Consider the following 127,287-nt stretch of genomic DNA (forward strand, 5'->3'; position numbering starts at 1 on the left):
CATATAGTCATGAGAGGCAAAACATGTACATTTCTCCAAAAAAGGAATAGGTCACGTCCACAATGTAAAGAATAAGTAAATAAAATTAGATTTAAAAAATTAAACAAAAATAATAAAATGTTTAGAAGTGTTGAAGTGTCTTTAGTCCAGCCTTCATCCCACATCAAACACAATGAAGTCGTTCTGGGGGCTCTGGACCATAAATAAGAGATGGAATCTGAGTTCTAAGAGCATTAGAAGTTTGATTTCTTCAGGCGAGGCCAAGGGGACAGTCAGTGAGGAATTATTCATATTGATGAAATGTCATATTAGTTTGTCCCATTTCCAAATGTATGGTCGCTTTATTCAGTTATAAACCTCATTCTGTGCTGGGATGCTGCACCTTCACATTTTTGCTTAGCATGTACTATTCTAGCAGTTATTTCAGTGATTAAACCACTGGCTACTGCTATTTGTTAATCTTTGTTGTCTGATTGTCTTAGCAGCATTGTTACCCAGGACAGGACAAACTGCTTCTCTGTGGACATACTTTCAGTTTCCATGCCATGAGTGTTGTGCCGTAGAGTAGAGTAACGTTTATGTACAAATATTCACTCATTTATGTGATCTTCCACAGTGGCATAATTCACCTAAATTACAATTCCAAAACGCATCATCCCGGTAGCGGGAGTACAACATGTTATATTGGTAATCAGAAAAAAAGGCAGAATTAAATATTAAGCAGTTTACAGATGCAGATGAAATGAGGGAGGTCTAGGCTTGGGAGCCAGAATTCTTATCAGTGTTATAATGTAGGGAGCGCTGCTGTAGAAAATAATCTTTCTATATTATATATTTCCTATATTATTATATACACTGCTGACCCTGGACTGGATAATTGCTACGGATGATGGATGGATAGATGGATATATTATATAACTTAAATATGTACGCACTTACATAGCAACATATGTTTGGGAAATAAGTGAAAAGTACTATGTTACATAAGCCACTTTTAGCTATCTGTTGTCTTGGAAAATAAACAATATACTTTAAAAGTGGCAGGAGTGTTTTTGACATCCACTAAGAGAAATATCTCCACTGGTGCCAGTGACCTCTTCCGGCTTGTTGACACTCGGCTGTGGCCTGCAGTCTTAGAGATCCAGCTGTTTCTGTGGGTAGCTGCTGACCCATTTAAGACTGCGTCGCCCCGGAGACACCCCCGGGGACACACCATGCCTCAGAGGGCTTTTGTGCGTGACATCCCTGGAATTCCGGAATGTCTACCTATGCACACAGTGCAAATGTACTAGGTGTGTCAAAAATGCACATGCATCTTTGCCGTAAATTTCTAATCATGAATCATGGACGGGCCTTGGTCTATGACAAGAACGGCATGTAGATAAAAGATGGCTTTAAATCTGAAGCTGTACCCAGAAAATAAAGTCTTTGGTGAGGCTGGTTAATGAGTCTTTTTTAAAATTAACTTCCCAAAAATAAATCCGCAGCATGAATGCCGGTGGGTCTGCTCCGGTCACACTGGCCATGGGCCTTCAGCTTCCCCTTTCCATCCCCCAGCTTTTAAATAATGCATGCCCCCCCTCCCGTTTCACCCCCTCCCCACAGTCAGCCAGTGCTGAGGGGCACTTGCACATGACCAAATGACCCCCTAGTACAACTCAATCTCTAAACTTCAGCATGACTTCCATGCTGGACTCCCTCTTTATCAGTGATCTGGACAAAAATGTAAACATTGAACAGGAGAGTGTACTCAGAGGTGGATTCAGGAGCCCTTGTGATGCGTGCATGACCTTTTCGTGTGCCTTGCTAATGCAGAGTGAGGGTACAGTACACCCACAGCAGAGGCAGTGGTGAGACGGGTTCCACCGAAACACACTTCCTCCAGAATGATCTGGGCTGCCTGAGAGCGACGTGTTTGCATTCTTCACATCAGAAACTCCTTTGAATTCTAGCCGAATGTTTCCACTAATTCCACACTGCTGACAAAAACACAGGAAGAATAAAAAAACATAACTCTACGCAGACATGAGACAGTCATAAAGTGATCACCTCTGGCCCGCATGGAATAGTGGGTAAAAATGCAAAAACGTGAAGCGAAGATTTCACGATATTCTCTAAGATATTAAACACATCTAAGTTAGATGTTTTGCTGCTTGAGTTTTCTTGATCTAGTTTAATTCAGTTCAGCTCAGGGTTGTTTACTTAAAGTTCACATGCCCAACCATGAACCATAGGGCAATGCTGGCATAGATATCCAGGTCAGGTGTGAGGCTGAAGCAATCAGACCACCAGCACCTCATTCCAGACAAAAGGACCTGTGAATTTGCTGCGACTGTAGCACTTTGTAGCACGTGCCAGAGACACAGATGGTCACGGAAGGACATTTTTCAAACAGATTAGGCACACGAGCTTAATCCCACCTCAACGTCCCCTACTTTACCGTAGCACAGGACAGCGAATATGCACCGTAGTCATATGCACTGTGTTTCTGCTTAGCCATACCCGACATTGTTGCATATTAATAGAGATCCCGTGCATTATTCATGCGTTGGACTACTTGTGCAATTGTCCCAGGCCGTGAAGGCCCTCGGCAAACACAGTCCTGCTTTCCAGCCTGCCTCCTGTAATACTAACGCTACCGGACATGTGACTCAGAAGCGATGTCGCACCGGTGTCCACAGCGTTGCCCGTCGTAATTATAATAAATTCAACAAACGAAAGGGGTTTCTGTCTCGGAAAGGAATGAATAATGGACGCACCTGGAATTCAAGTCTTGTGATAAATGAAATGATTCAGCGTGACACGGGAAACGGCAGGAGCGGCAGGGCGCCACCAGCGCAGAGGTGAGGCTCCGGCACGGAGACGGGAGGAGCGCGGGAAGCTCAGATTTGGCACCGGGTGTGGAGAGGCAGCGGCTTTCAGCTGGGATGAGCGGCGGTGCCGGTGACAAGTAGATGCTTGTTTTCCACGATGAAGGAGACGTACTGCATCTTACAGAGGAGATCTGGGAAGGTGAGAGCAGTCGGGACCCACAGAGACCCGGGATCTTCTTAACGTAATTCAAAGTGAAGCATACCGTAATGTCCCAAATTTGGAGGGAAAAAAAAAATCAATGGGTGAATGAAAGTATGGCATTTGGGTCTTATTTTAGAGTAATAACTTCATAAAAAAAGAATGAAACAGGAGAGATTGGGTATTATTTTACAGTAATAACTTCATAAAAAAAGAATAAAACAGGAGAGTCACAGAAACCATAAAGAACAAAGATCAACCAGTGAAATGACAGCGAAGGCCCCGTGAGAGACACGGCAATAAGGAGGGCTACACTCGGGTAAGGAGGCCTGCACTCGGGTAAGGAGGCCTGCACTCGGGGACGCCAAGCGGCTCTTATGCTATCAGACCGTCCATCTGTTCTGTATCCATTATTGATAAAAACATCATGGAAAACTATCTGTCTTGAACCCAAACCTGCATTATTATTCAAATATGCCCGGCTGCTGTCCTTATCTAACAGTGAAACCGCCAGAGGTACTTTTATCTCAAAGACCTGAAGGAACGACAAGACCAGTAAACTGAAAGGGGATGGATGGCGACCACTGTGCTAGATCAGGATGGTGATCACCCGCACTGCACAGTGAGAGGCTCGGAATATTTTTTCATATTTTCCCAGTAAGGCCAATCCTATATCACACCACGGAATGTCTCCAGTGGAGAAATGGGGTCTTCTCACCCATCTGGGGAGGATCACGCTGGATGTCACCCCTGAGAGTGCTGCCGATCCATGACAATATGCTCAGCAATGGTCATGTGCGAATTCCAGTGCCATGTCTGGATCTAGTGAATCTCCCCCAGAACACAGGCAGGATGGGTAGTACGATGCTTAGCCTTTAATTACACTGCCCTGGAATCCAGTGGATGCTGGTTCAAATCCCCCTCTGCCTTTAATAAGCTTCAAACTGGATTGCTTCCAGGTTTATACATGGCAGCTAATTGTCTGATGAAGGAATTTGCCCTTATCGACTGAGGGATCTGCCCTTCCGAGCAGGGTCCTATCAGTGACCATAGCAAGCAGTTATCAGGCTCACTCTTGAAGCAGAAAGGGTGGAGATGAGGAGCAAATGGATTCAGTGCCTTTTCGTCCGACCAGGACCTGTCTGCCCTGAATTCATCCCCCCCCCCATGAAATGCAGTCAATGTTCTGCTTAAGGTCCCTCATCTGCCTCGATCCTCAAGAAAGAATGCTAAACATTCCAAAGTGATGTACAGGGAACTCAACACCTTTAGCAGGTGTGTGGGTGTGTGTGTGTGTGGGGGGGTGGCTGCAGTTATTCACTGACCCTTAAGCCACGCCCTTTGTTTTTTTGGATTACAATTGCCATCAACTACTGTACCACAGCTCTCACAGGGTATGAATGGTGAGGGACCAGCGGCAGCCTCCAGGGTTGACTCACAGGATACATGCTAATTCAACAGACCTGCTCCCTTCAACCACTCCTATTCCTGCTGGTCTTTTGGGGCGTGGTTTTAAGCGAGCACATATCTGATCACATTTCCACCTCCTTAGCCACTATGCTACACAATACCGTAAACAGAAATCGATTACAGGATAATCTGTCTTTTTTTCAATCAATATTCTGGCAATATATGGCAAGACATGCCTTTGACATTACTTCTGCGTGTTTTTTTTTTTTTTGAGTAAGAGAAGCTTACTCCAAAGTTAAGAGTTATAATATTTCTTCCAAAGGAAATTCATGATTTGTATTCCATTTCCAAACATCACAAAATATTCATTTTGCAGAAACCAGTGCTTCACACCAGCAATCTCCTCAATTAATTCTTCCCAGGGCTTATTATAGCTAAGCTGACGGCTTTTATCTAAAGTGACAATTTCATCCATTTATCCAGCACTTCAGATAATGTACCTTACTCGAGGGCAGACTTGCCGTTTTTGTGGTCCATTTGGGTTACTTTTTTTAAATGCTGGGCTCTATTTTCTGCCCGATGGGTTTTCTGCAAAGCGCTCCATATTTTGCATACTGCTTTAAACGTGATACGGCCATGTACCCATTATATAAATGACGTGATTAACACTCTGACTGAAAACAACACAGTTCTGCCTCTGAATATTGTAAAAGCCAAAACTGGGGTGGACCTCTTATGTGTCACCGCGTGTCTGTCACTTAATGCTTATTGCCGCCACCGCCGGCGGTGCTCATCCTCTCGAATGGTCACCTGGTTTTTTGTCCTTTGCCTGTGGTGATACTGATCTCTCGGTAAGGGTGAAGACAACAGGGAGACGAGTAGGTCTCTGGGTAAGAAAGAATCTTAGGTACTCTGGTCAATTTTGGGCACAATGGGAAGCTTTGAACTCAATGGTGAGCTTTCTATGCATAGTCAATCACAAAGTATCCAACTGGAAGTGGCTTTAACAATCAATGATCGACAGGGTACAATAAGCCCCGCCCACCATGGCTTTTAGAAACATTGTTTCTCCCACTATTCTGGGATTGTTAACAGCAGCTAAAACCGAACAGGCGTCAGGCAGCTCTGGTATACACTTTTTCACGAGTGCCTGCACGCGCTGAATGATAAGTGCTTGCAGCCAGGCCAAAACGAGAGTCTAATTTTTGAGCACATATGTGCGTGGCTCGAGTGTGCTGTGATATCTAGCAGCGAAGGTGGAGATTAAGGGAACGAGCGGCAGCCAGCGAAGGAGGTGTGAAGTGGGGACAGCGAAATGGTGATGCCGTGCTAAATCTCACATTCTGGACAAATCTGTTTATGAGATCGATGTGGTAACGGAATGACATTTAGAGAGGCTGAGGATGGAGCTTGTGCTCAGCGATTCGCCTAATTCCCGTCATTTTTTCATTGTATACAAAAACGATTGGGCTGAGAAGCCAATGGGACGGAGCTCTCAGAGTGAACTAATACATTAACATGTAAAAATCAAACACCATTGTCATTGTTTCCTACATATGAAGAGCTGCTGCTTGGTCGTCTGAATTTTACACAAGAATATCAATGATAGGCAGACATACATCTACAGTCAACTACTAGTTTAAATGTGGCCTCGTAGCTCAAGGGAAGATACAAATATAGACTTATTAAGAACTGTTATTTTGCAATTAAGATGCTTAAGAGTTTTGGTAACATTTTACCTAAGCCATTCATGTATAATCCATTGCAGTTACCTTTATAATGCATTATGATGCATTCATAAAGTATTATAAACACAGCAAAAATTGATCGAATTAAATAAAAAATAAATAATAAGGCACAACACTTTTTAGCCATATTTATTATGCATTATGAATGCTCTATGAAGCTCCCATTTATTATGTACAATAGATACCTTCTTAATACATTATAGTTTAAGCCATTTATAGGCATGTTAATAATACTTTAAGAATGCATTATAATGTATTATGAAGGTATCTGTAATGCATTATGATGACTGGTTTAAATAATCCATTAACATCTTAAGAATCATTGGCTCTTTGGATGCTAAATAATAACATCAATAATCAGTGCAGGAGAATTCCTATAATCTCCAGTGTGCACATCATAAAGCATTGTTTTATGGATACTAACACATGGGAGTACAGATGTGCTGGTATGAGTAATGGGAAGAGCAGGATCATGCCTTCGGACCGACAGAGCTTATAAATTCTCATGACGCATTATAATACTGTGCTTGGTGGCTAATCATAGCACAGTTGTCTCTATCCTTGAGTTCCAAGTTCATGACAAGTAAACAAAACCGATGCAACGTCAGTGTTGCAAACACAGACTGTTTTTCTGCCTGTTTAGCAGATGAACAGCAGCAAGGGCAGCTGGACTCTTTCCTCATTTAACAGATTAACAGTAGTAGAGGCATCTGGACTGCTGTCTTTCTCACTTAGCAGATCAACAGCAACGAGGGCTTTTGGGACGTCTCCTCATTTAGCTCATCATGGTGCGACACGGGGATGTCATGGTGGTGCAGAAGTTGTCTCTTACCTCTGGGGCCAGGGTTAAAGTCTCCACCTTGACTCCATGTATGTGAAGTTTGCATGTTCTCTCCATGTCATCATGGGGTGTCTTCTGCCTATGCTGATTAGACCCTGTAGCCCAAAAACATGTTAAAACAAATTGGAGTTGCCAAATTGTCTGTAGGTTGGTATCCTTTCCTGGATCATTTCTTGCCTTGTTGGACTGTGCATCTCTCAATTATGCAGATCATGGGACAGTGAAGGCACTCACACAGATAAATAGGAGTTGGGACAGCTGATCTGCATCCAACTGGACAATGGGATGCTGTTTTCCTTAGTTTTCTGCATAACTGCGTCATATTAGCTTCACAAGTGGAAGGAAATTCATAAAGCAGTGTAATGAAATGTGTGCTGGCAAAGCATGCAGAATTTTGGGATGTGTGGGAGGGTGCAACTCCTGTAAATCAATTAGAAAACCACAGCACAACTCTGGCTAATTACTCAGCTGAAAGGCTGGCTAATTGGCCTGCAGCCACTTTGGGTCCTCAGCTTAGCGACCGATAACAGCTGCTACTGGATGTACTGGTCTCGGGATTGTTGCTCGGCGACAGACCGTTGCAGTATGTGGGATCTCACCTCCTATTCTTGTTTAAAAGATGCACAGTGTATATTTTTTATTTTATTTTTTATTTTTTTTACAGGTAGCATTTTTAACCAATAATCTTCATCATATGTTCGGGTGATTGGTGCTGTTTTCTGATGCTAAATAAATTTTAGGCTGGTCGTAAAAAACGCCTCGTCTGCAGCTGCCCCATTTACGCTCAGTGTGAAGGCTTCGCGCCATAGTGGGCATGGCTCAGCAGCAATGCAAGTCGTACCAGAACCAGAACATCACTGGTTCAAATCCCAGGAGTCTGCTGGCTGCTGATGGCACTAAGTATCCAGACAGACAGTATGCTATGTGGACATCTCTAGATTAAAAGAGACTTCTGGGCAAATAAATTATGAAAGAGGTACCTTACCACCACGGCTGAAAGAATGAGTCTTCCTTTACAAAGTTCATCAAAGCCTTTTAATTCCTCTATTCTATTCTTTATGATGTAGGTCTATTATCTGACAGCCATTTGACTTCATAATGTCATCTTCATTAAAACTGGACGTACAGGACTGGTTGGAGAGCCCTGCAAATTCTGGCCGTTGTGTGATTATTGTTAATATGCAGTTGCAGTAATGTAGCCCAGGGGGCAGCCTTCAGCCAACAGCCTTATTGGTCAGCACCTCCCCCCCCTGCCCCACCCAGACATGTGCTTCTGTGATGTAGAGCAGTGGAATTAAAACGCATGAGTGTCTTGGCTTTCCTCCCATTACTATCATCTTTACTTTGAAACAAAAACACCTTGTGAAATTACAAGCATTTTAGTGAAGTTTAAATATCAATAGAAACCCAGCTATCAGTGAACGTTACGTAAAGGTCTTTTCAAAGTTGACAGAGAACATTCTTACTGTAATGGAGTACTATTTCCACATTTTACATTTTAACAAAGGTCTTGTCAATGTTAGCGTGACAACATTATTGCCTGAATATCCTTTAAACATAATTAATGTTGAAAAATATTGTTTGATAATAAACATTCAATTTTATAATAGCACTATATGTGCATACTGCGAACATACCATCCAGCCTTGGACCCGTGACCTCAGAGGTGTCGAGCCACAGTGCTACCTGCTACGCTCCCATGCTGCTACGCTACCATGCTGCCACGCTACCATACCTCTCAATATTATCATTACTCTTAGTATGAGTAGTAGCGGAATAACGTTCTGGGAACATCAGAGAAACTCAACACTCTGAATGTGTGGAATATTCAGTAAACATTCCTATAATGGAAAGTTGTTAGCGGGGGAAAAAAATTATAAATTGATATTACATTATCTTTTTATCCAAAGCGATGTATAATTGAGGAAGCAGGGTCAACCAGTTCCTGGAGAAACTGAGGTGAAGAGCCCAGCGACGAGATCACTCTGCCAACTCTGAGATTAGACCTGGCAGTCCTACATTATCAGGTACAGCGCCCTAACACAGAGTCAGACAGACAGACAGACAGATAGACAGACAGACAGTCAGATAGATAGATAGATAGATAGATAGATAGATAGATAGATAGATAGATAGTAGGGTTAGAGGGACAAGAAAAAACACATAAAATTGCAGAGGACATTTTAATTCTATTCATGTTCCTTCAGTGCCTCAATATATAACATATTAGACGCTAATATAATGACAAGCAACAGATCACCTCCTGTAGCATTTGTCCAGAACACAGGGAGCAATAGTCTAAATAGCAGCAGGCTAAAGAGAGAGAGTGTGTGTGTGTGTGTGTGTGCGTGTGCATGTGTGTGCGTGCTCTTTTGAGCATGAGCAGTGATGTACGTGAGAGGTGAGGTGTTTGGTCCCCGTTTAGCGCCCCTGGAAACGCTGCAGGATATTTTCTCTCACAGCTTTGCTCTGGTCAGGATCCATCACACTTCTGAAATACTGTAAATGAAAATAGAGAGGCCAAGCCATATCGGTCAACCCTCGTCTCTAGGGGCCATCTACCGCTGTAGAAGTGTTGTTTTATAAGCATCACTTGCCGTATGGCTCCCTCTAGCGGACAACAACATATAAGGCACAGTCATGCTTTCAGATAAGTATTACATCAGCGAAATTCAGTTCGGAGGAGCGTCACTGACTCTCTCCAACCTGCCGTAAATGTGATGTTATAAAGTGAGGCCCCAGAGACCTTCCAAAAAGCAGTTCCTGTCCCACTGTGTGCTTAAAGGGAATGGAACTTTTATGTAAGCAATGCGATTGAAATGAGATAAATTATTTGTAACGCTGTTAAATGATAAAAGAATCTAAATAAATCATTAAACACATAATCTTAAGTATGGAAATTAAATAATTAAACAAAATAAAATTATGAACTAGATTTTATATGCAATGCTAGGCTGTTGTGGTCATATGACATTATACATATATGCATATATGTTGTATTTAATTTCTTTATACCTACACTGTGTGTATTTATGCATAGCCCCAGGTGTCAGGTCTTATTGCCTGTATGGAGTTATATGCGCATGTTGCACTGACATCCTGAAAGAATGCTGTTTTTTCCCGCAACACACTGCACTTGCATAGGCATGGAATGACAATAAAGTTCTATTTACTTCACATAGTTAGACTGCATGCACAAAAGAAAAATAATGGGGACAACAACCAGTGCCAAATGTCTGCTGTGGTTTCCTTTACATTCCTTTCATTCCCCCTCATGCTACCGCGCTTGTCAGGGCTAGGAGGTCCATGTGCATGCAGGAAGCTCCTCGCTACGATGCCTGCCGGCTTCAGCTCCTATCAGGGTCAACCCTGGAAGATAGGTCTTAGCAGCGGTGCCAGAGTGAACCGATCACCTACATCGGGCAGCAGTGATTCAGGACTGTGCCAGTGGAGAATGATCACAGGGGTGACAACCGCAGTGGCACTGCTTCAGAAGAAGGGGAAAAAATGGAGAAAACCCTCACGGACAGACGCACGAGAGCGAACAGCAGCACCGTGCTGGAAGATGGCCCCAGGGGGGAAGGTACTCAATATGGCTGTCTGAAGACGGGGATCCATCTGAGCACCACTGTTAATGACACGGTTGGATCAAAACCTTTTGGACATCAAGATGCTGATGTAGCCATGCCAGGGATGAAAATCAGAAGCTGCAAAGAAAGGATAAGCTCAGGAACACAAAACATATTTATGAAGTATGAAACAAGGAATGATGGATGTGATGAAGATGGAAATGAACCACAAGTTGAAGTCTTGGGCACTAGCAAACTTAAATGGTCTGGACTATGACACTTTTAGACCAACATTCTGTTTACTGTTAAGAAAATAGACAATAAAAAGAAGTAGTGTGGCTCTTATGGTCAGGAGGAATGCTAGAAAGATTGTCACTGGATGCAGTGCTGTGAATGATGCAGTGTTGTGAATGTTTGTTTTCAGTTCCGTTTGGTGGACATATGCTCAATATGAAAGTTAGACAGGATGATGACCCAGCACGATGCAGACAAAGAAATTGATTGAAAATTCAGGAAACTGCCAAGGTACACAAATGGGAATACAGGTGATGGAAGAACAGAATGCTGAAATTGGAAATGAGAAGAAGGAAAGCACAGTTGGCCAGTATGGACTTGGAACTAAAAACAAGACTGGAGAGCGACTAATCAGTTTCTGCAAATCTAACAACCTCTTCTTTGCCAATACATTCTTCAAGCAACCAATGCATCGTCTTTACACCTGGACATCACCATATGGAGTTCTCAGAAAGTGAGCAGACTACATTCGCAGTGCCAAACTATGGAGGATCTCAGTCCATATAGCAAGATGTGGCCTGGAACAGACTGTAGAGCATGTCGTGAACTACTTTCTGCACGCGCAAGCTCTAAGAGAAGCTGAAAAGGACACCGAGGCCACATGACTCCTAAGAAAGTATCTGGAGAATATACCCATTGCCTTCAAGGGAAACGTCAGAAACCAATCTGACATGCTGGACCAATCTAACTGAGCAGTGGTTCTCAACCGGGAGGAGGGGCAAAATGTATTTGAATAGCACAGAAAAAATTATTGCTATTGATATATTTTCTAAAAGAGAAGTAGAATGACACAATACTGTTTATACCAACATATGTTTTTTGCACTAAAATTGGGTTTTATTAAAGATGTTTAATAGAAACCAATAGTTTTCCTTCCTGGTTGTAATAAATGAGAGAGCATCGGTCAGGATGTTACACACAATCCTAGAATTCACAGGTAAAATCAAACCAGTAAGCATCTCATGAGAAAGCTGATGGAGGGGAAAGGCGAGAAATCATAGTTATTTTAAAACCCTGTTAAAATTTGCAATATTTCTTCTATTTTGTTGAAGTCTAATACCTTAAAATTAGAGCTTTTCAATTATTAAGTGCACTTTTAATAGCTGTCTGGCTTCTGAACTTAGAGTCATTTGCCAAATAGGTTTTAGATTTAGATTTTTAGTTTTCTTTGTTCATAAACATTCACATTCGGTTTCGAGAGCATTGTGATAAACTGAGAAAATAAGAATGTTACAGTAGTAGACATAGTGAAGTGAAACTTTGAGTTATGTTTAAAAGAAATTATGGTAACACTTTACTTAAGGCCATGTTTTTAGCAATTTAGAAATATACATACATACTGCATTATAATGCATTCATAAAGCATAATAAACATGGCTATATGTTTATAAAAATAGGCATAACACATTATAGCCATGTTTATTAAGCATTATGACTGCTTTATGAAGCTCTCGTCTATTGTTGTGTTTTTTTCCTTCCCCGCTAATCGGGAGTCAGGAGCCGCTTGTGTAGATATTCAGATTCAGCCTTTATTGCAACAATGACGTTACAACCAAGGCTGGACACTTACAAGTGTGTCCGATACTGTTTTACACCAATTTTTTATACATTTTCTTATTGTGTAACAATATCTCATCACTTAAGCATCATCATTCCCTCAACCATTCACCATCGTTGTTTTCTCCCTTAATCCACACCCCTATATGATAAGTTTGTCAATCATCTCTTTTACTGCTTGGTGCCTCGGCTGAACATAACCGTGGCGTGACCATCTCTACTTAGTTTTTTTTTAATACCCAGCCGTGAACTTTTGGTGAACTCAGGCGAATCCCTTACTTCAGTAGCAAACCTTGGCAGCTTCTGCTTGTTGCAGATTGTCTAGCTAGGGGGGTTAATAAGATATTTGTCTTTCAACATAGTGATAAGCTGCAGCACTAATAAAGTACATATTCATACATTAAAGGCTAACAAAATAACTAACAGATACAGAAACTTCTAAGCCAACACAAGGTGCTAATTCATACTTGTTCTTTGTCACATTGTGCACAGCTGTAATTGGTCTGCATTCTCTAAAGATTACAAGGTCAGTCTCTACCCAGTTTACATCAGTTTCTTAATAGATTCCTAATGGTTACATTCTCTATGCGTTATGAAGTGCTAAATAATATTCCATACTATAATGCAGTATAGATACCCTTATAATGCAGTACACATCATCCTTAATGCTTATACTGATTGACAGAAGTCAAAGAAGTCATCTGTCTATCTATCTATCTATCTATCTATCTATCTATCTATCTATCTATCTATCTATCTATCTATCTATCTATCTATAGTAGGTATGCCACAACTATAATTTGGGGGAAAATTATTTAAAACGTAAAATTAATGAATGATTAGTAAGTGTTTGGAAGTGAAAAAATAAATAAAATAAACTGCCCCGCACAAATAGATTTCCGTAGAGTTGGGACGCCCAACTTATGTACAATTATGCACATGACACTACATTGTAATTGGTCAAACAAGTAATAGTGAAATCAACAGACAAGCTGACACATGTAACGATTACAGTTAGTTTCTTTCCTTAAATCTGACTTGGGTTCGTATTTCCCTTTCCTACCTCTCACTTGTCCCATTATTCGGTTAAGGCTGAAACTGACAGTGAGTCAGTTATGAAGTCCTGTACTACTAGCGCCTTGACAGGATGCTGATTGGTTGTTTCCCATGAGTAGGCGGGATCACAAAGCAGGCCTTCCATAATCCCGAATGATGATTTGTTATACGAAAACTTCAATCAAGGACATCGCTCCCTGGGTAGGATGACGTAGAAAGCCAAAATGGCGGTGCCTACGGATCTATGAGGTGCATTGTTGTTTAACTAAACTCCGTCTAAGTGATCATTTCCTCTCATTTTGAGTTCGAATCCTCCCGCGTAACTCTTTGTCGACTTTTACGCGAAACAGGTACGTGTTTGTTTTGCCGATTCGAACGGTTAATGGCTTCTAAGGAGTTCATTGATATGCGACATCATGTTGGACGTCATGGTACTAATATTAGGCTAACTAGTACAGACTCGTGCTGGCTTATTTTTGGTGCCGAGTGAATTTTATACATGCTGACGTTATATTAGGGTGTACGTAGAATTCCTTCTGAAAGTACTTTCATTTCTATGTCTGCAAATTAGCCAGGTTATGGTCATGGTCATGGTGGGTCGTTTTAAATACAGAACCAAAAGTGTTAGGCAACTAGTACTTTGTTTTCTCAGTTTTTTGTAATAAAGATGTACTGTTAACTACCTAACACGACGGTTTCATTGTTGGGGAGGTAACTTTGATGGTTGTGCAAGTAAATATCCGCATCACATAAAAGAGTTACACGCCATTGGTGAACATATTACGCCCATGTGAAACGTCTCGACAGCCACCTGTGCTCTGTTGTGTTCGTAGCTCATTTTGTGTTACTGACTTTTCGTGTCATTATGAGTCTGTATACGGCAATCACGTACGTAATCAGCGCAACTAAGCAACCTATACGTGGGTTAATCTACATCAATGATTCATGTAAAAGTCAAAAAACGGGAAATGTTATGTTTGCTGTTATCTGCACTTGCGTTTTACCAGATTAAAATATGTAACAGATTTGCGGTGCAGGCATCTCAAAGCTTGTTTAGTGTATACGCCTAGATTATTTAATGTATTCGTTATTGAAAGAGTTCCTTCACTGGGTGCATGGCTAAGGAGAGATGATGGGTGTACAGATGTAATGTTAACAGGATCTGCTGTTCAAGGGGTCCAGTTACATGTAAAGAACATGTTGGAGGTCAGGAGGTTCTGGGCCGAAATCGGCTGGCTGTGAGATTTGTAGTGATTTTGTCGCTATATCCACTCCAGGATTCACCTTTCTTTGTGTTTTTTTCCTTTGCCCCTGCTCCGTACTCGCTGGTGCATACGGATCTGTTACATTATGTACGTTTTGATGCCCCCCGTCCCACTGTGTTTCACAGAGTAGATTTGACGGTCACGTCCAACCAGCCCTGGGGAGGTTCCCACTTTCCGCCAGATGAAGGAGAACAAGGAGAACTCCACTCCTGGTAATTCAGCCGCAAGTCTGGACCACATCAAGCCATGCTGGTACTGGGACAAGAAGGACCTGGCTCACACGCCGTCCCAGTCCGAGGGCCTGGACCCCGCCACTGAGGCTCGGTACCGGCGTGAGGGGGCCCGCTTCATATTTGACGTGGGCACCCGTCTTGGTCTGTATCCTTTACAGTGTCACTGAATTGTTCTGCTTCTTCCCTTCAGGTTCCTCTAGTCCTGGGGGCACCGCTAAGTGTTTTGGGTTATAATGAGCTACATGATACAGCTGCACTGTTTCTCATATACCTGCTACTGTAATGTTACTGATGATAGTGATGGAAATCTCACCCGGTGGTATGATTATCGATTGGCCCTTTTTATAAAACCTGTGACAAACAGCACGCCGGGTTCATTTTCCAGCAGAACGATGTCCTTAACTTCCCCGGCAGACATTACGACACGTTGGCCACTGGCATCATCTACTTCCACCGCTTTTACATGTTCCATTCGTTCAAGCAGTTCCCCCGATATGTAAGTGTGCCGTGTCTTCTGTGGACCCCATCTCTCCTTCAGTCTCTCCGCATTTGGATGCCCCCAGCTGTTGCTGAGCCGCCGGTGCCGTTTCTGTGCAGGTGACCGGAGCCTGCTGCCTGTTCCTGGCGGGCAAAGTGGAGGAAACGCCGAAGAAATGCAAGGACATCATCAAGACGGCACGGAGCTTGCTGAACGACGTGCAGTTCGCCCAGTTTGGTGATGACCCCAAGGTCAGGTCACAGTCTACTCCATCTATTGTCCTTACGGTGACTTGGTGTGCAGGCTGACAAACTGCTCGATTCAGGGCTTTGATATTGGGGAACCAGAAATTAAAACATGAGGGTTTAAGATTGTCCTACAGTCAGACATCAAGGCGGAAGCCAATCACGAATGGAAATAATGAATTATGATTGCATTATCAAAAACCAGTGTCAAAGTAACACTAACATAACACCTGGGTTATGCGAACATTCCTAAATGATAAATTGTTAGCTGGGAAAGAAACAGAATCCAACATAATTGTTATAATTACGTTACATTTCTGTAATGTTTATTTCAACTGGAAATAAATATTCTCTGGATTTATGTTATATTTATCAAATACATTTAAAGCAGTGATTCCTGACCCATTCCTCAAGGAATCCCTAGACAGTCCTCATTTTTGCTCCCTTGCTGCTCCCAGCCAATCAGAATCACAGAATGCCTGGTACAGGTGTGTTGGGAGCTGTGAGCAAAAATGTGGGCTGACTGTGGGTCCCTGAGGACTTGGTTGGGAAACACTGATTTAAAGGAATCAGTTTCATGTTCAGTTCAATCTTAATCCAGTGTATGGGTGGATTGTACTAGAGCAGTTGCAAAGATGTTTAATAAATTGGCAAAATGTCAGTATGAACAGCTTGTTTATGCATCAGAGAAAAAGAGTATTGTGTATGCATCAGTTGTTTAATTGGGTACAGCACTGAGTCCTCTACATTTGTTACAGTGCTCTGAACTGCAAATCGGAGCCATGCATATTCAGCACTGACTGAAGATGCCTGTCACGGTCTCCAAGACCAGCTTTTCATGTAGCACAGTTATTAATGGTTCACTGATTAAAGGTTGTACTGCACCTCAGGGGCAGTCTAGGCCAGTGCCTGACTTCAAGCCCTGGCAGGGTCAGTGTGGTGATCCAGTAAGCTGAGAAGGTGGTTGATTAGGAGTTGCACATTTTTGGGTTTCCCCTCATTTAACACACCTGATTCGACTCCTTGCAACTCCTTGTGCTCTTTAGCTGAATCATTTGTGGTGGAACAGGGAAAGAACTAAGCTACACAGGGCTCTGGCCCTGAGTTAGTGCCTTCATTTTTGAACACCCCCCCCCCCCCTCCCAAGGCAGATTGTCTCTGCAGCAGGGGAGATCTGACCTCCTCCTCCTCTCAGATTTCTGTGCTTGCCTGATCTCCCATAAACTCCCTGTGGCTCTCCTCCTCTTTGAGGTGGGCTAGTCTCATGGTGATTCATGTTGTAGCTAATGCCCCAGTCCAGACCTGCCCTGCTACCTTGGATTCACCTTGGTCACTTGATTGGTTTGCACTCTGCAGCTCAGTCAGTTTTCCAGTTGATCGCTAGCGCTTCTATGCGGCGGCCTGCGGTCCCTGGTTCAGGAGTTTCGGGAGATTAGCACGCCATGGGATCTGCTGCATTTCCCACTCTGCATTCGCTCAACAGGAGGAGGTGATGGTGCTGGAGCGGATACTTCTGCAGACTATAAAATTTGACCTGCAAGTGGAACACCCGTACCAGTTTCTTCTGCGCTATGCTAAACAGCTCAAAGGTATTAAAATCCCAAGCTGAGTTTGCAGTATTACTTTTAGAAACAAGCAGCCGTTTAAGCCAAGCCACCTGATCGTCTTTCTGTCTCTGTTTAGGTGACAAAAGTAAAGTGCAGAAGCTGGTGCAGATGGCCTGGACCTTCGTGAATGACAGGTTGGCTGCCATTTTACTACAATCACGAGCGGACTGATACTAATAACCAGTATCGTTTTGTCTAAAATGACCGATAACTGCAATCATCTGCATTATTTCAGTTATCTAGTTCTGATGCTGCGAACTTTGTATATTAATTATTAGGAATATTGTCCAAGATTGGTCCGATGGGTCAATGTCTTGATTTTTAACGAATATCGACACTGATACGTTAACCGAAATCTCGTGCAGAGGTGAAACGAAAAGATTTTGGGCCCCATGAAAGCATATTATATTGGGCCCCCACCCAGACCAGTCAGATTATGTTCCAAAATTTTTACGCCCGCAGTCACTCGGAGGTCCTTGGATTTGTCCAGTTTCCCCTACTTTACGACGCCTCTGATCTCATGCATTTCTAATCATGAGTTATTACTGTGTAATGGATGCCTTGTGTGTGTGTGTGTGGCACCTCCACGTCTCCCTACCCCTTTGTCTCTAATGCCTCTCCTTCCCTGTCTCCTGCCCAGTCTGTGCACCATGCTGTCTCTCCAGTGGGAGCCAGAGATCATTGCTGTGGCAGTGATGTACCTGGCTGGCCGGCTCTGCAAGTTCGACATCCAGGAGTGGACCTCCAAGCAGTCGTCCCGCCGCTGGTGGGAACAGTTTGTCCAGGACGTTCCCGTGGAGCTGCTCGAGGGTCAGTACCACGCGATCCGGTCTTGGACCTTGGTGCAGTCGCTGTGCTTAGATGAAACTCCAGGTCCGTTTCACCAATACTGTCCTACTGCTGTAGTCATATTAGTCATTTGATATCAAGGTCCAGTAAGAGGTTCAGAATATTCAAATTGCCTTTTTGTACCATGTTTAGTGGACTTGTATCTTTATTAATGGCTGTGTCACTTGGTGGACTGTGTCTTGGTCAGTGTTGTGCAAGTTACTGAAAATTATTGATTAGTTACTAGGTACTTCATTCAAAACTAATTTGGTTGCTTTACCAATTACTGTATATAAAAGTAATTAGTTACTCAGTTCTCGTATTAATGCATACACACCCAGACAGCACACGCACATCGCGGGGACATCGGGTTTAAGATGGGAACGTCGTTAAATGGTCACGATCCATTTAGTCCTGTTAAGGATATTTAAATTATTATGCAAGTTAATGTGTGTTTCAGCGAGCACTTTTTTTTCCAGTAATTATGCTTTAATCAGTTCAGCAAAACTGTTAGTCTTATTGTTACTGGGTCTGTCATATTGTCAGTATTTAAAATAATAAATGTATAGCTTTTAATCAATTAAATTTTGAGCTTGCATATTATATGGTTTCAAACAAACAGAACCAATCTACCCTATAGTGTATACTGTATAGTATAATCCTATTGTGGTTTGTATAGCCCAGTCGTGAAAAATAATGTTAGGCTAAACATTGCATAGTATTCTCATTAACGTCGTGCTGCTGTTGAAATGCAATACACAGACATCTGAGGAATGTCAAATCAATATTCAGTAGCGATGTCTGTAATGTGCAAGTGAGGAAATGACCTCGCTGATGCTTGCCGATGGATTTATAAAGCATCGCAGAGACATCGTGCTTATGCATGTGTGCTGTCTGGGTAGTTATATTATTTTAGTGTTGCTGCTGTGATAGTGCGAGACAATATAAACGTCACATTTTATCTATCATTGTACCTAAAATCACCCATTCATTGCGCCACCGTAAGGTTGGACAGCAATAGATCATAAACAGGACATTAAGGGAACATGCATTTCTCCATTAATATAATCATGCAACCGTAACAAGTCAATAAAAATTTAATTGCATTATTTAATTTGAATAGGTAATTAGTTGCATTACTTGTTACTGCAAAAGTAGTGAAGTAATATGTTACTTTGTAATGCGTCACTACCAACACTGGTCTTGAAAAGTAGGAGAACGTAGTAATTAAAGAGTGAATCAGGTTGTTTTATAATGAGACAAACAGTGGATCTCTGTGTGCTGTGATATAGGAAATGTCATGGCATGTTTTGGACAACACCAGGTATACCGTAAGAATAAAACCAGCAGGCCGATGAATCTGACCCTGGTGGGCCTTTTTAACCTGGTGTGTCCTCCATCATATTACCCCCCCCCCCCCCAAATGTCCATATTAAATCAGCATTAATGGCTGCTTCTGCTGGGTCCTGCAGACATCTGCCACCAGATTCTGGACCTGTACTCCCAAGGAAAGCAGCCCATCCCTCAGCAGCTGCAGGAGAAAGAGGAGAAGAAGCCCCTTCCAGCAGCTCAGCCTCCACCGCAGACTCAACCTCCCAACAGCCAGAGTCAGGCGGCACCCCCGCCCCCCAAGAAGGCGTCGCCGCAGACCAGCCCGCCACGGCAGACCAAGCGGCCCCATGTGAGTCAGGCCAGGCCGCGGTGGAGTGGGAGGTCCTTTGCTTCCTTATACGGCCTAATGTGACATCACTAGGTTTTACTGACGGTTGTTGTTCTTAATGTCGGTTTGTTTTTTGGTTTTCTCTTTTTGTCATCAGGTTGCTTCTCCAAAAGAGGATCCCAAAGCCCCAGGTAAAGTTAGGACACAAGTTGAAACCGCGTAACAGTTTGTAAAAGGCAATTTAGACAGGTGTCCATCGTAGCTCCTTGTACTTATGATGTTTTCTTTCAGCTCCGGAGCAAATAGGTGCAAAAATCCCTCGCCTGGAGACCCCCATGCCCCCCCTGCCCACGTCACAGCCCCCGCCAGGTGAGTGTGCCCTAGCAAGCGTGTACCCTTTGTGGCTTTAAAAGTGTTGATTTTCCCTATGATTCGGCTTTTGCAGAATCTCTGTACAGTGGTACCTCAGTTCTCAAACTCAATAGAACTCGAATTTCTTAAAAGTCGAACCAACCAGTTAGAAAAAAATTACCTAGAACTCGATCTGAATCTCAGAAGTCAAACCGTGAACGCCGACCTAAGAGAACTTGTATGCATGGGGAAATGAGTCACGCAGCACGTCTCTCAGCGGAGACAAAGGGTAACGCTTCAGTCTCAGCCTCGCATTCACTGTGATAGCATCATGCATGTTTACACTAACTGAAAACATATATTTAGACAGTAAAAATACATTTAGACAATGATAGACAGTAACAGTAATAATATAATAATAATAATAAAATACATTAAATAATAAAGATTTTGTATTAATTATTTTAATATTAATAATAAACCATTAATACATTTAATTATAATAATATTGTCGTGCCAAGCGGGGGCGGAATGGAGACAAAGGCGCAGACGTCAGGGTATCGGGGAATACGGGGTTTAATTACAGGTAAGGCAGGCAAAACGCAGACGGGCAATACAATGACCGGATTGGGGAAACAAACTGAAATGCAGACGAAATACAGAGGACTAATGACAACAACCAGAAACAGCTGATCACAAGGGGATTCCACACGGGGTTAACGAGGGGCCGTGGCACACGGAAGGAGTGGACGATCAGGGCAGGACACATTGTTTGGATACATTTATTTTCTTACTTTACAAATTGCTGTTTTGATAAATGTGCTTAGATGTGTTTAGTACAGTATATGCTCTTCTTGTTTTATCCGGTTCATTTTGTGTTTAAATGCTAAAAAAACATATTTAGGTGTAATTTTTTGGGACCGGGAACCAATTAATTAGTTTTCCATTATTTCTTATGGGGAAAATTCGATCAAAACTGGAACTTTTTAGGATTCGATCCAGTGTTCTGAACGGATTAAGTTCGAGTTCTGAGGTACCACTGTATTTAATTTCAGTACAGGTGTTCTCCCAAAACAATTTTTCTGTCAAGAAATACCGGTCAGTGTATGCTTCTCCCAGTGTCAGAACTCATACAGGTTATTTTTTTTCCTACCTTAACAGTAGATCTGTAAATCCACAAGAGGGCAGTGTTCTGTCAAGAAACATTAAATGTTTTCTTAAAATGGGAGCACAGCAAGACAGAGCCCCATGGCAGTGTCTGGCGGTGTCTAAGAATGGTGGCAGGATTGCCACTTTCCCAAAGGGAAGTTATTTTAAAAGAAGCTGTCGGCTCCCTGTTTTGGGAAAACCTGGGAATGGAGACCAAGCAAAATACCAGCCTGTCAGGCCATTACCAAACCACTGTCTGTTTTTAATCATGTGTTTAATACAAAGGCCTGACTTATGATCATATTAAATTAGAAAAATAATCATTCAGGTTTATAATAGAAGATACAGAGCAGAATATTGTAAAGGTGACATAAGAACATATGAACTATACAAACGAGAGGAGGCCATTCGGCCCATCGAGCTCGCTTGGGGAGAACTTAACTAATAGCTCAGAGTTGTTAAAATCTTATCTAGCTCTGATTTAAAGGAACCCAAGGATTCAGCTTGCACTACGTTATCAGGAAGACTATTCCATACTCTGACTACACGCTGTGTAAAGAAGTGCTTCCTTAAATCCAGTTTGAAATGTTCTCCTGCTAATTTCCACCTATGGCCACGAGTTCTTGTATTTGAACTAATGCTGAAGTAACTATTCGGTTGAACAGCATCCAAACCTGTTAGAATCTTATAGACCTGGATCATGTCCCCCCTCAGTCTCCTTTGCTTGAGGCTGAACAGATTTAGCTCAAATAACCTTTCAATGGAGGCAGGTTCAGCCCTACCTCTGTGTTCACGTCCAGAGAGTTTTCCAGAAGGCTGATGTAAGAAATGGCAGGGGCAATTCAGAGGCTGCTCGTAACAGGCAGGAAAGCAGACCGCAATCCCACAATTCAATTATGTGCTCCAGAGTGACCATCTGACGCCTGGGACAGAGCCTGTGTGTGTGTGTGTGTGTGTGTGTCGGAAATCGGAATGCTGACCATCTCCCTCCCTCCCTGCCTCCAGAGCGCAAGCCGCCCGCTGCCCCCGCCCCGCCCGCCGAGCCAGAGCCGGCCCCAGCCAGCGAGCCCCCAGAGACTCCCAAGGCGCCAGCCCCTCCCCCTCCGCACACGGCTCCGGTCCACCAGCCGCCGCCGCTGCCTCAGCCGCACCGGCCGCCCCCGCCGCCGCCCTCCAGCTACATCATGGGCATGTCCACCTCCAGCTCCTACATGTCGGGCGAAGGCTTCCAGAGCCTGCAGTCTATGATGAAGACGGAGGGCCCCACCTACAGCACCATGCCGCCTGCGTATGGACCCCCGCTGCACGTGTACCCGCCCAACCCGCACGTGTACCCGCCCAACCCGCCCCCTCCTGGGCCCCCGCCACCCCCTTCACCGGCCTACCCCCCACCGCCACCTAACCTTCCGCCCCCTTCCCCTGCTTACCCACCACCCGGGTACAACCACAACTACCCACCGCCCCCTCCGCCACGCATGCCGCCTAGCCACGCCGTGCCCCCTCCGGGGATGGGCATCCCGCCAACCAGCTACCCGCCACCGCCCGGCCCTCCTGGTGGCCAACCCCAGGTGCCCCTACCCCCCATGCCTCCGGTCGGTGCATTGAACCGGGGGGGCTGGATGAGATGAGGGGGCGTGGATCCAAGACTGGGTCCAGTTTGCTTCCCAAAGGTGGTATTGAGCCCCTTTGGGAAAATCTATGTCCACAGCCCCCGTGGACAAATCCTGAGGCTCCAGGCTGAGGAACAACCAGAAACCCCACTTTGGCCTCACATTTGGGTTTTATTTTTTTATTTTTTTTTTTGGGGGGGGTGTTGTTTGTCATTCCAGCTGTTCCAGTAGTTTTTTTGTTTCTATCATTTTTAATTTTACGTTTTTTCTCATCGGAATGCTGTTTTCCCCGCTTTGCACTCTACAGAGGTTTGGTCAAGTGAGAATGGCAACCTCATTCTCACCTTGCCCTCCCCAGGAGACGCCTCACCTGCATTTTTATTTCTCAAAAAAGAGAGCTGTGTTACACAGTTTGACTCCTGGCTGGAAACCATAGGGCAACCTGAAGTGTAGAAATATATTTTTTCATCTCCAGTTTTTCTTTCATCTTAATAGTAAACCTCTCACCACTGCTCTACACTGCTGAGAAAACGTTTGCTTGAGACTACTGCGTCAGATACACGAATTGGTGTGGGAAATAATGTAGGCTAAAGCTTTTTTGTAAATACTGAGAATGTGAACGGGGGCAGTATTGCAGCCTTTTATCAGTGTATGGTCCAGCTGTTCCAGGAAGGGGCACTCAGAGGCTCTGTACAATAGTCCATCTCAAATGAATGACACATTAAAAACCTTTTCCTTGCATTTCACTTTGTGTCTGCGTGATCTGTTGGCAGAAAAATGTGTGATCGGTCCACATGACCTGTAGCAGTTTGGAGAGGCAGAGTTTCACAGTCTGCTCTTCTGCTTGCACATCGCTTATGGGAGTTTTACTTACACAAAAATATTCTATATTTTATCTATATAATGAAAAATGATTGGTTCAGAGAGAGAACCAGTCAGATTGTAGTGGAGGTGGGTTCAAGCAATGGGAGGAGGCTGGACCAACCAATCAAATATTTTTGCCCCGCCTCCTCTACATTCCAATTGGTTCAGACTCTACATTATGATTGGTTCATTTTTCATTGTGCCCTTAGAACATTTTTGGTTAAGTGAAACAAAAAGCTTTCACATGCTGCTGTGTTGCTCTGCTGTTTCTGTGTGCCTCTTTACCAAAGCCAGAAAACGTCCGCTTTACCAAAGCAGTAATGATGATTTTACCAAACTTCAGCCACACTGCCATGGAAAAATGCCTATTTACTATGAATATTCTCAACCGTTTATTATTGTTAAAATGCTGCTTGTTTTCAACTATTTGTTTAAATGTACATTATAAAATTTAATCTCAAGTGGCGTCCCATAAATCACCCATGTGGAAATTAATGTGGTTATTCTCAGTCTGGCCACCAGGGGGGAGTAGTCGTTCACCACAAAGAAATCAGGCATGGCTATACAACAACTTTACTGAGACATAGAAAATATACAAACTACAAAGGAAGTATTTATTTCCAAAAGCACCTAAATGTGGCCTATCCAATGTTTTATATATTTTTAAATCTTGCTAAAAATATCGATCCAGTTTCAGCTAGACACATTTGTGAAAAATAAGGGGTTACAGAGGCATGCTAGTTACTCTGCACGAGTCGGCATTGACAAAGCATCGCAGATGCGGGGTTTCAGTTCACACATTTACAGAGACTTAATAAACAGAGCTTCCAAATCGGGGCCTTATCCGCAAACGAGCACGCCACGTCTTGGTGTGTTAAAAATCATTAAAAGCATTTTGTATCCAAATCGTATAAAAATCAGATTTATCATCATCATTTAAAAAAGGTCACTTTTGTCCATAATTAAATTTTCAAAGTAGTTCGCAATGTCTTCATGTAGGCGTATTCGTATATGATCACGTGTTGCGCTAATTTGGAAGTCCTATGTGATTAACACTCACATTTTCACATCTGGAAATACCTAGATTTTCTGTTTTTCAATACTGGTTCATGTATCCCCACACTGAAAGTAACGCTTCAAATAATGACTTCCACCTGCATCATTCGATGGTTAATTAATGTCTTACTCTGCTGTATAATGTATAATGTGGCTAGAGAATTAAGCACTAAGAACGTATTCATTTTTGATGAAAATGTTATATATTGCATTATCTTGTATAGCTATCATTTACACCTAATTTAGGAGACATAAAGTGACAAATCAGGTGGACAGAGGAACCTAGCATATGTCCAACCTTCTGTATCATTAAAAAATATATATTCAATACAATAAATTGCAAAAAAAAAAAGCTTATACGGTAAAAATCAAGATGATGTCATCTTGATTGAATCAATATGCACATTGTCATTCAGGCAATCTGTCAATGCTGAAAAAATTACATCTATTTTGTATCTTGACACTGCGTGGTCGCCGGTCTTTTCAGTGTGGTAGAACGTGGCCCCCCACCTGTTTGGTGAACAATTTTGTCTGGGGATACAGGAACTACTGATTGCCTGTTTGTCATTTTCCCTGGTTTGGGCTTAGCCCATGTGCTTTTTAAACAAATGATACAAAATAACAATGAATGATAACATGATACAAAATAACAATGAATGATAACATGATACAAAATAACAATGAATGATAACACGGCCCATAGGGCCACCCTATAATACAATACAAATAGCGAGGGTAAAGTAGTGCACTATGGCTTTGTACATCTTTTACACTTTTATCACTACAGCTCTCTTCTGTTAAACGTCTGTTTAAAGGTGATTTCTACTTTTAGAAAATACTTCATTCTCAGGCATAGGGAGCTATATCATCATAGGTTTCACAAACAAACCCTTAGCTATTATTCAACCAGGAGAAAACCAACACAATAAAGAGTTCCTCCGCACTACGAGCGATGCATGTCATTTTCACTGCGTCACTACAATGCTGCTCCGTGGTTGGGAGGAATATGCACTGGACTGCGTCTGCGCAACACTGTACAAACCTAAACTGCAAGCACTGTCACCAGCTGCACTGAGGAAAGGTTCGACACAAATGCAGAACGGAGTTAAGTGTGTATGCTTCCGGAAGATGTCATATATCAAAAGCTAGATGCCTGTTTTAAATACTTTGCAGGTAAATTAAAATGAAACAAAAAAAAAATTTGGCTCTTGATTGAATATGGGCTACGTGTGTTAGCCGTTCATTGGGCGGGTGAGGATCCAGCAACGGTCTTGGGGGAAGCTTTTCCATGGTAAGCTGGCAGCATTTCATGGTGCGTGGACCCATACCCGTCCCCTGCTGTCCTTGGAGACTGGGGTCTTCCCACTACAAAGGGCCCTTGAACTGGTTTCCGGAGAGGTGCTGCCGGATGGATGGCTTAGACCCTGCAGCATCGCCCAGCTTGCGCCATACCACCTGGGAATGGACATGTGCAACAGTCATATTGAGATTATGGCATGCTAACCTTAACCACATGCTAACCGCAGGCATGCTAACCTTAACCGCATGCTAACCTTAACCGCATGCTAACCTTAACCGCATGCTAACCTTAACCACATGCTAACCGCAGGGCATGCTAACCTTAACCGCTTATGACCAAAGTTCAGGAGGGGCCTTCTGGTGATTCCTAAAGAAAGATCTGTAACCTGGGCTTTCTCAAAATGCATCAGACAAATACAAAATAGACCTGCCCCGCGATTTGTAAACCTATTCTTTTCTCTAAATTTGGTTTCCATTATATCTTAAGAGAAAATTGCTACCTTCTCAAGATCAACACGAGTTCATTCAATGATAAGGATTCAGGTCAGTATAAATGGTATTTGAAGGTAGAAAGGTTTGGTACTAATTCTTCAGGTTTGTATTAGTGACAATTTGGATATTTTTACATCAAGGGACATACGTAGTAAATAACGGGATCTGTTTTAATTAAAGAAAAGGGCAGTTCAGTGAAAATATGAACAGTGCAGCCGCATGGTACGAAGGGATGTAATTACGCTCCGAGGCAACACTGGCTAAGAAGAATCATCACACTGTTTCTCGCTGGCTTTCATATGTGAGGGTTTGTAAGTCGTGCTCCGCATGGTGTCTGCTGCAGAGAACGCGGCCCGTTTGCGAGAACAAAGGGGCCGTTGTGTGGGCCCAGGGTTCTACGCCCCGCTGCACCCTCACATCTGCGGAGAGGCTGTCTCAGGCTTGGGGGAGGGGGGGCAGGCCTGAGTCAAGCCAGCAGTGTGAACAGGTTTTTTTTTCAGTCTCAACGTGGTATTTTAATTGCGCCTGTAACAGGACCGTCTCTCAATTAGAGTGCAGTGAATGGCTGCATTTATTTACAGCGCGGGAATGGGAGGGGTGTCCCACTTCAGGGACTCTGAAACCCCCCAACCCCCCCCCAAGTCGATACTCTGTTAGTATGGGACCATTATTAGTGCTGACCAAATGAATCCAGGTGAAAGGCGAAGTGGCGAAGATGAGGAAGAGATATACCCGACGTACATTGCACATCTCCCGGACGATTGCCTTCTCCTTCTCGCTGAGGTCGTCCTCGTAATCCTCGGGAATCTGCTTGTCCAGGTTCTCGTGGACTTCGAGGACCTTCGAGGGAAATGAAAGCCAGGTGGCAATATCACACAACCGAGAAACCTCGAGAAACAACAAAACCAAAACGAGCTCTGCTTCAACTGAGTGCATCAACAGAAACAACAGCGTGACAGTCAATTATACAAATATTAGAAGAAAAAATGTGACTATACACTTAGAACTGATGAACAGCTGAATCATGGCCCATGTATATGTAGGTATTTAGTTAGACAATGACATCGTGCAAAAGTCTGGTGAATTTAGTTCACTACAAGCTGAAGATTATTCACATTGTGTGTTATATGTGGTGAGTATCACATATTCACAGGGGCCTACCTTCATGGCATGGACCACAGCCTCTGGTTTCTGTACTGGAGGGTGATAGCTGGTCGTGGGGGAGGAGTCATTCGCAGGAATGTGGGCGGGACCCTGAGGGTGGGGGAGGAGCTTGATTACCACATGCCCCCTCACACTGGATCCCTCTCATCAAGCCACAAACAAACATCATTGCGGATGCAGGAACCCTCCGCCACTCTATTATGAGACATGGCCTGTTAAAGTGGTTAATTGCTTCTTGCTATGAAATTAGCATTGGATTTGGAAGGGAGGATACAAAAGCAGCAGGTGCAGAAGCAAAGCTGAGGGAACGTCTGTCTCTGAAGTGAAACGGCTTCACAGAAAGTGACGACGCGGCTGCCTGACAAGGACCAATCCGCCTGATTCATCACCTTGCTCACATGACTCACAGCAATACAAAAATAACTTTACAATCTGAACACCTCATACCCAGTCCAATCTGACAGATGAAAAGATTTATATTAAATCATTTATTTTCACACCAGTTCCCAAAGGCAGTATTTGAGAGCAAAACATGTTTTTACAGTTTTAACATTTCTTTTATTATTTGTTTCAAATTTAGGATGAAGTCAGCTTCCAGAGGTTTGCCATGAGTTCATTTCCCGAAAAGGCTGATTATCCGCTCTGATAAAATCCTCCGCGGCACACAAACACATTCCCTCCCCTGTCCAGCAGGGGGCACAGCGTGGAGCATCTCCACAAAGAGGCATTCATACGGCATCAGCCACTGTTTGGCTGTAGGCCTCACATCCTAGTCTAGCGTTAAATCCCAAACAATTGGCTGGCATTCTGCTGCTGGTGGCCCCAGCGACCTCTGTGCTGAGCCTGGCATTCTCCTGTAGAACATGCCGTTCCATTGGCCAAAACCGACTGGCTCAGGAGGGTAAACAGGGCTGTTTCCCAGTACCGATGCCTGGGAGCCAATTAGGGGGCCCCTTCTTCCGAATGAGGAAGCTGAACAGCAAGTGTATTATTTTGCTATGTTATTGCAGAAAATTATTTCCCCGCCCTGTGAGCCCAACGTGACTCTAGGACAGAACAACAAGACAACAATATCAAGAGAGGCCTTCAGATTAAGTTGCCATAACATTTTGCTGATGGGACATGAAACATACAGCCTGGAAGCTCCATGAATACCTCTAGCAGTCAAGAGTCGCAAAAAACTGAACAGTGTTCACAGCCATATGGAAACGGCGGCAGGTGGCAAAAGTAGGGACGTGCACCTGTGATTCAGAAGGCAGCCACCTGTGGAACCACTGAGTAGCACCTAACAAAATGCCCATTCATCGTTTCAGCATCTGCTAAACAGCTTATCGCATACCATACAGGCCACAAGTTACCAGACACCTATTAATGGCTGCCATCCCCCACCTTCAGACAATGGGTCTCTATCTCAGTGAAGAGAGGCTTTAAGGGTGGTCAGTGGGACGTTAGCTTTGGTAGAGGACTGCGATTCATACGACAGGATCATACTCCGCTGAAGGCACCAGCGTTTGTGTCATTAGCATCCACTGCGCCTCAGAAATTATGGAGCATTAGTACTTTATGAACTGGCACGTCCTGAAAGCACCCCCCCCCCCCGCGCTCCGTTACCAAGGCCGGGATTGGGTGCTCATTGCAGGGACAAGCAAGCATGATGGGGATGAAACAGACAAGCAACAATAACTGCCACCTGCACAAAAAGGGACCAGCTCTAGATGTTTTCCGAGAATCCTCATTAGGAGACCATGCTATCAATTTTTTGAGTTGAGGGCTTGACCTCTTCCGTGCTCAATTAAATAAATATACGTGTTTTCTGTGAGATTGAAACAGCACTAAATAGAAATGCGAACCTACTGTTTAACAATCTAGGTCTAAGCTAGCCTTTGTCAACTCAGCAGGTCATTAACATTACTGTTAGCAGGGTTATTCCATTTCACGAATACTAGCACTTACAAACGTGGTCATGCTAAGCAGCTACAGCAATACAGCTAACTATAGCTACTTAGCAAATATTTTATTTGTTTAAAATGCTATTTGGCTATACACAAGCATACTCAGCAAATTTACATCTTATTCCCAAACAATAAATATCTGATGACTTGGAATTGTTATTGTAATTTGTTTCGATGATCCGTTACATGTAATTATCCACACTGCAGGAGTGTGTGCATATTTTAAATTTAATTTGAATAACAGATGAGGCCTGGAAGAAGAATCAGAGGTCCCCCCCCCCCTCCCACAGTGGGACCAGGTCAGCTACACACTCAGTTCAGGAGGTTTGCCTGGTCCATTTTCTTCTGATGATAACTTTTTGACATGTGCATATAACATTCTAGCCAATCAGTCCAAAGACGATAAGATGAGGAAAAAGATAAACATTAATTTTGCACCTTTCCTAAATCCCCAAGACTGGGATGGTGGTGGCTTCAGTAGCCAAGGAACCAGTGGATGCAAAGGGAAGACGATGACCAGCATTTTCACCTGACCCAAGTGTTTCTGCATTCATCAACGACAGCTTCATGCTGACATTAATACCAGCTTTTCACTTTCCCAAATAGTCTACACTAATCCCTTTCTATACATGCTATGCAAGGAATGAACATGGAGCAGAAAGCAGCATGATTTGAGCACGCAGCCCAAGGGTATGAATAACCCAGGAATTCTCGGAATAATTGAATAATTCTCTGTTTTTTATCAAATCCTGCATCAAAACCAGAAAGATGAAACGCAGCAACCGCATACGAGCCAGAAGGCTGTACTCTACCAATCCACATGCATGCAAAAGGCAACTGCAGTTAATGCAAAGAGTGATTTCTGATGTGCATGCATGCTGAAGAGAGATCATTGTCAGTCTGTGCACTCTCAGCACAGACTTGGGAAGGGGCACATTTTACAAGGAGTGATATTTATAGTAATATCTAATCAAAGTGTTTTCGGAACATGGCAGCTGTGGTTTCTGCTGTCTAAATTTCTCTGTCCAGCTGCCTCTGATGATAAACGTCATTTCCATGGGAACACAGTTGTAGAACATGCATCCAAAAAGAATTAAAATCAAGCCGTCCAATATCCTCATTTTTGTTACTGAAAAGCAGAAAACGTCTGATAGACGTTTCAGCCTAATTCTTAGCCCATCATTCAGTGTTATTAAGTTGCCAAATAAAAAACACTTCTCAGTGAAATGACAAATATTTGTATTTCGAGAATGTGGAAGACATATTTATTCCTGGGTTGTTATGATCTGGTAAAAAGCAACTCGGATTATGTCATTAGTTCCAACGTCTTCCAGCGGTAGCAAACAGACTGGCTGTCAGGAGATAATAGTACTATGACAGACCTTGGGGAAACTTTGCCAATAACCTAACAATAAAATCCATTCCTCCTTGTGGGAAGGGCAATCGCTCATCCTCGCACCACTCAGTAGCGGGGAAGTGCATACCAGGACCTCTGTGCCAAAATACCTGCACGTTGTAGGCGTAGGTCACAACAATCGACAAATTTCCCCCATAGGCCACGAAGTCAAGACAGTGGCACCCATCTCCAGGCCGAGTCAGCAGGTCAGGTTTTCCCGCCCAAATCTCACCAACAGAGGTATGTTATGTCATGTGTGCTGGTATGATAGCTGGCATGAAGGATTTCGGGTTTATCAGACTCTAGACTCGTGAGCGATTGTATGGACTGCTAACTGAACAACACAGCACCTGGGTAAAGCCCAACTTGTTTGCCATGTAAATCATTCATCTAACCTTGGACAGCAGACAGCCTAATGACTTTCCAGCTAACTAGATTCTTGTATTCTACCTTAAAGTCTACAGTAAATAGCAACTTACACTAAATGAGGCATAAAATATTCATGTAACTTTGGATTAAAGTATCTACCAAGCTACTGATCATAGATGCGTCACAAGGAAGAAGAGGAAAGTCCTTCCAGAGAGTCGTACATCGAACGGAATCACGGGATAATGCAGGTAAAGTGGGAAACAGGGAGCGCCATCTGACCTGGCCGTCACTCAACTAGTTGCTGTACTTGGCCATTACGCCTCTGTTGCGTTTCATACCGTGTCCAAGCACGTTTCACCCCCAAGGTCCAGTTCGATTGGCTAGGGTGATCGCTCCGTACCGTGCCCGGGCCCGCTTGAAGAGGTGGGCCCTGGAATGGTTCAGCTGAACTGGGGCACAGTAGGCATCCAGTGTGTTCGCTAACCATGCCTGAGCAGGGAACGCAGACCTGATGTCGACGATGTGACTGATGTATGCATGTGCACATGTACATTAATCGGACCCACAAGAAATGGATCAGGTAGGCTGTTCAGGTCGCAAAGCTGTGTTGCAATAAAAATTTTATAAAAAATGACACGTACAGATCGAGTAACAACAAACATTTAACAAACGTGGTGGCAAGAGATTACTTTGGTCTACGGCAGAGGTGCAATGTTTGCTGGAAATATAGGCTAATGGGAGTATCCAGGAACAACTACATGCAACACACACAATATTTGATAAAATATTCTTATACATTCATCACTAATGAATAAAAATCGCTGCGTTTCATAACTCTATGAGAGCTGTGTACCATCACACCCAAAACTACCCCAAATAAGCCACAAAATAAGGACATTAATCATAAACTCCTCTGGGCTGTGAGAAAGCGTACTACTTCTTGTATTTTCTTCAGCAGAAAAAGTGTCACGGTGATGACAAAAGCGTGCTCAGGCCCACAACGTGAGTGCAGACCCAGCGGGGAAGTGGGGAGGGGGGACAATCGTGCTCAGACACGGTACAAGGCAACTGGGTCAAGTGTGAGTATGTCCTAAGTGCATGTCGCTGAGGGCTGTTTTTAAGGCAACCAAGGGCACGTGATGGCATGTGTCAACCTCAGGGAGCCGCCGGAGGGTCACATGTCAAGCGGAAAGAGTGAGCTCCCCCTAGATGTAGCCGCCGCCGCTGCTAATTATACTTAAATCTTATCCAAATTGGCTCAGAGGGATACATTTTTTCAGCCTCAGATATTTTTACGCCTTTCTTCCCAAAGTCAGCACATATAAAAAAAAATAAAATCTACAGTTACCCGTACTGCTAAGTCAAAAATAAATAAAAATAGCTTGGTTTTATCTGACAGTGAAGGCCCTCAGTAAGGGAAAACACAGAAAACAAAACCAGCGTGGATCTTTCATCGAAAGGTAAAAGGAATCAGTACCTCATACATTCAGGGTAATCCCAGGACACTGAAGTCCATTGAGTCTAGTGGGATCTGGTCTTTAACTTGTAGCTATTGAGATTATCACTGTACTGAGTGTTATATTTCACTGCATGGCTTTGAAGTAGGGGTTCAATTTACAGTTAAAGGTCAGCTATACTGGGTCAACCAGAAGAAGACCTGTAGCCCCTTGCCGAAGTGCAGTTATGCTCTTGCATGCAGATAATAAGACCTTTAATCCCTTCTTAACGTGTGAGTCACCCTCTATCTGTCCCTGGACATTGATTATGCAGTCATACATATATTATACCACCTACAGTAACATACTTGTGAGCACTGAGGACTGGTGAACCATAGCTAGTATGTAGATGTACCCCAAATGCAGTCTCTTCTAACAGTGGTACCTACGTTGTGCAGGGTGTCCTGGTGTTGGGGCAATGAAGAGAGCTGGGACTCAGAGTGGTAAAGAGACAGGCCTTTCCGCAGGGTCCTCAGCTCCCCAGGGTTACACTGCAGTGAAAGCAGAGAGACAGAAAGTGAGCCAGACATCACCCACCCAGGTTGATTTCTCAAAGCTCCTCTCAACTCATACACAAGGAGCACCGAGATGCCGGCACCATCCCAAGAGGCCGGAATGAATCACAGCCACGCACACACACACACACACACACACACACACACACACACAATACAGTGAATGAACCCAAAGTACAATCCGGTGAGTGAAGATTCAACGTGTCCCCAAGAGCCAGCCAATCACGGCTCTGCCTGAGGTTCCCTCATCAACCTCAGCAATAATGTGACATTTTGAAGCATCAGCTTCTGCCATCTGGAGTCAGGGTATTCATTTCCATTCCCCAAACAACCAGGATCATATGTGCCCCCCAGTCATTACAGAACCCCTGCATGCCATACCAGTTTGAGAACCACTGACTAAGCTGCAGTCCATCCATCTATGTTCTATACTTGCTTGTCCTATGCAGAATCATGGGGATTCGAATCCTATCCCGTAAACTATGGCCGTCAGGTTGGGGACAATCCAGCATGGGGCGCCAACCAATCGCAGGGCAGTAAGCTATAGTGTTAATACAAAATCACAGCGTTTCCCGACCCTCGTCTCCAGTTCACGACCAGGATGGCCCACCGGGAATTCTGCTGATTGGCCCATAAAAGGAACAGGAAGCCAGAGCAATAAAGGGGAAAATATGAGGACAACCATGTTATATACATCAGTGTCCCCTCCTCACGCACACACACACACACACACACACACACACACACACACACACACAGTGGTAGCTATCCAGCACAGGGCAGGCTTGGCCCACAGTTTCTGAGTTTTTGGGCAGGGATGGGGGGTATGGTATTTCTCCACATCTGCTACATATTAGACATCCATCAATTTTTCTGCTGTTTGTGAGGGGCGGAGTTAAGTATCACAAAGGCTCCAAAGCTCAACTGGGCTTCCTGAGCTCAAAATAACTTTGGGTGAATATTCCGGAAAATAACTGCACGCCTGACAGTGTCACAACATGTCTGATGCAAAATTTCAATAAAACCTCAGAATTGTTACATGAGCTGTTTTTTTCATTAAAATACTTTCAAAAGTATGCAGATTCCATGTCCTATTCATTCAGTACTTTACACGGTGCCAAACTGGGGCACATCACAAACAGCAAAGTGTAAAATGCCCAGTAATATTATCAGATCATCTGTGTGCTGCCTGTCTGTCATTCAGAGTGGTCGGTATCTCAGAGACCTCCATGTTTAGCTGCTAACAGTGGTTTATTACTGAAACTCTGCTACAGCCGTGTGCTATGATAGTCTTGCAGCCATCACAACAGCACCCTGCTATCACTGTCACACTAAATCCTGCATCCTCTTGTTTTACACGGCATGCCTATACCTCTGTTGTACAACCTGCACTATACTAACCACCAGAACCTTAAAGCAGGGACGCCCAACCAGCAATGTACGATAATGTAACTGCCGAAAAACAGAAGACTGGGGAGTGGGTTTAGTATTTCTCTCTCCGGGTCTCTACTGACCTCCAAAAACATTTCTACGGACCCCCAGGGGCTTGTGGACCACAAATGAAAACCCCTATTATACATTTTCTTGCCATTTGTTTATAATGGATTTATTTCATAGGGGAGCAGATTGTGCCGGGAATTGTTTATTTTTCTAATGCGGGTGGATAACAAAGGTTTCAGTAAGCTTATGTCTTTTTTTATTACCACGCTGCTCTAGGTGGAACGGAGAACAGACTTATGTTACACAGAGGACAGATGAAGAAAGAGCAGTTTGTCTACTGACTGTGAGGACACTTTCCATGGTACTGAGGTACAAATGAGTAAGTGAGGCCTACCTCGTTACTTGCTGTCTCAAGAAGTGAAAACACTAAGATTTTTGTGAGGGTTGATCCAGTGTTCTCTGCCGCCCCTGGGCAGCTCTACGATCTGGATTCCATGAAGTCCAAACCTGCTGACCATTTCCATCAGACAGTTATCACTGGTGACTGGTGTGTGACTCCCCTGATGTCCCTTGAAATCTACAATGTTTATTTTTAATTTTACTGATGTTTAGGCAGAAGTTATTATTGTGGTATTATTCAGGTTCATCACCATTCAGGTTCATCATCTAGCAGGTTCATCACCTTGCCTGGTACGATGGTGTTAATTGGTCAAGTTGATGGCATAGGTGTTCCTCTTGTCTAGGTGTTCAAAGTTGGTAAGAAACATTAAAGAGTCATTGACTGACCTAATCTTCTGATATACCAACTGTAGGAGGTCCCTAGAGTCCAGACCAATGCTGCTGATGTGACCCATGATCAGTCACTCCATACACTTCATGGTCACTGAGGTTTTAAACACTGCCCTGTAGTTATTCAGACATATCACCTTCTAAGTTTTCGGCAGTGGCAGAAGTATAGTCCCCTCCAAGCACAGTGAGACAATGGAGCGACAAGGAGATAATTCAATGAAAGGAGGAACCATCTCCACTGGCTGTCTTTAGAAAACAGAAAGGGATACCATTAGGACTGGTAGCTTTTCAGGCTTTGACCTTGTTGAAAGTCCTCCACAAGTCCTGTTCAGACAGGTTCATCACACATTCTCTGGTTCATTGGTGCCTTTGGTGTTTGGGTCACAACGTGAGCTTCAAACCTTGCAGAATCATTATTCATCTCCTGGGTATTGTGACATCAGAAGCTGTAATCTGACACCTCCAACCTTTGCAGATGGTACCGGCCTGCAGGCCCTTCCTAAACCCCTTGAATCTGCACCACCACATTGTGATCCCAGCTGGTCTTTGTGGTCTATTCTGGCATTGCGGATGGTCCACTCCAGGTCATATCTAATTCTCCTGATCCACTCAAGAGCATCAGACCATTCCCTTAGTTTGCCCTTCATGTGGTCTTTGAAATCAGGATTTGTGGTTTGAAAAAGTCCTTCTCCTTTTTTGAAGGAACATAAGAGATGGATTTAACAAAAGAAGCAGAAAACAAAAACAAAAGACAGCCCTTCTTGGCATCAGAAGAAGGGACCCAGACAGCAACAAACTGGGCTTCGGCTGGTAGGAAAGATTAATACTGTGGTCAGTATTATGCAAATCAATTTACCCGTACCTTATCTTACCCCCCTCCATTTAAACTGCTAACTTTCCCACCAGAGTAACTTACCTCCTCCCTTCATTTAACCAGGCCCCACAGTTTTCGTCCCCCAAGGGCCAATAATCCAGGATGAGCAGGTTCCTCACATACGCACACACACACAGACACACACACACAGACACACACACACACAGCGCCTTTGCTGTCTGTCCGGCAGGCCGCTCGGATGACGTTGCCACGGCAGCATGACTGTCACGGCGACCTGTGGCTTGGGGCCATTCCGCTTCGGATTGGGAGATGACGTTGCCACGGCTATAAATGGATCTGGCCCGTTTATCCTAATCACCTTGCATGGAGGCTAATGGGACGGGGCTGTCATCCATCTGCATCGCGGGCCCCCTGGCACGACGTGAAGACCCATTAAACTCTGCTAACAATGGACTCGTTCCTCCCTCAAAAGCACCAGCGAGGCTTTAACTCCTAAAGAGCGAATTCCCTCCTGCTGCCTTTACAAAAGGCCCACGCACCCGTTACAAGAAATGAAACTTAGAGCCTTCTCAGAAATAACTCACTTTTCCCGTACTCCTATAGCGGCCGCTACCGGAGCTGAATGCGGAGTTACTCTCCAAAGACACAGAGACTTTGTACAGGAGAATCTCAGCCTGAGGTGATTCCTGTCCTTTTGTAGAGAGAGGCTCATCGTTAATATCTGAATTCCTTTTCACGGTCTCTAAGTCTCTGTTTGCATGCCAGCAGGTTAGAGGACACCAGAAGTACTGTCGATTTACATTAGGATATCCGGTCAGTCAGAGGCAGGCCGATCTCCCTTCGCCAACATGTGTTCTTCTTTATGTGCTCAACCCTTGTTAGGTGGAGACATGATCAGCTTGCATGTGTGCCCCTGCGTGCCCCTGCGTCCCCCTGCGTGCCCCTGCGTGCCCCTGTGTGCCCCTGCGTGCCCCTGTGTGCCCCTGTGTGCCCCTGCGTGCCCCTGTGTGCCCCTGTGTGCCCCTGTGTGTGCTGCACTGTGTCACACGCAGCCTCCATCTCCAGATACAACCAAACATTTCCTTTTTTTTTTCCATCCCCAGATACAATGATGCAGCCGGACAGCTTTGTCACCTGTCTGTGTTCCCGCTCTTCTTCGCAGTCGTCTCCCACGAATCGCATGAACACATGGGTCAAGCTCCTATCAGGTTGTAAACACGGCGGCGGAGTCCCAGGGATGAGACAGAATCGGCCTCTATGTCAGCAATCTGACGAGCCGCTGAAAGGCTCAAGGCTGGTACACTCTTTTTATCAGTGCGGCCCGGAGACCGCTGAACCCAAGACAAGTATCAAAGATGGCTGTCATGTGATCATGTGATCGGTCCACAGCAAGCACAAAGATGCTGGCAACTGACCAATCACCAGCTACGTTCACAAACGATAAAAAAAACATCTGACCTTGCCCTGGGACGCATAAGAACAACATGGGTCTTTTTCTGTGCTGTGCCCTGCTAAAGAGGCCAAGGATTAAATCACTTCCTCCTTTAGGAATTCCAGCTGGTGCAAGGAAACATAAGTTTACAATCAGCTCTGGTGGTGGGGGGGGGGGGGGGTGTTGCATAACTGAAAGACAGCAAACTAGGCAATACCTCAGCTTATCCCCTCACGCCTGCTTGGCAAATGCCTAAACATCACAGCCATGAATAATTCATCCCTCCAGACTGGCTGAGCGTCTGTCCGTCGGCAACATTAGACGGGACACCGAAATCAGCCGTAGGGGGAACGTGTCCATCTGCTGTCATCTCCCTCAGCCGGCTCCGTCTCTGATGTAACAGGGGGGTAGAATTTTTAAAAAATAAAAATAGCACACATGACGAGCCGACGCATTAAAGTTTCATCCGGCTCCTTTCTCTTTACGCACATGACTGTATCCGCCGTGCATTATTGATGGCGGGTTCTGCCCCCCCCGGGGAGCGCCGTAAATCATTCATCCTGCCCCGTCATGTGACACGTGTCGCTGCCCTGTGCAGCCTGACCTCACCGTCTGGAGCTCCTCGCCGCCCCCTGCTGTGCGCGGCGGGTTTGCGGATCACTGGCTAACCAGGGCGGTGCGGCAGTGGTGGTGGGGGGCAGATGGTTTGCTGTTACGCGATTCTACCTGAAGCCTGGGCTTAAGCGAGAGCAGCTACAGGGGGGGTGAATGTTGGGAGCACTGCACTGCCCAGCCGGAAAGACACAGCTGAGGGACAGAGGGGCATGTGCTTTCTGGTAAGAGCAACAAAAGCACAACCCACACGTCATGACTGGAGAAAAGGCTTGTGCTCTGCAGCAGTGCTTCTGGATGGAGTGTAACCCCTAACCAAGAAAAGGCTGCTCTGCGAGAGCCTGGATCTGGTGGGGAAGGCAGATCCACATGACACATTAGACCGAGCGAGAAAGAAATGGGTTTCATTGGGGCTTTGGTGACATGAAGAGTTTGGGGAAACAGGATGAGGTCTGGCTGCTCTACAGCTTTAACGCTGGGCAGCAGGTGAACGAAAGGGCAGGTGACCTGACCTCACCCCCCACCCCGTGACATCAGTGTCCTCCTTTTTTTCATGCGCCACTGGATACTTAATTGTAAATCGCCCCAGCAATTATATGAATAAGTAATGGGTGCAATGGCACTCTGTGTAAACCACCCTGAACAGTGGTCTGCTCACACACAGCTAATGTATTATGGAATAACCCGGGCTATCAAGGATCCCTTCTTAAGCAGGTGAGCTGTACAGCCTTCTGGTGTCCCGTCTAAGGGTCTTAGGAAGCCTGTAACAGGCGGGTGCCATGGGGCCACAGAGATTTAAGTGGATAAACAGGCAGAAAACCACAGCCAGTCTGATCCCTGGATGACAGCCCCCCTGCCGACAAAATGCCACCTTGCCATTACAGACAGGCACTTGAAATGCAATGCAATGCAATTTTATTTATATAGCGCATTATCACATTACATTGTCTCAGTGCGCTTTACATTTCTGCCACGTAAGGACCCCCCAGTGAGTAAGCCAAAGGCAACGGTGGCAAGGAAAAACTCCCTAAGAGGAAGAAACCTTGGGAGGAACCAGACCCAAAGGGGGAGCCCATCCTCCAGGGGCCGGCAGATGGGTCAAATGCCCTCTCTAGCTAGAGGCTAGTGGGACGCTAATCACCAGGAAGGCAGCGCCTCCTAATGTCTGCTGTGATAATGCATTAAAACTCACAAGGAGGAGACCTGTGTACCATGGGGACACCACTATCATCTCCGACTGGATGCCAGCTGGTTGGGTCTTGTCTGAATGAAACACGCCCAATCACATTTCCCCCAGTTTCTGGTAGGGTGATGGCTCATTGGGTAGCACTGTGGCCTCACAGTGGTTGTGGGTTCATATCCCACCCTCAGCTCTGTATGTGAGGAGTTTGCAAGTTCTCCTCATAGTTCGGGTGGGTTTCCTCCTGGGATTCAGGTTAGCTACCGGCAATACATAAACGTGTCTGTGTGAACTGGTGTCCCTTATATCACCAATAATGTGCGAAATGTGTAAGCGTGTGCCCTGTGACTGACTGAAATCCCATCCCTGATGGCCTCCAGAAACACCGTGAATCACGCTGTACCGGATAATCACTTACGGAAAATTCATGGACGGATTGGATACTGAAATGCTGGAAAAAGATTCTGAGGAATCTGCAGTCTCCAAAACCAGTCATTAAAAAGAGGCCAGACCATAAGAGGACCGCTGGCACGTCACAGCGGTGTCGATACAAGGCGCTCACCGACGCCAGCCTAACCCGCATGGGTCTTATTCAGCGTCTTGTAACGAGGAGGAAAGCATTCTTTGCCGGCTCATTTAGCGAGTCGTCTATGGCTGCGGCACCGGCATCGCTTTCAGGGTGCGTCGCGTGAGACTGCGCACAGACCACCCATACAGCAAGGCGCCGCTCTGCCCATGAGCTGCGTTTCTTTTTTAATAATGCCATGTAGCTGTATCGATAGCAGAGACATGCATGGACAGACTTCTCCACCATGGAGGGCAAACACTACTGTATGTGAGAGTGTGAGGTGCGGAACGCCAGGCAGGCCTCAAATCCACCCTGAGCATCTCAGGGACGACTCTAAGAACCTTCCGACCTTCAGCGATGGTACCCAACTCTGGAAAGTTCAGTCAAACTAAATTCCAAGCCTGTGACATCGACTCCACGACTACCCGTTCCCTGGATGGCAGATTCAAGTACGGGACGATTCCGAGCACAGAACAGCTTCAACTTTCCTGTACGTTTCTGGAGGACTAATTACACACCACTTCCGTAATTGTGCGGATTATAAAGGCCTGGTGTCAGGCTTCCTGCCTCCACACAGATCTAGTCGTGATGCGATTAAAAGCGATGAAAAGTGACGTTAACAAAAAAAAAAACCCATTATAGCTCAGCACTGCTTTTCCTCTGAGCAGGAAACACGTTCCTTAGAGCAGACGAACAGCGACAGAAGAGAAATCTGCATATATCTGGCCTACATTTAGATATCACTGAGGTTCTGCCAGAGACTCACCGAAAAAGCCTGCTGTTTGTCAGACGGCAGTTTAAGTCACACTCACACTGTGATGTAACCTTGGGCTGGCTTCCGTGACGGTGACCTGCTGTTGTACTTTCAGGCTGAAGTAAGTTTTCCTCGGAAACAAGCGTGTGAGTCACACTAGAGCAGCGGGTTTTCAGTCACACGCGCTAACAAAAAGCTTCCGAAAAGCAGCCGTCAGCCATCTGGGTTCCACTCCGCTGGGCGTTTGTGGCACCGGTAAGCATTTGGAGACTGAAGGTGGGCAGGAATCGATCACGGGTCACAGGGGGGAGTTAACGTCGCCGGGGGCAACAAGAAACACCTCAGCTCTTTTGAAGGTCTTACCTGGGACAGGAGCTTGTTGTTGTCGTCTTCCAGAATCCGCACCTTCGTCTCGAGCTGCCGAATGTAATTCGACGATGAATCTGCGGGAGGGAAACAAACGAATGGGTGATGTCATAAACATTCCTCATTCTTATATCTGCTTGGTTATATAACAAGTATATTTACCCAAAGCTGTATATCAGCCCAATAAATACTCAAGAGTAGAACAGCAGCTCTCCTTAGTCAACCTCCATTATTATTTAAGCACCAGCTCCCAGATCACCGCCCATAAGGATTAACGATCAGCATAAGCAATAGCATCACCTACACATGTGTGATACTCTGTGTAATAGCCGTGGGTCTGGGATCTTCTCATGGTACTGGATGGTGAGACTTCAGGCCCTTTACATGTGAGTCCAGGCTTCCCCATGGAACACAGCCTCGGATCTGTTCCCAGCAGTCCTTCGTGCTTAATCTCCTATAATATACCCTTCATCTCCATTGTTCACTCTACAGCGTGGAAGTTCTGCACTTTGCAAAGCCCTCAGCCCTAATCTTAAAATTGCTCCTTTTCTTTATAGATCAACCACAAATTTGACATTCGACACTTTTACCTGATATTCTCTGTTGTAAAACATTGCATTACTTTTAAGGTGTTTTTGAGCATTCTTTACAGAGAAGGGGTTTGAATTTCAGTCTGCATTGTCCATTTGAGTCCGCATCCTAATTATGTCACCGTATACAGCTGAATGAGTATATTACTTTAACATTCTTGATTATGCTGAAATGTTGTACACCTGTGTCAGATGTCGCCCGGGCATTGTGTGTGGAGGTCTCCCTATGTCCATGTCAGATGGGAGGCTACTCCTAAGCTCTCCATGGTCTGTGATGGTGTGTGTTACAGCGGCCTTCTGCCCTGTGCTTCCTGGGTCTTCTGGCTCCCCGAGACCCTGCAGGGCACACGCAGTCTGGCGGAGGTATTGGTGGATGTATGGAATGGAGAGAAACGCCTCCGTATTTCACACCCGACACCTTTTCAATTAAGCCTATGACATTTTAATGACACAATAATCGGCTAGGACACTGGGAACACCCTTATACAGAACATGACTGGTATGTCAGTGCATGACTAAGGACATGACCTGACGGAGAAAGTCACGGAAGACGTGTGAGCGCCTAACGGCTCGCTGGAAATGTTCTCCGAAGGGCTGTGGGTGAACACGCCCGTCCTGGATTTCTGCACTGGGCTCAGATGCTATTGGCTGCATGCGTGCCATAGATGTGAGACTGACACTGCTGCTTCCCTGCGGATTCACCCGCAGCCGGATGTGACCGGGTGAGCGCTGGGCACTCAAAGACCCCAGAATGTTCCCTCCCTTGTCGGGGGTGGGGGGCGGGGTTCCCCAGGGAGAAAATAATGAAGGGCGCAGAGACGCACGGGACTGAAAAGTGAGACGGTGAGTAAAAGGAAATGATGAGAGATGGAGAGTGGGAACAGTGGAGCAATAGAGAAGAGATGGACGGTGATGCAGAATGATGGCCCCTCCCCCCAAAAGCATGTCTCAGCTGGTAGAACCTCAATGACCAATTGCTCGGTCCACTGGAAACACCAAGTAATAGTGCTTAGGCAATGGGAACATTGTGCTTCACCCTTCAATGGCATATATCAGTTACAGTCATACTACACCCAACATTTTTCAATGCCTCACCACCAGGTGTCACTATTCTACAAACAATGCTAGCAACATTTTATTGACTTTTCTGAAGCCAAGCAAATGTCCTTACTTATCCTTCAAAACAAGTAACAGAAGTGACAGACTATAATACTCCTTATAATACTGACTTTTTAGGAGCACAAATGAAGGCACTGCACTGGGAGTCGGCAATCCTCTTTGGCTTTCTTGTGACGTGCTAATCTCAATACATCTGGCTGCCTGACCAGAAACAGGTTGCTGAGCTGATTAGGAGGAATCCCCGGCTGCCGCCACCAGTGCAGCACCGTCCGGCCGCGCCGCTGCCCCCACACGGCCTTGTCCTGAGAGGCGCTGCTCCCTCTGCCCGTCACAGTCTCAGAATAAGTATCAAAAGTATCCCTGCAACTTAATACCTGAATACAAAGGATTTTTTTGTCCCGATCATAAAAGAAGTATTTCCACAAATTAGAGTCTCGTTTTTGCACCTTAAAAGCACCACTCTTACTTGTTGTTTGATCTATTAAGACAGACCCCTTTTTCCTGCTCCCCAACAAAAACATTGTAACTCTATACTCTGTTTTATCTGCCTCTCTAGCTGGGACACCAACATATGGCTGTAAGCAACGTTAATTCAGAACAGCTACATCTCCACTTCACTCATAGTGAACAGATCCGCGGAACATGAGATGCTGTGCAAGGTTTAGTGCAGGAAAGTAGAGACATTTCCTTTGGTGAAGATCCCGAATGGACAGGGAACTGGCAATAAACTGTTAAAGTGCTGTTCCTTTGTAGTCCGTGGGAATGCAGAGAGGATTAGACAGCGCACCCCCTCCCTGAAAAACAAGTTCAGGAGCGCTCTACAGACAGCCGGCCCCAACAGCACACATGCGAGGCTCACACGGACGCTTAGGCCGGTGATGAGGATAATCGCTCAATCAGTTTAACGCCCCACTCCTGATGAAACCCGGAACGTAAATGCGGCCTGATAATTGAAATGTTGGGCTAGCTTATTTCCCCACAGGGGTGCCTTAAGTTCAGGTGGGGTTAAACAAAAACAATAAAAAGACACTGCCGTCTCAAAGTTACACAGGTCTTAGGCTAACTGCTAACACATTTAGCTAGCCAGTAGCATCTTTAGTGCCAATTCGGATTTGTTTTTCAGCTAAAGGTGCAACGTCTTTCCCGAGTAAACAAGGCTGTGTCAGTCTGTATCTTCATGGCCAGGCGTACGTCAGGGTCTGACCCTCTCGGTTTGTCGCCTCTGATCACATCAGCGCCCCCGCCATGACCCACTTCCGCCCCCCACCCAACCCAGCTGATGCTACCAGCCCCTGGCGGAGTGCTGATGAGGTTTGCTTTGGGAGACGCCATATGGAGGGCTAGGGTCAAGCCTCCTGGGACAGCGTCAGCGTGCCAGACCGGAATGAAAAGGCGAAGGGGCCTCCTTAGATAATCAAATCAAACGACTGATCCCCCATCTTGACGACAGGGAAACACCACCCCCCGCACCCCCGCCCCTCCATCTTAAGAACCAACCAACTCCTTCACCAAAAAATAGCTGCATCTGTTCTCCATCTCTAGAAGTCAAACTTGTCTGAGGAGAAGAGCAGTCTGCCTGCATCTTGCAGGCTTGGGTGCTCCTGAACATACAAATGAGTTCACACTCAGTCTACAACGTAGGGAAAATCTGAAGACAAAGAAGAACACGCCTTCCGTTTTGAGGACTATTTAAAAAAATATAATATAATAGCTCAGCAGAGCTGAAACGCTCTTCCTCTTTTTAAAGCCTTATCTGCCCTCTTTCACTCAAGAGTCAATTTCGATGAGGAGGAGGTGCAGGGGAGGAGGTAGAAAAAACATGGGAGTTACAGGCCGTTGCATTCCTTTCTGGTGCGCTTGCAGTTTTTCAGCATGTGATCTGGCCCCTTCGTGCAGCAAAAATGAAATCCTGTTGGCCTCAAACTGAGTGACAGCCCATGATTGAAAGCAGAGCTTCTCTTTTCCTTTTAATCACCAGCAGAAAAAGGAGAAAAGATGGGGACCACACACCAGAAAGGAGCCGAAAATGAAATGCAGACCCAGGAGATCTCGAGGAGCAGAGGGCAATGGCGGGCACCTGGAACGTTCCCGGACGCGTGGCGTTCGTGCCTGACACGGGCACATCTCGCAGCAAACTTTCGGGCACGTTCCGTCTGTGCCAATACGACCAAACCCCGGCATTAGAGAGCAGATTAGCTAATACGGCAATTAGGAGGACTCTCGACGGGGTAGGTGCTGGCACGTCGGCAGGCAGGCAAATAAAAACAGGCAGATGTTGGTGAGAGGCATCGCTGCCGACGTCCTCCAGGTCACGCCGGGACTCGGACAAACTCCCTGGGCCCGCCGGGCAGCAGTGGCATGCCTGCTCTCGCACACCAAACCCTCGGCCGGCTTAAGAGGGATCTGCTCACGTGTCCCGGCAGCTTTGTCTTACTTGCCCGACAACCGGGGAAGCGGCTGAGGTCGTGTCGAGGCAGAGCCGGCGGTGTGAATGGCTTGTGAGTGCCGGTGAGCCATCATTATGGTTGCTCTCTCAGCACACAACACGGCCTGCTCTGCGCTGTTTGAACCCTTTCCATTGGTTTACTGATACAAACGCAATGCACAGCAACATAGAGCCCAATTTAGCATCAATAAGTCCAGCCTTCGAGGAATAACTGAGGCTTGGGTATGGTTCTATAGGCCACCAAGGCAATGTAGCATTCTGTCTAATTACATATATAGTAAACTGTGCATTTAATGTGATGTTCCCACGCTGAGATCTTTCTGCTAACTGGGACGGGTTTCAGGTTTGCCACTGGCCAGATAAGTAGCCCAGTGGTTAGCATGGTTGCCTCAAACCTCTAGGACCAGGGTCCAAGTCACCGTCCATGTGCTACTGCGGGGTTCCCTGTTCCTTCTAGCGTTGATGTGAATGGTGTGTATGTGTGCCCTGCGATTGGTTGGCACCCCAACCCTGTTATTCCCTGTCTTGTGCCTGTAGCCTCTGGAATAGGGTCCCGTAACCCTGAACAGGACAAGCGGGTATATAAAGGACGGACAGATGCACGGACCCCAGTGTTTCCCAATCCGGGCCCCAGGGATCCGAAGACGGTCCACGTTTTTTTTGCTCCTTTTGGTAGCTGGGATTGAGCCAAAATGTGGTCTGTCTGGCAGAGAACTGGGAGGGAAAAAAACGTGGACCGTTGTGGGTCCCTGAGGGTTGGGAAATGGTGCCGTAATCCAATATAAAGCACTTGAAGGGGTTTATAGGAAAGAGTCAGGAGGCTGTTCACGTTACGTACTTTAAAACCAGCTCTGTCTGTTAGTCTGAAGTAAAAGGTAAGTAAAGTTAAGGTCACCCGCTCTGTTTCCAGTCACACATTCTATCAATCATTAGCCCACTGGTACAACCAGCCATGACCTCGCCCCCTGCTGTGCATAGCAACAGACACACGCAACGCCGAACTGTAGCTGCTTCAGTTTTTACATGTTAATTTGTAATCCAAACCAACAGTTATTCTCTGACTTCAGAAATTGAAAGCATTCTCCACAAATGTCTGGAGAAATTTTTACATGCTACAACCCAGCTTCAGCCCCCCAAAAACCATATAACGGAAATCTCTGACCCTGCTTTCCGTGTCACAGAGCCCATGTATGACACTCTGCATGCCAGCAAAGTCCATGTCACCATCGACGCAGACCTGACCAGAAAGGTCATCTGTGACCTCCACCTCTCGGTAACATGTGAGTACTGCTGATTGGATATCTGTCCTCATTCATGTTACACCTTCCTAGGTATCACATTAATACCCTTACTAGCTAACAGTGGACCTTGGGACAGGATACACAAGAGAAACCCTCAGATCCTTTCAAAGACCATTCTTCAACACATGACGCGTAGGCTTCCGGGATGTGACATCACGCCAGGTTCCCAGCTTGAACTTTGTGTCAAGGATGTTCTTGGTTTAGCGAAGTCTGATGCTGGAGCGAGTCGAGGCCCCTGGCCCCACCACAATGAAAATAGACGACTTCCTCCCCCCCACAAAGAGGCCGCCCGGCCCGGAGTGAAGCAGGGGACAGAGGTAAAACATGTTCATCATCAATCTCTGTTTCATTTGGCCAGAGTTATGCGTCGTGGGGGGTATCATCGGCTCTTAAGCCCCCCCCAGCCTATAACATGACCTATGTTTCTCGTTCCAAACCTCAGCTTGGCACTCCTGGATGCTAAATCCCACCTCATTGTATCTGTGATGACTAAGAACCAAAAAATGCTGAAGTCACCGGGTTTAAACCACGCTCCTTGTGTTCCTCTCTACAGCATTTAGCAGAAAACCAGAACGTCGCCAACTGAGATGCCTTTCCCATCGACATATATAGCCTGGCTCTGTTTATGTGACCACAACACCTGATAAACAACTCAGCCTGTTTCTGTATACAAGACTGCAAATGTTGGTCATATACTATACAATGTATGTATCCAGTTTACTCAATAATACTGCATCCTCAGCACTACACTGTTCAAAATATCAAGCGGCCGTCAAGAACCCTTAATGCAACAGCAGCAATCGCTGTGCGGTATTAGTGCAGGAACGGGGAGATGAGAGGTGCCGCGGTCCTGCTCACAGGCTGACCCCTTTGTGTCAGATTCTTCAGGAAAGCGATGGGGCTTCACCTGGCCTGTCCGACAGCGAGGGCGGGTACAAGGTCCTCATCTCTTGCGTGAGAGCTCCGCAGGCGGGGAGAGGGTCAAAAACTCCACAAAATGCCTTCTTTGTGAAATATAAAATGGTGTCCAGATTAAGTTCTACTGTTAAAAGGAAGGAGGGCAAGCTGAAAAAACAATGGGGAGATTAGTATTTAAAAAGGGCTGTGTTCGGACCCCCCCCACTGCGAAGAACAAAGACAATGAAGGAAATCCCGGATTTAAGAAGCAGACTCATCCACAGCACGCAGCAAAAGCGAGAAAGCCACGAATGACAGAGACCAGAAACAGCTGGCTTATTCACACCACGCATCGCTAAGGCACGACTTCAGCCACGCGAGGGCACCTGCCATGCTAATCTCCATCACTCCCTCAGACCGAATTTCCTCTTGGAAAGTCATCAAATGGAAGGATCCAGAGAAGGAGAATGGGGTCTAAATATGGAGCAGGACATCTGACGATCTTCTGTGATCTAAGTCATAACTTCACGATAACAGGGAGGTTTAGCTTATAGAAGATAATTATTATCCTATTAGGGAAGCGGGAACAGCAGACGTTGATTAAGGTAGTATGTAGGTACTCTTTTGTATGGTTTTCAAATGAAGGATGTAGGTCTCATAAGCTCTGATCAGAGATGAACAGCTGCAGCACGTTAATATAATTGACCCTGCTGTGCATCCCTGTCCTGGGCTCTCAGGTTCCAGGCCGTGAACATGAAATGTTAAGTTCCACCACCCAGGACACCTTTAACTGCTGAATTAGCAGCCAACTGCTGTCTAAACAGGTACAGCACAAGGGAGTGGGCGGTTAGGAGTGTCGCATACTTCCAAAGCACAGTGTGCTCCCCGCACTGAGGCTCTTCTACCCAGCGCCTGCCTCGTTCTCGCGACCGTGCCCACGGAGCTGAATCCCCCATGAACCAAAAACACGGCTTCCCATGGAAGACACACGCTGTCCGCGAAGCGGTGTGCGTGTGTGTCATCTATACCAGCGCATTTGGGACTTCTGTTTTGCTTGGCAATAGATCCCATCTGTCCCTCCCCCAAGTTTCCCCTTTTTAAGTAAGTTTATTTGAGTTTAACCCTGACCTGAGTTTCCTGATGCATGATCAGTGGGTTATCAACCCAAAGAGATAAAAGCTGAATCCAGAAGGCAAACAACACACATGGTGAGCTGGTCAGTTTCCCCTGGGTTTCATTCTATGGGTGAACAGCGCAAACATCTAGAACGTTCTGGGCTAAGCTGAAACTACTGGGCAGCACCCAAAGGTAAATTATGGGAAAGGCTTTATTGTAAATGAAAATGATAATACAAGCAAACTAGAATTGCTGCTGTGTTGCGGTTTACCCCTAAAATCACACATATTAAGCGCCAATGGGGTGACATCCGATTTACGAGTATTTACCACACGGCAAAATTTACAGGGCTAATTTAACACCAGCTGTTTATATGAGCCCTACAGGATCCGGGCAAGCACGGAGAGGTAATGAGGTAATGCTCGTAGCTTTGCCATTTCCTGATTATCTGTTGTCACAGGAATGGGGGGGCGGGGGGGATTTTCAGTGCAGCAATGATGCCAGTTTGTGGTTAACCTGCTGGAACAGTAAAACTTTCTCAGGCGTATTTTACTGTAAGGGGTGGCAGCAGTGCCTCAGACTTTATGGAAAAATTTATAATTCTATGTGAAGAAAAGACATAGACTCTATACATTATAGATTTAGGCCATTAATAGGTAGGCTTAAAGGTACCAGCAGTGTGAGAATCATAGAGCACCCCTGAATCACCGAATGAATTTCTTTTTGTTATTTTTAGGGTTGAAAATGCAGTAGGTTTCCACACGTGCTTGTTATTCCTTTTAAACTGATTCAATGACTTACTTGCGTGTGATCTGGCCTCTGTCTCTAACCAGACCTCAGGCAGAGGAAAACATTCCCGTGGAGAGGAGGAGATAAGCACTTAAGTAATTAACAGCGTGAGTCGACACAAGCACGTTGTGCCTTGGGGGCCCGACGCGGGACCCTGCTACTGCAAAACAGCCCGTCGGGTGAGATTCAGCCCCACTGCATCAGGACAGTTGGCCTAAACTCCATGATGAGCTGCATTATATCTCTTCTTTTTAATTTCTTAATATGGAAAATGCCGGCTATAATCGTCTTACTGCGGAAAGCTCTGGATTATCTGAGTGGGGCATATGCGTCTTCCTTGTCCAAGGTTCCCTCCATTTTGCTCTCGCTGTTACCCCCCCTCCGCCGCACTGTTTTCCCAGGTTGGACCTTCCCGCTGGTTAAACAAGCCTGTCCACAGCATTGGCTCATGTCTGCTTATCATTTGTAACATAGAGGCACAGCAGACAATGCTCAGGTTCTCCTGCGTCGTGGTGCTGGGCAGGACGCTCCGTATTTGTACTGTGTTATCCTCCCCTTTCAGTTAACCATCATTCTTTGGTGTTGCAATGCCCCCCCCAGCTCTGAGCTCCATACCCTGCAAGGTTTCCAGTTACCATTCAGTTAGCAGTTATTTATGCCTAGACCAGCAAGGACTGTTATCTTCCATTCAAATAAATGATACGTTTAAGCAATTAGGTGATGACAGAGGACAAAAATGTCAGCACATGCACAAACGGCACACTGACTCACATAAACATCGAGGCACGCTTAATCCGCACACACTACTGCTCACCCGAGGGTGCACACCACGCTGGTATGCTTGTGCCTCGTAAGCAATTTTAGCTGATCACCACATTTGAGCATCAAGCTGTATGTCTCATTTTTATCAAGATATTTGGTGTGAATCGAGTATTTAAAGGTACAGAATTAATAACATCTTCAGCAACTTAACCATAAACTGCTATGCAATGACACCAAAAGCACACCCTTTGCCTGAAATTGTACCCTACAATTATATTTCTGCTTGGGATTCAGAAAGAAACACACAGACAAGCAATACCAGTGAATAGCAGATCCCTGCCTCTTGCTTTATGAAAAATGTTTTAGCGAGCAGTTTAAAAACGACAAAATAACACCAACCTCTTGGATGTATGCGAACATTAACCACATAAGAACATTGACAATCTGCCCAAGCACATTTTCTTTTTGCTGTATTGTGATTTGACAGAAAGGATTACTCAACACCGTGGGCACCCTCCCTGTCCCGGCACGCAAAGGCGGCACACCCCACATTGAATACTGACACAGTTCTCGGTGTCCTACACCCAACCTCATCCACGGTATGGTGGGAAGCCCCTCCACACACAAACACACGTGTTCTACACGCATGTACCCAGCCCTATGCGGCATCTGCTCCCAAGAAACCATGACTAACAAGTCGCCGGTCATCCCCGTCCAAATATTCAGTGTTTCTGCTGGGACGACGGTCCACAAGACAGCTCCTTAGCCACAGACCTCCATGTGCCCCGTGGATATGCAGACGCCAAAAAGGGGGGATTAGCTGCAGAAGGGGGGGCTGGGGGTCCGCCTCTCACCACAATGTGTCACGTGACCTGCCAGACAGTCGCTTAGCACGTACCCGTTTCCAGGGTGTTTCGCGCGGATTAAAGATGGCTGACTTTTTTTTTACTTAAGCAATTCAGCCTGAAGTGCGATTCAAGCATCTCTCCTGAGACTTGGTACTTGTCCATCTCCCTAGCTGCTGCCCGTGTGAACTGCCTTTTAAAGATATAGTCAAGTGAAGCATGGGATCAAAAGTCTTTCTTCCTCATCAGCAAGACAGCTGTAACTCGTCTGTCATACCGCAGTGTCTGTAAGGGCCGGGAGACCTGGAAGGCAGAGGGTGCGTGCTGTGACAAGTTCCCTTGGCTTCATTACTGTAACCCTTTAAATCAGGTGACATGCCCCAGGGGGGGATATTGAGTTCATAATACCGTGTCTGAACAATGCACCAAAAAATCCGGATCCAAGAGGTACCCAACCAATTAGATGGTTCAGCCACGCAAACGTCATCTGTAAGCCTCTATCCATGCAAAAGAGACAACGGACGAAAAAAAGGCTGCGACCAACATCAAATAATCCCCCCTCGCTCAGACCCCCACCCCGTCGAGGAACAACAATCGTAAAATCTTCTGTCCTGGCAAGTTTTCTGGTGGCTGCGGAGAATCGGGCTGACACGTATCTGCCAATCCGCCGTTCAGTGGTCTACAGCAGCAGCGAAAACAAAAGGGGCTAATGGTAGCTTCTGACGTCACCCCGTCAACGCGATTTCCACCATCCACTCCAGACATTCGTTTTTTTTCCCTTTTCCTTCCTGGATCCCCGGTGACTGCGGAAAAAGGAAGCGCGATATCCAATCCGAGGTTCCCATTCCTATTCCAATTCTATGTTGTACAAGCCAAGCCCCTCCCAAAACAGTAACCCCCCCCCACATCTGCAAAGATCCTCACTTGCAAAAGTTTCCTTGCCTCATTTTTTTCTAATTGGTCCAGTGGTTAATAAACATCTTATGATACATGCAGCACCATCAGATCGACTGTAATAAAAGGAATTTGGGCCATAAATCTTTCTATCGTTGGTCACCGAGAACTGAAGACATGTTTCGACAGTGTGTATTTCAAGCGTGGTTCAGCTAGCTTTGAAGTTAAATCGACGAATATAGAATCTGACAGCCGCACCGAACGTGACGTTGCAGAGAGAGAGCTCACCATTGTCGCAATAGGAGGGTATCCTAGCAACAAGCCACTTGGTTTGACTGTAGTGCCTGCTTATGCTATAATTCCCTCTTACATTCAATCACGGCGTCCCCAAGGGTCACCCTGTCACTTAAAGTGGTCAAAGTACATGCAACGGCAAATCGGGAATCTGTTCTAAGTTATTAACAACATCACAAACTAATCGTCTTACACGCTTTTTGGCAGAATCAAAATTATCAACAATTTTCAGTTTCCCGCCATTTTCCTGTGAAACTGATCAAAAATTCCACCCAAAAATACTGCATGTTATCCTCTGTCTCTTCTTTGATTTGTCTGCCTTTTCTCTATAAACCACGAGAAGCTAGACAGCATCGAGAATAGCTAAACTACAGTACATTTATATCTGCTACCTTTCTGTTTAGACTTCAGTACAGCTAATACTTATCATGCTACACCTTCTCTGGGTATTAAACTCCCACAACAATATAACGAGAAGTCCTCAACAATAACTTTACTATACTCATTTGTTAGACAGATTTAATTCATTAATTTGTTCATTTTAATCTTGCCTCGCTGGTGCTGTTATCTAATGCAACTTAAATAGCTTGAACCTTATCCATATATAAATAGTTTTTTTTACAGAGGTTATTTCAAGAATACTGTTAACGAGGATGAGGAAAGTCACAACAGTCCCTGATTATTAAACTACCAGCTGAGTGCAAGATCACTACAGCCAAGCAATGGAAGGGGAGCCCCACCAGACTTGCCCTGATTTATTCAGCATTGGCCCAAGAGCTTCCAAGGGTGGAACTAGGTTAACCACGGACTTCAGTGTTAGCAAGATAAAGGGGCTTCCCGATTTGTGTAAGCTTTGGCTCGAGGAAGTACAGAACCAGGCGCAACAAGATATTCCCATGAAGGCCGAAAATGGGTCCGGTTCTCTTGACACAACTGCGAAGAAAAAGACGGCAGCGAAGCTGCACCAAAGTAGCAGGAATTCCGAGAGAACCGAGAACGTGTCTCAGTACCAGGCCAAATCTCCTTAAAGACAAATAATAATGCGTCCGGACAGGATCAATTGCTCTTAGTCATGCAGGTTACACACATTATCATTTACACCAGGATATAGTCAATACCGTAACTGTTATGACCTGCGCGTCCAGTCCTCGTGTGTGCCACGCCCTCCTCGTTAACCCCGTGTCAATTCCCATCGTATCAGCTGTCTTGCGTTTATTCTGAGGTCACGTCCTGTATTTAGTCCGCATTCAAGTCTGTTTCCCCAGGTCTGTCATTGATGTTTGTTGCCGTGTGCTCCTGGTTTGTGCTGTCCGCCTTAAATAAACCCCGTTTACCCGCATTTACGGCTCTCTCGCTTGCTTCCCCGCTCGCCCGCATGCTGTTCACAACAGTAACTTTACATTGCATGCTACTTTATCAAAATACATGCCTTTATATTTTACTGAAGTAACTGCAGTTAAATATGAGAAGATTCTGAAATTGCTGACTAATTACTCACAAGTACAGTTGTTCAGCTCATACAGTGTCAGGTATTGCATCAAAGCTGGTTTTAAACATCATACATCTGGTACTTCATTATGATGTCATCAAACCAGTTGTTTAAATAATCACTGCAATCCTGCGCCCCTTCTCAGGGATGCTGCTCTGAGCTCGCCGCCCATGATGGCGTGATCTCTTTCCCGGTGGTTCCTGACAGCGAGCCGCTGCTTTCAGAGAAGCACAGGCGCTAAATGCCTTTCAAATAGCTCCGAACGACCCACGCCCAGTTCGCCTTACTGACTTTCTCGCTGGAATTCGGCGCAACAGACACTGAGTGGGTCTCACAAGAGTGCAAGAAGGGGTTTCTTCACCGAAAGTGGTAGCGCGGCAGTTTTGTGGAAATGCCACTCCAGATCCCAACGGCCTTGGCAGCAGGTCAGGGACTCGTGAAGAAGATTTGGAAGGGTCTAGAAAAGTCTGCTGATAGATGTACAGAGCCGGAGAAAATACAGTGAAATCGTGTGGAATCCCATTTTCTCTGAGAGGATCATTGAGGGCCATCTGACCTGTGACTCCTCACCTAAACGTGCCAGTATGGGGGAATAATGACCCCGTAGGCTAGAATTCCATGGTCCAGAGCCTACTGTACATATTCCTGTTTGCTACTGGATAATCTCTTTATAATTTTTATGGAACCCAAACCAAGTGTTGGATGAAATGAATCACAACGTCACTGTACCGACAAGCCTTTTGAACTGCAGTGGCCAAACACTACATTGTCTGTTTATCCCGTAAAAATGCGAAAATCGCTTTGTAATGAATCACAGTTTGTCTCGAGGGTTTCAGAAGCTGACATCCCGTAAGGCCACCTTTCACGCGGCGAGCGTGTTCGCATCCCCGGCGATCACAGTGCTTCACTGTTCACATCCCCGGCGATCACAGTGCTTCACTGTTCACATCCCCGGCGATCACAGTGCTTCACGGGCTGCCGAGACGCCGGCATCGGGGGATGCGGAGCTCTGCCGAGGGGAAGCAGTGAGCTTGTTTATTTTACCTCTTTTGTGCTTTGCAGACGCTACAACAGTCACAACACCAGACACGACGCGCGACTAGTGCCCCACAAAGTGCTACAAAACAACCGCCTCATTTGGCTACTCAGTGGAGTCTTTCATTAACCCATGAGGGGCTTCCTGTGGCTGCCTTGGCTGCCAGCCCAGCTTACATGGCGTGATTGATAATAATTCTATCATAATAATGCATTTTTTATTTATACACCCACCTTACTAAAGGATTCTTTATGAAATCATAACAAACGTAAATCAAATCAACTTATGACAGTATATAGTTATATAAAGCAGCAAAAATACAGGGAAGATTATAACTACAAAGGGTAAACAACATCAAACATAAAGGAACATGAGGGATTTCACTCCGACTTGAGCATCTCAGAGGGGAACCTTCTGCCAACAGCTTCCACAACATTCTGATGGCAGCATCCACTTGTACCGTCATACAGTCCTGTAACACAGGGCCATAAGCGTAAAGAATTATGCGGCTCTAAAGATTAAATGGTTTGTAAAACATTAACAGGGACAGATAAAAGTGTATCGTAAACTGGGGAGTGATATACGGCGACCTGAAACCTCCTCCATGCTGAAATTACTTGGTTCCTCTGAGGACTCCAAGAAGGAACCGTCCCATGGAATGTCACAGCACGTGGGAATGCAGCCCAGCACCCGAGAACCCGGACGGGTGACATCACGGTCCCATTCACGCCTGGCGAGGGGCTAGGAAGGGGGAGGGGCCCTTTGGGGGTCTCACGGTGCTTTGTTTGGAGAACAATGCAGGGGGACAGATGGCTGAGGGTTTCCTGGGATGTGTGCTGGGGCCCAACCGGCCGCCATTCCCAGCCCTGTGGCACTGGGAGCCGGTGTCCCTTGTGTGAAGGGTCCGGAATCTCAGACTGTTGAGCAGAGAATAATCTGGCAGAACAGAACCACTGACAGCTACGGCATTTACATTTTGCTTTCCGCACAGAGAACGCAATCTGGCACAAACTCTTAGCTTCATGAAACGTTTGCATTTTTCTCTCCACACTGCATTGCTAGGCAGTAATGGCATCCTGGAAGACTGGGCTTTTTCTTCATGGCTATTGAAGATACTGGCTTCCAAAAGTGCCCCCCATGCGATGAAGACGAACCTTTTATTAATTTTGGGTCTTTGTGATTTTTAGGCTGATATCACGTTTCACCCAGGAAATATTAATAAAATGTGTTGCCAAAAGGTGACAGATTCAAAAACCGTTTCCTTGAGCTTCATAAACATGGATTTTTGGCACAAGATATATAACTTCTATGTTATATACATAAATGTGTGTATTTGCATTACTATACATAAACTGCTGTGCAGATGATTAATGCAAAATGTGCATATTTTATATGATATAGACCGTCTCAGTGGGGCAATGAGCTTTTAATTGTCTAAGTGTCAGATCCTGGAATTCCAAGGATCTCAACAAAAACTATTCCGCTGAAAGGAAATTTGAGTGTCTTTAAGAAGCAACATGTGGATAACAAACAGGCCGACTCCCAGGGGCCCCACTGGGGCCCATTTTCACAGAGTCAAATCCAATGTGCAGTTGGCAGGGTCGCACACACAGCGCTGCCAAGGGCCAGCTTCTCAAAGGCCTCAGGCAGCCTTGGAGGGTCCACTCAGCTCCCCCAATACTGGAACGTTCTGTCGGGGGTGGGGGGGGTCAAGTGCGGCTCAAAGGGACACCACTGGGAGCGTCGGCCCAGCCGGCCTCATCACTCACGGGGGGCCACATGCCGGAATGTTCTGGCTGAGATGGGGGATGTGCGTACTTAACCTCCCTCAGTAAACATATTAATGGATATAAACTTTATTGGCTACCATTTAATTGAATTAATGCAGCATGTCATGGAGAAAATCAGCCCTAGCTTTCACGTTCCATACTCCATCTTGCCTCCATCTTGTCTCTATCTTCCCTACCTGTCCACTCCTCCTTGGTGGTTATACAGGGCCTGGGAGAGATACGTCCTTCCATCAAGTTTATCTGCACCCCTCCAGTTCAGGTCAACAACATGGTACCTCAAGGTGGGTGGAGGCAGTCAATTGGGGGGGGGGGGGGGGGGCAATCCTGACCCCGGCAGCAGGCAATAATCAGTTGCTGCTCCAGCCAATAATCAGTTGCTGCTCAATCTCAGCAAAGTTGCTGAGCTGAACCTCTGGACCTTGACGATGTGTGCGAGAAACCCCTTTGTTTCCTGAAGCTCCAGTTCCCCACTTCGTAGGCTCGAGCGTGAGAACTTGCTCAGCGGCGACTGCTCCCCGCCGGTGTCTCCCCCGCGGGGCCGTCAGCGTGGCACTCGACTCCATCGTCCCGCAGTGGTGGGTCGTCTCCCTCACGCTCGCTGCTCCTCGCCGCGATAAATAGGGCTTCTTACAGCAGTATTCCTTCTACTGTCTGCGGGGAATGCGCCGGGTCCCAGCAGCGCTCGCGGCTGACACCATCCCCGTGCCTAAATATAGCCCGGTGTACCCCGATCAGAGAGCAAGCCCCCTGAAGCGCGCCTCGCTAATGCCTGACAGGAGGGCAGCCTTTGTCCTGAACTCACAGCGCTTAAAGAGTCCATCCCATTTAAACACAAAACGCGGGTCAGCAGGAGGTTGAGGTAAGGGGCACGGAGCCCCTCACAACATGGGTTTCAGCGTCTAATTGCTACTACACCTCTGAGAAATCCATCTAACCTCAATTTCTTTGGTAAACGTTAATTTGAATATGCAGGCATTGCGTTACATTCATATAAACAGCATTCATTTTAACATATTTCATTCCAGCATGAAATAAAGGTTGGAAAGAATTCTAATTTGAATTTATTCTTCTGGAGTGGAACCATAAATAAGTTCATTCAGTTCTTTTATTTATAGCTGTCTATTTATATGCACGAGATTCTCAGTTGTGGAGACATCAGCTCCACCTCTCAGCTCCACCTCTCAACTCCACTAGAGCGAGACAAACATTTGTGAGACTCCTTGGCCTCCCCTCCCAGGTTTGAGCCCAAACGTGGGGCGGGGACACGTGACACGCATGTCTCCATGGCAATGTGACCTCAGCATCATTCAACGTCTCAAAGTCTTGCTCCCACAACATCTGGAATATGAGCCCATGGGGACCTGGGTGGGCCCATAACACGGTGAAGGTTTGTTTCCTCTGGAAAAAGCTTCTCCATTCATAACCGCAAAGACCACTCTACACCACTATATTACCACAACAAAGACCTCCCTTTGACAGGTAGAGATACAATTACACCACAACTTCCATGAAGTGACTTTAAACTTTCAAGTGACAGGAAAGTAAGGTATCAGTCCCATAACCAACAACTACTCACTGTTGGACAGCTTCCTTTACAGGCCATAAGAGTAACTGACATCTTTCAGCAGCACTGTCATAGGACAATGTCAAAATAATTCTGAGAAATATTTATAATATCGGATGCTTGTGTTCTAAGCGAAAGGGGACACAGAGCTCCTCCTGGCGTCCCACCACTTAATAAAATAAATAAAACAAACATAAATTCTTGATGAGCAAATCTCTCTGGAACGCAGATAAAACCACATTTGTCTGAATGCTTTTTTCTGCATGTCCTTGATGCTCTGCAGTGTGTCCTGACGGGAGTCAGACTGGTTTAATATAGCAGGAATTGAACTGAGACTGTCCTATGTTTGTTTTTTTTACCTCTCTGTCCTTATAAAAGTCAAGTGTAAGAACCATTTGGAACAGTTCTGAATATTTGTAATTGTTTGGTAGAGCCTACAGATTTACAGGGGTGGGTGGTCAAACTGGAGGGGGCTTCCGTGGCTTAGGGTAAATTTTGCTGACTGGGGGAGTAATTATTGGTTATCGAAAAGGCTCATTTATAACCTGAAAGCGGTGCTCAGGAACCAACCCCCCCAAATGCGTGCCTGTTCTTTGACTGCATCATAAACCTGCAAAAAGGGCGCCCCTAACATGTGGCATAAACAGAGCTTATATACAGCATGACTGCATGGCGGACCATGGCGGGGGGTGACCTGCTGTCACACGGCAGAGTGACGTCGGTGCTGTCATAGGGACACGCCAGTGGAAGCTGGTGGAGACATGTGGGTATGTGCTGCCCAATCAAAGGAAGCTGGTGGAGACATGTGGGCATGTGCTGTCCAATCAAAGGAAGCTGGTGGAGACATGTGGGCATGTGCTGTCCAATCAAAGGAAGCTGGTGGAGACATGTGGGCATGTGCTGCCCAATCAAAGGAAGCTGGTGGAGACATGTGGGCATGTGCTGTCCAATCAAAGGAAGCTGGTGGAGACATGTGGGCATGTGCTGTCCAATCAAAGGAAGCTGGTGGAGACATGTGGGCATGTGCTGCCCAATCAAAGGAAGCTGGTGGAGACATGTGGGCATGTGCTGCCCAATCAAAGGAAGCTGGTGGAGACATGTGGGCATGTGCTGTCCAATCAAAGGAAGCTGGTGGAGACATGTGGGCATGTGCTGCCCAATCAAAGGAAGCTGGTGGAGACATGTGGGCATGTGCTGCCCAATCAAAGGAAGCTGGTGGAGACATGTGGGCATGTGCTGTCCAATCAAAGGAAGCTGGTGGAGACATGTGGGCATGTGCTACCCAATCAAACGAAGCTGGTGGAGACATGTGGGCATGTGCTACCCAATCAAACGAAGCTGGTGGAGACATGTGGGCATGTGCTGCCCAATCAAAGGAAGCTGGTGGAGACATGTGGGCATGTGCTGCCCAATCAAAGGAAGCTAGTGGAGACATGTGGGCATGTGCTGCCCAATCAAAGGAAGCTGGTGGAGACATGTGGGCATGTGCTACCCAATCAAACGAAGCTGGTGGAGACATGTGGGCATGTGCTGCCCAATCAAAGGAAGCTGGTGGAGACATGTGGCCATGTGCTGACAATCAAAGGCACAATGGGAAGAGGCAGGAAAGGCGTGGAGCAGGGCACCCGCATCACCCTCCGCACGGCACGACCAGGCGAGCCGGTTCTGCCCTGTCTCATGGAAATGACATCATAGGCGATGCCCTTGCTCCGATACTCAATAGAACAAAACAAAATACTTTCACCGAGAAATGTGACCTGGATATCGCTAAACTGAAGGCAAAAGAAAACATCTCACGCCTTTCCCTCTCTGGCTCAGTCAAACTATGGACCATGGAAGGAACTCCCCATCTACGATATGCCTGACCCCAGATGGTTCTCCAAAAACCGATGCTATCCTAGTGTTCTGACAGGAGCCCTTCACAAAAACCCGAGGAACTCAAGGGAACAATTACCTTCTGTATTTGACTGACAGGCAATCGCTGCAATACCTCCAGCCCTGTGGTGTCAGACAGTGGTACCAGTAACTTGATTCTAACAGCAGTGTCAAGCCCAGTGCGCTGATTTGTGACTCCATTACAGAGAAGTTGGTGAGAAGCTTAAAACCAAACAGCTTTTTGACCTTTTAAGGAGTCACTGAAGGACGAATACCCTGTGACCACCCCTCCCCCACAGCCTTTACCCACCCCTCCCCCGCTGCCATGTCTGTGGGACAGTTTGAGGTGTGATATGCAAGGTGCGTTTGGTTACATTACTTGCCTCAGCCAGTAGTGCCATACCGGTACCTGCAGACTCGTTCTAAGCAAGAGGGAGAGACATTTGTACGATCAATGAACCAGGTATTTCGAAACCTCACGTCATGTATTCTGCGGAGGCAATTAAAGTGATTAAAACTTCCCAGCCCAACTTGTAATTATGGATTTAAGCAGGTGTTGCCTCCGTTTTACTTCCAAGTTGGCTCCATAGCACCTCAGCGTGCTTTGAATTTTTTGCACTTTGGCTTATGTTCATGAAACCACTGGCGGAGACGTCAGGGGGGAGGGGGGCCTCGCCATGTGAGGCAGCTGGAATTTTCTGCTGAGATTTATCACTGACAGGTTGAATGGAGCCCCTCCCCGTAGTAATGGCATCATTTAGCAGGCGCCTGTTTTAACTCAGGCCTGTATTCCCTTCATCTGACCTTATCTCCTCAGTGTAGGTGCACTGGGAACGATCAGGGATGCGTCCGCATGGAAAACCCCTGACCCCAGCACCCTGTTTGATAGTCCCCACTTTAGCAGTGACTGAGTGCACAGCCACAGCCTGCCTGATCCTCAGTGCTGCTCGTTAAGGTCCCAGCGTGTCCTGCTGCTCTAGCTTCCAGCATTTGACTGAACCACATTTCCCCCCCCCCCCCCACCCCCCACCGCATGTCCTCTGACCCCCGGGGTCAGCCCAGGGCTCACCATTTACTTTATAAGCAGTTATAGAAGATGCATGGATGGATAAATTGGGAAAAAACTAAATATGCTTCAAGTTGGTCTGAATTAAAGTGTTTGCCAACCACTTATAATAATCATCTTGTATATTTAATATAAAAGCCTGCAGTGTTATACTTAAGTGGAAGTTTGTTTTGAACCAGAGCAGATTAATTAATCTCAGATTTATATTCCGCTGTGCAAGTTAAAAGCGCGTTTGTAAGGGCAGGTGTGCAGCCCCATGGGTTAGGACTCATGATTGGAAGGTCATCGGTTCAAACGCTATGGCTGCCAGTGTGATTTCACTGCTGGGTGCTGGAGGAAATTGTGTAACCCCAACTGATCCAGGGACTGGCTGACCTGGCTTTTTCAGATGTATGTTGCTGTGATAAACAAATGTTTGCCTGTAACCAGTGGTGCAATGCACAGCTTGTGCTGTATGTAAGCTCTGGTATAGTGAAAAGCTTGTGCTTTTTCCAAAATGCTACCACAACATGCATCTGAAGTTTATTTGAATTATTGTCATTGCTGCAGCGTGTTTTATAAGTTGTAAATGTAATCACTGCTCCAATGTGTATTAAAAGTTTTTTTGGATTCAAATCACTGCCACTGTATGTTTTATAACTTTGGATTCTAGGCAATCATACGATGAATTACATAAGTTTAGGTTTGTAATTCTATAGCCCCAGTGGCCTAATGGATAAGGCACTGGCCTCCTAAGCCAGGGATTGTGGGTTCAAGTCCCATCTGGGGTGACAAATTTCATAAGCCCTTCAGCAAGGTCTGTAACCACCTGAAGTACTCCAGGGCTCATGATCCTGGGCCTGGACCTCAAATTTCACTCTGCAGGCAGTGGTGGCTTGATGGTTAGTGAAGTGCACTTGTAATTGAAAGATAGCAGGTTCAAATCCCCAACCAGCAACAGACCACTGAGGTACCCTGAGCAAGGTACCACCCCCAAGCACTGCTCCCTGGGTGCCGAATTAGCTGCCCCCTGTTATGTCACAAAAGTCACATATGGGTCAAATGCAGAGGACACATTGCACTGTGTGTTGACAATGATCAGTAGAGTCTAAGCACTGCAGTAGTGTGTATTATAAGTTTATTTGGATTCTATGCACTGTTGCAGTGTGTATTATAAGTTTGTTTGGATTCTACACCCTGTAGCAGTGTGTATTATAAGTCTGATTGGATTCCTACCACTGGAACAGTGTGTCTTAGTAGTTAGCTTGGATTCTAAGCACTGTTGCAGTTTGTATTACAAGGTTGTTTGGATTCTAAACACTGCTATGGTGTTTAGAATGTGTATTACTATCGCTGCAGTAAATATGAGAAGTTTCCTTGGATTTCTACCACTGCTGCAGCAAATATGACAAGTTTGTTTAGATTCTAAGTACTGCTGCAGTAAATACAAGAAGTCTATTTTGACAATAACCAGTGCTGTAATTTTTTTAAAGCTTCTCTTGACTTGATGCAGTGTCATGCTATGCATCATAAACTTTCCCTGAAGACTTGCAGAGTGTATGAGAATTTTTTCCCCGTCCCAATGCAGTGGTGCAGTGCAGGAGGTAGCAGTGAGGGCTTTAAAGCCTATTGCATCTCACAGCAGCAAGTTCTGTGGCGGCAGATGAAAGCCCGTTCAGTCTCAAAGCGGCAGCTACAGCGTTCCAAGGTTAAGCTAGGCCTCGCTCGAAACACCAGCGGTGCAGTTGTGGGGCTAAAGCCTGCCATGTCTTTCTCTGGTACTTATTTAGCTGCTGATCAGAGGGCCAGCTGACACAGTTAAGCTCCAAACACAGCCTGTAGCCAGGATTAATCCTTTGGTCGGCAGAAGCTTCAGGTCTGTTCGATGGGAGGGATACGGCTAATTAGCATACATGTGATGCAGCTAATAGTGTAGATCTATGGGAAGAGGAATAAAAACACAGACACACCCAGACATACATGCAAATAAACATCATTCTGAACAAAGCTTGAACTCATTCACATCACATTTACAGGATTCCTTCAACATTTTTCATGGAACTGCTGAATTAAATAGGTTGCGCAATCTCATCACTCACTGTCTCATTGAAGACTGAAACCTGTGCATGTATTATGCCTGAACAATGAGCAAATCTATAGCTGTTTCAGTCTTGTTTTCAGTTTAAATGAAATAATATCAAAGCAAAGGGCGGTTTAAGTGAGAGGAAAAAAGACATAAGAAACACTTCCCTATGCATAGTTGACCACCCCCACCACCCACACCCAAACCGAGAGCAGTGTTATGATGCACTGTATTTTATTATGTCTCTTTGTTTCACTTATCCCGTTTTATGCTGGGAAAGAAACATGAGTTTCTGCTTTTGTCTGCACACAGGAAGCGATGGGAGTCATGTGAGGCCGCATTCAGCTGCAGAGGGTGAAACGGGAATCCCATTCCTGCAGGGGCCACCACCTTTAAACAGCCAAAAATAGAGCCCTAGCAATATACACAATATCCAGGAAAAAAAAACAGATCTTAATACACATTCCTGTGGCACTATGCAATGCTATTTTAATTCAACAGCCTGGATCGATGTGTGAAATCGGCCAACCGTCCAACCCCCTCCCTTAAGCTCCCCGCCCCTCCCCCGCTGCCATCCCCCCATCCAGGGCTGCTTCCCCCCAAAGTTTGTGGTACCAGCATCACTGCTTCTTCTGATTGGCTATCGGGTGGAAGCAGTCAGCTAAAAAAAACCCAATTACCAAGCCGGCGGGATCCACCAGCTCTAGCCCACCCCCTCCCCCGGGCCCACCCCCGCTACCCCAAACTGACCCCCATGGCCCCTGATAGTTCCCACCATGCCACTTTAATAGCTTTTGTTGCCGTCTCTTTTCTGTTGTTGTTTTTTTAAGGGAGACACAAAAAGCACGGGGGAGGGGGGACGTGGGGAAGAAGATATGGTGTCCATGAATGATGGGACAGTTTGGGGGAGGGTGGGGACGGGCTCTGATAAAAGACAATAGCGGGGGCACCACACAAAGGAGGGCGGCCCTCCTTTGTGTGGTGCCCCCGCTATTGTCTTTTATCAGAGCCCGTCCCCACCCTCCCCCAAACTGTCCCATCACGCGGCGGGGGGTGGGGAGACACACAGAGCGCTAGCGGACCTATCAGAGATAAAACCCTGGACCAGAATGAGAGCTGGGCTTTAATAGCTTCACCACCGCCAGCTCAGCGATAGCGCCTATCTCAGCCGGCCCACAATGCCTAGCTGCAGGGGAGTGGCCTCGGTATCGATAATATGCCCGTTACGCAAGCCACGAACAGGCAGCCAAGTTTCACTCTAAACGTAAGCACTGGGCAAGGCGCTCAGTGTTTATTTTGTCCATTTCCGCACCAGACTTATACTACCGGTGCCCTTTTCACCCACAGCGACTTTACTAGGCTGAAAGCCGGTAGTCTTACTACGTGGCACCGTGTCAGCACTAGGCACGTCACGAAGGAGCACACAATATCACCCTTATCAGGTGGGAGCTGGCCTTTGCGTACATAAATGCAAAAGCACAAAAGGGGATTCAGACAAAGAAAGGAAACAAACACAGCCGTAGAAATACAGACAGTTCGAGCTGTACACTTCACTGGAATGCATCACTCAGAATGGAGACTGGCAGAGCCTGTCCCCTTACCGATCACTGCACATGTCCCACTGCTGCTGAGAGTTCGGAAAGGCAGAACCCACCGGGGTTTGAAAGGGTTTGAAGGAAGCGAGGTACTTTAAAGAAATGGATGACCACACCTGAAGTGTTCAATTAGCCATGGCTTGTTTATTGACGCAATCGTTCTTAAGGAATCCACCTGTTTACCACACACTAGAAGAGAACAACATGTCCACAGCACTGTGTGGGGGGGGGGGGGGGGGGCTCAGCTGGCTGACTTCCACTCAAAGAGCGTCCCCAATTACCATCTCAGCTTCAAGGCGTCCTTTATCTGCTTCCTGAAGGCCACTACTCCCACAGATGGACACAGAAAGGCCAGATTCACACAGGACTTGATAAATGTTTGACTTTCTGTGTGTGGGGGGGAACTCCGGAAGGTACACGGGGGTGAAACACGGGTTGGGGCACCGGGGCGTGATCTGGGCTTTTCGGCAAGCCCTGACGCTCAGAGTGGCACCTTTCCCTCTCGTTTCCAGGGAGCAAAGTTCAGCAGATGAATTAAGTCCAGCATGACTACACAAGGTTTGTTTTCATACCATCTAGTCCTAAGGACACTAAGAACGTGAATTAATGAGCATTTAGCTGAGGCACGGGGATTCCCTTCCACACGCTGACCTGCAGCTCTGCGGGTGCAGATCCTGCATGGGGCTGGCCGCATGGCCGCAAGTCCTGCCATAATTATGCCGCCATCTGTGCCGCAGGGCTGCTAAAGCGCGGACGGGCCGGGCACCGCGGCGCCTCTCCTGAGGTATTTCACACCCTCTGCCCGAAAGCCCGGCCTCTCGGGACTGGGTAAGCACCTGACTTCAGAAGGCAGTACTCCATCGGAGTCGCCCACATGCCGGTTCGTGCCTCCAGGTTTTCCACTTCCCAGCACGTGTGCAAAGTCCCGAAGGCGTGGAAAGACTCATGCGACAGGGACGGCGGAGTTTCCACGGAAACATGCTCGGCGATTCACCAAGCTGGGGGGCCTCATCCCCAGCTGAGGGGGCAATTTAATAAACTAAATAAGTTTTCTGATCGATTCGCTGAGTCCGGAATCGTTTCCGTGCTGCAAAACTTTTCTACTACCTTTTTGGTTCTGTTTCTAAAATGGAATCGAAGCACGTTCTGCATGAGAGCATCACCTGGAGAGAAAGGGGTGGTTTCTCAATCCATACAGGTTAGACAGCAAGCTGATCGCACATTCTGTTACATCAAGCCCATAACACAAACAGTCTGAATGAAAATACCGCCGTGTTAAGCCAGGCTTGAACTCGCCTCTTCGGTGAAGGACAGCCTTTAAGAGGTTAGGCTACAATCACTCTCTCCCCATTAACCAGCAGAGAAACAGGGATTTAAGACTCCAATTCTTGGACTTCTTTCAAGTGCCATCTGTGATAGCCATCAAAAATAAATTATATGAGCACAATACTATTGCCAAACATTTAGATAAAAGTATTAGAGTATTTTAATTATTTAATCTCAGAGTCTGGTAATTCCCTAGCGATGATTTTAATGAAAAACATTTTCTCATTTTCTCCATTCCACTTAAAAAAAACAACAACAATTTGTCAATGAGTCAAACAAGCATTTGAATTTCCAATGGAAATGTAGTTTCTGCGTCTGCATGTTCTCTGCTCATGGTAGATTGCCCCACGATGACAAATAAACCACCGGAAAGAGAAGCGTTCAAAATCAATTTGCGATTTCTCTACTAAAAGCAATTAAGATAAGCCCTTCCTTAGCGCACGTGAAACCAAGGGACCCAGTTCCACACAATCTGATTGCAGCTTATAACATTCTTTAAAATGCTTCTGCCTAGTTACTTTTTAACCAGTTTATGTATCAATTTATATCACCCAATATTTTATTTAAGCAATGACATATTTATCAAGGAACAAATATTCCACAAATGAAATGGAAAATTCATCGCAACAGAATTGTTTCTACAGCTTGCCGCTTTGAAAGTACAGGTTTTGGCTCATCAGATATATTTTTTAAAATTGCCGCTTAGTAATTGCACTGCTCACGTTTAAACATTCCCGTGGGAATTATCGCACCCCCTTCTGCTGAAGGCTTCAGCCATTCTAACAAAGCCACAAACTTACAAACTATTCAAGGTTACATCGATCTTAAAGATCAGCATTTCCGGAATGCTACAACACAGGCTACTATTCTGTCCACAGAGATGACACCCTGCCATACGTTCAGCCCACGCGCGCCGCACAAACACTGGAGCTGAGCCCATCCTCTCTGCCGAGCTGTGGTCCTGTCTAGCCATCCTAGAACCCTTCCTATGGCATCAGAGCTATGACCCGGTGAGCAGGTCACACAGTCCCTAATCCTCACCCCGTGCCACCCGCCACTTTCACATGCCCCCATTACACAACTCTTCACACATTCTTTATATTGTTTGTGCCGCTGTTGTTCTTTGACTTCATAGTGCAATCCAGTCAACAATGCTGACAACATTCCTTCACCATCCCATTGCCACCACACCAGTTTTACCAGACCGAGGTCTTCTTCATCAGCCATTTGTGAAGTGCAACACAGGTGTAGCAAATCCTACTTAGAACAGAGTGAGCAAAAATATTCCTGGAATTCGGCTGACATTTTTTTCATATTATTCCAGGAAATTCCTTCAAAATCACAAGAAGTATTTTGTGGCCAAAGATAACACAGTGGCGACAATCCGGTTTGTGAAATACTCCCCTTTCCACAAGTCCATCTTTGAGCATCACTTCACAAGATTTTCAGAAGCGCTTTGATGGGACGCTGGGCCGTCCACACGTAGTCGTCCTGGTCACATTCACCGTTACTCAGTTCTGTGGCTCATGCTGGAATTCAGACCACCTGAACTTATCATCACCCTAATGAGGTAATGAGTAAAAGCACTGCCAGTAAGCCTTCTTAACCAGGGATCAAGGTCTGTGCTGTAACTGACTGTCCCTACTCATAAAATACACAATGGCAGCTTGATATCTGGGTGTGGGACAGCAGAAAGTACCTCACAGGTTAAGAACTTGCTCACAGAAATTGAGAGTCACAGAAGGAAATGCATCCACAGTATGGTCACCTCTGCTCTCCATCAGCAACAAACAGGCACGTTTTTATCTTTGTGCTTTCTGACCACCAGCGAAGTTGTGTATTACGGCTTGATTTTTGACTGACGGCACAGCCAGCTGCCCCAATATACTGAACTGAGGGGTTTATTTTTCTTGGAGGAAAAAATCAATAACAGTGCTTGGCCAGATCTGGAAACTCGCTAAGATCTATAGGGAAACACATGTCCAAAAGGCAGATAATGTAATCTCCAGCACACAATAAGGCTGATTAACAGTAACTTTCCCGGCAGTTCATGTATTTTGCTACACGGCCATGTTTATGCGATTGCTTTTAAATTCACCAAACCTCAAGACTCAAAACTTATTAATAATGCCCTGCTAATTAGGAAATGATGATGCATTCAGTAAGGACACCGTTATAATTAGGAAACACTATAACCGCATAGGATATTTGATATATGGAAGCCAATGGCTTTTTATTTTACTCCGTATTGTTAATTTCCTGGCATGCTTATAACCACACCCAATTCAATGTTTTCAAGCTTGTATGGTTTTTACAATTAATTCAATTGCCCTCATTAAATTACAGAAACATTCTAATCCGATAAAACACTAATGAGAAATACAAACATATTTTATGACTACATTGCCCCAAGCCAGGAGTTTCCGAACCGAGGCGTGACCCGGAGCCGCATCTACGTACCGTTCAGCCCGTTCGGGATGCTCCGGTGGTGGTGCGGCGCCAGCAGATCGTCCATGGACCTCCTGATGGCTCCCATCTTGGCTTCCCCTGGCTTATGCACGTGGTTGTGGTGGTGATCGGGGCTGCCGGCGCTGCCTGTGCTGGACGTGCTGCTTCCGTCCCCTACGTCCCGAACCGTACCGGAGCCGCCGTTCAGATTAGTCAGGCTGGACTGGCTGTCTATGGAGCTCCTGGAGCCAGCCCCGTTCCTGTCCTCATCCAGCATGATGATCACTTCTTTCAGCTCGACGTTCTCCCGCATCAGCATCTCCTGGCTGGCCTCCAGGTCCTTCAGCTTCTGCTGGTACAAGCCCACCTCCTTCCACATGGCGCTGGCGGTGTACCTGCCGAACCTCTGCCACTCCCGGGACAGTTTCTTACCCTTCTGCCTGTCATCGTCTAAGAAGCAGCAGAGCTCCCTCAGTTCGTGGTTGTCATCTTGGAGCTTCTGGTTGGCCTCGGTCAGGCCGCGGATTTCGTGGAGATGTACCTGCAGCCGCCGGTTGATGTCTTTCATCATGTTGCCGTGTTCCAGCATTAAGTTCATCTTGTCGCTATCCACCTTCCTCAGGCGTTTGATCAATTCCTCCTTGCTGCATTTCAGCAACTCCTCGTCGGAGACCTTACTTAAATCATCCATCGGTCCGTCCGACTGGTGTTTGGCCATCTCTTCGGATGTCGCGCTGTTTTACGGTATAAATGGATATGAATCTAGAGGAAATGCGCTAGCCAAACCTTGAGGGTGACACTGTAACCAAAACTGAAGGCATGGTACAGACAGTCAGAAAGTCAAGGTGCCGAGTGTAACTAAATGACAAACTATCGGAATGCAAAACAATACACGAAATAAATAAATATGAAAATGCAAAATTGGATTGGCTCATCCAAAACGATCGGCAAGCGTTAAGCTGCTCCAATAGTCTTTATTTGTCTAATAAAGTAAATACTGGGAAGTAGCGATTTAATAACCTTCTTCTATTTGCGAGATTCTCTGTTAGATTATTGAAAGGCATGAGCCGTCTTCATCGCAGTCCCAAGACACGCAGAGAAAGATCGATGAAAAATAGTCGTGGTTAGTATTCCGTGGCGATGCAGCTACATACCATGCAAGAATATCAGCGTGTTTTTTTTCTTTTTTTGCTATAAATCTAAAATATAATATACTTCAAAATCCACCCTGAACCGTCTGCATGGGATTGTCGTATTTTAAACTTCCAACACGGATCAAAAGTATTAGCGTACTCTGAAAAGGGAAATCGTACATTAAAAAAAGGTAATTAAAATAACTGAGGAGCAAAGGCGCTTACGTGCTGCAGAAGGGTCGAGTCCCCAATCAGATTTGTAATTCGCTCTAACCCATTCGCCCCCTCGTTTGAAACTACGGCGGAGCGTCGCGGTCCGGGTGGCCAATAGAGAGCAGGTAGCATTGAAGGTGCGGAGCGGCAGCGCTCCAGACGCCCGGCGCAGCCTTCTTAAAGGGCCAGCCACACTCCGGCTGTGCAACGCCATCATTCACATTCCACCTCTCGGCGGCTCTTTTAAAACTGGACATTTGAAACAATATCTATCTATCTATCTATCTATCTATCTATCTATCTATCTATCTATCTATCTATCTATCTGGTGTGTGTACTCATATAAGCGATAAAAAATAATATAAGCCTATCCCTTTAAATATAAAATGACAGCAGATCAAGTATTGATAATTGTTAATTATATTGACATTAACGAATATAACGTTAATAATTGTATAACTGCAACATACAATTTTTCATCAAATATCATACTATTCGCTTTATATTTTTGGCTCTGACATAGTCTACTATTTAATGCGATTGACCACGTTTGTGTATAGCATATTCTATGACAAGTGCATATTCGTGCGCATTCACATATTGCCACATTTAACTTGGCATGCTCAAGGCAAGGTTGCATGTTATTGCCCAGTTCCAGTCTGTCTGTGACCTCAATTCACACAATGCGCGGAATTTTGTTACCATTCACGTCATAGTAAGCTTGTAATTCAAGGAAGAGAGGCTAGAATACGGTTATATACCGAGCTAAAATGCATATCTATATAAGGACACATACCTATATAATTACCGGAATTTAAAATTTGTGAGGAAGTTCAACAAGTGATTTATAAACAATTGCTTGCGAATGAAGCGCAGATTTCTGTGCGCATATTGCCGCCTTGTGGACAAAATCGAAGTCGCAGCGCTTTTTTTCTCGCAGCGGTTAGTAGAAAGTAACCGCAAACTCAAATTGAGGTGGAAGATAACATCAAACATGTTTCATAAACTGAAGGACTATGGGAGGCAAATCGACATCCTTCTAAAGGATAATTCATTGTGCACGTTGTTATTCAGACTTAATCATAATGTTAACTCCTGGAAAATATTTGCTGTTTTTACCTTTTGACGATTAAAAAAAAAAAAAAAAAAAAAACTATTCAAAAATGTAATGCGCATTTTACTCTTCACACAGCATAACTGCATTGTGAATACATGGATCATTTTCTTTGGAATGACGATACAATTCGTTTTGGAAAATGGATTACATTTATTTTTGTTCTTTCTTATGTGTCTTCTGCGTTTTCTATTTTTAGATTTTTTTTGCTTTGAAACAGTAATAATTTGTGTGTTCTTATCCATGTCGGAATATTGTGTCTTAGAGGCGAACAACATCTTTCGGGTCACCAGCTTTTCATATGCACCGAAAAAGCCGAAATTTGTTACACAATTTATGGCCCGGAAAAGTAATTTGGCATATTAAAAATGAAAATATGTATTTTGTCACCGCGGCACAACATCCGGTTTGAGCTGAGGTAGCCTATATCAGAAATAGTTGACAGAAAGAAGGAAAGGGGGAAAAAAATGGTCAAAGTGCATCGATCAGAAAACACGCCGAGCAAACCCACTTTCCTGCTTTGTTTGCCAGCTCTAGCTGACAGGATATTCTGCGGAACCACTTCACTATGTTGTGTCGCTATAACAGTCTGGGCACTGTCCGTCATGTGTCACTTATTTTAATATTTTTGTGCCAGTTATGGGTGACAAGTGTGGACTCTCATCCACAGTGCTTGGATTTTAAGCCGCCGTTCCGGCCGCAGGAAGAGCTGACCTTCTGCCTTATGTACAAAGACTTCGGCTGCTGCGACACTGAGAAGGACCAGGAGCTGATGACGAAATTTTATCGCATTATGGATAATTTCGATAATTATGGATACGCGACCTGTGCCTCCTACGTGCAAGACCTTATCTGCCAGGTAAAAAGCTCTAGGGTCTCAGAAATTTCGGTTTTGCCTATCCATGGCATAAATATTACATTATTGAATCTCGACATAAAATTATTATTTACTGACAATTTCAATAAGTGATTAGTTATAAGAGCAAAATACCATCTCCCATGTAAAGCAAAATTACTTTACATGGGAGATACATTATTAATAGGAATTAAAACTTTGCAATGCGTATATACTTTTTCTGTGACAGTACATGCTTCAGTCTACCTTATTTCCTTAGGTTATGAAAAGCCTAGTAGCAAAGATTTTGTGTACTTGCTGCCTCACCAGTGGTCACAGATTTTACACAAACAACATTGGTGGAGCTGATAACCAGGATGACCTATCCCCTTGTGCGACAAGACACACATGCAATATGCCAATACACTGCAAAACAACATGCAGTGTTATGGAATATCATGCTAACTCGGCCCAGTTCCAGTACAATATTTTTACACTAATTGTCACAGCTTTTCAGTCAACCACAGTCCTGTTTCTCTTTTATTAGATGGTTTGCTTTCCTGTTGGTAAAACGCAGGTCTCATCCTCTGCCCGTCCCTTCCTAGGAATGCTCCCCCTATGCCGCTCACCTTTACGATGCTGAGGACCCCAGCACTCCAGTGAGGACCCTGCCAGGGCTATGCAGGGACTACTGTGCCAATTTCTGGACAAGGTGCGGGGCAACCATCCCTTTCCTATCCAGTGACTCGCGCTTGGCGGCGGCAGAACGGGATCAGGTTCGCTTCTGTGAGCTCCTGGGCATTCCGGACCCCGACTACTGCTTCCCCGACATTGCCGTCAACAATGGGATGACACGGGACCTTGGCCGACTCTCCACGGGCACTGGAGGCTGCCTGCAGGTCTGCCTGGAGGAGGTGGCCAATGGTCTGCGGAACCCACTGGCGATGGTGCACGCCAACGACGGCACCCATCGGTTCTTTGTGGCTGAGCAGGTGGGTGTTGTGTGGGCCTACCTGTCTGACCGCTCCCGACTGGAAAAACCCTTCCTGAACATCAGCCAGGTGGTGCTGACGTCCCCCTGGGAGGGAGACGAGCGGGGCTTCTTGGGCCTGGTGTTTCACCCCCAGTTCAAATACAACGGAAAGCTGTACGTTTATTATTCCGTGGAGGTGGGCCTGGATGAACGGATCAGGATCAGCGAGTTCCGCATTTCAGCCTCTGACATGAACGTGGTCAACCACAGTTCTGAAAGGTGTGTGTGAGTGACTATTGGGAAGGCTGTAATTACCATTTCATATGTTTTTGGCTGCTGTTTGCAAATTGTTCCACTATTCTGTCTGTATATTAATATCTTTTTGGGGTGAACCAGTATAAAAGCCAGTATTATAAATAAACTATCTCAAAATTTGTGTTGAGAACATTTCCTGCAGAACTGTGTGTTTCTTTCTGAAGGTTTACAGTATTTTTTAAAATTTATTATCTCATTTTTTTCCAGGATCATTTTAGAAATCGAGGAACCGGCATCCAACCATAATGGAGGTCAGCTCTTGTTTGCAGATGATGGGATGATGTACATCTTCACAGGTGATGGAGGCATGGCAGGAGATCCATTTGGGGAATATGGAAATGCTCAGAACAAGTAAGCGCCAGCAAACGGCAAAATGATTATTTGTGGTCCAAACTGTTTAGCCGCAGCCAGTTTTGTTTATAGCATTACATCGATTAAATTGTTGACTATTACGCCTTTGACTAGTCAACTGTTGTGGTTTTTAATGACTCATGTTTTTCCTGCTGAAGACATTCAGTGGATGTTTTCCTACCACTGCAAGGTTTACAAATTGAAATTGATCCACAATCCATCCATTAGATCTGCCCTGCTGGGGAAGGTTCTCCGTATTGATGTGAATTATAATGACAAGGGCCCCCTGTACCGGATTCCGCCGGACAACCCCTTTGTGCGGGAGCCTGGGGCTCGCCCGGAGGTGTACGCATACGGGGTGAGGAACATGTGGAGGTGCTCGGTGGACCGGGGAGACCCCCTCACCAAGGAGGGCAAAGGGAGGATCATCTGTGGCGATGTGGGACAGAACAAATACGAAGAGGTCGACGTCATCGAGAAGGGGAGCAATTATGGGTGGAGAGCCAGAGAAGGATTCTCCTGCTACGACAAACAGCTGTGTGCTAACAGCTCTTTGAGTGAGTTTACTGGAGATAAGAGTGACAGGTGCAACAAAACTACCTTATTGTGTTATTTGGGGGCAAGTACTGTATGTTATCTATAAATACTATAGCCCCTGAGCTATTTGGGCATGCTTACGCTTTCTTTTCCCCTTCCTTTAGATGATGTTCTGCCAATATACGCCTATCCACACAAAGTGGGAAAGTCAGTCACTGGTGGTTACGTGTACCGTGGCTGTGAAAATCCAAATTTAAATGGGATATACATTTTCGGAGACTTCATGAGTGGGTAAGGCTGGAAAATATTTTTTAAAATGTTTTTAGTGTAGCTATGGAGCTATAGGGCAGTTTTGATTACAGTAATTATAAAACAGTCATCACATAACAAATGGATCACAAATATATACGGCATATATATAAGGGAACCAGTTCCAGGAAGTACAGGGTGGGGAACACACTGGATAGGATGCCATTAAGGGCACACACTCTCACCCCCAGTGGGAAATACTGACACACTGTTCCACCTGCAGAAGAGAGCTCCCTCTGGAAACACACAGCACATGAGAAACATGCAAGATTCAAACCTCCAAACCTACCCTCTGAACTACAGTGCCGCCACAAAAATGTTCAGTTATTAATAAAATATAGTGTCATTTACGAGATAAGCCTTTTCCCCAACAAATGGAGTTGAATGGAATATTATTTGAGTAGTACATTTTGGTAACAAGAGTCATTTCAAAGATTTCTATATATGAATATCCACACTGAAAACAGAACTGACATGGAAATAATCACAGAAACGATTAAAAGAGGCAGATCGAACCTCGTCCTCTGTGTACTGATGGGACACATGAATGTTTAAACGCCACAGTGGGTGGAATGGCCCTGTACCGTCGGTCGCCTCGTCTCCATCCCGACTTTCCATCAGATACTCTCTTGGTTCTTACAGGTTTAAAGCACATGATCGCAATCCCACTCACTGTGGCTTTCGAAACCTCCTCCTTTCCATCTCTGCTTTTTTCTCCTCACTTTTTGTAGACGCCTGATGTCATTGCAGGAGAACCAGTACACTGGGCAGTGGGACTACCGTGAGATCTGCACGGGACCGGGACCGCGCTGCCTCTTTCCGGGCCTAATTAACAACTACCATCCGTACATCATTTCCTTTGGCGAAGATGAAGCCGGTAGGATACAACAGCTGATACCTAGAACAAAGAACATACTGTTTCTTTAACCATTTCATTCTGTCCACCACATTAGTGATCACTAATTGATTTTGTAACATTAATAATATGAGTGCTGCAATATTTCCTCCATTATTCATGGTAGTCTTGGTTACTGAGTGTCCCTGTTTAAGTTCGTCCACCACAGTCTGATGGAGATGCCCACAGCACATTTATATCGTCAGCCAATGATGACAAAACTTTGGGAAGTATCTAAGCTCTATTTTCTAGCAATAAACATCTTTCAAGAAGCCAGAGGCAGAGCGTGCGAACACATCCCCGTTCTTCATTTGCAAGTTAGGTTATTTGCATTTTATAAATAAAACAGATGACAAAGTTAAAAGAACAGAACTCCAACAAAGTAGAGCTCACGAACTCCCAAGACAAAAATTTTTACAGCGAGCACAAATTTCTCTTCTATACCAGGTCTAACTTCTGGTTAATGTATCTTTCTAGGAGAGCTATATTTCATGTCAACAGGAGTTCCAAGCGCAACGTCTTATTCTGGTGTTGTGTACAAAATTGTTGACCCATCAAGGTAAGGAGACACTGTGACTCTGTTGTAAATACTTGCGTTTTACTTATTCTATGTGTATATAAATTAGAATTGTCTAAGTCTGTCTGTTTCTTATGGCTTTAAAATAATTAAATTGGGTTTTTCCACAGCTGTTTGCCCTAAATGGCAGTAGATGGCTAGATTGTTACCACAAAGTATTACAGAGGGTTACCTCACTTTAGCAACTTCCCACTTTGTGACACTGTCAAAATCACATAAACAGGATCCACTTCACTACATCTCCTATGAAGAAAGTTAATTTTTCAAAAAGGATTATAATAAAAAAAGCAGTCTGGAATAGCTCGTGAAGAAATGTAATTTTTCACATTTGTGTCGAGGGCCTAATGTGTCTCCAAGAGGGGTCTATTAATATAAACACTGTCGTGTTCAGGACACTTTATATGAAAACAGAAAATTAGTGTGAATAATTCAGGCCTAATTAGAAAGATGACCTTCACAGTCAAATCATTTTGGATCTCTACCAGCAAACAGACAATAATTCATCTTGGGGTGTGAGCATTAAAACTAGACAGTAAATAATAAATATTTTCAGAGATGCACAGATTTTTTATAAAAACGAATTGGTGCAAAAACAAAACAGAGGTTTACGTAAAGGTTTTAAAGTAATGATATATTTAAACATTTTCACTCTATGTAGTGTTAATTTTTAATATATTTAAATGAGTTCTTTGATTTTGAATTTCAGATTGTACCTGCTGTTGTTATTTAAAAGACATTCCTCATGCATTCACCAGTCAAGACCCCAGCTGTGCAAATGTGCCCAACCTTGCCTTCAACCGTTCCTGTTTTAGATACCGCAGAATGGTGTACCGCTCAAGACAAAAGTCAGTGTAGTAGATGCACAGTAATGCATTTTTTATTTAGTTTCTTGGCTTTTGGTGTCCTGATGAAGTCTAATGGAGGGAGAAAAGCAGCTGGGATGTTTACTTGTTTTGCAGACACCACTGTAGAAAAGCAAAAGATATAATTCACACTTTGCAGAACAAACAGTTTTTATTTTATTTTTTTTCATGGACACACTGGACATAGAGCTCAGTTATTTGGCCTAAAATGTTATATCGCCGAGATTGTTAAGAATGACTCCAACATCATGACGTTGCTGTTGTTGCTAATGTCCTTTTTGGTTTTAACAGGCGTGCCCCTCCGAGGCAATGTCACTACGAGCCGCTACCAGTCAAAACTAAAGGCAAGCTGATCCCGCTAAAGCCAAAAGAGAGTAAGTTAATTTTCAGACCTGTGTAATGTACCAGTGTTTCAGATTTTAGAGCTACAGTGGAATTGTATAGGATCTATTTGGCTCTTATTGTAACGATCTGCTGATGTCTCTTTCACAGCATTGACAGGGCTTGAATTATCAGCCAAGCACCAAAAACACAGTAAGGCAGAAGAGCCAAGCCCTCCTGTGGCAGAGCCAGAATCCCTGACACAAGACTCAGCAAAAGACTGGTTGCAGGAACTATTAGACATGCTCAGAGCACAGGAAGCTAGCTGGGTGAGGAAGACTACGGCACCCATTACTACTAAGGCACTCATGGCCGGCAAAGATGACCAAGGTAGACCTAAGGACGGAGCTGTGCGACTGGCAGGAGGAAGAAAAGACCGTGGACGGGTGGAGGTCTTCCTCGACGGGGAATGGGGCACAGTGTGTGACGATGCGTGGGACCTCCAAGCTGCTGAGGTGGTCTGCCGTCAGCTAGGCTTGGGGCGTGCCCTGAAGTCCTCCAAGCAGGCTGAATTTGGGGAGGGGAAACACCTGCCCATCCTCCTAGACAAAGTCCGCTGCACAGGAATGGAGAAAAGTCTCCGGGATTGCCAGCATTCCGGTGTGGGAGAGCACAACTGCGGACATCACAAAGATGCGGGTGTCATATGCGAGAATGCGGAGCTTGCAAGTTAAAGTGAAATGCTGCTACCTTAGTGCAAGGTTCACTATGAACCACAAAATGAAGCATGGATGAACAACATCTTGTGTATTAGTTGGTAATTTTATACTGGCGTATCAAGTAATTTTTCAATATTTTTGAAGTGGATGTGAAGATAATAACTTTGATTCTTACCATAACTTATTTTTCAGTTTATTGCACAGAACTGTGTAATACAAACTAATATTATAACAGTCGTTTAAAAGATGCCCTAGTTATTAAAATTGTAGCTTTGATGTAGTTATTAGAAAGCCAAAATCAATTGGGTGTAAATAAATAAATGACTACGTAATTTAAATAAAATTATGAGGGTCTGGTTTATCATCATTGTGTGGAAAGTCAATGCAATTGCACAGCTGTTGAAATCAAATAAATTCTGTGTTTAAGAATAAAAATCTGTCGCACACGGATGACGTCAGCTGATTGGCGTCATTTATTTGGACCCTGTTTGGTCGGCTTTCGGTATCATAGTTTGCGCTGAACATCAATTTTTATTTTGTTTTAAAAATGAACGCATTACGAATTACAAATCTTAGAGAAAATTTTAAAAATAGATCGTTACTCTGGTTATTTCTACAAATGAAGACATTTTCAAACCTTTGGTGTCGGCTTCATAGCTCAGTGGTTAGAGCACTGGTCTTGTAAACCAGGGGTCGCGAGTTCGATCCTCGCTGGGGCCTCTTGCGTTTTACATTTACCTTTTTACATCTTTGCATTTGTCGATTTAAATCTTATTGAACGTTACATAGCCGCTCCCAGGATCTGTTCGCTAAAATGAACTGCTGGTTAATGACATTAGTTGTGCAACTGTCAACAAGACAAAGCAATTTATTTCATATACTCATTTATTTCACTGTAAAATATGATTAGCAATCATCGAAGCAACAAAAACAAGATCATTATTAGAGGACTTTCCTTTCGTCTCAAAGTCGTGAAACATGGTGAGGGTAAGCGTAATAGAACTTTTTAACGTATACAAATATTTTAAATTTTACACTAGGGACCGCTATAACATCAAAATTGCACATTGTCATTCTTCCGTGGTTTATACCAGGGATAGACATTTCGGCCAGAATTACTTTAGTCAAATTTCGCTAATCATTATTCGAATAATATTAGATTAATCATTCCCGCCCCATACCCACCACAGACACAGAGAAACGTTAATGCGTCAAAATATTTATTTCAATACAAAATCAGGTATTACTCTTTGCTGCAAAAGGATAACGTAAAACATCAAGAAGTCGCTTGATTAACTTGAATCTGCGAAGATTCAAGTTAATCATAAACACGCCAGTGTTTGAGTGAGCAATAATGAAAATGATTAGCCCACGGGCAGAGCTCACGCAAAAATAGTGGAGGTAAATTTCAGAATGAATATAAACAAACTTATTGGACAAGGTACTCATCACAACTAATTATTTTGCTGCTATTTAAGATTTAAAATAGTTCATTTATGATTTGATTTATTTCATTATTGTTGTATATACCACGACATATGAACCCCATTGCATATTCAATTACATCATTCATTAAAACAACAAAATGTCTGGAATTCTTCCGACCATTTGTCAGGGTTACAGGAGAGGAGGCCTGACGTCTGTTCCAGACAACCCAGGGAATGAGGCAGGGGAACAGTCTGGATGGCATGCCAGTCCACTACAGGGCACACACATATGTTACAAGGAAAACACGTGAAGTACGCACACAGACCGTGAAGGCCATTTGTGGGTATTTAGTAGTACGAGTATATCGAGTGGTTGATGTTTTAAGGTAAAACCTTACATGCTCCTATGAAGAATACAGCCTGCCTCTAGCAATTAAGATCCTGACTGTAAGGTGATGATCTGTTGCACTAGGTGGCCCAGGCTTAAGAAGCCTGACTTCGTGATTTTATATTGCAGAGAACTCCACTGAGGGGTCTCAGAGTTCCCATATCCATGATCTCAAAGGACTGGCCGGGGACCAGGTGGAAATGAAATCTCTGCACCAGTTTGGCCAGCACAACCTTTGCCTCCATCTGCACAGAAAGAACACAGGTAATAAATTACTATGGGGCACCAGGGCATGTAGTGGTTAAGGCATTATAGTAAAATCATTAAAAGCAAAGTGAATAATAATAATAATAATAAACACTCATATAGTGTATCTTTTCTTTGCCTGTATATATCCAGCTCTCAGTCTCATGTTCCAGTAATGTCTATAGGCCACGTTTTATTTCTGCTGTTATAACGCCAAAACTACTTTATACCGTTTTTGTTGTCAAACTTCCCACATTCTATTTTAAAGACAAAACGATGAGGTCAGGCATATGTAGTACCAATTGAACCACATCAGCTCCAATGAATACCAACACGCTAGCTCAGAGTAAATAATGCACGTGCTGGTTTATACCATGCTAACCATGAGTAAATTATCTGAACACAATATGTCTTTAGTCTCACCTGTGAGAAGGTTTTCCCGAGGCAGGACCGAGGTCCCAGGACAAAGGGAAAGTAGGTGTAGTAGGGCCTGAAGCGAGACGACAGAGACACGCACCGTCAGGGAGCCGATATGGGTGTGCTGAGTCAGTTCTGGAAGTTTTTAACCCGCCGCCATGCTAAATCAGATACATAGACCTACTTTGGGGCGTCAGGGTGAAATCTTTCAGGATCAAACTTCAGTGGATCCGGGAAGAAAGCTTCTGTCCTCCCTGCCACATATGAGCTCACCTAGATATTTCCAAGAGAAAAAAGGACAAGAGGAGAAGCTGAACATAACTTAGCAGTGATGGAATGTAAAAAAAAATCACTTAACATACATACAGAAACCAACAACTGAGTACATAGAGAACATAATGGTTTTTCTTAAACTTTATAACCAACAATTTAAAAACTTAACCACAACTGAAACCCCTCCGGGAATGTGAATTCCTTCTATGATCATGTCTTCAGCAATCCACCGTGATGTTCCAGGAGCTGTGGGGTACAATCTGAGTGTTTCCTTTAGGACCTGTGAATATCAATCATCATTCTCCAATAGTTACTGAAAGTATGCTACCAATTTTCTAAGCACTACTATAATTGTGCTTTTCTGCTGTGTCAATGTTACCTGGGACATGTAGGTCAACTTCCCCAGGTCTTCATACTGAATGTCTTGCCTTAGACCCAGGACATCATCCACCTCCTGCCTGAGTCTACAAAAATAACCTACAGTTTCAGGTTTCCTATATAGTTCTATGTGGAAAGTACAATGCATTTCCCAAAGAAAACGTTTCGTTTTTGGATATAGCTTTTTTCATACTTCTTTAGTATTTCAGGCTGCCTTCCTAGTTCCATTATAGCAAAGGACAACTGATTAGCTGTGGTTTCTTGGCCTGCAAAAAGTAAAATAGATGAAGGTCATACTGAAACTGCTTCATACACTGATCTGACATCACAGACTCTTGCAGCATAGACATCTACTATGTTCTGCCAAGGTTCCTTTACGGAACAGGGAATGTTCCAAAAAGCACGATGAAGTGCCTCACCGGCTATAAAGAAAGTAAGGAAGTTGTCCAGCATTTGCTCATGATCATCATGCTCCTCTAGTTCTGTTAAAACAAATGACAAAATGAATTTCTAAGATGGCATGGAGTAAAAGTCACATGATCGAGGGCTATTGTGTATGTGGGTTAGATGTGTATTAATAGCAACAATAATTGCTATTACCCATATTTCTTCCAGGGAGCACTTTGAGGCGTGTGAACATACCGGCAGATTTCAGTATCTGTGTAAGGATGTCCTTTGGCACCTCCTCCCCATTCTTCATGGCATTCTTCCTCTCGCTGATACACTCTTCCCCAGTCCTACGTAGAAATTGTACGGACTCCTTCACCTCTTTAATAAAACTCCACATCCACGGCTTCAGCTAAACATTGACAAACGGATGAGAGTGACACGTTAAAGAATATTATCACAACAATTAGTGTTTTCCACTCATTTCAGCAAATTAGCCAAATTTCCTCACCTGTATCATTGGATCTCTGAGATAGTACACCATACCCTTCAAGCATTTTTCTATGGCCTTGGGAAATGGAGACTCGGTTTCTAGCAAATTCACGTCGATACCAAAGGCGACCTGAAAAACAATTCATGAATAAGGCGGATGGCCTGGCGCATGGGAGTTTTACTTACACAAAAATGTTCCAAGGACAGAATGAAAAAACGATTTGTTCAGAGAGATAACCAGTCAGATTGTAGAGGTCCCACTGTGTTGGACTAACTGTGTAGGACCAACTAATCAGATGTCTTGGTCCCACCTCCTCTACAATCTGATTGGTTATCTCTCTGAGCCAATTGTTTTTTTGGTGTTGCCCAAGGACCATTTTTCTGTAAGTAAAACTCCAGCTAGCAATGACTTGAATATGAACGGACAAGGTTAACAAGGGTCATGACATGAGTATGAACGGATAGAGTGGGAAAACAAGAACATCTAAGTATGAATGGATAGAGATACATGAAACAAATCAGTGCTACTGTTACATTATAGTGCAACCTTTTGCACTATTGACAAGTTTCTGCTGAACAGAGTACAACATTGGGTTGGTATTGCAGGAGTTGTGCTTTATGTTATATCTCATGGGAAGGACATCATATGTGATGGTTATTCCTCCTGTGGTGTGCCTCAAGGCTATATATTAGGCCTAATTCTTTTTAGCCTATACCTACTCCCCTTAGGGGCATGGAATACAGTTCTTTAGGAGGAGGAGATGAGGAGCATGCACTGATTGTAGATTAACGTCATACCCAGGACAAATGAATTGCAGGTTAACAGCCTTGCTCAAGGGCCCAACAGAGTAGAATCACTCTGGTCATTGAGAAGATTAGAACCAGCAACCTTCCACTTGCTGGCACAGATCCATAGCCTCAGAGCCGCCACTCCACCACACCTCCATAGCTTTGCTGATAATACAGCTCTACATATCTGTGTCTCCAGATGGTGCTACTTTTAAAGTGAACATTTAAAGGATTTACTCTTCAGTTACACACCATCCAGAATCTTCGAATTGTCTAATAGCAAACACCTTCTAAAAATTACAATAGAAACAAAAACATTTGGTAAGACATCTTAAGGACCTTCCAATTGGAAGGGAGTACAACTAGTTGATTGCCTATTCAGACTATTTAAATCCACTTTTATTTTATGGTCTCACTTTATCTCTTATAATTTCAAATCTATTCTACTGTTTTCTGTTTTTACTGCCTGCATTTCTGTTACTCGTTTTTCTCGTTTCTCCTCTTTCTCCAACCAAAAACCCCTTAGAATTACTTGTGCAAGAAAGTATTTTATAGAATAGTGTTCTCCCAACCTAGTCGTTGGGGGCCCACAGACGGTCCATGTTTTTGCTCCCTCCCAGCTCTCTGCCAGACAGTCTACAAAACATAGACTATCTGTGGGTCCCCGAAGACCAGATTGGGAAACAATACTACAGAAAAAAATATATAATTTGAATGAAGAGAGAAGGATCAAACAGATAAACAGACAAAGAGAGAGGTGGCAGCACCTTGGCAATGACACTAAGGGTAACACAGTTGACCAGGCTGTGCATGTACACAGATGTGTTGTTCTTCGCAGCTTCTTCCAGCTTCTCTACCAGAAACTCCGCACGCTCATCAAAGGTATCCATTAACCCCCTCAGGTACCTGTCACAAACAGCGTTTCTCACCAACAACTTTTACCAAAGTACATTAATAGTGTGCCTTTGGCAGGCATTGTACATAAGCAGCTTACGTTCAAGTACCCCAAAGTGTATTTTCTGGGAAATCCGTCAGAGGAAAATTGCTTTTTTTCTGTTTTTAACATTATCTTTTGCTTTGGCAAAATCAGCTGTAAAGAGTTTTACAGTAACTCCTTGGCAAAAATACAGTGTACAAATAAGATAATGCAGTGCTTGTGAAGGCAAATGACACAGTTATGGCCTTTGATGAGATGGTATGAGATATATCTAAGCAGTGAAGAGAGATGTCATGGCAGACAGTGGCTGTCCTTACGTATTGCTAAAAGCGGGGTCCATAATCCGGCGCTGTTTGTACCAGTGATCATGGTCTGTGTCCGTAATCAGGCCATTTCCCAGAAATCTGCATTGAAAACAAACTGAAATTAAATCAAAATTTTTATACTTAAAAATTATTTAGTTTTTGGACATTTCATGTACAGGCACTACTCTACTTGCGAACGAGATATGTTCTGAATGGCCGTTCATAATTTGATATGTTCGTAAGTCGTTAATCAACATCATTTTAAGGGTATATGCAAGTACAAAGAACTAGGATGCTGGGAGTTCGCACGCTACACTGCTGTGCGGCGGGAGTAACGGCTAGAAGTCGTACTAGGAGGAATTGGGAGTGCAGGAAAAAAAATTATGTTGCGGACAGGAAACGGGAGCCTAATTAACACAATTTAGACTTACAGTCCTATTCGTTCGTATGTCTGAAAGGGCGTAAGTTGAAGGTTCGTAAGTAGTGGAGCATCTGTATTATTTTATCTAATTTTCTGTAACCAGAATCAGAGGAAGTTCACAGGAAAAAGAGGCAAGCTAAACAAAAAGACAATTGCATGTAAAGTTATCAAGAGAGCAAGGTAAGTGAATACATGGTAGGTGCTCTGCTAGCAGGCCAACACTGGATGATGACACAATAACAGCTGGAAACATCTGGGGACTGGGGCAAAGTCAGGAGTCTGCTCTCACATGCCTAAGCACACAGCCAACCTTGTGGCCCATTTGCACATCTCACACCCATCATGCTTTCTCTGTTTGTTCCTCACTCCTGTTTATGAAAGTGTTTCCCATGGGTTCTATAAAGAAACATTTTATGTCTTACTCCGAAAAAATCCTCAAATCAAAGCAAAAATTATATATGCAGCATGTGTATATTTTCAATAAATAGTTGTGGTTATAAAGATTTTTTTTAGTTCTAAAACTCCTCATTAAATGTATACAACATGAAGGCAGGCTAATGCTGAGGAACATGCAGCAACACTTGTGTTATATCAGTATTATGTGGATGGTGCCAGCCCACTACTACAGAGGTACTAAACTGACCTCAATCAATTGAGTAATGATAATCCCCACCTAGGGGTGACCTAGTTAAACCCTGTGCCCCCATTCCACGTTGCTGAGGTTCTAGGTCTCGTTTTGTTAGGTTCTTATGTAATAAACTCATGGAAGAACCATAGTCATTGAATGATTATGAAAGAAAAGAAGTCATCATGAAATGAAAAGTCCCTTTAAAATGAACTCTTCTTTGTAAAGGTATGGTCCTTCTTTAAAGGGCACCACTGTCAGTGTTTTTAAATTACCTTGTCCCAAACAAGTTGAAGAGCTTTTTGTAGACCAAATCATCCTTGGGGTATTTTGGTGACATCAAGAATTCCTGTGCATCAAGGAAAGGCAAGAATGAGTCGCATATAAGCAGGCATTTCCAAATCAACTTTATAGTGTGTTTTATAAGGACATTTTATCATTTTTAGGAGTTAATTATTTAGGAATTCATATGTTCAATAAAACCTTCAGAAACACTGGAGTCTGTAGTACAATGTCTGGGCACCTTTGTGGCTTCTGGGCTTGCAACGGCTATGACTACGTAATGCAGCGTGTTGATTCGGCAGACAGGGCCATACTTGAGAGACCTGCGCAGAGTGCATGCCAATATGTGACCAACAGCTTAAGGTGTGAAAGGCAATTAGGCAATTAATCAATCAATTAAGCCCGGTTAAATGTCATTGCAAAAGTAGCCTTTGGAGAGTCTTCTCACCATTCCAGGAATAAATCATGCACCGACTGGTTTGCCTTGAATCGTCTTAGTATTGAAGGGGATTGTCCTAAGAAAAAGCTGAAATTGATCCACACATAGGAATGTTATAAACCTTTACCATAAAGGCACACCTAGAACAGTGATGCTTTCATCCAAAGGTATTCATTAACCATCAGTCATTTGAGTATATACAGTGGCAATCAAAATTAGAGAATGAGGTGTTTTTGTAATATGCAAAGTCACTGCTTATCCAAATTCAAAGTTATTCACACATGAATAGAAGAGATGTATTTTAATCATATTTCATCAGTAAAAGCTATGCCACATCACAAAATAAATGTTTCAAATTAGAGAAAGATTTATTATGCTGAACTTGACGGTTTTTGCATCTACTCTGAAATATCTTGCAACCCCTATCTATTTGGCAACATTGATAGGCAATTCTGCAAGATGGTGGATTTCTCCAAGGTGACCGAAACACGGTGACGTCAGGTTGATCAAATAAAGGCTGATGGAGTGACCCTCTTAGCCAATGGAAGAGAAGTTAGTCGTTCCATTTCTTAAATATTGAATCTGTACAATAAAAGTTTCAAAAAAGTCTTTCAAGTCCCAAAAAGTCACAGTGTTTTGGTCACCTTGGGGAGATCCACCATTTTGCAAAATGCCTACCAATGTTGCCAAATAGATTGGTGTTACCACATATTTCAAGATATTTCAGATTAGATCCAAAAATCGCCAAGTTCAGTGTAACAAATCATTGTCTAACATTTATTTTATTTATTTTATTGCCCACCCTCTTCGGAGGACAACTTTATTTTACATTACATTCAAGAGCAAAGAGTGTGGCCGCACCGAACTCACCCGTCCTGTGGAAAAAGGAAAAAAAAAGAAAAACAGGGGGGGATACAGAAACAACAAGCGTAACAATAACAGACATCAATCAACATGGGGAGAGGGGGAGAGAGAGAAAAAAAAAGGTATACAGAAATAATAACACTAAACCATTTATTTTAAGTGGCATAGCTTTCACTGAAGAAATATTTAATAAAACTCAATCTCTGCTATTCATGTTAGAATACTTTGAATTCGGATTAGTTTTAATTTTGGGATACTATAAATCAATGTTTTCTAATTTTAATTACTACGGTATGTATTGTAAAGTGCAGCAAACCAAGACAACGCGGAACCAAAGCCGGACAGTGTAACACACGGTGGGTAATTTATACACTGGCTACAGACACGCAAAGATTGCACAAAGTTCACGCATGGCAGGCAAGAACGCCCGTGACAATCGGTAACACGATAAATATCACAATTACACAAACAAGGGCTTTTACATTTTTCCAGCATGTTTCGGCGTAAATTATTGGTGAAATTATATATTTAGATGAAAACGTTGTTTAAAACAGACTAATGGATTAAGAGGCTATTCTGCAAGGTAAAGAGTTTACAGAAAGTAAAATTTCTATAGCGAAAACCGTAAAGATGATGAGGTCATCATCTGACTACGCTGATTATTATTAACATCGTTTTCCAAAGTCGAAAATATTATTAAGCGTCATCTTACCTGTCTCGTGGTGGTCCGGGTATATGATCATACTTCATATGAATGTACTTTATGTACAAACAGTAACATGCAAATGCGATCACAAGTAATGCAAACAGGTAATAAATAACAGCGCCGATCCATCCGGCGAGGCTGTGCAACATGTTTATGCCTTTGTGTTATTTCTCTTTATGTCCTGCTCTTCTGCTTTCTCCGCTCAGACGAATCTGAGATCGACTGTAGCCTACCCAAAGCCTAGCCAAGTATTGCAAAGGTACTTGAGGGAGATAAGGAAGATGGATACCGCTCTAAAAATAAAGGAATAGAAGGGAAAAGAAAAACCGTGGTGCCCAATGACAGTTCGATTGTACCTAAAGCCGAGCCAAGTATTGCAAAGGTACTTGAGGGAGATAAGGAAGATGGATACCGCCCTAAAAATAAAGGAATAGAAGGGAAAAAAAAGCCTGTGTTCAGAAGCTGCAGTGTGTACTTTGGTCGTAAGGGGACATTTCGTGTTGTATTGTTTAACCGTTCATAAACCTACTACGGAGTCCATTTTAGGTCAAGTTATACTTGTCAAGCCTGTTTGATGGTGTAGGAGGGCTATCCGCTACTGTGGCAACATCACCAATTTATACAAACACATGAAAAACCACGAAAAAGGGAACTCCCGAGCTGTAAAACAAAGGAAGAGAGGGAAACCCGTCAGACAGACCCAGAACCCCGGGACTTAGTAGACACAGGTCTCTGGCAGAGTCCTTTCAGAGATGCAAAGAATATCCAGGTAGCTTATATAGTGGGGAAAGTAATATTTTAGTCATGTCCAGGGGTGAAGGATCACCTCTCCTTCGCTTCATGCTTCCTTGGAAAAAAAGGTTAAATATTTGAATATCTGTACGGAGTCGAAAGAAATTAGAAACAGCTGACTGTGTATTCTGTATAGCAAACGATTTCTCTACAGCATGTTGGCGGAAGCTTGCGTTACTATAAGTGTAATGAAAGGAGAACATTTATTTTATCTTGTTATTGTTTCTGAACAAAAAAACTGAACAAAAACTCTAACCGAAATAGAATTTAAGTTTTAAAACATTTCATCTCCAGTAACAGTTGTGTGCAGAATTCATGTTTGCAAATTAAAATAAAAAAAATTTATTTGCCTAAAAACTTCACTTAATTAAACTCTGTCCTGAGTTTTAACATGCATATGATTCCACTATTAATTAGTTAAAACAAAAATCACATTATCCTGTGGTGGTCATGGAAATGTATACATCCATCCATCCATCATCTCCCGCTTAATCCGAGGTCAGGTCGCGGGGGCAGCAGTCTCAGCAGGGAAACCCAGACTTCCCTCTCCCCAGCCACTTCATCCAGCTCCTCTGGGGGAATCCCGAGGCGTTCCCAGGCCAGCTGAGAGACATTGTCCCTCCACCGTGTCCTGGGTCTTCCCCGGGGCCTCCTCCCAGTGGGACATGCCCGGAACACCTCACCAGGGAGGCGTCCAGGAGGCATCCTAATCAGATGCCCGAGCCACCTCATCTGGCTCCTCTCAATGCGGAGGAGCAGCGGCTCTACTCTGAGTCTCTCCCGAATGACCAAGCTCCTCACCCTATCTCTAAGGGAGAGCCCAGCCACCCTGCGGAGGAAACTCATTTCGGCCGCTTGCACTCGCAATCTCGTTCTTTCGGTCACTACCTACAGCTCGTGACCATAGGTGAGGGTAGGAACGTAGATCGACTGGTAAATCGAGAGCTTCGCCTTTTGGCTCAGCTCCTTCTTCACCATGACAGACCGATGCAGCGCTCACATCACTGCGGACGCCGTACCGATCCGCCTGTCGACCTCCCGCTCCATCCTTCCCTCACTCGTGAACAAGACCCCGAGATACTTAAACTCCTCCACTTGGCAGAGGACCCCATCCCCGACCCAGAAAGAGCATTCTACCCTTTTCCGGCTGAGGACCATGGTCTCGGATTTGGAGGTGCTGATTCTCATCCCAGCCGCTTCACACTCGGCTGCAAACTGTCCAAGTGAGAGCAAAAGGTCACGGTCTGATGAGGCCAACAGAACTACATCATCTGCAAAAAGCAGAGACCTAATCCTGAGGTCACCAAACCGGACACCCTCAACGCCCTGGCTGCGCCTAGAAATTCTGTCCATAAAAACTATGAACAGAATCGTGACAAAGGGCAGCCCTGACGGAGTCCAACCCTCACTGGAAACAAGTCCGACTTATTGCCGCCCATGCGGACCAGGCTCTGGCACTGGTCGTACAGGAACCGAACAGCCCTTAAAAGGAAGCCTGGCACCGGTGAAAATGTATACATATTTAGCATACTGATGATGCAATCACACATAAATCATGACACACTGCTCTCCCCTACATGACAGTACATAAGTTGCTTTTATAAGTATCACTATCAGTATTGGTATTGGCAATACTAGCCCTGTATTTACTTGGTACTGGATCGATACCAAATATTGCAGTATGGTACACCACTATTGCAAACTACCCCAACACTTTTGATGTGGCTAATTTTGGAGCTTGTTATGGAATAATATAGATTTGCAGTAAGATTTCTGGCAAGAGCACGAGAGACTGAAAGCGTGAGTGTCACACCAGATGCATGAGAATTGGCAATATACTGTAGTGCCAGAAGCATGTTGGGAAAATGTAAATAGCCCCTTGCTTGTGTTACTGTGAATATTTGTTGTGTTGCCCTTGCCTGTGTCTTGCATGAACCCTGTCTGATCCTTGACTCCTCTAGGCTTTTGAGACGCCCCCAAGCCCCAGCTTATGATTTGATTTTTTTCATTATTGTTTTATACACCACAGCATATGAACCTCATTGCATATTCAATTACATCACTCATTAAAACAACAAAATATCTGGAATTCCATCCATCACTCTTCTAATCATTTTTCAGGGTTACAGGAGAGGAGGCCCAAGAAACGAGGCAGGGGAACAGTCTGGATGGCATGCCAGTCCACTACAGGGCACACACATATGTTAGAAGGAAAACATGTGAAGTACGTACACAGACCGTGTAGGCCAGTAGCAACAGTCCTAACCAATAAGCCAGAGTACCAGTCATGCAGGAAATTTAGACCTAAATGTATTTATTAGTCGATATTTAGTAGTACGAGTATATAGAGTGGTTGATTTTTTAAGGTAAAACCTTACATGCTCCTATGAAGAATACAGCCTGCCTCTAGCAATTAAGATCCTGACTGTAAAGTGAAAATCTGTTGCACTGGGTGGCCCAGGCTTAGGAAGCCTGACTTCGTGATTTTATATTGCAGAGAACTCCACTGAGGGGTCTCAGAGTTCCCATATCCATGATCTCAAAGGACTGGCCGGGGACCAGGTGGAAATGAAATCTCTGCACCAGTTTGGCCAGCACAACCTTTGCCTCCATCTGCACAGAAAGAACATGGGTAATAAATCATTATGGGGCTCCAGGCCATGTAGTGGTTAAGGCATTATAGTAAAATCATTAAAAGCAAAGTGAATAATAATAATAATAATAATAATAATAATAATAATATTAAACACTCATACAGTGTATCTTTTCTTTGGCTGAATATTTGCAGTCTCTCAGCCTCGTGTTCCAGTAATGTCTATAGGCCACATTTTATTACTGCTGCTATAACGCCAAAAATACTTTATAACTTTCTTGTTGTCAAACATCCCACATTCTATTTTAAAGAGAAAACAATGAGGCCAGGCATATGCAGTACCAACTGAACCACATCAGCTCCAATGAATACCAACACGCTAGCTCAGAGTAAATAATGCGTGGAGATGATTTCGTGCTAAATGGGACTATATAATGTGAGACACCAGCAGGCTAGCTCAGAGTAAATAATGCACGTGCTGGTTTATACCATGCTAACCATGAGTAAATTATCTGAACATAATATGTCTTTAGTCTCACCTGTGAGAAGGTTTTCCCGAGGCAGGACCGAGGTCCCAGGGCAAAGGGAAAGTAGGTGTAGTAGGGCCTGAAGTGAGACGACAGAGACAGGCACCGTCAGGGAGCCGATATGGGTGTGCTGAGTCAGTTCTGGAGGTTTTTAACCCGCCGCCATGCTAAATCAGATACATAGACCTACTTTGGGGCGTCAGGGTGAAATCTTTCAGGATCAAACTTCAGTGGATCCGGGAAGAAAGCTTCTGTCCTCCCTGCCACATATGAGCTCATCTAGATATTTCCAAGAGAAAAAAGGACAAGAGGAGAAGCTGAACATAACTTAGCAGTGATGGAATGTAAAAAAAATCACTTAACATACATACAGAAACCAACAACTGAGTACATAGAGAACATAATGGTTTTTCGTAAAGTTTTTAATCGACAATTAAAGAACTTAACTGCAACTGGAAGCCCTCCAGGAATGTGAATTCCTTCTATGACCACGTCTTCAGCAATCCACCGTGATGTTCCAGGAGCTGTGGGGTACAATCTGAGTGTCTCGTTTAGGACCTGTGAATATCAATCATCAGTCATTCTCCAAATAGTTACTGAAAGTATGCTACCAATTTTCTAAGCACTAGTATAATTGTGCTTTTCTGCTGTGTCAATGTTACCTGAGACATGTAGGTCAGCTTCCCCAGGTCTTCATACTGAATGTCTTGCCTTAGACCCAGGACATCATCCACCTCCTGCCTGAGTCTATAAAAAAAACCTACAGTTTCAGGTTTCCTATATAGTTCTATGTATATATGTGGAAAGTACAATGCATTTCCCAGAGAAAATCTTTCATTTTTGGATATAGCATTTTCATACTTCTTTAGTATTTCAGGGTGCCTTCCTAGTTCCATTATAGCAAAGGACAACTGATTAGCTGTGGTTTCTTGCCCTGCAAAAAGTAAAATAGATGAAGGTCATACTGAAACTGCTTCATACACTGATCTGACATCACAGACTCTTGCAGCAAAGACATGTACTATGTTCTGCCAAAGTTCCGTTAGGGAACAGGAAATGTTCCAAAAAGCACAATGAAGTGCCTCACCGGCTATAAAGAAAGTAAGGAAGTTGTCCAACATTTGCTCATGATCATCATGCTCCTCTAGTTCTGTTAAAACAAATGACGAAACAAAGTGTGAATTACTAAGGTGGCATGGAGTAACAGTCACGTGATCGAGGGCCTAGGTAGATGTGTATTAATAGCAACAAGAATCGCTATTACCCATATTTCTTCCAGGGAGCACTTTGAGGCGTGTGAACATACCAGCGGTTTTCAGTATCTGTGTAAGGATGTCCTTTGGCACCTCCTCCCCATTCTTGATAGCATTCTTCCTCTCCCTGATACACTCTTCCCCAGTCCTACGTAGAAATTGTACGGCCTCCTTCACCTCTTTAATAAAACTCCACATCCACGGCTTCCACTAAACATTGACAAATGGATGAAAGTGATACATTAAAAGAAAATGATCATGACATTTAATGTTTTACACTCATTTCAGCAAATTAGCCAAATTTCCTCACCTGTACCATTGGATCTCTGAAATGGTGCACCATACCCTTCAAGCATGTTTCTATGGCCTTGGGAAATGGAGACTCAGTTTCTAGCAAATTCACGTCAATACCAAAGGCAACCTGAAAACAATCAGTGAATAAAATGGATGACTTGGCTCATGGGAGTTTTACTTACACAAAAATAGTTCTGAGGACAAAATGAAAAAAACCATTGGTTCAGAGAGATAACCAATCAGACTGTAGAGGTCCCACTGTGTAGGACTAACTGTGTAGGACCAACTAATCAGATGTCTTGGTCCCACCTCCTCTAAAATCTGATTGGTTCTCTCACTGAGCCAATCGTTTTTTTGGTGTTGCCCAAGGACCATTTTTCTGTAAGTAAAACTCCAACGAGCAATTACTTGAATATGAACGGACAAGGTTAACAAGGGTCATGACATGAGAATGAATGGATAGAGTGGGAAAACAAGAACATCTAAGTATGAATGGATAGAGATACATGAAACAAATCAGTGCTACTGTTACATTATACTGCAACCTTTCTGCTGAACAGAGTACAACATTGGGTTGGTATTGCAGGAGTTGTGCTTTATGTTATGCCTCTTGGGAAGGACATCATATGTGATGGTTATTCCTCCTGTGGTGTGCCTCAAGGCTATATATTAGGCCTAATTCTTTTCAGCCTATACCTACTCCCCTTAGGGGCATGGAATACAGTTCTATAGGAGGAGGAGATGAGGAGCATGCACTGATTGTAGATTAACGTCATACCCAGGACAAATCAATTGCAGGTTAACAGCCTTGCTCAAGGGCCCAACAGAGTAGAATCACTCTGGGCATTGAGAAGATTAGAACCAGCAACCTTCCACTTGCTGGCACAGATCCATAGCCTCAGAGCCGCCACTCCACCACACCTCCATAGCTTTGCTGATAATACAGCTCTACATATCTGTGTCTCCAGATGGTGCTACTTTTAAAGTGAACATTTAAAGGATTTACTCTTCAGTTACACACCATCCAGAATCTTTGAATTGTCTAATAGCAACCAACTTCTAAAAATTACAATAGAAACAAAATCATTTGGTAAGACATCTTAAAGACCTTCCAGTTGAAAGGGAGTACAGCTAGTTGATTGCCTATTCAGACTATTTAAATCCACTTTTATTTTATGGTCTCACTTTATCTCTTATAATTTCAAATCTATTCTACTGTTTTCCGTTTTTACTGCCTGCATTTCTCTTACTTGTTTTTCTCGTTTCTCCTCTTTCTCAACCCAAAAACCCCTTTGAATTACTTGTGCAAGAAAGTCTTTTATAGAATAGTGTTCTCCCAACCTAGTCGTTGGGGGCCCACAGACGATTCATGTTTTTGCTCCCTCCCAGCTCTCTGCTAGACAGTCTACAATACATAGACTATCTGTGGGTCCCCGAAGACCAGATTGGGAAACGAAACTACAGAAAAAAAATATAATTTGAATGAAGAGAGAAGGATCAAACAGATACACAGACAAAGAGAGAGGTGGCAGCACCTTGGCAATGACACTAAGGGTAACACAGTTGACCAGGCTGTGCATGTGCACAGATGTGTTGTTCTTCGCAGCTTCTTCCAGCTTCTCTACCAGAAACTCCACACGCTCATTAAAGGTCTCCATTAACCCCCTCAGGTACCTGTCACAAACAGCGTTTCTCACCAACAGCTTTTACCAAAGTACAAAAATTGCTTTTTTTCTTTTTTTAACATTATCTTTTGCTTTGGGAAAATCAGCTGTGAGGAGTTTTACAGTAATTCCTTGGCAAAAATACAGTCTACAAATAAGATAATGCAGTGCTTGTGAGGGCAAATTAAACAGTTATGGCCTTTGATGAGATGGTATAAGATATATCTAAGCAGTGAAGAAAGATGTCATGGCAGACAGTGGCTGTCCTTACGTATTGCTAAAAGCGGGGTCCATAATCCGGCGCTGTTTGTACCAGTGATCATGGTCTGTGTCCGTAACCAGGCCATTTCCCAGAAATCTGAATTGAAAACAAACTGAAATCAAAATTTTTAAACTTAAAAAATATTTCATTTTTTGGAGATTTCGTGTGTTGTTTTGTCTAACTTTCAGTAACCAGAATTAGAGGAAGTTCACAGGAAAAAGAGGCAGGTTAAACAAAAAGACAATTGCATGTAAAGTTATCAAGAGAGCAAGGTAAGTGAATACAGGGTAGGTGCTCTGCTAGCAGGCCAACACTGGATGATGACACAATAACAGGTGGAAACATCTGGGGACTGGGGCAAAGTCAGGAGTCTGCTCTCACATGCCTAAGCACACAGCCAACCTTGTGACCCATTTGCACATCTCACACCCATCATGAAAAAATCCACAAATCAAAGCAAAAATTATATATGCAGCATGTGTATATTTTCAATAAATAGATTTTTTTTTTTTACTTCTAAAGCTCATTAATTGTATACAACATGAAGGCAGGCTAATGCTGAGGAACATGCAGCAACACTTGTGTTATATCAGTATTATGTGGATGGTGCCAGCCCACTACTACAGAGGTACTAAACTGACCTCAATCAATTGAGTAATGATAATCCCCACCTAGGGGTGACCTAGTTAATCCCTGTGCCCCCATTCCACGTTGCTGAGGTTCTAGGTCTCATTTTGTTAGGTTCTTATGTAATAAACTCATGGAAGAACCATAGTCATTGAATGATTATGAAAGAAAAGAAGTCATCATGAAATGAAAAGTCCCTTTATAATGAACTCTTCTTTATAAAGGTATGGTCCTTCTTTAAAGGGCACCACTGTCAGTGTTTTTAAATTACCTTGTCCCAAACAAGTTGAAGAGCTTTTTGTAGACAAAAGCATCCTTGGGGTATTTTGATGACATCAAGAATTCCTGTGCATCAAGGAAAGGCAAGAATGAGTTGCATATAAGCAGGCATTTCCAAATCAACTTTATAGTGTGTTTTATAAGGACATTTTATCATTTTTAGGAATTCATATGTTCAATAAAACCTTCAGAAACACTGGAGTCTGTAGTATAATGTCTGGGCACCTTTGTGGCTTCTGGGCTTGCGACGGTTATGGCTACGGAATGCAGTATGTTGAGTCGGCAGACAGGGCCATACTTGAGAGACCTGCGCAGAGTGCATGCCAATATGTGACCAAGAGCTAAAAGGTGTGAATTCATCAATCAATTAAGCCCGGTTAAATGGCATTGCAAAAGTAGACTGTGGAGTTCTCACCATTCCAGGAATAAATCATGCATCGACTTGTTTGCCTTGAATTGTCTTAGCATTGTAGGGCACTGTCCTAAGAAAAAGCTGAAAGGGATCCACACATAGGAATGTTATCAACCTTTACCATAACGGGACACCTACCAACAGTGGCCTCATCCAAAGGTATTCATTATCCATCAGTCATTTGAGTATATACACTCACCTAAAGGATTATTAGGAACACGGTGTTTGACCCCCTTTCGCCTTCAGAACTGCCTTAATTCTACGTGGCATTGATTCAACAAGGTGCCGAAAGCATTCTTTAGAAATGTTGGCCCATATTGATAGGATAGCATCTTGCAGTTGATGGAGATTTGTGGGATACACATCCAGGGCACGAAGCCCCCATTCCACCACATCCCAAAGATGCTCTATTGGGTTGAGATCTGGTGACTGTGGGGGCCATTTTAGTACAGTGAACTCATTGTCATGTTCAAGAAACCAATTTGAAATGAATCGAGCTTTGTGACAAGGTGCATTATCCTGCTGGAAGTAGCCATCAGAGGATGGGTACATGGAGGTCATAAAGGGATGGACATGGTCAGAAACAATGCTCAGGTAGGCCGTGGCATTTAAATGATGCCCAATTGGCACTAAGGGGCCTAAAGTGTGCCAAGAAAACATCCCCCACACCTTTACACCACCACCACCAGCCTGCACAGTGGTAACAAGGCATGATGGATCCATGTTCTCATTCTGTTTACGCCAAATTCTGACTCTACCATTTGAATGTCTCAAGAGAAATCGAGACTCATCAGACCAGGCAACATTTTTCCAGTCTTCAACTGTCCAATTTTGGTGAGCTCGTGCAAATTGTAGCCTCTTTTTCCTATTTGTAGTGGAGATGAGTGGTACCCGGTGGGGTCTTCTGCTGTTGTAGCCCATCCGCCTCAAGGTTGTGCGTGTTGTGGCTTCAAAATGCTTTGCTGCATACCTTGGTTGTAACGAGTGGTTATTTCAGTCAAAGTTGCTCTTCTATCAGCTTGAATCAGTCGGCCCATTCTCCTCTGACCTCTAGCATCAACAAGGCATTTTCGCCCACAGGACTGCCGCATACTGGATGTTTTTCCCTTTGCACACCATTCTTTGTAAACCCTAGAAATGGTTGTGTGTGAAAATCCCAGTAACTGAGCAGATTGTGAAATACTCAGACCGGCCCGTCTGGCACCAACAACCATGCCACGCTCAAAATTGCTGAGATCACCTTTCTTTCCCATTCTGACATTCAGTTTTGAGTTCAGGAGATTGTCTTGACCAGGACCACACCCCTAAACGCATTGAAGCAACTGCCATGTGATTGGTTGATTAGTTAATTGCATTAATGAGAAATTGAACAGGTGCTCCTAATAATTCTTTAGGTGAGTGTATACTCTATACTCCGAGATCCAGGCACCACCACCCCCAGAGGGGCAATCCGCCACCAGACCCCGGAGATGGACCCCTTTTTTTTTCCTCTGGCATGGGGACAAGAAGACCACCCCGGACCCCGCAGCAGCCGAGAAGCCCACCAGACCCAGACCCAGCCCCCGGCCCCAGATGGTGAACAGAGAACGGGGATGTGAAAAGACCCCATGCTTCCCTCCGCCCGCTCATATGTGGTGTTGGTGCGTGTTGTTCTAAAGCGCTTTAAAACAGGGGAAGGGCATGACAAGTTATGTGATCAAAATTAGAGAACCGTAAATTTTTTTGTAAAAGAACCCTACCATTGAATTCTGTCAACTTTTTTGATGGTTACAACTTTCAGAAATGAATAGGAAGCATAGAGGCCCTTGCTTTCAATAACTGGCACATCAGTGCCCACAGGATATAACCAATTTCTCACACTGCTCTGACTTGATTTTGTTTGACTCGCTTTCCAGTATCTTCCACACTTTGGAAACTGTAGTGGGTTTGTTTGCCATCATTTTGTCACCAATTACCTTCCAGAGATTCTCCATAGGGTTGTGATCAGGATTCTGGGCTGGCCATAGCATCACCTTGGTGTTCTCAGCTTTGAGGAATTGCTTCACACATTTGGCAGAGAAATTAAACTCTTGGTATAACTAACTTCACTTCCATTGGCTAAGACGGCCACTCCATCGGCCTTCAACTGATCAACCTGATGTCACAGTGTTTCGGTCACCTTGGAGAGATACACCATCTTGCAAAATGGCTACCAATTTTACCAAATTGATTGGTGTTACCAGATATTTTAGATTAGATCCAAAAATCGCCAAGTTCAGTATAACAAATCACTGTCTAATTTTGATCATACGCCTACTTCAAATTTCTTGTTTAAGCCATTTATTTTGTGATGTGGCATAGCTTTAACCGAAGATCTCTCCTAGAAGAACTTTAAATTCGGATAAACTGTAATTTTGGATATTATGAAAGTGTCTCTTGTTTTCATCACCACGGTATGTATTGTAAAGTGCAGCAAACCAAGACAACGCGGAACCAAAGCCGGACAGTATGATACACACGGGGGGTAATTTATCCATTCATCCATCTTCTGAAACCGCAGGGGGACCGAAGCCTATCCCGCGAACAATGGGTGCAAACAAGAACCAAGCTTGGGCAGTCGCCGACACACTAATCAAAGATTAACACGGGGAGAGCGTGCGAACTCCACACATTTCGGACCTAGGACCGAACCCACGCCCTTCCTGATGGGAGGCAGCTGCGCTAACAGCTTATAAACCGATTAAAGACAAGAAAAAATCGGACAAGGTTCACACATGACAGGCAAAAGCGCCCGTGACAATCGGAAACACGATAAATATTACAATTACACAAACAAGGATTTTTACATTTTTACAGCATGTTCCGGCGCAACTATACAAATAATTATACTCAAATCCCAAAAGAGATCAGTTGCAGTGGTGAAATTATTTAGATGAAAACGGGGTTTAAAACAGACTAATCGATTAAGAGGCTATCCTGCAAGGTAAAGAGTTTACATAAAGTTTACAAAAAGTGAAATTTCTATAGCGAAAAGCGTAAAGATGATGAGGTCATCATCTGACTACGCTGATTATTATTAATATCGTTTTCCAAAGTCGAAAATATTATTAAGCGTCATTTTACCTGTCTCGTGGTGGTCCAGGTATATGATCATACTTCATATGAATGTACTTTATGTACAAACAGTAACATGCAAATGCGATCACAAGTAATGCAAACAGGTAATAAATAACAGCGCCGATCCATCCGGCGAGGCTGTGCAACATGTTTATGCCTTTGTGTTATTTCTCTATGTCCTGCTCTTCTGCTTCCTCCGATCAGACGAAGCTGAGATCGACTGTACCCAAAGCCGAGCCAAGTATTGCAAAGGTACTTGAGGGAGATAAGGAAGATGGATACCGCTCGCACGGATCACTTTATACTACCATTTTTCCGAAAAAAAAAGAAAGAAAGCTGCAACAAATGAATTCGCAGAATTTCTATGGCCCTTAAAAACAAAGGAATAGAAGGGAAAAGAAAAATCGTGGTGCCCAATGACAGTTCTACATTTTAAGCATTGAAAACAAAAGCCCGTGTTCAGAAGCTGCAGTTTCTACTTTGGTCGTAAGGGGTGTTGTATTGTTTACCCGTTCATAAACCTACTACGGAGTCCATTTTAGGTCAAATTATACTTGTCAAGCCTGTTTGATGCTTAACTCCTTGGTCATATATAGTACACCCCCTTGTAGTGTCCCAAAGTGATTTTACAAGTACTTACTGTACAGTAAAGCAAGGATACAACTGCAAAGCAAAAAATACGCACATGATCTTAATCCTCATAATATTCCATAATTAAATGACATGTTTCTAACAAATCAGGCAGTGGCGCCTATAATTAAATAATTCCCCTTGCAAACTGTCCAGGATGACCAGGAATTTCTCACGGCAACCAGCCATATGGGATGTCAAAAACAAGGTAAGACATACTTTAGGCCACGAGGAAAAAACAAATCTCATCAAATTAATTCTTTAACTATATCTCTGATGATAGCCTACATGTTCACTTTTAAGACTGTTGTTCGATTTAACTTACAGGGCTCTCAGGACAAATAACGATAGACATCAGGGTTGCCAACTTTGGTCAGAGACAAGTCTGCACACTAATTAACATGTATGTATACACTTTAATTACCTTGTAAATACTCTGTAGGGTTTGCAAACTAGGGGTGGGCGAATCGATCCAAATACCGATAGTATCGATATTAGCGTAATGGGGTCGATACTTTTCAGTTTCTCTCCACTACGTTCAGTACGTTGCTCCCATTTAATCAAAAAGTAGACATGTCTCTTCAAAAACCACTCCTTTCACATCTTACATGCACACTTTACTCTTCCTCCCCTCCTCTGCTGTGTTTTCTTGTCGTGACGTCACGTGATTCAGTGGTGCTGAAAAGACGGGTGTAGACTGCAGTGAGTGACAACGTGATGGCATGGCAGACAGCAAAGGGAGCGTCCTGTCCAGATATTTTACGGCTGCAAATGAAAACATCGCAAACTGCGATGTGTTTAGGAATGGCTATCCGCTACTGTGGCAATGCCACCAATTTATACAAACACATGAAAAACCACGAAAAAGGGAACTCCCGAGCTGTAAAAGAAAGGAAGAGAGGGAAACCCCTCAGACAGACCCAGAACCCCGGACATAGACACAGGTGTCTGGCAGAGTCCTTTCAGAGATGCAAAGAATATCCAGGTAGCTTATATAGTGGGGAAAGTAATATTTTAGTCATAAGAACATAAGAACTATACAAATGAGAGGAGGCCATTCGGCCCATCAAGCTCGCTTGGGGAGAACTTAACTAATAGCTCAGAGTTGTTAAAATCCTATCTAGCTCTGATTTAAAGGAACCCAAGGATTCAGCTTGCACTATGTTATTAGGAAGACTATTCCATACTCTGACTACACGCTGTGTAAAGAAGTGCTTCCTTAAATCCAGTTTGAAATGTTCTCCCGCTAATTTCCACCTATGGCCACGAGTTCTTGTATTTGAACTAATGCTGAAGTAACTATTTGGTAGAACTGCATCCAAACCTGTTAGAATCTTATAGATCTGGATCATGTCCCCCCTCAGTCTCCTTTGCTTGAGGCTGAACAGATTTAGCTCAACTAACCTTTCCTCGTATGACATTCCTCTAAGACCAGGAATCATTCTTGTGACCCTACACTGCACCTTTTCTAAGGCCACAATGTCCTTTTTAAGATATGGTGACCAAACCTGCACACAATATTCTAGGTGAGGTCTCACCAAGGAATTGTATAATCTTAGCATTACCTCCCTTGACTTAAACTCCACACACCTGGAGATATGTCCCAACATTCTATTGGCCTTTTTTATTGCTTCCTCACACTGGCAAGAATGGGACATGGAAGCATCAACATACACACCAAGGTCTTTCTCATAATCAGCTAACTTTATTTCAGTAGGACCCATAAAATACCTGTACTTTATATTTCTGCTTCCTACATGGAGTACCTTACATTTGTCTATGTAAAATTTCATCTGCCAGGTATCGGCCCAGTCACTAATTAAATCAAGATACCGCTGTAGCTGCTGAGCCACTAGTTCAGTATCTGCTACACCACCCACCTTGGTGTCATCTGCAGATTTCACCAGTTTACTGTATATATTGGTGTCTATATCATTTATGTAAATTAGGAACAATAGTGGTCCTAAAATTGAACCCTGCGGTACCCCACTATGAACGCAGGCCCACTGTGACATTGTGCCTCTTATAACTACTCGCTGCTTCCTATCTGTTAACCAGTTATCAATCCAGGTCGCTACAGTTCCTGAAATACCTGTCGCTTTGAGTTTAAGTAGGAGCCTCTTGTGGGGGACAACATCAAAAGCCTTTTGGAAATTTAAGTAGATGACGTCATAGTCCTTCTTATCATCAACTTCCTGAGTAGTCATGTCCAGGGGTGAAGGATCACCTCTCCTTCGCTTCATGCTTCCTTGGAAAAAAATGTTAAATATTTGAATATCTGTACAGAGTCGAAAGAAATTAGAAACAGCTGACACTGTGTATTCTGTATAGCAAAAGATTTCTCTACAGCATGTTAGCGGAAGCTTGCGTTACTATAAGTGCAATGAAAAGAGAACTTTTATTTTATCATGTTATTCTTTTTGAACAAAAAAACTGAAGAAAAACTCTAACCGAAATAGAAGAATTTAAGTCTTAAAACATTCATTCTCCCATAACAATTCACGTTTGCAAATTAAAATATGTATATTTTATATTTACCTAAAAACTTTGCTTAAAGTCTGTCCTGAGTTTTAACATGCATATGATTAACTAATTGACAGTGGAAAGCAAAAATCATATAATCCTGTAGTCATGAAAATGTATTCAGATTTAGCTTATTGATGATGTAATCACCACATAAATCATGACACACTGCTCTCCCCTACATGACAGTACATAAGCTGCTTTTATAAGTATCACTATCAGTATTGGTATTAGCAATACTAGCCCTGTATTTACTTGGTACTGGATCGATACCAAATATTGCAGTATGGTACACCACTATTGCAAACTACCCCAACACTTTTGACGTGGCTAATTTTGGAGCTTGTTATGGAATAATATAGATTTGCTGTAAGATTTCAGGCAAGAGCATGACAGACTGAAAGTGTGAGTGTCACACCAGATGCATGAGAATTGGCAATATACTGTAGTGCCAGAAGCATGCTGGGAAAATATAAATAGCCCCTTGCTTGTGTTACTGTGAATATTTGTTGTGTTGCCCTTGCCTGTGTCTTGCATGAACCCTGTCTGATCCTTGACTCCTCTAGGCTTTTGAGACGCCCCCAAGCCCCAGCTTATGATTTGATTTTTTTCATTATTGTTTTATATACCACAGCATATGAACCCCATTGCATATTCAATTACATGACTCATTAAAACAACAAAATATCTGGAATTCCATCCATCACTCTTCTAATCATTTTTCAGGGTTACAGGAGAGGAGGCCCAAGAAACGAGGCAGGGGAACAGTCTGGATGGCATGCCAGTCCACTACAGGGCACACACATATGTTAGAAGGAAAACATGTGAAGTACGTACACAGACCGTGTAGGCCAGTAGCAACAGTCCTAACCAATAAGCCAGAGTACCAGCCATGCAGGAAATTTAGACCTAAATGTAATTATTAGTCGATATTTAGTAGTACAAGTATATAGAGTGGATTATTTTTTAAGGTAAAACCTTACATGCTCCTATGAATAATACAGCCTGCCTCTAGCAATTAAGATCCTGACTGTAAAGTGAGGATCTGTTGCACTGGGTGGCCCAGGCTTAGGAAGCCTGACTTCGTGATTTTATATTGCAGAGAACTCCACTGAGGGGTCTCAGAGTTCCCATATCCATGATCTCAAAGGACTGGCCGGGGACCAGGTGGAAATGAAATCTCTGCACCAGTTTGGCCAGCACAACCTTTGCCTCCATCTGCACAGAAAGAACATGGGTAATAAATCACTATGGGGCTCCAGGGCGTGTAGTGGTTAAGGCATTATAGTAAAATCATTAAAAGCAAAGTGAATAATAATAATAATAATAATAATATTAAACACTCATACAGTGTATCTTTTCTTTGGCTGTATATTTGCAGTCTCTCAGCCTCGTGTTCCAGTAATGTCTATAGGCCACATTTTATTACTGCTGTTATAATGCCAAAAATACTTTATAACTTTCTTGTTGTCAAACTTCCCACATTCTATTTTAAAGAGAAATCAATGAGGCCAGACATATGCAGTACCAATTGAACCACATCAGCTCCAATGAATACCAACACGCTAGCTCAAAGTAAATAATGCACGTGCTGGTTAATACCATGCTAACCATGAGTAAATTATCTGAACACAATATGTCTTTAGTCTCACCTGTGAGAAGGTTTTCCCGAGGCAGGACCGAGGTCCCAGGGCAAAGGGAAAGTAGGTGTAGTAGGGCCTGAAGCGAGACGACAGAGACAGGCACCGTCAGAGAGCCGATATGGGTGTGCTGAGTCAGTTCTGGAAGATTTTAACCCGCCGCCATGCTAAATCAGATACATAGACCTACTTTGGGGCGTCAGGGTGAAATCTTTCAGGATCAAACTTCAGTGGATCCGGGAAGAAAGCTTCTGTCCTCCCTGCCACATATGAGTTCACCTAGATATTTCCAAGAGATAAAAGGACAAGAGGAGAAGCTGAACATAACTTAGCAGTGATGGAATGTAAAAAAATCACTTAACATACATACAGAAACCAACAACTGAGTACATAGAGAACATAATGGTTTTTGTTAAACTTTTAACAAACAATTGCAAAAAACTTAACTGCAACTGTAAGCCCTCCGGGAATGTGAATTCCTTCTATGACCATGTCTTCAGCAATCCACCGTGATGTTCCAGGAGCTGTGGGGTACAATCTGAGTGTTTCCTTTAGGACCTGTGAATATCAATCATCAGTCATTCTCCAATAGTTACTGAAAGTATGCTACCAATTTTCTAAGCACTAGTATAATTGTGCTTTTCTGCTGTGTCAATGTTACCTGGGACATGTAGGTCAGCTTCCCCAGGTCTTCATACTGAATGTCTTGCCTTAGACCCAGGACATCATCCACCTCCTGCCTGAGTCTATAAAAAAATATCACCTACAGTTTCAGGTTTCCTATATAGTTCTATGTTATATATGTGGAAAGTACAATGCATTTCCCAAAGAAAATGTTTCATTTTTGGATATAGCTTTTTTCATACTTCTTTAGTATTTCAGGGTGCCTTCCTAGTTCCATTATAGCAAAGGACAACTGATTAGCTGTGGTTTCTTGCCCTGCAAAAAGTAAAATAGATGAAGGTCATACTGAAACTGCTTCATACACTGATCTGACATCACAGACTCTTTCAGCATAAACATGTACTATGTTCTGCCAAAGTTCCATTAGGGAACAGGAAATGTTCCAAAAAGCACAATGAAGTGCCTCACCGGCTATAAAGAAAGTAAGGAAGTTGTCCAACATTTGCTCATGATCATCATGCTCCTCTAGTTCTGTTAAAACAAATGACGAAACAAAGTGTGAATTACTAAGATGGCATGGAGTAACAGTCACATGATCGAGGGCTATTGTGTATCTGGGTTAGATGTGTATTAATAGCAACAAGAACTGCTATTACCCATATTTCTTCCAGGGAGCACTTTGAGGCGTGTGAACATACCGGCGGATTTCAGTATCTGTGTAAGGATGTCCTTTGGCACCTCCTCCCCATTCTTGATAGCATTCTTCCTCTCCCTGATACACTCTTCCCCAGATCTACGTAGAAATTGTACGGCCTCCTTCACCTCTTTAATAAAACTCCACATCCACGGCTTCCACTAAACATTGACAAATGGATGAGAGTGACACGTTAAAGAAAATTATCATGACATTTAGTGTTTTCCACTCATTTCAGCAAATTAACCAAATTTCCTCACCTGTATCATTGGATCTCTGAATTGGTGCACCATACCCTTCAAGCATGTTTCTATGGCCTTGGGAAATGGAGACTCAGTTTCTAGCAAATTCACATCAATACCAAAGGCGACCTGAAAAACAATTAGTCAATAAGGCGGATGGCCTGGCGCATGGGAGTTTTACTTAGAGAAAAATGTTCTGAGGACAGAATTAAAAAAGATTGGTTCAGAGAGATAACAAATCAGATTGCAGAGAAGGTGGGTGCAAGCTACCAGAGGAGACGGGACCAACTAATCAGATGTCTTGGTCCCACCTCTACTACAATCTGATTGGTCATCTCTCTGAACCAATCATTTTTCTGGTATTGCCCAAGGATAATTTTTCTGTAAGCGAAACTCCAATGAGCAATGACTTGAATATGAACGGACAAGGTAAACAAAGGTTATGACATGAGTATGAATGGATAAGGTGGGAAAACAAGAACACCTAAGTATGATTGGATAGAGATACACGAAACAAATCAGTGCCACTGTTACATTTTAGTGCAACCTTTTGCACAATTGACAAGTTTCTGCCGAACAGAGTACAACATTGGGTTGGTATTGCAGGAGTTGTGCTTTATGTTATTTCTCATGGGAAGGACATCATATGTGATGGTCATTCCTCCTGTGGTGTGCCTCAAGGCTATATATTAGGCCTAATTCTTTTTAGCCTATACCTACTCCCCTTAGGGGCATGGAATACAGTTCTATAGGAGGAGGAGATGAGGAGCATGCACTGATTGTAGATTAACGTCACATCCAGGACAAATCAATTGCAGGTTAACAGCCTTGCTCAAGGGCCCAACAGAGTAGAATCACTCTGGGCATTGAGAAGATTAGAACAAGCAACCTTCCACTTGCTGCCACAGATCCATAGCCTCAGAGCCGCCACTCCACCACACCTCCATAGCTTTGCTGATAATACAGCTCTACATATCTGTGTCTCCAGATGGTGCAACTTTTAAAGTGAACATTTAAAGGATTTACTCTTCAGTTACACACCATACAGAATCTTTAAATTGTCTAATAGCAACCAACTTCTAAAAATTACAATAGAAACAAAAACAGTTGGTAAGACCTTACAGTTGAAAGGGAGTACAGCTGGTTGATTGCCTATTCAGACTATTTAAATCCACTTTTATTTTATGGTCGGTCGTTTTATCTCTTACAATTTCAAATCTATTCTACTGTTTTTCGTTTTTACTGCCTGCATTTCTGTTACTTGTTTTTCTCGTTTCTCCTCTTTCTCCATCCAAAAACCCCTTAGAATTACTTGTGCAAGAAAGACTTTTATAGAATAGTGTGCTCCCAACCTAGTCCTTGGTGGCCCACAGACGGTCCATGTTTTTGCTCCCTCCCAGCTCTCTGCTAGACAGTCTACAATACATAGACTATCTGTGGGTCCCCGAAGACCAGATTGGGAAACAAAACTACAGAAAAAAATATAGTTTCAATGAAGAGAGAAGGATCAAACAGATACACAGACAAAGAGAGAGGTGGCAGCACCTTGGCAATGACACTAAGGGTAACACAGTTGACCAGGCTGTGCATGTGCACAGATGTGTTGTTCTTCGCAGCTTGTTCCAGCTTCTCTACCAGAAACTCCGCACGCTCATCAAAGGTCTCCATTAACCCCCTCAGGTACCTGTCACAAACAGCGTTTCTCACCAACAACTTTTACCAAAGTACATTAATAGTGTGCCTTTGGCAGGCATCGTACAAGAGCAGCTTACGTTCAAATACCCAAGCGTTTTACAGTAACTCCTTGGCAAAAATACAGTGTACAAATAAGATAATGCAGTGCTTGTGAAGGCAAATGACACAGTTATGGCCTTTGATGAGATGGTATGAGATATATCTAAGCAGTGAAGAGAGATGTCATGGCAGACAGTGGCTGTCCTTACGTATTGCTAAAGGCGGGGTCCATAATCCGGCGCTGTTTGTACCAGTGATCATGGTCTGTGTCCGTAACCAGGCCATTTCCCAGAAATCTACATTGAAATCAAACTGAAATTAAATCAAAATTTTATTTAGTTTTTTGGATATTTCATATTATGTTTTATCTAGTTATCTGTAACCAGAATCAGAGGAAGTTCACAGGAAAAAGAGGCAGGTTAAACAAAAAGACAATTGCATGTAAAGTTATCAAGAGAGCAAGGTAAGTGAATACAGGGTAGGTGCTCTGCTAGCAGGCCAACACTGGATGATGACACAATAACAGGTGGAAACATCTGGGGACTGGGGCAAAGTCAGGAGTCTGCTCTCACATGCCTAAGCACACAGCCAACCTTGTGGCCCATTTGCACATCTCACACCCATCATGCTTTCTCTGTTTGTTCCTCACTCCTGTTTATGAAAGTGTTTCCCTTGGGTTCTATAAAGAAACATTTTATGTCTTACTCTGAAAAAATCCACAAATCAAAGCAAAAATTATATATGCAGCATGTGTATATTTTCAATAAATAGATTTTTTTTACTTCTAAAACTCCTCATTAATTGTATACAACATGAAGGCAGGCTAATGCTGAGGAACATGCAGCAACACTTGTGTTATATCAGTATTATGTGGATGGTGCCAGGCCACTACTACAGAGGTACTAAACTGACCTCATTAATCAATTGAGTAATGATAATCCCCACCTAGGGGTAACCTAGTTAAACCCTGTGCCCCCATTCCCCGTTGCTGACTCCTGAGATCTCTGCCAAGGCTAAGCTGTTCCAGCTGAAGATGTGGTCCAGCACTCCTTGTGTGGGAAAGGTTCTAGGTCTCATTTTGTTAGGGTCTTATTTAATAAACCCATGGTAGAACCATAGTCATGGAATGATTATGAATGAAAAGAAGTCATCATTAAATTAAAAGTCCCTTAGAATGGTATGGTCCTTCTTTAAAGGGCACCACTGTCAGTGTTTTTAAATTACCTTGTCCCAAACAAGTTGCAGAGACCTTTGTAGACAAACGCATCCTTGGGGTATTTTGATGACATCAAAAATTCCTGTGCATCAAGGAAAGGCAAGAATGAGTTGCATATAAGCAGGCATTTCCAAATCAACTTTATAGTGTGTTTTATAAGGGCATTTTTAGGAGTTAATTATTCAGGAATTCATATGTTCAATAGAACCTTCAGAAACACTGGAGTCTGTAGTACAACGTCTGGGCACCTTTGTGGCTTCTGGGCTTGTGACGGCTATGGCTACGTAATGCAGCATGTTGATTCGGCAGACAGGGCCATACTTGAGAGACCTGCGCAGAGTGCATGCCAATATGTGACCAACAGCTTAAGGTGTGAAAGGCAATTAGGCAATTAATCAATCAATTAAGCCCGGTTAAATGTCATTGCAAAAGTAGCCTTTGGAGAGTCTTCTCACCATTCCAGGAATAAATCATGCACTGACTGGTTTGCCTTGAATCGTCTTAGTATTGAAGGGGATTGTCCTAAGAAAAAGCTGAAAGGGATCCACACATAGGAATGTTATCAACCTTTAGGATAAAGGCACACCTAGAACAGTGATGCTTTCATCCAAAGGTATTCATTAGCCATCAGTCATTTGAGTATATACAGTAGCAATCAAAATTAGAGAATGAGGTGTTTTTGTAATATGAAAAGTCACTGCTTATCCAAATTCAAAGTTATTTACACACGAATAGAAGAGATGTATTTTAATCATATTTCATCTGTAAAAGCTATGCCACATCACAAAATAAATGGTTCAAATTAGAGAAAGATTTATTATACTGAACTTGATGGTTTTTGAATCTAATCTGAAATATCTGAAATCTATTTGGCAACACTGATAGGCAATTTTGCTAGATGGTGAATCTCTCCAAGGTGACTAAAACACTGTAACATCAGGTTGATGGATTGAGCCTCTTAGTCAATGGAAGAGTAGTCTTTCCAAGAGCTTCATTTCTCAAATATTGAATATGTACAATAAAACTTTTTAAAAAGTCATTCAAGTCCCAAAAAAAGGCCGGTTGCACCCATGACAATTGGAAACATGACAAATTATGCGATCAAAATTAGAGAACCATTATTTTTTTTTGTAGAAGAACCCTACCAATGAATTCTGTCAACTTTTTTGATGGTAACAACTTTCAGAAATGAATAGGAAGCATAGAGGCCCTTGCTTTCAATAACTGGCACATCAGTGCCCGCAGGATATAACCAATTTCTCACACTGCTCTGACTTGATTTTGTTTGACTCGCCTTCCAGTATCTTCCACACTTTGGAAGCTGTAGTGGGTTTGTTTGCCATCATTTTGTCACCAATTACCTTCCAAAGATTCTCCATAGGGTTGTGATCAGGACTCTGGGCTGGCCATAGCCTCACCTTGTTGTTCTCAGCTTTGAGGAATTGCTTCACCCATTTGGCAGTGTGGTAAGGGGCATCGTCTTGTATAAAGATGACTGGCTGACTAGGTGATGTTTGTAGGGAAGGATCCGCATGTTGCTGAAGGAGGTTCTGATACTCATTAGCATTCACCATGTAGGCGTATGAGAGGTCAGACTCCTGCGACAGAGAACATACCCCACACCAGCACACCTACCCCTCCCAACTTTACTGACTTCTTTAGACACTTTGGTGGAGTCTTTCCTCAATTCAACACCACAAATAATGTTTCCCATCTGAAACAACTAAATTAAACTTGCTTTCATCACTTAAATTAACTTTGGACCAGATATCCTCTTCCCACACAATTAACATGCTCCTTAGCAAAGGGATAGTCTAGCCTTTTCATTCTTCTTGCTGATGAATGACTTGGTCACCGTGGAGTAGGCTTTCAGTCCGTGGATATTGTCACAGACAACAAGACCTTGTCAAGACAAGTTCTTGCCCTGCCCAGAACTAATTTGGAGAGCAATTCCAGCTGTTGAACCGATCCCCCATGGTTGTCTTGTTATATGTGGGCAACCAATCTTGTTCAGGACTTGAATGACTTTTTTGAAACTTTTGTTGTACAGATTCAATATTTGAGAAATGAAGCTCTTGGAACGACTAACTTCTCTTTCATTGGCTAAGAGGGTCACTCAATCAGCCTTTATCTGATCAACCTGACGTCACAATGTTTCGGTCACCTTGGAGAAATCCACCATCTTGCAAAATTGCCTATCGATGTTGCCAAATAGATAGTGGTTGCAAGATATTTCAAGATATTTCAGATTAGATGCAAAAACCGTCAAGTTCAGTATAATAAATCTTTCTCTAATTTTGGTCATATGCCTTTTTCAAAAGCCGAACAGTATGACACACACGGGGGGTAAATTATACACCGGCTACAGACACGCAAAGATCGGACAAGGTTCACGCATGACAGGCAAGAGCGCCCGTGACAATTGGAAACACGATAAATATCCACAATTACACAAACAAGAGCTTTCACATTTTTCCAGCATGTTCCGGCGTAAATTATTGGTGAAATTATTTAGATGAAAACGTTGTTTAAAACAGACTAATGGATTAAGAGGCTGTCCTGCAAGGTAAAGAGTTTACATAAAGTTTACAAAAAGTGAAATTTCTATAGCGAAAAGCGTAAAGATGATGAGGTCATCATCTGACTATGCTGATTATTATTAATCGAAAATATTATTAAGCGTCTTACCTGTCTCGTGGTGGTCCGGGTATATGATCATACTTCATATGAATGTACTTTATGTACAAACAGTAACATGCAAATGCGATCACAAGTAATGCAAACAGGTAATAAATAACAGCGCCGATCCATCCGGCGAGGCAGTGCAACATGTTTATGCCTTTGTGTTATTTCTCTTTATGTCCTGCTCTTCTGCTTCCTCCGATCAGACGAAGCTGAGATCGACTGTACCCAAAGCCGAGCCAAGTATTGCAAAGATCCTTGACGGAGATAAGGAAGATGGATACCTCTCGCTCGGATCACTTCTGCAACAAATGAATCCTCAGAATTTTCATAGCCCTAACAATAAAGGAATAGAAGGGAAAAGAAAATAACCATGGTGCCAAATGACAGTTCTATATTTAAGCGTAGAAAACGAAAGCCCGTGTTCATATCGAAGCTGCGGTTTGTACTTTGGTCGTAAGGGGACATGTCGTGTTGTATTGTTTACCTGTTCATAAACCCTTTTGGTGCTTAACCCCTTAGTCAGAAGTTAGCCACAGTAATAAGTACACCATGCACCTCCTAGTGTCCCAACGTGATTTTACAAGTACTTTCTGTATAGTAAAGCAAAGATTCAACTGCATGCAAAGCAAAAAATACGCACATGATCTTAATTCTCATAATATTCCCTAATTAAATTACGTGTTTCTAACAAATCAGGCATTGGCGCCTATAATTAAATAATTCCCCTTGCAAACTGTCCAGGATGACCAGGAATTTCTCTCGGCAAGCAGCCTGGATGCCAAAGACAAAAACCACGTAATCCTGTAGTGGTCAGGAAAATGTACTCAGATTTAGCATATTGATGATGTAATCACCACATAAATCATGACACACTGCTCTCCCCTACATGACAGTACATAAGCTGCTTTTATAAGTAAGTATTACTATCAGTATTGGTATTGGCAATACTAGCCCTGTATTTACTTGGTACTGGATCGATACCAAATATTGCAGTATGGTACACCACTATTGCAAACTACCCCAACACTTTTGACGTGGCTAATTTTGGAGCTTGTTATTGAATAATAAAGATTTGCTGTAAGATTTCTGGCAAGAGCACGAGAGACTGAAAGCGTGAGTGTCACGCCAGATGTATGAGAATTGGCAATATACTGTAGTGCCAGAAGCATGCTGGGAAAATGTAAATAGCCCCTTGCTTGTGTTACTGTTAATATTTGTTGTGTTGCCCTTGCCTGTGTCTTGCATGACTTTAGCCACTGTATAAATTACGCAAGGTGTGTGTGCCTTACTGTCTGGCGTGAAACCAGAAAAATAACACTGAGCAATAAACAGGAGTGTGACATCAAACCTGTGGTGACATAATGGTAAACACATAACTGTACTGTCATAGCAAAAAAATGCCTTATAACTCTGAAATGAAATCAAATGCACTGTAGCTGAACACTATGAGCTCACTCCTCTAGGCTTTTGAGAGGGGCCCCCAGCTCCAGCTTTGTGTAGGAAAACACTCATGTTTGTTTAGCTGTTTTCATTTGCTCACTGCTGATTTGGATGATGCATGAAATGAAGCTCTTGTTTAGCTACTTTTGTCTTTCCAAAGGGCATTTTCCCCCTGCAGAGGTATACATTTCCACAGATAGCAAGATACTTTATCTCTTTATTGCAATCTCTTAAAAACAACGTTAATGGAATGAAGTTAGCTAGGGCTGGGACTGATGCAACAGTTAAGAAATATTCTCAAACATCCCTTAGCTGGCCATGTGCAGAGTCACTCGTGCATGCATAAGAAGGTGTGATCATGAAGGTTTGATGTGAAATTTAATCATGGGGGGTTTACACTGGTTTTGAGGAGGTCCTGCCTACGAGGTCTGATTTCCGTCAACATCCCAGCACCTGTGGGATTGAAAGTTCCTTGTTAGACCAAAAAACACTCATATTCTTCAGGGAGAGCTGACAGAGAAAAGATTTTGACAGTGACAGTAATGATTTCTGCAGAACACCAACAATACAATGTTATAAGGTGGTAAAAAATATATATTGTTAAAAGTCCCTTGTGATTTTTCTAACTGCCTGACCTTCTCCTCAAGCGTGAATGAAGTTATTGCAATTGCTCTTAAAAATTTAGAGGTGACAAGAAACTTTAAATCAAAATGTCAACACAGAACAGCTCCTGAATTCAAAATGCAGGTACGGGCTAATTTTAAGCTGCTATATCAGATGCTGTCAGAAATGTGAACATGATTTGAATATTTATCTCTTTAACCTTCTTTCTGGTTCGTCTGGTTTTCATACTACAGCAGATAGCTATGTATGAAGAAGACTCTGGAGATGAGGATGCAGGCTAATGCTCCTTGAGGGGGGGAATTTATTAAGGGAGATAGTGGAAAATGAGACAGTAGGGTCAGTCAGGAGGTAGCAGGACCATTAGGCCCTGCATGGTGGAACAAGACTCACATGGACAGCAAGCACATGCATCTCACTTGTTCCTTGTCCCTAGCATGGGTGTTAAGCTGTGCTAGAGAAGACTGTCCCACCCCTTCGTTGATAAGCATAACTCTCAGGTGGCTCCCCCTGCTGGCACCTGCCAGATTTACAGCAGACCATTGCATTCCAATATGCAATGGGCAATAAATTGCTGTTTTTCAATTAGAAACTTTTGGTGGGCAAAACTGATTTTCATTCCCCATGGCTGAACTCCTATACGATGTCTGTGTGATAATCTGTAATTCAATTAAAGGTGAAACCAAATCATAAGAACATAAGAACTATACAAACGAGAGGAGGCCATTCGGCCCATCTAGCTCGCTTGGGGAGTAAAGCATCACCAGGCGGTTTCACGTACAACGGACATAGGTGGGTTAGGGTTAGGGTCGTGCTTCTTACATTCAGCCTTTTCAACATGAAAAGGAAAACTTACTCCAATGCTGGAAATTTAAGGGACACCTGTACTTCACAGTTCACTGGTGCCCATAAGACATTGTCATACAGCAGATTAACAAATGTGGTGTGAGTGAGTGGTGTGTGAGTCTGTCCTACGATGGGTTAGTGTCCCATCCTGGGTTGTTCCCTGCCTTGTGCCCATAGCCTCCAAGATAGGCTCTGAACTGCTACAACCCTAAATCGGACAAGCAATTACAGAAAATGGATAAATGGATGGATGGATATTACGAATACGAGCAATTGTTTGAATTTGTCACAAAATATCTTTCTATTAAACTAAATTTCTCCTTAGAAATATGTTGGAGAGTTGCAATATTAACATCAACTGAGAAGCTTCTCCACTGCATTTCTGTCAGGCAAATCCAAAAATACTTGCATTTCAAACAAAACCCAAATGGTAGCCAATGAGTATGTCATGAAACACATTCTTGGATTGTTAGCAGAGGTTTAAGCCTCTTTAACCTGAGGGATACTTGACATTTTTGATGTGGTCCATGCATTCATGGATTTCTATGAGAGACATGAAGTTTGTTTGCTGGACAAACCTTCTTGAGTAATTTCACAGAAAGCGATACAGCAATATGGTACAGAGAATAGCCACGCCTCCAGAGGCTCCTGATTGGTCAATGGTATGACAACAACCTTGCGTGAGGAAATTGTTCCACCCTGATTTTTTCTTTTATGACATGGATCTGAGTAAACAGGAAAAAAGCTTGAAAAGTATGCAGGCAGACTGCAGATGAGTGACTATAGCGTTACTCCGTTTTGATTCATCTACAGCCAAACACCTCTGGCACTGTTTCCTGTTTGTGGCATTTAGCCCAATAACTAGCTAATAGGGTGGCTGTTAATTCTTTCATGCCTCCTTCTCTAAGAACAATGCCTACCATTGAAAAAGGCTAAATGTACAGTAGCATGTGAACCTTGTTGAGCAAGTCACACAACCTGCAAGGGTGACCCGCATGTTAAAAACACATCGGTGCTGTTGAATCACTACCCTCAACTGGATTTGACTACCCTGATGTATAACTGGAATGTGAGCAGCCAGTGCAGGCCTGATGTGTAAACAGGAACTACACTGTAAAAAAGCCAACTTATGAAAAGTTATCTAGATAAAGTTTTAAAAGTAAACTGAACTAAGATATTTTTGTTTGAAATATTCAGAAATAATACTTAGTTTATTCAACAAATATGTTGCTTCAATGTTAAAAAACTGCATAATACTAAAAATGTTTTGTTGAACTTACATTAAAATGTTAGTTTTGCGTTAAAGCGTGCGTTTGCGTCTTGTTGGCCCAATCGCATGGTAATATGAAACTTCAACTGCGGGGATTAGTGAAAGGGCAGCATCGTGCCAACAATTCACTTGTTTCTGCCGAGTTACAGGTGAGTGTCAATCATTTTCATGATCGAATAACTTTTTTTTTTCATTTAATATGTGATGTGCTACCAAGCTAACTACATAATCTGTTTTACTAGTGTAGTGTTGATTTGAAACAGCGTGCTGGTTCAAAGCAGTCCAGCATTTCTGCCAAATCATAGGTAAGTTATGTATTAATCTTTTTTTATTATCATCTAACTTAAAGTTATATTATTTGACGTGTAAGCTTGGATGTTGGTGTCCCAAAATAACTATCTATTCGAATGTAGCTGCTTGCGGGGTTATGTTAGCTTTTTAACTAATTTAGACTTTTGAATGCTTATGTTTGAACAGCGAATTTGTCATTTATTTATTGAAAAAAAAAATACATGAGTATTGCAATGAGTTCAACGTGACGTTTGCTAGTCATATGCATTTGCAAAACAAGGAATATAACGTTAACTTTAAGTCCTGTCTATCCGGATGCCTGTCGGCACTGTTTAAACGTTGCGCGTATTCTTAACGGTTTTAACAGTGGAACAGACAGTGAGAACTAAGTATATCAAGAACATCGTGTGACATTCAGGCAATATACATCACTTGAGACGTTCGGTTACCTCGACTAAACGGCCAATAAATTGTATTGTGGCGCTGGCTATCCAGGCCAACTTAACTTACCTCAAGACAGTTCGCTAGCTGGAAATCACATTTTAAATATGTGAAATGGCTGGAAAAAAAAGTTTTTGCAAATTAGTAGTCCAGAAATGAAGACACTTTTGGACAAGCTGGATGACCAGGTACTCTTTAAGATTCTTTAATATACAATACACATATTTAAAATACTGAAGTACCTTCCTGAATAGGGTAATTAAAGCAAGTTTGCATATCTTTCGTCTGTGTTGTGTGGGAATCTAATTGAACTGGTGAATTTTAGGAATAATTGTATAATAATTATAAACTATATAATTGTTCCCCACTGTGAAAGCACTGTGCAATTAATCACAAATGATCCTTTTTACTCTCAATTTGAGATCCATTTAATCCATAAGACTTATAAGGCGGTAAAGCATCTGCTCCCTTTGTAAACTTTCTTTTTTTTTCAGGCCAGTGATATTGTCACTCACCGAAAAAGAGCAGCTCTTGAGGGACTGCCACTCATTCTGCGTGAAAATTCGGCTTTCTTGCTCAAGATGTGTCTGGTAAGTTGCCCTTTTCATACCTTATTTGTAATTTGTTAGCATGCTTAGTATTACATTTGTTCATTTTCTTTGCACATTATAAAAATAATAATTAGGGCTGCAAGCACCACCATTGCTCAAACCCTAATAACAATAAGTAATTATGTTTACATGTCAATTAATGCCCCCTCCTATCACTTAATCTCCTAGGACGTTGACCCTGAAGACCGCAGCACCAGAGGTGTAAAGATCAGAATCCTCACTGTGGTTGAAGATGATGTTGGCACTCCTGCTTCACTGGCCACTGTGATCAACCATGCAATAATCCTGGAAGAGGCCATTGTTCTTCAGGAAATTCCAGATCTGCCTGAAGCCTTTGCTTACTTGTTCGGTCTCTTGTATGCACTCAATATGGAATACCCAAAAGAACTGAAATATACTTTTGAAGTCATTCAGAAAATCTTTATGGATCTTGGTGATACCTGCTCTGCGAGAGTCCAGTCACTAAAATCAAAATTGTTGTAGCTGACCATTTTGCGGATGTTATTGGAGCTATGGCAAATGGGACAATGATCTTTGCAATCAAAATTTAGTAGTACATACTGATTTATTACAATGTATAATTTGGTTCAATCTTTGCACCCTTAAAGAATACTGAATCTTTGAGTTTTGTTTTTTGTTTTTATCTGGCTGTAGCGGTACAAGCTATTTTTTTTCAGATACACTTACATGCAGTAAAATAGTTCATGCTATACAGTATATGAATCATACTTTACTAAGGTTTGAGGTTTATTCAGATGAGATGTTAATGTATTCTCAATGTTGATCTGCCAAAATAATACAAAATTCTTTATGCAGTGTTTGAATCTAGTATATTTTGACGTATACTTGTTTTGGATTTTATGTACTTTGCTGTTCTGCCGAATAAGAATGCTTTATACACTGTGGTTCGAGGTTTTGCTCGGATGCTTTTACTTTTGTTTGTTTTGGGTTTTTGGGCAAAATATTACTTTTTTGGAGCTCATCTTTCAATTTATGTTGAAAAAAGTGGTAGTTTTTATAATTTACAAATTTTCCAATGATTAACATTTCTGTACTATTTTTCTACAAACATGCCTAATGCAGAAGACGTGTATGGCATATGGTAGACTGTATTGTAATGTGTTCGGACAAACTATTAAAAAAAAGAGAGAAATTTGTTTTGTGGTTTATTAAATTCTAATTATGAAAATAATCATGAATACATAATAGATCAACCTGTTAGGTAAACAAATATATTTATGTTGTGAGAACTAAGGATTTTAACAAAATACTTTGAGTTGCTTTGTCTTCAGACTCTGTTTGTTCAGTTAACTCATAAAAGTGCTTGTGATAGGTTGCCTTATTATTTTAAGTTAACTCAACTTTTTTTTTTTACAGTGTAGGCTCCAGCTGTGTTGGATAAAATGGACAGCTAGAGGTTGTCTGATGAAGCAAATTAATTTGTAAGAAACTCCCTCAGGTCAGGCAGCGAGCAGAACCTCCTGGTACAGGGACAAAAGGAAAGCAGGGGCGATTTTTTATTCAAATTAAAACCCTGGGACTGGTACCCGGTTCTGGGTGTATCCCCACTGTGTGCCCGGTGCTGCCTAAGATAGGGTCCACCCCCATAACACTAATGTGTTTAAGCGATTGGGAGATGGATGAATGGATGGATGGACGGACAGATTACCAACAAGTGGATGATGGCTTTGTCACCTGACCTGGCCCCCTATACTTCCATACCCTCCCACTGTTCTGCAGTTAGCGATGTCTAACAGGAGTGTTTTAGTGCAATGACCTACCCGAGCTGAAGCCTTTGACCATGCTAATGTGCCTCTGATAGCAGGTTGTGTTTCATAAACTGAAATGAAAATAGTAATTAGCGCAGCACAAAAGACACGCCCATCATCCACTTCTTGCTTCCAGCATGGCGGCCCACTCTGTCATGCCGTATTCGGTGTCCAAATATCTGCTTGTTCAACAACTGCTTTCAGCTCCAGGCTCTTGTCCTCCTTGTTAGTGCATGATTCCAGCACTGCTTGTGTGTGAGGTCTGCTTGGTAGGGACAGAAGTCCACGACAGCATGATGGCAAACATCAAAAGGACTTTGCTAAAACAAGTGTATTGTATGGGGTGAAAAGAATACTGAACATCAGAAAGAAAAATTCAAAATACATAATGCCACATGTGAGGAGCAGTACTATATAGAGACAGTCACTTTGAACTTTACTGGCCAAATACACCCAACTTACCCTATTCATCCATTATAGTCTAATTGGTTCAATCACAGCCAGCTGGCCAATTATCTGATGATGATGGCTTGCATTACAGGCCTGTTCATCACTAGCCATGGTGATGCGAATTCCCCAGAAAAACAGCTGCACCTGGATGATGTATCTTCACCACCGGACATCCGCGCTTAAGATGTGTGGAAAGCCCTTTTGTTTCCTATGACCGCTGTGGTTATCTTCATTAAACACCAACCCTCAGGCAGTATGAGGTCAATTCTCCACTCTATCATCTATCCCTTCTGTAAGAACATTATCATTACTGTCATGTCTACTCTCTATTGCACATTCCATCTAACTGCTTGGAAACAATCACAGGTCATTATTTCTTTGACCACCATCACCATGGTGCAATATCACAGTGTAGCAGTAGATGGAGCCATGCTGCTATGTTATGACTTTGGCTTTAACACGCCTCAAGTCAATTGGACTTTAGGGTCATACCATACATGTACAAGTTACGGAGCGCAGGAATATATATGCACATTGTTCCTTAGTCGGAATTTCATGTTAATAGATAATACAGCAGCAAAGGAGAGCATAATAAATACCACGGAGTTAGTAAACTGACAAGAACTGGCTGGTTTCCCTCAATACCTTCCACGGTCCACGTTTTTGCTCCTTCCCTGTTCCGTGCCAGACTATAAACATTTTTGCTCCCTCACAGTTCCCACTAAAGACATGGACTGTCTGGAGGTCCCCAAGGACTTTTGTACTGTTTTTTCAAAGGACAGTGAAAATACCAAGATCATTTTGTCAGAGCACAATTTTTCTGTGAATCTATGACTACAACGGACTCTCCTCTTCCTTTTTATGTTCACTGGTATAGTAACAAAAGCATTTTCTACACAACTGGACCTGCATTTCTTGATTGTTCAAGTTAATTACTATTTGTTAGGCTACAAAAGATTTGCCTATGAGATTTTAATGTGAAACCTGTTGGTCTAAAGGGCATTGCTGTCTTCTGACCTGATTTTTATTTAGAAGGGCTGTGCTAGAATTGCTCCTATAAACTACAGAATTTTCTGTCTGATACAGGAAAACCAGGCAAATAAATAAATAAGCAACTTTCTGTGAATGGCTTGACTGAAACACAGAGGACGTCGGTCGTCTGGTGTTGTTTTCCTGGGAAGCCAGCCTAACGGTTCGAAGGAACACACAGTGAGAGGCGAGTCACTTCTTCCTGTGAACCTCTGGCTAGTTCTGTATGGAAACCCAACATTGACATAGTACACATTAGGTCCAGAGAACATCGCAGAGAATCTGCCTTGAGGATCAAGGGAGAGACGTGTAAATTATGGTTGTTCCATAAATAGCGTGGACCTCCCACACACACGAACCCTTGTTATGGGCCTGATTTAATCATCTTTCGCATCTCTTTTCATTCTCTGGGACTCAGTAATCAGGAGAGGTGCGGCCCACTGGCGATCCTAAAATAGGCGCTGGCCCTTTAATTGGACATGAAGGCGCGCTCAAGCCGCACACAGGCGTGTTACGCTCCCTGTTTTTACCCGCCGTGCTCACTTCACACTGACCCATTTAAATAACCCTGCTTTTTCTGCAGATAAAAGAGAACAATTGGTGATGTGGGAAGGTGGGGTGGGGGTTGGGGGGGGGAAGGGGGGCAGCGGGAGAGGGGATGACATCACTGGCGTTTCATTATGTTGGTGAGAGTGCTCAGCTCACTCCAGATGTGGACCGTCTAACCGAGGTGCAGACCTCACGGTCGAGGGGGCTCTCATTACGGATGAGAACCAACAGCAAAACCTGCCCCAGTGGTTCATGAGCAGGACCAGGGAAAGGGGGTTCTATCTTCACCGTTAGGGAGCTTTAATGTTTAACTGTTCTACCATGCACAGCTTGGAATGGGTTAAACTTCATAACTACAGAGAAAGGTACAATGGATGTGCGAAAAGAATAATCACTGTACACAGTCTCTCTGAAGAACCAGTAACCTTCAGATGCCTGTAAATTATGGATAATCAATCCTCAAAAATCTGCAGCAGCTCCCAGCTGCACCAGGAGCTGGAAAGGAAAAAACTTCTCTGGCCAGTTACCTGTGCATGTTTTTTACTCGATGAATTTACAGCACAGCATAGTTTGGTGGCACAGAGTCTGGCACTGTTGCCTTGCTCTTTCAGGGTTGGGGATTTGAATCATTCATCCCGTACCGTGTGCCTTGCGCCATCTAGAATGATCTCTGGGCTAGAATGGCCCTTTGCTGGAGAAGCGCTTATGGAAGATGCATTGAGGCACTATGGTTTTAATCTGTGAAAGTTTGCGATGAAAAATTCAGGGTTATAGTCACTGCTGGTGCACAGTTGATGTCACCCTGTGGCAAACCACTGAAACTCCTCCAGTCGGTTTATATACTTATTTACGACTGCAAAAGATTAGGCCCGACTCATATAGTGTCAACGGGAATAACACCATAAATGAACGCAGAATGAAAACATGTGCGATTTATTTATCTAACTGGTGACTTACGCTTGCTGTGGGTGAGCAGACTGGTGTGATATGTCACCCGGCGATGGCGGAATGCTGGTCTTAGGCAAAGCTTGAGGTCAGAGAGCAGTGTGGAGAGCCTCGAAGGGCCGCCTTTACTGCCCCTCTGAGAAACTTAGGGGGATCAGGTCACAAGCATGTTTCACTTTGCAAAGGCTCCTGAATTAAAGTCACCACAACCTTTGGGTAGCACTTACCTCACACTGCAGTGCAAGGTCGGCCTCGAAACAGGCCGGCCCAACATGCTTCTGAATTATAATGCGGACAACCTGCCATTTTTTGATTTTGTAATCGAAGACAGTTTCCTGGGAACTGGTTTCCACCCAGAGAAACGCCCACTTCCCCTGCGGCAACCCACCATTCCAGGCATGGTCACGGTCACATTCTGTGGCTAGCTGCGATTGTTGTCCTGGCTGAGTGTATGGTACACTCTAGAAGTTCTGCCTCATAGCACTCGTACCTAAGCCAGTTCCTCGCGATTCACTATCTGAGCTGCCCATACGCCACTTCGGACCCAAGATCCCTGCAAATGAATAAATAAATAAATGTAAATAAGATGGGGTTGGGGCACAGTGTGTAAGAGGTGTGCTATTTGCTGGTCTCTCGTGGATACACAGAGGAAATCTCATATTCCTGTCAGCCAGGATGGGTAAACAGGGACCTCGAGCGGTGGGAGCTGGCCCCTGGCCGGGAGCCGCAGGCCGACGCCGTCGGCGAACATTGCTGCTCTTTCACGAGGCAGAGGGCCGCCAGACAAGGGCAGCTCTGTGCGCTGATGGAAATACGGATGGGCCTAGTTACTGGCAAGTCCTGTGCTTCTGTGTCCCATCGTATCCTCAGGCCCCTGCGGCCGTGGCGACAAATGAAGAGGGTAATGATACGGGGATCGATTAAGCAAAGAACTGCTCAGCAACAAGCTACGAGTTTGATATTTAGGAGTTTGATACTTTATTCTGAGGGCCGAAGTTCTTAGTGATCTCTAATAGCAATCAGACAGGTCTAAGGTATCTAAGGTACATCAGAACATATGGAGATCGTTTGTGGAGATGGGCCCCAGCTGTGACCGTGTGCTCTCAGGCTGCAGAGAGGACCTCGCTGTTCACGTTAAGAGGCACCGTTCTTGTAGCTCTTTGTCTGTTGCTTGTTGTTGTTCTGTTCTTGATCCTCCCCCCTCTTGGTGGCAGACACGCCATCTGGGGGTGTAGTGTTTTATTTTCCGATGGGCGCAATGCGGTTGGCATGTGTTTGGACACGTTCCCGTGCCTGTTCGACCATGCCCGCTCCTGAATTAATCATGGCATCGTGAGCCGTGGCTGAATCGATAGTGTTCCGTCGCGTTGTCTGCACCTCACTGCGGGCTCAAGTTGCACCTCTGCGGGACAGCTAACTTTGACTTGTTCATCTTATTTAAAACGTTTTCAGTTTTTGAAGAAGAGTACTATGGTGATCTTCAGTGTCCGATGAAGATCCATGCTGCATGTGCAGAGTTTAATGATTAGATGCTACCAGCAGTATTTTGTTAATCTGTTTCATGACGGAAGTTACCTTAAAGATGCACAGCCACATTGACTGTCATTTAAAGATACTGATCACGTTGATGTTTACTCTGTGCTGGTCATCCCCTTGAGACTCACACTGATCACATTAATGTTCACACCATGCTGGTCACCCCCCTAAGACTCAGACTGATGTTCACACCATGCTGGTCACTCCCTGAGACACAGACTGCTAACACTGATGTTCACACCATGTTGGTCACCCCCCTGAGACTCACACTGAGCACACTGATGTTCACACCATGGTAGTCACCCCCCTGAGACTCAGACTGCTCACACTGATGTTCACACCATGGTAGTCACCCCCCTGAGACTCAGACTGCTCACACTGATGTTCACACCATGGTAGTCACCCCCCTGAGACTCAGACTGCTCACACTGATGTTCACACCATGGTAGTCACGCCCCTGAGACTCAGACTGCTCACACTGATGTTCACACCGTGGTAGTCATCCCCCTGAGACTCAGACTGCTCACACTGATGTTCACACCATGGTAGTCACCGCCCTGAGACTGCTCACACTGACACTCACTCTGATCTTCACACCGTGCCGGTTCTTTCTGAAGACTCACATTGTTCACACTGACTCAAACATCCCTAAAACAGGCCTCTGTTTTTCCTGACTTCCCTGGGGAGTCGTCTGCTCAGTGCTGCTCCTGTGGCCCAGTGTCAGTCATCCTGGGGGTGTGCATTTACATTCTGGCAAGCAGTGTGAGTGTACACACACCAGACCCGTGCAACACCCCCCAGCTTTTTCCCGCAGCCACTCTCAGCATTAGCCTCATCTGTGGAGCCTCTGTCTGCTCCAGACTGCATGCAGTTGTAAACATTACACATGAGGGCTATTTAGGTATGTTTGGACTCCTATATGCTTTCACTTTCATTAACTGGCACCAATATCTAACATAAAGGAACATCTTTCACATTTTTCTGTCTGCCCACTGTCAGCTTCATAGACAGCTTTGAGGGTGTCACAGCTTACATTTGTTGGAGAGCCACTCAGAGTTGATCTGTTCAGCCTGCATTTTCTGAAATTGTCATGTCCAGTTTCCTCCTGCAGTCCATACAATGGATGGAAGGATGGATGGATGGATGGATGTTTCATGCATAAATGCACCTTTAACAGTGAATTCATGTGGATTGTCCTGGAATGAGGTTAAAACAACATATAGAAGCAGAAAGAATTACGTGAAGGCTCTCTGCAAGGGGGTGAAAGTGCTTAAGCAAGATTTTACTTAATACTGGTTTGTTAATATTGCAAATGCCGTCAGCTCTCATTTGAAATCTGTATACACATAAATAATGGACAAGCCTGCTCTTCTAAATCTGAAATCCACAACAACTGAGTGAATCCTGAGTGTTGTCATCTGAAATCCACACAAATCACAAAAGCTATTTGTTCTCATCCAAAATCCACATAAATCCCAGTCTAACCTGTTTATCCTTGTCCGAAATCCACACAAACCGCGGTCAGGCGTATTAATTCACATCTCAAACCCACACAAACCACGATCAAACTCATTAATTCTCCTCTGGAATCTGCACAAATCCCAGTCAGATTTACTGGCTCCCACACTGACCACACTCGCTGAGGTTGAAGCCGGCCTGCTCTCATCTGGGCCTGATGGCTGTCACAGCTGAACAAACCGTACCAGCCCTCATCTGGCATCCACACTCAGTTCAGCCGAAGCCGCCAGCTGTCATCCTCTGTCCGGCCTTATCAGGGTCCAATCCAGGATAATTTAACAGGATAATTATTTTCACGTGCACACACACAAACACACACACAAACACATTTGTATTCACATCTTTGTCGGGACAATTCATTCCTGTGGGAAAAACACTAACCCAACAATGAGAACACCCCCCCCCCCAGGCCTAACATTACCCATAAGTAACCAAAAAAAATAAAAGATTTCTGGAATTTTCATTTTTTTGAATGCAGTCACAGATTTAAAAAAAAACTGAGGTTCCCCTTGTGGGGACTGAAAAAAATTCCCCCCATAACATGAAAATAACAGGTTTTTATTACACATCAACTTATCAACATAATACATACATAACTCCCTTACACACACAATTACCCATCATAGGGAATTTATAGACACCAATTCCCCTAATCCACATGTCTTTGGGTACAAACTGGAGAGCCAGGAAGACAGAACCACACGTGCTTGCAATTTCAAACCCTCTACCCCAGAGGTATGAGATCGCTCTGCTGCCCAATGAGCCACCATGCAGTTCACCACATGTCATATAATAAAACAATACTAATAATAAAGCTATTGGATGGTCCTATGATTGGCCATACATAGTATTATTTACTGAAATTGAGAATTCATCCATCTTCCAATAGCTTATCCAGAACAGGGTCATGACAGAGCCAACGATGGAGGAAAACTCTGGATGGGATGCCCATTGAATTTGAAAAGAACTTATTATATTTATAAAATTATAAGCCACTCTGTCATAACATGTAAAAGCAGAGAATGGGCTTCCAGAGCATTTCCTGTAGATCTGTCGGAAAAAGATTCGCTCAGAATACCATTACGTCAGGATGACATCTGTTCTTTCCTCACACAAGAAGCGTCAGTCGCTGAAGCAGTTTCCCAGTCCTGCATTCTGTCCCAGCATTATTAATGCCGGGGCCAGCTGGGGAGGGCTGGCGGACTTTCTGGCCTGGGATACGAGCCCTCCTGTGGGAACCGTCACAGGATACCGAGGAGAAGACGCATCTTGATTATTGACAGTCTAAGACCCTCCGTTGATGTTCGGCGTGAAGGTGCCAACATACAACATTGTCGCATAAGCTTACAGGTGAATTTTTCATCATATTATTTGCTTTTGGCCGTATTAGTGGCACCGTCCAGCTGCCTGAAATAAACACAAAATAAATTAAACAAACACATATGACTGTGACCCTGATTTCTGAACCTGAATTCCAGACCTGAAGTCATGTAACACTGTAAATAATTACAACAAAAACATTGCTAAACAGGTGCACTTCAGTCTTCAGCCTGTAAGTGTGTGTTATCCAATTTGATGTGAGTTGTAGATTTACAATGTATAACTTTACTGCTTTAACTATAATGTACAGAAGATTAGTTTCAGGTAAGGCTGCCATATTCAATTCCAAATGCTGTCCAATGTCAATGCGAATAACTGAATAGTCTGACATTAACCTATAAACAGATCACTTTTCTGCTCTGTACAGAAGGTTGGACATGAACTCCTAAACACAGGTCCCAGCAGAATATAAGGAACGGTCTCACGTACTGCACCAGGAATAACAGCATCATACTATTGCATCTTCCTGACCAAAACAGTGAATTAATTAATGACACACAGATGAGAGTAGAAGGTGGGGCAGCGAAGACTGTGCCACGAGGCAGGAAGTCCGCTCGGGCTCTCAGGAAAGCATAGCCTGTCCTGAGAAGGCCTTTTAATTCCTATCTTAGGCGTCCAGCAGCCGCGTGGGAGGTGGCACACCTGACCCCAAGCCGCTGATGCAGGAGTCATCTGAGCAGCCTTAATGTGCATGCAATTAGGTCATTATATCGCCAGATGGTGGTGACATAGCTGGACGAGTATGTAACTGTAAGCTCCTGTGGGCTGGCTGTGAGATTTACACTAAACACATTTGTCAAACGCCCCCCCCCCCCGCAAGATTTCCCGTATGCAGGCATGTAACCTCTGTATGAGAAAGGTCAGCTCGATATGTTTATACAAATGTCAGCTAGCATGTGTTAGCACTATATTCATGTTTGATCAGTTTTATTTTGTTTTTGTTTGTAACAACACCTCCCCCCCGACTTCCAAGGGCTGCCCTGACGGATTACCCCTCAGGAACGATTGCCATGGAAACGCAAGGCTTCTGCCCGGGGAGACGTGTCTGTATCAGCACACGCTGCCACTGAACAACCAAAAGCTGTTCTTTCTGCTCTGGTGTTTTAATTGAAACCAGGCAGCCATACACTAAGGTAGTTACCCCCCCCCCCAGGCCTGAAAAGTCTTGTTGGACGGCTACAAAAGCAGACTGCCGAGTCTCTGGCTCCATTCCCCTTCGCTACGTCTCCTCATCCAGGTAAACGGGGCGCGATCCAGTCAGTCAACTGCAGAGAAAGAGGTTTCAAAGCCTCTCTGCCAGTCTAAGACTGTGTTTTACTTGGACCACCTCAACTTCACGTTGCATTCTCTCTCAAGATAACAATTACATCTTGGGCTGTTTAATCAGTTAATTAGTTAAATTAAATTTGGTTTGATTAATCAGTACCAATTGCGAGTTAACTGCTACAATATAACACCATGACAGAAACCTTGATCT

At 43.8% G+C, this 127,287-nt stretch overlaps 5 protein-coding genes, 2 long non-coding RNA genes and 2 other non-coding genes across 14 annotated transcripts; 6 read left to right on the forward strand and 3 right to left on the reverse strand.

Annotated features, from left to right (window-relative positions):
* Positions 1-13,677: 13,677 nt before the first annotated feature.
* Positions 13,678-23,654, forward strand: ccnk (cyclin K). 2 transcript variants are annotated; one of them, XM_023825353.2, is made up of 11 exons: positions 13,678-13,837; positions 14,878-15,130; positions 15,400-15,481; positions 15,583-15,714; positions 17,192-17,297; positions 17,392-17,449; positions 17,956-18,125; positions 19,616-19,824; positions 19,961-19,994; positions 20,095-20,172; positions 22,309-23,654. In XM_023825353.2, exons 2-11 carry the CDS (start codon positions 14,934-14,936, stop codon positions 22,929-22,931), a joined length of 1,689 nt encoding a protein of 562 aa, XP_023681121.1. In that variant the 5' UTR covers positions 13,678-13,837; positions 14,878-14,933; the 3' UTR covers positions 22,932-23,654. The 2 variants fall into 2 exon arrangements, with proteins under 2 accessions (XP_023681121.1, XP_023681122.1); XM_023825354.2 differs by having other exon boundaries at positions 14,883-15,130.
* Positions 23,655-24,334: 680 nt separating this feature from the next.
* LOC111850951 (coiled-coil domain-containing protein 85C-A) lies at positions 24,335-70,285 on the reverse strand. Its single transcript, XM_023825365.2, has 6 exons — positions 68,809-70,285; positions 41,490-41,569; positions 33,391-33,492; positions 27,786-27,878; positions 27,366-27,464; positions 24,335-26,288 (listed from the first exon to the last, which is right to left on the reverse strand). Exons 1-6 carry the CDS (start codon positions 69,512-69,514, stop codon positions 26,199-26,201), a joined length of 1,170 nt encoding a protein of 389 aa, XP_023681133.2. The 5' UTR covers positions 69,515-70,285; the 3' UTR covers positions 24,335-26,198.
* On the forward strand, positions 62,063-62,135 carry trnar-ccu (transfer RNA arginine (anticodon CCU)). The gene has a single exon. It is a non-coding gene; the product is annotated as a tRNA-Arg (tRNA).
* Positions 70,286-71,424: 1,139 nt separating the features above from the next.
* LOC111850950 (HHIP-like protein 1) lies at positions 71,425-78,312 on the forward strand. The gene is made up of 9 exons (XM_023825364.2): positions 71,425-72,115; positions 72,697-73,343; positions 73,587-73,730; positions 73,959-74,287; positions 74,432-74,558; positions 75,308-75,453; positions 75,949-76,030; positions 77,203-77,285; positions 77,404-78,312. The coding sequence occupies exons 1-9, from the start codon at positions 71,825-71,827 to the stop codon at positions 77,964-77,966; spliced, it is 2,412 nt and encodes an 803-aa protein (XP_023681132.2). The 5' UTR covers positions 71,425-71,824; the 3' UTR covers positions 77,967-78,312.
* Positions 78,313-78,598: 286 nt separating this feature from the next.
* trnat-ugu (transfer RNA threonine (anticodon UGU)) lies at positions 78,599-78,671 on the forward strand. The gene has a single exon. It is a non-coding gene; the product is annotated as a tRNA-Thr (tRNA).
* Positions 78,672-79,154: 483 nt separating this feature from the next.
* Positions 79,155-90,259, reverse strand: LOC140577574 (cholesterol 24-hydroxylase-like). The gene is made up of 15 exons (XM_072702550.1): positions 87,334-90,259; positions 85,767-85,844; positions 85,560-85,641; positions 85,312-85,385; positions 84,003-84,089; positions 83,516-83,654; positions 81,979-82,089; positions 81,723-81,879; positions 81,500-81,562; positions 81,274-81,346; positions 81,082-81,166; positions 80,872-80,982; positions 80,614-80,702; positions 80,436-80,502; positions 79,155-80,011 (listed from the first exon to the last, which is right to left on the reverse strand). Exons 1-15 carry the CDS (start codon positions 87,474-87,476, stop codon positions 79,862-79,864), a joined length of 1,509 nt encoding a protein of 502 aa, XP_072558651.1. The 5' UTR covers positions 87,477-90,259; the 3' UTR covers positions 79,155-79,861.
* A 153-nt stretch (positions 90,260-90,412) lies between these two features.
* Positions 90,413-111,320, reverse strand: LOC111850949 (cholesterol 24-hydroxylase). Of its 3 annotated transcripts, none has more exons than XM_072702552.1 (15): positions 111,118-111,320; positions 96,034-96,111; positions 95,844-95,925; positions 95,611-95,684; positions 94,722-94,808; positions 94,322-94,460; positions 92,803-92,913; positions 92,546-92,702; positions 92,327-92,389; positions 92,101-92,173; positions 91,902-91,986; positions 91,687-91,797; positions 91,430-91,518; positions 91,252-91,318; positions 90,413-90,732 (listed from the first exon to the last, which is right to left on the reverse strand). In XM_072702552.1, exons 1-15 carry the CDS (start codon positions 111,258-111,260, stop codon positions 90,583-90,585), a joined length of 1,509 nt encoding a protein of 502 aa, XP_072558653.1. In that variant the 5' UTR covers positions 111,261-111,320; the 3' UTR covers positions 90,413-90,582. The 3 variants fall into 3 exon arrangements, with proteins under 3 accessions (XP_072558653.1, XP_072558652.1, XP_072558654.1); XM_072702551.1 differs by lacking the exon at positions 111,118-111,320 and adding an exon at positions 99,133-99,674; XM_072702553.1 differs by lacking the exons at positions 90,413-90,732; positions 91,252-91,318; positions 91,430-91,518; ... (9 more) ...; positions 95,844-95,925; positions 96,034-96,111 and adding exons at positions 102,136-103,497; positions 103,932-103,998; positions 104,110-104,198; ... (9 more) ...; positions 108,678-108,759; positions 108,885-108,962.
* On the forward strand, positions 110,629-111,364 carry LOC140580884 (uncharacterized). Its single transcript, XR_011984044.1, has 2 exons — positions 110,629-110,832; positions 111,318-111,364. It is a non-coding gene; the product is annotated as an uncharacterized lncRNA (long non-coding RNA).
* A 3,770-nt stretch (positions 111,365-115,134) lies between these two features.
* On the forward strand, positions 115,135-117,787 carry LOC140581150 (uncharacterized). Of its 3 annotated transcripts, none has more exons than XR_011984203.1 (3): positions 115,135-116,211; positions 116,518-116,613; positions 116,803-117,787. It is a non-coding gene; the product is annotated as an uncharacterized lncRNA (long non-coding RNA). The 3 variants fall into 3 exon arrangements; XR_011984202.1 differs by having other exon boundaries at positions 115,135-115,440; positions 115,534-116,613; XR_011984201.1 differs by having other exon boundaries at positions 115,135-116,613.
* Positions 117,788-127,287: the final 9,500 nt, after the last annotated feature.

This window comes from Paramormyrops kingsleyae, chromosome 19 (assembly GCF_048594095.1).
Source record: "Paramormyrops kingsleyae isolate MSU_618 chromosome 19, PKINGS_0.4, whole genome shotgun sequence".
Classification (NCBI taxonomy): Eukaryota; Metazoa; Chordata; class Actinopteri; order Osteoglossiformes; family Mormyridae; genus Paramormyrops; species Paramormyrops kingsleyae.

Excerpts from the sequence above, each read along its gene's own strand:
- ccnk (XM_023825353.2), top strand. The coding sequence starts at position 14,934 with ATGAAGGAGAACAAGGAGAACTCCACTCCTGGTAATTCAGCCGCAAGT. Across the intron at positions 15,482-15,582 it reads TCAAGCAGTTCCCCCGATAT|GTGACCGGAGCCTGCTGCCT; the intron begins GTAAGTGTGCCG and ends GTTTCTGTGCAG. Across the intron at positions 15,715-17,191 it reads AGTTTGGTGATGACCCCAAG|GAGGAGGTGATGGTGCTGGA; the intron begins GTCAGGTCACAG and ends TTCGCTCAACAG.
- LOC111850951 (XM_023825365.2), bottom strand. The coding sequence starts at position 69,514 with ATGGCCAAACACCAGTCGGACGGACCGATGGATGATTTAAGTAAGGTC. Across the intron at positions 33,493-41,489 it reads ACAACAAGCTCCTGTCCCAG|TGTAACCCTGGGGAGCTGAG; the intron begins GTAAGACCTTCA and ends CTTTCACTGCAG. Across the intron at positions 27,879-33,390 it reads ACCAGGACACCCTGCACAAC|GGTCCCGCCCACATTCCTGC; the intron begins GTAGGTACCACT and ends CCCCACCCTCAG.
- LOC111850950 (XM_023825364.2), top strand. The coding sequence starts at position 71,825 with ATGTTGTGTCGCTATAACAGTCTGGGCACTGTCCGTCATGTGTCACTT. Across the intron at positions 73,344-73,586 it reads GTCAACCACAGTTCTGAAAG|GATCATTTTAGAAATCGAGG; the intron begins GTGTGTGTGAGT and ends ATTTTTTTCCAG. Across the intron at positions 74,288-74,431 it reads GTGTGCTAACAGCTCTTTGA|ATGATGTTCTGCCAATATAC; the intron begins GTGAGTTTACTG and ends CCCTTCCTTTAG.
- LOC140577574 (XM_072702550.1), bottom strand. The coding sequence starts at position 87,476 with ATGTTGCACAGCCTCGCCGGATGGATCGGCGCTGTTATTTATTACCTG. Across the intron at positions 85,642-85,766 it reads CATGATTTATTCCTGGAATG|GTCTCTCAAGTATGGCCCTG; the intron begins GTGAGAAGACTC and ends CACTCTGCGCAG. Across the intron at positions 81,347-81,499 it reads CCTTACTTTCTTTATAGCCG|GCCAAGAAACCACAGCTAAT; the intron begins GTGAGGCACTTC and ends TACTTTTTGCAG.
- LOC111850949 (XM_072702552.1), bottom strand. The coding sequence starts at position 111,260 with ATGTTGCACTGCCTCGCCGGATGGATCGGCGCTGTTATTTATTACCTG. Across the intron at positions 91,519-91,686 it reads CTGGAGGGCTTCCAGTTGCA|ATGAGCTCATATGTGGCAGG; the intron begins GTTAAGTTCTTT and ends GGAAATATCTAG. Across the intron at positions 90,733-91,251 it reads TCGGGAAAACCTTCTCACAG|ATGGAGGCAAAGGTTGTGCT; the intron begins GTGAGACTAAAG and ends CTTTCTGTGCAG.